The 144,179-nt window shown below is 38.8% G+C and overlaps 3 protein-coding genes across 3 annotated transcripts in view; all 3 read right to left on the bottom strand.

The window, feature by feature from the left end:
• Window positions 1–44,369: 44,369 nt before the first annotated feature.
• Window positions 44,370–78,276, bottom strand: FAM171B (family with sequence similarity 171 member B). The gene is made up of 8 exons (XM_056496804.1): window positions 78,010–78,276; window positions 56,897–57,130; window positions 56,105–56,197; window positions 55,652–55,807; window positions 53,708–53,875; window positions 50,076–50,192; window positions 49,422–49,545; window positions 44,370–49,151 (listed from the first exon to the last, which is right to left on the bottom strand). The coding sequence occupies exons 1-8, from the start codon at window positions 78,158–78,160 to the stop codon at window positions 47,816–47,818; spliced, it is 2,379 nt and encodes a 792-aa protein (XP_056352779.1). The 5' UTR covers window positions 78,161–78,276; the 3' UTR covers window positions 44,370–47,815.
• A 3,569-nt stretch (window positions 78,277–81,845) lies between these two features.
• ITGAV (integrin subunit alpha V) lies at window positions 81,846–126,527 on the bottom strand. Its single transcript, XM_056496299.1, has 30 exons — window positions 126,255–126,527; window positions 122,390–122,517; window positions 110,317–110,408; window positions 109,693–109,807; window positions 108,517–108,578; window positions 106,962–107,007; window positions 105,516–105,641; window positions 104,764–104,808; window positions 104,549–104,592; window positions 104,404–104,460; window positions 103,964–104,016; window positions 103,405–103,607; window positions 101,452–101,643; window positions 101,294–101,339; window positions 100,637–100,738; window positions 99,860–99,918; window positions 98,728–98,882; window positions 97,195–97,332; window positions 96,773–96,840; window positions 95,491–95,638; window positions 95,034–95,126; window positions 93,956–94,035; window positions 92,169–92,249; window positions 91,162–91,267; window positions 90,363–90,521; window positions 89,307–89,420; window positions 88,879–88,992; window positions 88,677–88,784; window positions 87,573–87,695; window positions 81,846–87,224 (listed from the first exon to the last, which is right to left on the bottom strand). Exons 1-30 carry the CDS (start codon window positions 126,413–126,415, stop codon window positions 87,129–87,131), a joined length of 3,114 nt encoding a protein of 1,037 aa, XP_056352274.1. The 5' UTR covers window positions 126,416–126,527; the 3' UTR covers window positions 81,846–87,128.
• An 11,698-nt stretch (window positions 126,528–138,225) lies between these two features.
• The window catches only part of ZC3H15 (zinc finger CCCH-type containing 15), an 11,410-nt gene continuing 5,456 nt past the window's right edge, over window positions 138,226–144,179 (bottom strand). The window contains exons 4-10 of the mRNA XM_056496254.1: window positions 143,166–143,318; window positions 141,993–142,084; window positions 140,770–140,952; window positions 139,908–140,054; window positions 139,593–139,697; window positions 139,244–139,370; window positions 138,226–139,025 (exon numbers count right to left, since the gene is read on the bottom strand). Of these exons, the coding sequence (XP_056352229.1) occupies window positions 138,832–139,025; window positions 139,244–139,370; window positions 139,593–139,697; window positions 139,908–140,054; window positions 140,770–140,952; window positions 141,993–142,084; window positions 143,166–143,318 (1,001 nt within the window). The 3' untranslated portion in view covers window positions 138,226–138,831. The remainder of the gene's footprint in view (window positions 139,026–139,243; window positions 139,371–139,592; window positions 139,698–139,907; window positions 140,055–140,769; window positions 140,953–141,992; window positions 142,085–143,165; window positions 143,319–144,179) is intronic.

Below are 144,179 nucleotides of genomic sequence, written 5' to 3'. Positions count from 1 at the left end.
ACGTGCTAGAGTAGACATTACCTATTGATGCCAAACAGATTAAGACAAACTTCTGATACTAACAAAAAGGCACTTAAGATCTGATTAATTACCTGTATATCATTTTAATGTTTGCATGGACCTTCTTCTATTGCCAACCAGTCTTTTCCTCTGCACGCTGCTGATGTCTTTTCCCCATGGCACTGCATTCCCTTTTTGCATTCAAGAGAAGCTCCCACTGATATTTACAGAGACCAACCCACTGTCAGTTCCTCAGCCATCAGCGCAGTTTCTTAAGATTAATCCAGTTTCCCCTAACTTGTTTGGTACCATTTTCAGAAAAACAATATATGAAAAAATAGTTCTATATTCCTGCCAAATAATAAAAACTTAGTCTTTAGTCACTCATGTTTAGGCATAGAGAGATAAAAAATTTTCAAAGGGAAAGACCTGTGTAAAAGAGCTGAGGTTAAAAATGTAACACTCATTCTATTACCACTTGTCTCTAAGTAGGACTGCAGTTGTTCTAAGAGTACAATGCAATTAGTTTCATGTTTTGCTTGAATTCATGATTGTTACTTCATATACCTTCTGCATAAAAGCACAATTGGGGGAAAAAACAAAACGGAAAAAAAATCACTTTTGACTGAGAAATAGGATTTCTGTCTAGAAGAAAGACACATCAATAACTAAGTTGCAACCTCATATTGGGAAACTTAATATTCTGCTCCAAACTATTAAAAATCTGTGTTTCTTAGAAATTGCTGGCCTAAAAACTCCTGCACATGTCATCCAAGCAAACAAAGCAGACAAGCAGAGTACAAGCAGCAAGGAGCCCCAAACAAATGAAGGATGAGACATGAACCTTTATTAAGAGCAAAAGGCAAAGCTCAGAGCTGGCTCAAATCACTGGACTGTCATAGTTGGCACTGGCAGGAAGGGATTTCACTTTTTTATTGGGCAACAGCTTATATTACAGAGGCTTTACAGACTACTATCTATAGGAAGCTATGGCAGATTCCATCAGCAAAAGTTGACACAGAGCCAGCCTCCAATTTTACACTTTGCCAGAAGTCAAGAGACATCAGACACCTACTGACAAACAGCAACTCTTTGGAAGCTTTAATACACTTGAACTTGCAAATGCTTCTGAGATGGTTTATCTCTTTTGGAAGCATAAGAGACATTTATGGCTCTTCAAGACAGTATTTTACAAATTCTAGCAATGCTACTTGCCCTTTCAGCCAGATTATTGCCTTTGTGCAAAGAATACAAGCTGGTGATGGACAATATTGCCTCTATGTATTTATTTCATTCAAATTCACAGAGATGCCTTGTTTGTTCATGTTTCAGAAAGTAATTAAGTATTGGACCTCATAATAACAGCAGAAAGAATGGGATTCTTTGCTCAAAGAGGACTTCCTGTCACCAGGAAATTAAATGTTTCTTCTGGCAGACAGTAAAGTACACACAGAAATAAAAATTAATCTGTAGGCTTACACTTACATGCTTTCTCAAAGTTAATTAAGAAGGAAGGTTACCCAAGGTTCAATGAATGAGGCAATGCCAACTTAGGAAGTTATCTCAACTTACAAGAGAGCAAAAATAAAAATTTTCAATTGTTGAGCAGATATAATAGATTCTCGTATTATCTGATTTTTGTGACTCTGAATTCCTATATGAATGCAGGTGGGGTTTACACAGAGAAACACACTCCCAAAGATGAATAACAAAGTGAAAAAAGATTGGATAATTAACAACGAACCAGGGCAGGTTCTGTCTGCCAATTACCTTGACTTGCTTAGATATCAAGAACACACAGAGGGAAAACCAGCTCCTAATTCTTGCACAGGCAATTCAAGAACTGAAATTCCACAGGTGCAAAAATTTCCCAAGTTTTCATGTCAGTAAAAATAATAATTAAAAATAGAAGACCAATTGCTTTAACAATATCAGTGCAATAAAAAGAGAAAAAAAATTAATACTGTTTTTTAGGTGACCGTAGTTTCTCAATCATCCTGTAATTAGTGACTTTGTCAAGGATTAACTTGGGGATATGTTTTACCTTTTTACTTTTCATTTTTACCCCAAGATAGAACTTAGGAGTGACAGTACAAAACTAGTAGCAGATATTACAAGATTTAAGGGAAGGGCAGGAGGGTAACAACTTCAAAAACTTTTTTCTGACAGTCATTCTAACTGCCTGCACTAAGCTTTGATCTTCAAATGAAATCTAAGACAACACATTTACCACCTCTCTGCAACCCCATTTTTGCAAAAGGCACACAGATACTTGGAGAAGTGAAGAGCCCACTTCTCAATGATAGCTTGGACTATGTATCATTGAAATTGGTGGTACAAAAACTTGCCTTCTGGGAATAAATCTAATTAGAAAATCAGGGCTAATATAACCCCAGAGACTAAAAAACCTGGGATGTAGGATTTAGCTCTTCTAAGAACAGTGTGACAGGAGGCCATGTGGGGGCATTCTGCTAGATTGGGTCATACAGATGTAGCCAGAATAAAAAAAATCTGCAGTATAATATTTACTGTCCTGTTTCAGTCAAGGTGCTTTCTGAAACACACAATTACTCATTTTCAAATCTGTCTCTGTCACCATCCAAAACACTGGTGTAGGAAGAGTATTTTAATACCTATATTAATTTCACTTAGTTCTAGTAAGCAATTACTAGAAGAGTAGCACACACTCTCTGGAAAAAATCTCATCAGCAAAATTATCCTTCAATGTCATACATTCTTTAAAATCTAGGATAAAACAATCTAATAGATCACCAATGATATTTTATGGCATTTTTTGAAGTTCACATATTTTGGAAATGCTATAATTAAGGTATCACCCATGCAGAGAGACACAGAAACAGTTCATTGCTATCAAATATAGTTAGAGCTTCAACTAGCCAAAGAAACTTTCATATGCCCTTTTCGTGCTCACAGCCCTGGGATCAGGATCCAATTGTTAAGCAAAATTCTTCAAAACTTTACTGGCATCAACTCATGACAGAGCTGCACAACTCATTCCTAGATTCATTTTCTCTAAAGTTCTTGTATAATGCCTAGGCTCTAAAAATACTCCACAAAAGCTGAAAAGTATAAAAAGCTAGCTAATCTTTATGGCAGGACAAATTATTTTTGTCATACACTAGAAAAAAATTTATGCAGGTGGTAGAAGCATGAAATAGATTTGCTTTACTGTAATAACTTTGTTGTTTTATTTTGACCTTTTAAAATGTTTAGATAAGGTCAGAGTAAAATTAACAGGCAGTAATCACCCTCTCCAACAAAGTAAGTCTAAGTAAATCCATACTGCTTCTCCATTAAGAATTCCATAGACCACTGCATACAAATTTAGGAATTCCAGTGGGTCATCAAATGCTTGCTAGCTGCAAAAATCAGTTTGGAGCCACTTTTATCAAATGCCAAGAATAAGGAAAGAAATCCTGCATGTTTACTCCATGCTGTTCTGGCAGGGAGCCAACAATAGCAAAGGAACTTGGAACAGCAGGACTAAATCCCCATTTGTCTCACCCTTGTAGTCATAAAACTTATGCAGATAAAAGGACTGACAATTCTATCAAGTGCTGTGCACTGAATTATTGAAAGCTTCCAAATAGCCTTTTTTAAAGAAACTTATAGCCTTAATAAATCATCTTCTTAACAGACAGCATGAGAATTTATGCCACAACTAAAATATGAGTAAAATGTGGTGAATTTGTTTTTCTGTGGCAGAGTATGATTCTGTCTGTCTTTGCACAAGAAATACCATCTCAGTGAGCTATCAGCCCTGTATTACACAAGGAGAAATATAATCCAGAGGATTTACAGTGTTTGTATCAAGAAAAAAAGAAGTTATGTATCCAATTTGGAAAGAAAAAAGAATGACAGGTGGCAGACTCAAAATTGTTTTAATACAAGTTGTATAGTTACAGCAAATACCAACTGCTGTGGAGAAGGCTAAAACAAGCAGGGAATAGAAATATGTTTTAATTGATACACTATTTATTTTGTAAGCAATGTGACAGTAGTCACATTTAAAACATCAGACTAAAAGCAAAAGGATTTAGAAAGCTAAATTAGAAGAATTTCTGATTGATTTCTTCAAATTTCTCCTAAACAGGTTTTTTTTTACATCAGAAATATTATCAAGAATCTATAACTGGCCTCTGATATGGTCTTTCCATGCAGAGCATACAACAAGTGCTTCCATGGTTAATTCGGTACATTCCAGATACATGGTTTCAAGTAGGGAAATCATCCCAAGGTGCTCCTGCTATCCACACATTCCTTGATCCCCTCAAGCCAGTTGATTTTGACAGAAGTGTTGGCATACCACGTCACAGAGGAAGCAGCAAGGGCAGAATTGGTAGATGGAAAGAGTACTTTCAAATGATACTAGCACTAAATGATTCCAAATTAACAACCCAGGCACCCAGCAGGTGGATAGTTGAAATTCTGGCTTCAGCAGCCTTCCCTGGTGCTCACAGCCTTCCCACATGCACCCCATTTTCCTACTCCCACTTATTTACGCCAGAATAACTAGTATAATTAAAAGGCAAAAAAAAAAACAGGGCTAAAAAATGTTAAGTCTTCATGTGCTGCTTTCACCCTGAATTAACTCAGACATTCAATTTACAAAGTTCTACAAAAGCTCTACTTTCTCTGTCAGACCTGAAGCAAGGAAAACTGTGATCAGAACATTTTAAAGACAGCTTTGCTACAAAAAAAAAAGGCATCTTGTGGAACTAAACAGAACACAAGGGAGAAAACAAGTCTTGCATTACAGCTTTGTTACTCTGCACAGCTGGTGACATTTCCCACAGATGTCCCTACTAAATACCAATAAAATGGAACAGCACAGAATAAACAAAAGATAAATTACATATGTCATTTGGCACGGGTCATACCTCAGGTGACAATGCTTCAAGTATCAGTGCAACAGGAAAATAATAGCAATGAACTTGGAAGAGATAAAACAGAGAAGAAAAGTCCAAGGCCCATGAACACACACAACAATCTACAGGATTTTGTCAGAGATTTTCAACCTCCAGTAGTCTAGAGACAAAAAAAAAAAAAAAAAAAAAAAAAAAATCAAGATTCTGCCTATGGATTTAGAAACCTTACCAGAGAACAGAATAAGCAAATATATCAGTATTCTACAGCGCTTACAAGTTCAAAGACTGCAAAGCGTGTGCAAGGGCCCTAAGAGGGTCTGTCCTGGAGGCTTGTGTGCCTGGGCTGGGGGCCAAGGCAGGGAGTGCAGCTGCAGCCTGTCCAGCCTGTCCCCCTCCCTCCCTCCCTGCACAGCCTGGGCCAAAGCCCCTTCCCGTGGGAGCAGCTTCTCAGCTGAGCCTCCACCATCAGTCCCCGACCTGAGCTGCACCTCCTGCCTCATCCTGGGGCTCTGTTTATCCAGCCCCTTGTGCCCAGCAGCCTAGCTAGCCATCCCAAGGCTGTGCTTGCCCTCTGCTCCCCTCACTTGGGTGCTGCTGTCTGATTCATCACCCCCATCTCCTGGCCCACTCTCTCTGGGGGAGCAGCCAGCCCTCACTGCTCCATGTCTAATGTTCTTTTCCTCTAGAATCCATGAGGGAATATAAATGACAGGACATGATTTATACTGGTCTAATTACAAATGAAATAACTCTTATCCAGCTAGCTTGACAAAATGAAGCTGAGAGGAAAATATGAATAAAAACATTATTCTATATCTGACACTGACATTTGTTGTAGGCAAATATTCCTTATGAAAATTAGACTCTATGGTAACATGATTTCAAAATGAATATGGAAAAGATGGCATCTGTCACCATTGACATGACACTGAACACGACAGGAAAACTTGAGTTTTGACTAGAAATTGAAACACCTGGCTGGCAATGCTTGTATATGGTTAAACTTAGCTGTGATGAAACAAAAGGAATCTTTGTTCTATTATCAGGTTATTTATAACATATAAAATTCCTTAAAAGTTGCAGGTCATCAGGGACATAGTCCATTTCACACAGTTCCCCAAATTACAATATCATCTTTTCCATCAACAGTTACTTGTGCTAGAAAGAATCAACCTCTTTAAGCAAGAGCTACTCAAAGATCAGAGAAAATGCAAAGCGATGTAACAACCTAGTACTTGGCCTGACATAATCCTTCCCAAAACAGCCACTGTTGCTGGAGTCAGGGAGAAGGAAAGAAAGCCATATTTACAATACATGAGGAATTAATTTTCCTATTATTTCATGCATATCCTTAATCTAGGAAAAGTCTGATCTCTCTTCACCACAGAAGGAATTACACATCCTCAAGGCCAGGCTATCTGCTGGATCTAGTAATTACTGGGTAACCAGAGACAAGGGATTAGAACAGAACTGGTCTAAACAACTTTTGTTGTGCCAGTTTTCTGAGAACAGGCATTTTTCTTGTAAAATATACTGGCTACTAATGGTGCTGGATCCATATACCAGCAGAAATCAGGAAAACAATGCCACAGCTCTAACTTGCACTTCCATTAAAACCAACTGGGACTATAGAAAGCTGATCCTGAGTTTTTGCAGTGAGTCAGCACATGTTATCACATTAGCAGGGTTCAGATATACATAAGCATCCACACCAAGTCATAGCAGGAGAAACCAGAGCAGGGGGTAAAAAAAATGGTAAAGAAATGCAACTTTTCTATGGATGCTCAGTTCTACAGTAAGACAGAAAAGAGGATAAGGAACCAAATAGAGATAAAAATAAAGTGAAAAATAGAAGGGTGGGAATATTAAAGCTATTAGGAAACAGGATGCAAAAGAAATAAACTATAAGAGATAAAAAGTTCATGGAGCAAAAAAGTAAGAAATGGAACAAGCTGAGTGTGCATAAACAATTATGGAGAATTCAGATTCCTCTAGCTCCAGATTTTTGTTAGTGATAACATTGACTGATTCAGTTACAGATATTAAAAATTAATTAAGAACTCAAACAAAACTAACAAATTCCTGCCTGTGACTGAACTGGGTTGAGCATATAAAGCTGGTAATCAAGTTGGCCCTGAAAACCTTCATGGCTAAACACTGAGAAAAATGACTAGCTCAATAACTTAGGGGTGATTCATAGCCAGCTTGACTATCATTCCTCATTTAAACTGATTAACACAAGTAGATATGAAAATATCTGCAGCTTGACAAGTGAAACATGCAGTTTTACAGAAAACTTCAAGTGATTCAGAAAACACCTGTGTGTTGGCAATAAAGTAAGTTTTCCATGTAGAACTACTAACTGATGTCCTCTAAACCCACAATAGAAATCATGTCAGGCTGCACACAGAAACATGTAGTTCAGCAGATAATTTCTTAAACATATAAAAAATACAGCAGATCCAACTTCTCCCATAACAAACAGAATTTACCCTTGGTTCTGCTTAGGAAAAATAGAAAATGAAGTCTTTCACTAAAGCTAAACTTGAAAACTGTTACAAAAATGAAAAACAGAATAAATAGTTACCTCTTAAACCAATGGACTCAGCAGCACAAAGGGGAATGATTTGCCGTTAGGGGCCAGGTGCACATGCTCATCTATTTGCCACTCCTGGAGAGAGACTGCTGGCCTGACACAGGAGTTCTTAATATGTCCTTAATGAGTCAGCTTCACTACTACATGCAGAGACCAGAGAAATGAACACTTGCACACTTCTCACAATTACACCCTCATCTTAGCAGCCCAGTCTTAAAAATGAAGAGTAAATAGAACATACAGGAATAGTAGAGGTACTGCAGGGTGTGCTCATATAACCACTTGTTTTATCTTTACTGCTTTCTGGTTTCTTGGTTGGAGAAAAGTCAAGAAGAAAATTAGTCCATGTAGATTATTAGTGTTCCACAAAAAGCTACCAAAAACATACTACACAAATTCCCACACATGCCAACAAACAAAAACCATGAAGACACAGAGGTAACAAGCAAACTTCAAAGGTTCAACACATTTAATTTGGCTAGAAATATAAAGCAATGTGGCAGGCATTCAGTTTCTAGGCACAGTCCCTGTTTTGTTTTCAATTAAAGTGTTTCTTTTCCAGGCAACTCCATCATTCCCATTCTTTTATTTTTGCCACCCTCACCCTGAGTTTATGATATCTGTCACAAGCACCCTCACTGCAACAAGATTCTGATACTCTTTAAAAAATAAAAATAAAAAAGTAAAATGTATGTTTTTAATCACATCTCTCAGGATCAGTGTTCCTTCATGCAAACAGTATGACTTTAATATGTCATTTCAACACTCAGAGGTTCAGCTGCCTAAAACACGAGATCAATTTACTGTTTCTGAGCTCTTCATCTGTTCACCACTGTGCCTCAAGAATTTTAGGACATACTAACCATAATAGCACACTTATGGACACATTTATAGTCATTTAAACAGAAAAGCAAACATAGCTGCTTCTTTATCTAAAATTTTTGGCCTGAGCATTAAGCAAGAATTTACCTTTAGACACTTCATGTTTCCTTCCTAAAAAGGAAGGCTTTCTTCCTAAGGGAAGATGGGCAAAATTACACATCTAAATATTTCCAAGGATTCATCTTAGTCATTTTTGCTTCTGCAAAATTTGAATGGGAAGGGAACATACAGGAAAGAATTTTTCTAGTTTTGATAACATATGGAAAATTCACTAAAATCCTCCAACCTAAATTTTGAAAAATAAGTAAAACAATTACATCAGCTTTTCAAACAATGTTATTTTAGAATAATTTTATTTATACCAGTGCAGACTCAGAAAACAAGGAAATATCTCATTTTGGTGAGACATGAATATTTGAAAAAAATGCTTTAACATCCCATTCCAAGCATTTAGCTCAATTTTTAAATCTCCTTACCAGTAACATCCCTTGAAAAATATGTTCACTGTCTTTTTCTGCCATGCCCAGCCATTCCCCAGCTCCTTCCCCAACTGCAACATCTCCCAGTGTGAGTGGAAAGAACAGTGTGCTCCAGCAGGTAATTAATTGGCTGTGAGGGATCATTCTCTGAGACTGAAAACACCTGAGTAGGAGGAACAGCTGTGGGGCTGATGGCAGAAAAGACACTTGTGCTCTCACCCCACAGTCAGGGTTTAAATGACAAAGTCCTAAGAGCTCTGCCCTACCTTGGAAATTTAAAATTCTTAATTTAGAATTAATGAAGGATGGAGGGAAGAGCAAGAGGGTTTCTGCAGGACATTCCTATGGCAAGCAGAGCCATGTGCCCTCTTCCACTTTTCTTCCCACTTTACTCTTTCCCAGTGTGATTTCTCTCTTGGGTGAAAAAAATGGAATTGAGGGTCTGAGGCAAATGATTTCAATGTGAGAAAATTATTTCAGGAGAAAACAGGAAACTTAAAACCTCAATTATAAGAACCATGTTGGAAAATAAAAAAGAAAAAATTGGTCTCCATTTCAGAAGAATGCAGAGTCAACCCCTCCCAACCTCAGTAGTGTACTATTACAGTCAATACTTTTGTCTCTGCTTTTTCAAATTTATTCAGTTTATCTTGGAAAATTCACAACAAAAATCACATTCAGTTCTCTTGCATGTGACTCAGACAAAATGTGCATTTCTTCAACACAGGGACTACAGGTAACCTGGAAAATTTAAATGATCCCCACGATGAGGAAACTCATACTGGCTCATGATTCTGATTTAAAAATTCTGATAACCTATTTTTGTCCCCTCACAAATTAAAACTAGAAAACAATTTAAAGACAACTAAAAAGGTCTATTAAAATTACTTTTTAAAAGGAATTAATTTAAATTACTTTAAAAAAGCAAAAAGGTCTATTTAAATTACTTTAAAGTGCACAGATGTCTATATTATACTTTAATGTATGAATAAATATCACATTATAGGTATAGCTACTGTCACATCAGTACCATGCTTTGTAAATTTAAATTACCTTCAAAGATGACTATTAAAAAAAAAGTTATAAGATATGACCAGAAACCAAAACTAACTGTCAATCCAATATTAAATATAATCTTAGCATGCCAGAAACAATTTAATTTCTTAATATTGCATTTATTCCACCTGGAGCAGTTAGATTTTCACTTCCTGAAGCTAAATATGAACCTAAGAAACCTGCATAACTTCCCAGATCCAGTAAAAAGAATCAAAGGAATTCCATCATATTTTATATCCATTTTATGTTAAAGTGCCATAAGAACTTTTATCTTCCCTATAAAAGAAAGAGAATCAGACCTTCCAACTGTCTATTTAATTTCTTACTTCTCTTTATGTCTTTTCACTAATGATTTACATATAAAATATTCTTTGATTTCTTTGCTTTTGAACTATACAAGGTAAGGAGACTTGGAGAAACAGATCAGATTTAGCACTTGTAAATGATCAGTCTATACTCTTCCTTCTATAGACCTGCATATGGACAAGAAACAGCTCACTGGCTATTTCAAAGTGAAACTGGTAATATTTAGACTTCCAGGGAAACAGATGGAAAAAAGGTTTAGGGAGGAAATATTTAATCAGAAGAGATTTGGCAAATTAATCTGTAAATGAATCTTTGCATGTGTGCTCTTTTCATTACAGAGAAGCAATATCCCTGCTGCCAATCACTTCCCAGCATTTTCAGTGCCAAAGTGCACCTTACTCCACATTGCCCCACCAGGCTTTACTGTTTTAGCAACAGCCTCCTATACTTACAGGCCAGATAATACAACCTCTCACATTATAACAAAACCAAACCACCAAACTTCCCATTTTCACTCCCCTGAAGATTCCCAGGAAAGATTCTGCTTCTGGAGTTTGTTGATTGGAAAAATCCAGAGGTTACCTAATATGGGAGTTGGATTGTGACCTTGATATTCCAGACATAAATGAATTGGGGTGTGTGCCTAATCTTTTAATTCAGTGAAGTGAGCAAGAAAAAAAAATAAATGTCACCTTTTAACTGGTTGTATTGTTTTCCAAAAAATCCCACCAGACTGTGTTTTTCAAACCAGTTCTATAACAGCCTAAATTCACATTATAGCAATACCTTACAAGCCTCACCATGTTAGCTTTTGAGTATTTATAGCTCCACTCTATATCATAGGAAAAGTATGCAGGGTCTTATACTCTGGTGAGCAGAGATCACAGTGTCAGGAAACTCTATAGTCACTTTGCTATAGTGCAGGAGCTTCATCAAATAATAAAACACAAGCCTTAAAAAGGCAAAGCACCAAGTGTGTAGAACATCTTAATCTGTTTCAGAAGAATTATTTAACCAAGAGGTAATGATTTCACATTGGTGATCATTTTTTCTCATCAGCTTCCAGGCATAGTTGCAATTTATATGTAATTCTGAATAGAAATCTAGGCTGAAATGACTGCTTGAAATTCTAGACAACTTTTTTTTCCAGCCCTTCCTGAGCTTATAAAATGGAACAGGTGTTACAGTAACTGGACTTATTCCTTTTCCCCTGAGGTAACTCTGTGCCACAAAGAAATTGAGAAGCTCTTGCCTGCATTTCTCCAAGCATATTTAAGAAGGCTTTACTGTGAAATATTTGATAGAAATAATAACACTAATTTACTGCCATTTACCACAGCTGCCTTCCATCCACTTCACATTGAAACATAATTAACCTCTTTAGGGAAATCTCCCTAACTCACCCTACCTATAGCATTAAAGTAACAAATAATTTTTGGGGAAGGTACAACATAACTATTCCAAGACAAGCAGGTGGTTCTATGTCTAAATTGCTCCATTGTGACAACTGCATTTCATCATTTGTGTGCACTACTGGAAAAAAAAAAAAAAAAAAAAAAAAAAAAGTTATATTAGAAATCCAGATCAGAGAAATCTCTAAGGGGTTAAGTAAAAAAAAAAATTATATCATTTCTCAGACATCCAAATCTTTAGGAAGGATGCTTTTCTGACTCCAAAGAATGATTAATGTAATTATTTAAAATCCTGCTGGGATTTACTACCATAAAATTTGGTATTTTGTATATTCTAAGCATGGTATGACTTTAAATAAACAGTACAGTTGCTGTGATCCCCACCCAAATATTATACCTTATCTCTGATATAAATGTGAATGCATGTTCATGGTGAAGAAGGACATCTACCATCTATGCATGTTCTTGGCACACAAAGACCACCAGAGATATTGCAATTTTGCTGCTAGTTTATCCTCATGCTCTTCAAAGAAAGTGAGATCCAGATCCTCAGCTGGTATGAATTGAATTTTCAAAGGTGCAGGAATGAGTAATACAATTATTCATATCAGCCCCTATTCCTATCCCTTTAAAATCCTTAATACAGATATTTTATAATAAAAGTTATCACTACTCTTTTAAGTTTAAGTATGTTCAATGAATAGTTATTATTAGCATAAATATATCATACCTTGAACCCCCAGATATAGTCCTTAATAAAAGGAAGCACAGAGCCGAACAGGCATTAAAAGGAACAGTTCTTCAACATCACAGAACAGCTCAAGCTTATTTGCAGCATACACTTTCTGGAATTATATGCTCTTAGGTCTTCTAGAGAATTCTCATTAGATGAAGCTAAGAAACTTTAGAGTATTGGTATTTTACTTTAAAATCCAGGAGCCTGAGCAGCAATGAATAACAATTCTCCATCCTATGGCCAGCAATGGGCTAATCATTCATACATTAACCTCAGTTCGACTTGTTACACTGACAGCAATGTGGAAATATGTGATTTATGAGGTATAGCAAGTTAAATCCATTAGAAAAAAACTAGTAAGTCAAGCACACCACATCGTGGACTAAGAGGTAAAAGGCTCTTTCCCATTAGAGATTCATTCCTTTCTGGATCTAACCCTTCTTTGCCAGGAACTGCCCATCCACATTGATTATAAAGGATTGTGTCAGCCTAAATCTTAATGTAACAATAAGGGAGAAAATTGGATATTTTCTGCTGGCTTCTGCATAAGAGCAAATTTCACCCAGAATGTGATTTTTTTATATTATTTATTTTGTTTCAGGGTATTACCTAATAATTTCTAATGCTGTCAGATTATGGAACAAACAGATTTTGTCAGGGGGATAGCCTAAATGGTTTCTTGAGGCTTCTTCCAACCTATTTTTCTACATTCCTGTAATTTTGGAAAGATGCTAAAATTTTCATACTGTAGCTGGAATCTGAACCAGAGTATTGCTTCACTACCCTGAGTAGCAAATGTGGAGCCTGAACACCAGACTATCAAAGCTGAGCATTAAACTCCATGACATACAACAGAGGAAATGTTCCATCCAGCTCCCCTGTGTCCTAGATGGAATTCTTGAAAATCCTGGCATTGTTTCTCTTTTCAGACAATCCTGTTAACACTGGGAAACCACAAAAGTCCAAAGAACCACACAGCAATATGATTAGCAATGTACCTTGTAGACTACACAGAGAGTAAGGAACACAGAATGCAATAAAAGCAGTGTTCTAGTATGTGTGTGCTTAGGGCTTGGAGAGAGGAGAGGAACTGAACTCCTGAAACTCCTGGAGTAATTTTGGGCAAATTACTCAAGCTGAGTCTAGAATGCTAATGTGTTATTTTGGAGTAGTTCTGTGTTCTTAGTCAATTTGCTTTTCTTCTCCTGTTCCAAACCCATCCCAAAGGAGAGTCTTTCAGGACATTCTTTCAGGACAGCACTGGGCTGAGACATTCAAACTCTAAACCTGAAGCTATAACAGATTTCTTCATTTGAGCAATAGTGCTAATGAGTCCTGCAGTAGGGCTATAACAAGACAACTGTATCATTTCCAAGACTCCAGCTGGTATTTCTAATAGCTTTATACTGGATATTTCCATAAGACAATTTAGTGGAGCTATCTGGGGATCTCAGGACTGTTCTGTACCTTGTAGCATAACCAGACCCTTTATAGTCTAGTTCATCTAACACAGGACTAGTATTCCCTTCGTTATAAAAATGTAACTACAAGAAACATTCACAAAAAATATTGTGACACGCAGGTACTAAATTATTGGGAGTGAAGAGAAATACCCTAGAATGAGATAACTGGGATATAGTCATTAAAAAAATACCATGCTTTTGAGTGGGATAGATTTGTGTCCACAAAACAAAGTAAAACCACAGCAACTCCAAAGCTCTATAAAAGAGAGAGACAGGTTCTCCAAAAAAGTATTAAGAATGTCTTTATCAAAGAAGATTAAATTATCACAAAGGGGAGACTGGTTAGCCAGTTATTGCTGATTTAGTGCACCATAAAGAATGTTCACATGTAAAGCTGCCTTTAGTGTACCTCTGCCTCGGACTGGGAAAAAGAGTGATGTTTTCATTCTAGGCTTATTTTTTACCTCTAGGCAACAAAACAATGCAGAAAAGCTTCTAAATTTGAGCAAATCTAGAAAAAAAAATCTAGAAAATGCAACATTTTGATCAAATTAGACTCCCTCTAACCATAGCTAAAGCCTCATGAATATTAAAATAAAAACTAAGAACAAAAGAGGGATGAAAGAAGAGTATGGGGGTTTATATGAATGCATATACCTCTATGATGAGATAGAACACCCACCTCTGATTTCTGAGACTTCATAATGCAATATTAAAACTGTGGTGTTGTGAACAGATTGATAAAGCTTTGCTGGGATTGCTTACAGAGTGTAAATATGCTGAAATGCATGAAACCTCTTTGCACTTCAAAATATGTTTCTCTGCAGTGTAGACAGCCCTAATAAGTAAAGCAGCCCATCCCTGCTGACATCCTCCAGCAATTCTAAACCACAATTATCCTTTTGTGTTATTGGTATGTGCATAAATACTTCTTTTAAAAAACTTGCAAAACACAAAGTACTCCTTCCCAGAAGGGAAACTGTATAGTCAGAACATCTCACTGCTCTTCGAAAGAAGACAATTATGAATAATATGATGGGAACTTTCAGAACATACTGCATCAATCAAGTTCTGCATGAGTAATTATAATAATGTTTTGTAACATCATTAATTTTGTCGGCAGAACATGGCTTAGATTTCTGAAATACAAGATTTGCTTCCCAAAGGACATTGGCCCTCAGCATAAGGGCCTGGCTAATTTCTGTGATTCTGCTGAGAACATCTGAGTAGCAAAGAAACATTTGTTTTCTGGGCTAGGATTTGGGTGTTGAGGTCACAGAAGGTATTATCTGCAAGCTGGCTTTTTCCTTCTATGGCAATTGTTGCTTTGAAAGATTTCACCAAAGTGTCCAAGCTGTTAGGTGTAAGGAGGATTGGGTCAGTAAGCATTAAAATTTCTTCCCCCTCCAGTGCAAAGCCAGCTCACTTCTTTGTCTTTACTGCTTCTCAAATGAGAATCTATCTGTATCTTATGGCTATATCTTCATTTCAAGTGGTTTTTTGGTTGTTGTTCTTATTTTTTATGTTAGTATCAAAAAGAAAGGAATTAATTTCTCTCCAAAAGTCAACAGGTTGAGAATAGCTTTACTGTTATAAAAAAGAACAAGATTAAGGCTTACCTTGAAAGGGCGGAGGCTGGAAAAATGAGTCAAAGAACTAGTTTGTTACAGATCACATAAACTTACAGGAGATTCAGAAATTATTAAAAGGGTTCATATAAGCAATGATACATGCAGCATTTTATAAAAATAGTGAGAAGAAAAAGATGAACTTTAAAGAAAAGCCAGCAGTTGCCCAGATAAGATATTTGGAGGAAAACAAATGCAGAACCAAAATGGGGAAGAAAGGCTAGAAAGGAGACAAGGAACTAATTATTTGGAGTGACAACATCTCCGTGGGAGATACCAGAAATGTGAGATGGTTGTCAGTAACAGTGTGACCCTAAGATAGGTTTTAAGCAAGACAGACAAAGCCCTCGATTTTTTTTAACAGATCTGCTTCTGTTTACTTATTGCAGGTCTGCCACACCACACAAGATAGGCCTTAAATATTTCCTGTGAGAGACACTCCACCAGTTCTCTGGGTAACCTGTTCCAGTGTCTAATTGTTCTCATGAAGAAGACAAAAGAATCTCCATCATGTCTATAGATACCCTCCAATATTGCAACACTGCCATAAGATTCCCTCCCCTGAGCAGCCTTTCCTCTAGGTTCAACAAACCAATTTCCTTCCATTTTCCTTCATTTTTCAAGTTCTGGAACCCTCTAATCATCCTGGTAATTCCCTGCTGTATTCTTTCCAGCTTTATAATGTCTCCTGAAATGGGGAGACCAAAACTGGACAGTGCTCCATGTGTGGCCTAACAAGTGGTAGAGTAGAGCATAATAATCACATCCCTTAATACCTTCTTACACTTCTGCTGGCACAGCCCAGGCCATAGGTGTGTGGATGTGTACATCAGAGACTCAACTACATGTAACTATGTTTACATATATAAAAATTCCAGAAATGGTATCCTGACGTTCCCGGCCTGGCTTAGTCCTTACTTGGTCTAAGGCAAGCACTTCTATTTTTTCAGTCACCATGGCAATTCAGGTTGTTTTTAATTAGAATGTGGTTACAGTATCTCCAGGCTGCATTGTGCAATAGTAAAGGAAACAAACTTCGAGAACAGAAAAGTCTTGCGCTGAGTAGATTGAACAAATAGTCCTTTTAACAAAAAATAATTTTGTCCCAGTCCTAAATTATATTTACTCTGGGTCTACTGATTATATATGAATTTTAGCTCCTAGTTTTGTAGGAAAACCACAAAAAAAATTACATAAATAAATCTATCCACTGTGTAATGAATATCTTACCCAGGGGTTGGATAAAACATATGCACAAACTAAGAGAAAAATTTTAGACCTACTTAGTTTTGAATCAATTGTCAGCAATGCTAATCTCACAAATTACACTGGTAAGTGAAAGAGTAGGCCACAATGACTTATTTCCAAAGGAGCATTTGTGCCACCATCCTAAGCCATTGTCATTCACAGTGATTAGTTACTGATGCTGAAGAACATGGAACAGCAGCAGCAAAGAAAGTCTAGGAGGCTGAGACCAGAATTCAGTATAGGATATGGTTAGGATATTAAATCAGAAGCTGATCATAAACAGAATTTCCAGTAATCCCTTAGACCATCAGATTTATAGAAATCTACTGTAAACCCTAGTAACACAAAGAAACCCCTTCACACAGCACAGCCAAAAGTATGTAAAGCGTGTCCTTGGCACATGCAGTCCTTTCAATTTCAGTACATCCTGAAGCAGATGGAAGCTCTCCTGATGAGACTTTTCCTTCCTCTGCATTGGAGTCCCCCATATCAAAATAGAGCTGCTTCTTTCCTGTCACTCATTGTTCTGGCCCTGCGGGGTTAGGAGATCATTTTGCAGAGCCAGGCACCTCTTTAATTAAAGATATCCTTTTAGGAGATAGCTCCACAGCATCTTCACAAGGGCTGGACTGGGTGAGGTTTGATCAGATATGGCCAGTTTTAAAGAGCATTTCTCCTTCAGAACAGCACTATGGCATGTAAAAGGAATGTATTTCAAGCTATTGCAGCTTGCGTAAGCATGTGATTACTAAACTACTGAATTGTAAAAGTTTTATTTTGCTGATACTCATATAAACGTCTACTGTAAGTCATAAACTTTGACAGGAGGAACTCATAGCTTACACATAAAAATCTGTATTTCAATAAACATAAAAACTGGAACTGTAAATCTAAGAATTTCCCTAAGATAATAAAGATGTCTTTTCACATGCTTGCTCAATCTTTGCCTTTAATATTTATGCTTAAAACTGCATTCCGCATTTTCATAACTGTCTTTTTCCTATACATAATTAATAGATTTCCTTTTAAATAACCCAGCATTTGTTGGAAGGTAGATTCTATTAATTCACTAGTTTAGACTTTCCTTTATTTAAGAGACTAATTTGAAAGACAGCTATCTCAGCCAGAGAAATGGGTCAACCAGAAATTTAATATGCACTGCAAGATGGATTTTTTGATGACTTTACTAAAGATTCTCTGAATAGCTGGTCAAATTCAAAACACCAATATGTTATCATAATTAAAAGTTTTTTTACTGCTGGAGTTTGATGCAGAATCTTTAATGATTCAAGGATTGCTCAAAGGACTTCTCATATTCCAAGGAATCTGCTTTTGAATTTTGTGCCTTGCTTAAAAAACAAAACAAAACAAAAAAATAGACAAGCCAAACCAAAGCCAGAACTCAGCTGACTTCAGTTGTGGTCACAAGTATTTTGCAAAGCTTCATTATTTAATTAAGAAATTTAATCAGAAAGAGATTGTATGGCTTAATATCTAGTTGACCAACAAAAAGTACAGCCCATTTTTGTGGTATGTTTTAAGATAAAAGAGGCTTGAAAATGCTGAGGCTTTGCTGAGCAATCTAATTGCATGTCTTTAATTAGCATATATGCTAACTTCACAATAGAGGTCCTCAGGACAAAGCCTGTCTTAAAAAACTTGTTAAAAACCTTCTTGTCTTTTATTGAAAATGCTGATCTCCCATGTAAGCAATCTGCACAGGGTTTCACAATTCAAATAATTACATACAATCACATCTAATATTTTACACAATGAAATACACTGACTGCCACATTTGAAAAGCATTATGCTATTAGAGAAATTAAGATAATTGGAAAAAATCGTAAAAAAACCTCTAAAACACTGTTTCTCTTAACTGCTAGGCATTATCTTCAGTGCAATAAGAATGAGAAGGCAGTGGAGAACTTACTGGTGAAAAAGCAAAATATAGATGGCTGTCATTTAAGTCAAAGATAATTCTTCGCTGACTGGCTTCCACAAGCAGTGTAAACCTATACAGGTAAACAACATTAATTGTTCTCTATGAATGACATTTGAAATTGGCTGTTGTGAGATAAATATATAATCCTGATATCCTTGTTGATGGCTTTGCATGTGTATCCTTGATTTTAAAACACAAATGGGCCTCAAAAAAGCTACAGAAGGGTGTGGGGAAGCTACCTGACATTTAGTGCTAACAAAACAAATAATTCCAATGGCCAACAAAAATACATGGAAGTAGTAGTGACCACAGAACAAGCAAAGTGTAGTACCTGAACAAGACTACAATCTTTTCTATATATAATTATTGCACATACAGCTGCAGGTATTTTCTTTGGATCAGCTGTGAGTCAGCTCCCAGTGTACTCCTGTCTCTGCCCCTCAACCATTACAGAAGTGCTCACTCTATTTTTCTGCCTTTCAGGAGAGTGCAGAGACATGCCTGTGTTCTCACATCAGTCACAACATTCTCGTTGGCTCCTGTCAATGCCCTGATGAAAATGGCAGCACAGTGGCAGCCCTGCACATATCCACAAGGTATCCCAGGAATGAGCATCCTGGGTACACAGCCAAAGAGGTGTGTCAGGAGAAGAGACTGACATGGAGCTGCATTCTGATCCATCCAGCCCTGCACACCAAATCCTTGGAGCTATAGAATATGGTACATACTCAGAGGCTGCCAACGGATTTTGAAGCCTCAAACTCTTCAAAGAGTGGCAGTTTCCGTTTGCTGAATCTGCCACTTTGCATTTCTCTGAATGTGCCACACCTCTCAGAATTCTCTGAAGGAAGAGATATGGAAAATTCTTTTATAGTGGTTCTAACCTACTTGGAAAATTTCACTAGTGGTCTTCCATGGTTTAAACCATATGTTCAGAAAAATGCAATTTGCAATCTCTAACTTAGAAAAAAAACTTCAGAGGAAAGAGAACCTAAAGCTGGTGTGATGATCCATAGCAATGATTTTTCATTTGGTACAAACATGATAAGGTTTCTTTACGAACTGCAGGCTAAACACCACTACAAAGACTTCTAGTATTAATGTTAGACATTTGCTTAACTTCAAATCTAATAGATTTTTTCAAATGCTCCAGATGTGCATATGTCTGCAGGGTAGAAAAAAGGGGCAAAAAAATCTATGCCCTTTTTTGATCCTGAAATATTAAAAAAAAATGAACCTTAAGAAAACAGTGCATGTGTCTGGATTATTTCAATATCCAATTAACCGAGCTTCAATCTCCTGAGGGTATATTTTCAGATTCCTTACAAAAATAAGCCAAAGGCTTTAGTGGATACTGTTAAAAACCACCAACAGCTCATGAGAACATCTATATTCCATTCGTAAAGCTTATCAAACTCATAAATTAGAATACAGGAATAAATTATTCCCTATGTATTGGTTCAGAGAAACTATAGTTATTACATAGTGGCCACTCTACATGCTAAGAACTATTTTAACATGAATAGTTAACAGCTTCTCAGAAGCGCCACAAAGTTTATATTTTCTCTTTAGTTTAAGAGAAGGCACTAAGGAGACTGAAGAGAAAGTAGACACCATCTGAAGAGAAGGAATTGTTACAGATACTCTCCTTTAAGGTATTACAGAAATGCATTTCATAGGGCACTTCAGGAAATTAAAAGGACTCTTTTCAGTACCTAGTGATATTAATGTTTGAGCTTTTACATTGGTAGAGAAGCTTATTACACATATAACTATGTGTATGGTTCATTAAGCAAAGAACTTGAAATATTAGCATCTAAATTGTCAAGGAAAACAATCGACCAGAAGTAATGTCTTTGATCTACATCCACCCAACATACATTGCACTGTATGAGCAATGCACAGGAGCAGGTGGACTCTGCTGCTGATAACAAATACAACATTTTAAATACAGGATAAAACTTGCTGCTCCTTTCTAAAGCAAAACAATTCTCAGAAGCCAGCACTTTCTCAGAGCATTACTGGTTCCCGGTGAGCAGTCCAGAGCATTTATATTCTGAGGGACTCCCACAGACCTGCAGAAGACATGAACAGCTGGCTCAAAACTCTGGACAGCCTTCAAAATAAACCCTGAGTACAGTTCTAAGCCAGCAACAGTAAACATGTGTAGGGGGAAGGGGTCAGAGAGGCAGCTTGGCATGTGTACAGGTCACTGCACAAGCCCAGGCACAATAAGCACCATTCATATCAAAACTCACAACGCAACTCAACACAAGTTAATCTTCTGACATTGTTGTTTCCTCTGCCTTACTCATCCTTTTCATGCAAAGCCAGACTTTATTCAGTTATGTGAGGCTTTTTTGGTGGTTTTTGCAATAATTTTGTATCACCAACCAAGATAAACTACTCATTACTTTAAAGAGAGAAACTTGTTTGAGGCTATGGAAGAAAAGCCATCTATTACTTCTTCAGTCATCTGCAACATTTCCAATTCAATATGCTGAAGACCAATAGAGAAAAAGGCACCAGACTGGGGAGAGCACAACAGCAGGCAAGTGTGGTGTCAGCACCTCTGCTCTGTCCAGGACATATGTGCTGACAGGCACAAGTGGCTTTCCAGCAGCACAGATACTAAATTTGCATGTACCCACTGGGGATAACATGATGATTCCAAAACCTAATTGTGAGATCTAATAGCCATTATATACAACAGTCTGAAATTATGGAACTATGCTATTTACACACACACACACACACAAAAATCTGAAATAATTTTCCTTTTAGAATTATCTAGCCTTGAGGAAAATTCATACATGCCAGTGTATACATCACAAATCAATTAGCTGAACCATTGCTTGGCTGACTGTGAGGCTGCTTTTAGGCTGCTGTAGTAGCTCTTGGACAAGAATAGTGAGTGGACTTTTGCTTTTTTTTTTCCTTCCTATGGGATATTGATGCATTCTTTATGCCATTTGTATTCTCTTTGTAGGCTATTATTTCTGGTCTTAGGAAACAAAATATTAAAATGAGCATATTACAGGTTTCTAGATCTAGTACTATAATTGAAATGTGGTATTATGAAGGAAAAGATTAATGAACAAAATCTGTTTAGACCAATGTTTTGCAGTTTTGAATAAAAATTACTTTAAAAAAAAAATGTCCACATAGAACAGATGAAAGAAAAAAGCAGTTTAGAAATTACCTTAGGTGACAACCAATAGCCTGTTCTAAAATCACCTTTAAAGATGCTTGAACCGTCTAGAAAGTATAATGCAATAACTTCACAAGAAAGACACCTAAGTCCATGTGGTCTGACTTCCATCCAGATTTCTGATGGAACATCAGGAACAGCTGTTTGAGCAATGAAAGCTCTTCCAAATTCAAAAGCCTTCAACTGTGTGTGCTGTAGCTTAACACAGTTGCTGCCAGCCATAGCTGCTAGGGCAAGAAAACAACCACTGAAAGAAGCAGGTGCTGGTGCTAGAGGGAAATGTAAAGTCTTCCAGAAAAATGTGTGGAAGGAAGGAAAATGTGTCCCAGAGAGATGGAGAAATGTTTAGATTTGCCTTTCACTCTTGTGAGATTCAAGCACATTCATCTAAATGGCTGCAGAGCTTGGTCATAGACATGTTTAGTCAGAAAAGAACTTCTGAAGCATCTCTCATGAATGTTACCCAGATGTCAGTTTTGTATCATGTATTATGCCAAGCTTTTTTAAAAAAAAATATTATGTAGTACTCTTTATGCCATATTTCAAGGAGAGAGATTAAACTGAATCTAATAATTATTTATTCATATGGCTCTCATCTGTTATACAGTGTAAAAACATTTTATACAAATATGTGATCAATATGTTCACCCAACAGGCAAGGACAGGAGTGTGAGTACATGAAGCAGCCTTTCACATCACCAGAGCTGTCAGACCAGAGAAGCAGAACAATCTCTTTACTACTCATGAAGCAGAGCCAAAAGCAAGATGAGCCCTGTGATACCACTTTGGGAAGGGAGAGGGCATTAGCACAAAAATATTACACAATCATGGAAAATCAGAGAAGGAAGAAATGATGACCTTGGTCTCAGATACTAAGAACCATGAAGGATTTAATCAATAGTCCTACCTACATAGCACCAGCTCTGCAGTACTGTGTGCTCAGGGATAATGTGCTATAAACCAACAGCTTTGTAAAACTAGTAAAGCATAAGGATTAATCATTGCCTAGAAGTGTGTTATTGATTAATTATTTTGGTAAGGTTAATCTTCTAAATACTCATTACAACAACCTGTAATTCTTTTTTCTTTATCCACATATGGTCCCACCATGGACCCACCTTCCCACAGTAAATACAAACTAACTCTGCCCAGTAGAGAAAACAACTACAGGATCTATTAATTTTATTATTCTGGATATCTCAAGTTACCATGATTTGTGAGATTATACTCTGATGTCTCTGAAGTCTCATAACTGTAAAAAATTTATTCAAAAAGACAAGAATTAAAAGTTAGAGTAGCAGCAGAAAGAAAGCCACCAAGCCCTATCCAAACAAGTCTGCACAGGTCCCAGTCCTCCACAGAACTGGGAAGGAACGTAAGGAGACTCCTGGCTGCATATATTTAATTTCTCAGTTTTCAGACCTATTGTCCAGGTGAGCTGAACATAGGCATTCAGTATTAAAGAGCTGGGGACAGGGGCTGATGAGGCAGGAACAGAGAGCATCACTAACTGCAGCCTTAAATATTTTCAGTCTACAGTAGCTGCAAAATATCAAAATCATAACACTGTGATTTTGCCAGAGAGGTGAAACAGTAGTTGTGTTCTAAGATTTTAGGGCATAAAAAATTAAAGACATTATTTTGATTTCTATTTCTTGCTGCTTTGCTTTTTTTGGAAATTCTCCCAGGACATTTCGGGTTGGTCTCTTTACACTTCCTCAATTGGTCTATGGGGATTTCCAAAATCCAAGCTATAAATAAAGATGTGTATTTTATTATCACATCTAACAGGAAAATGTGATGTGTTTCTATTAGTCAGAATAACATAATTTACAGGGGCAGACACAGCAGCTTGGGAGAATGACAAAAACCTGCATTCTCTGTAGACATAACATGATTAAAACATTGAACACTTCTCACATCCTTTCATAGCATTAGGCAGGGGTCTGACTATAATTTTAAGACTAAGCAGCAAACTCAGTAAAAACTCCACTCAGTCTTTCATCTTCCCTAATACTGTGGTTAAGCAGAGAGCCCTAAACCTCTAAGAAATCACACGGAATCATCAAGCTTACTCTTGGCAGGCCATGAGAAACTTCCAAAGATTGGATTCTGAATCACTGATTCAGTGGTTTTAAGTCATTTGTTTTACTGAAATGCTGAAGCTAACCAGTTTTCTGTTTCTGGGAAAATGGGATAAAAGACATTCTAGGATTCAGGGAAAAAAATGTGCTTTTACAGGATATTATTCATCTGTCATCTTGAGCATTTATTTAATTATTAAAATGTCAGTGTCTCTAATTTTTTCCCTTGCCTGTAAATTTACTTTATTAACACAGGACCAATCACTTGGAGTTTATGCTCCCCTGCATGGCACAATGCATGCTGGGCCCAAAAGACAAGTTCCTAAACACTACAATAACACCATGAAATAACACTGGCAGTCATTAGTTGAACTGTAGCTCCCTGATGAACATACTGCATCAATGTAGCTTAGAATGAATGACAGAACAAGGTCAAACTGAATATTACAGTCCACCTTCAATGCAACATATTGTTCCTTGATTTAAAAGCTGTGCTGAGTTCTAGTATTTTTATGATCCACAGCAACTACATACAAGTTTTACTGAGAGCCCATTTACAGTCAGAATAGCCATACTGAAATTGTTCTCCACCAAGAAAAGCATCTAGCCAGAATTACAAACATGCATCAAATATCCTACAGTTGGAGGAGGAGGGAGGAAAAAGAAAGCCCTTTGCTTTCTCTGCCTGGTATATTAAAATGTAAAGCCTTTAGAGCCAGCTCAGTCTGTTCAATATACACTTGGACAGTGCCCAGCACAAAGAGCCCAAGTCTCCAACTAAAGTGTCTGTTCTCCATCACAAGAGGAATGAATATGTATTGAACATATTCAATAGACATTAATTCACCAAATAGCGTGGGGTGATATTTCCGTTTCCTAAAAGAAGAGGAGAGCTCCAAAGGAAGTCACTTGGGCTGTAAACAGAGGTTTATCATATTCCACTTCCTTCTGTGACGATTCTTCTTTTTATGGCTACCTGATTTATAGCTCCATACAAAGCTCAGCTGCCAAGTAAAAGGGAATCTGAGCAGCAGCAGAGGTTCCTCTCACAGATTTTAACTCTCACTATGGCCCACAGTGTCCACTCAGCACATGTTTGCAGCAAGCAAACCAGCCTACAGATGGAACAAAGATAATCACAGCACTCAAATCTGCACTCAGGAGAAAGGCTCTGCTTTCCCACATTCTGAGGGTGTGCCTTCCCAAAGAAACAGGAACAAACCACAGAAGCAGCACCTCGAATCCTTTTCTCACTCAAATTCTATGGTAGGAAGGAAGATACGGCTGATGCCAGTGTATCTAACATCTGAACTTTCAACTCACACCGGCACTAAGGCACCTCTAGCCTGGTCATCTGCTTTTCTGTCAGATAATAAGAACAGATGGTGATATTTGATACAAACTAATCAGCTAACTTAGCAAAGAGCTGGGTATACATTTTCATAACAAGGCATCTGATGAGGCTTGATAAATAAAATTTCCCATGGGAACAAAATACTGGAAATACCACCCTTATAATAGAAAAATATATCTAATTCAATAAAGAGCAAGTGAAGGTAACCTTAATTATAGAAACTTCAGCGCTTCCCATCTTTATGCTACTAGAATTACATTTGCAAAGTATAATTGCCAAAAGGTGACTTTCCCACAGCTAATAAATGTCAGCAGACAAATCAGTCATGAATATCCTGTTCTTTTCCTAGAGAATCTTTTTGCAGTATTACAAGCAATATCAAATAAAATAACTGCAACTAAAGTTGGTCAGGAAATTTTTATTAAGTGCTCTTCTTCAGAAAGCACTAATTTTTATTATCATTAACATGGGGGTTTTGGCAGAAAAGACTTGATTGATTCTCCCTTCTCCCTGCCCCCCCCAAAAAAAATCCCTAAGCCTGAATTGCCCAATTTCTATGATGTTTTTCACAGAGTTGTTGTTTTTTTTTTTTTTTTTTTCATTACTTTTGGCTGTCAGAAGAATAGTGATCTAAAAAGCTTCAGGGCAACAATAGACAGCTTTGCTTGCTGATTTTTTTTTTTCATCTTAGCACTAAAATATATTTCAGAGATTATTTTTGCCCTTCCTTCTGAATGTATTTTTACTTAGGAAAATATTAGAGCTATTATAATGGCATCTCAGCTGTGCTGAGAACGAGCAAAGAAGTTTATTTAGCAGAACAGGATACAATAAAACTAGCTTTGTTTTGTCTGATCTCTTGCATATGAGAGGATATCCATTATTGACCAAAAGCCAACAATGAGTTCAGCTATAAACTGAGTTTGCAGCTAATTGCACAACTCAGAAATCTTTTTCTGTATATTCTTTGAATGGGCTTTCTCAAATACACACTCTGGACTGCACAATTCATATTTTAAGTGTTATTTGTATTATATTCTAGAGCACCTTAGATTGTTTCTCCCACAGGATATTCAAGATCACAGGGTAAAATTGCTTTGGTGTCAATGCAAATTCATGAGATTCTGGTATTCGAGAGCTGAACGCTTAATTGTGCCACTATCACTCTAAGTGGTTCATTGCTCAGACTGTAGATGAATTGTACCTGAGAAAAAGTGTCTGAGACAGTTTTCTTGTCTGCAGACAACAAAAGGGCAACATGAAAACCATAACTCCACAACAGGAGCAACAGCTGATAGGCCCATTTGGTGTTTTATCAGGTTTACCTGTCTAGGATAAATGGATTATTCATACCATGGAATAATTGTCATCAGCATAGAATAATGAAGTCACCAAACTGGATGGAAACCTCCTGCTCAAACCAAGGTCAACAGAAATAACTGTGTCAGCAAATATATATATTTGTCTAAAAGATACACAAACCCGGTAAGTTTCCCTGTTAACTTTTACCCTTTAAGGCTCTTTAAAACTTGATGTATTTAATATTGAAGACAAAAAGTGAACTAACAGCATCAGTAGAAAGATCTCCCAAACAAAAGCAATTCTGTTTGGTAGTGTAGTATAACACCTGTTTCTTTGGGCTCATGTACTAATTTCTCAACAGGAGGGCAAGAAGCAGAGGTATGTTTATTTGAACAGCTGAAGAGCAGTGCAAAGACTATGATGGGAACACCATGACCTACAAGAATATTCTCTATTGCCAGCTGTTTTGAAAACCTTTATCAATTTGAAACTCTATCGCATATAACAAAGAACTAGGAATTTCTTACTTAGTGAAGTGAAAACCACAGTCTCTACCTGATGCTTTGAAGAAAAATTAAAACCAAAAATTAACAAAATATTTTTTTTTTGTCCCCATGGATCTTATTCTTAGCAGTGATAATCCCCACCAAAATAAAAAGGGTTTTTAGCCTTCTTCACACCTTTTAGCTAGGGAACAAAGCACAGACAATAAGCTAGGAGGAGGTAAATGGTGTATACTCTACAATTCATGGTGGACAGCCAGTGCCTACCCTTAGGGGTAGATATTTTGAATTCTTGGTCACAATGAAGTAGTGCTGAAAAAAATCTTCACATCCATGCTCTGTTCTAAAAAGAAAAACACTGTTGGGGGGGGAAAAAAATCTACAGAAGATAATTGATTGCAAATGAAAGAAAAAGTATTTCTGACTTGAAAACAAGAGGAGGAAAGAGTCCTCATTCCACTGACAGAAACATGACAGAATTAATGACAGTATCTCATAAAACTCCAGTTTATTAATATTATGTGTAACATTTCAAACATGAAACAACACCATGGACATAATCGAGCACCAGATAGATTCCTTCAGTTGTGGGAAAAAGAAAAGTGTGGGAAAATACAAATGGGAGGGGCAATGAAACTAGTGATGACCTTTGTTCAAAGTTCCCAAGAGTAAATACACAGCAAATCACAGCTCACACTGTGGCAACCGTTTATGGTGCCCTACATTTGATTTGTGAACTCTGCTGTACTCAATAACAACAGCAGAAAACAGTGAGGATGTAATCCCTCTTCAATTCTTCAATAATTCTAAGACAAAACCCACTTAAGTGTGAGCTATTTTATTTTCCAGTGCAATGCCCAAGAGATTTTTTTGGTTATTCCTTTTTTTTTTCCTCTATTTTTTTTTTCCTTGAATATTTTTCCCTTCCCTCATTTTTCCTTCTTTGGTTGCAATTCTCAACAGAATATCAAAATGGACTAAACAAATTTGAAAAGGAAAAGTTGTGTTCTCTTTCAGGAACAAAAAATGGCCCTCCATTATGTTGATCCTCACAAGAGATATAGTGAGTCTCCTGCCTATAAGCTTTCACATGTTTTAACAGTGTTTAAAAATTATTCTTCATCATTTTGCATTCATTAAAGTAGTGTTTCTCAAACTAAGCATGCTGCTACCTTGAAAACCATTTCTCTCCTAAAAATTCTGTATTTTTTTTTGTATTCTATTATTTTAGTTCTAAGAAAACTCACACAATAAATATTCTCAGGCACTGAAAACATTAAAACATAAAATTAAAAAGCCACTGCCCCTGCCCTGCAAAACCATTCAGCTGTGTACAGAGATCTTCCAGGAGCATTGTTGGTGTTTTAAAACACTTGAATTGCTGCCAGATGTGCAAGATATGAAATCAGTTTATGGCTTCAGGGTGAGATTTTCTAGAGAAAGGTCCAACCCTCATGATGTTTACAGGCATTTAATACAACACAATAGAAACTCAGAATGGGGCTAACATAGATATGAATGAGAAAGGTCTTCTAAGAATTAAGGATATGTAAACCAATATTCCAAAGAGAAATTACTAAGCTCTTCCCAGACTTGGAAAGAACAAGAAGGTTTAGATTTCCTCACAGACAGTAACAGGACTTCTACATTACTTTTCGTGCACCATAATAATTCATTTCTGAGCAAACAAAGACTTTGTAATCATTTACCATTTTAGACAAGTTTTTTTTCTCCTGTAAAGCTGGAGATTAGACCTTTCCAGACCTTTTATTCATTAGATGCAAATGACACCATCGCCTCAGTCACATCACCCTACTCCATTGAGAAAAGTAGGGACTCAGCCATTCTCCTAGCCATTCACACACTGTGAGTTATGAAACACACTCCTCCTTCCAGGTCTGCATGCTAAAATGTGAATGAAGGAGGCAAGGATTTATAGACTCCTCCAAACTTGGAGATCCTTCAGAGATTATTCACCAAATAAAATTGGATCTAGAGCTCTACTATTCCTTTTTCCAAAAATGGCTCACAGTTAGCATTCCAAAATAGAACAATGATATTTGTCACTCCATTATGAAGCAAGGACAGAGCCTTTAAAAAGGATGCTGGAATGCTAAAAATACCAGTAAGAACAGGGATAGTGTCTCAAGTGGACAAAGCATCATTATTTCATTTACTTTAGCTTGGATAGCTCATAGCCTGGGTTTACCTCATGATCGTTCCCTAAAGAAATACAGTTTCTCACAGAGGTTCTTTTCACAGCTCCTATTCTATGAGTTGCACTGCCAGACAATATGATCATGCCCAAGAATCCTTTTAACATCATTATTTTTGCAATTATGTATTTTGCATCAAGGTACAAAATAAAAAGCAGAATAGAACAATTGGTTTCTTAGCAAGTGCCATTTTTATTTCAGCTTTTCAATAATTTTTGAGTCTATTCTTGACAAACAGTACAATGCAACAAAAAAACCCATATGAGGATTTCATCCTCACAAAAAAGAAGATCAACCAACCAACTAGAACACGCTCAGTTAGTTAAAATGGATCAGCTTTTAGACATTGCAAAGACTCTGGCCCCCTCTTGTGACAAACCATCAGAAGACAAGCACAGTTTCATCGTGTACCACTGCACAGTTTGAAGCTGCTTCCATCCCAATACAATTCCTTTCAAAAGATTGTGAGGCTGGAAGGAGATAACTTGGCTTCCTGTAGTCACAATCCTCTCTGTCTTAACTTAGGTAGAAAGGTAGCATTCAGATTAAATTGCACCAAGTAAGAACAAGAAGGCTCTTTTTACTAACCAGCATGAATTTCTTCCACCTCTGTCACTTAAGGGCTGTTAAGCCTACTGGATATGAAAAGCAATTTTGGTATAACATCTTGTTCCAGTGGTGCACAACAAGTACAGCTTTTGGGACCAGAGCATTAGCAAGTTCTCTTTAATCAGAGCACTTTTAGGATAAATTCTTCATGAACATGGTTGGCAAAAGGGCAAAGGACTAAGAAAAGAAGGACACATGGCAAAATGCCCAGTAATTTTTGACCTGTCTGAAGTATCTCTGTATATGCATCTGTCTAGATACATATACATAAAACTACCAGTAGCCTTTGTGTCTCAGAAATTACAGTTCAGCAGTGAAAAGAATACCAGGCTGCTCTACACTGACTGACTGACTCTACAAATGAAGCAATTCAGCACTGGAGTATTGGGAAACCAGCAGCAGCCATTTGCACTGAAGGAAATGTGTCAGAGACCTATTTAGGGTATGAAAAATCTAATAACTTTCAGGACTCAGGCAGGATCCCAAACACAGGGTTAATTATCATGGTTCAAAAGGATTGAATTGAGCCTTCCTGTATAATATCATTTCTAGTGCAGGATTTTACCCACAGGTAGGTAAAATACATTTCTGCAGATGTAGAGAAGGGTTTTGTCTCTTCTGTGCAGGCTTGAAGAAGCATTTGGGGTCCTGAATATGACCAATGTTCAGAACTGTGTTGAGCTGACAACTCTGTACAGACATGCTGGTCCAAGCTAATAAACCTTCTACTGATCATAACTGGGCAAGAGTCCATTGCATCCAAATGCACAGCAACACTTAAAGTGCAAATCACTTTCTAAAAATTTTCCAAATACAAATGCTCTGAGCCACTCCCTCAAACACTGATGGTATTCCAAAGTTATCAATATAACCCTTCTATCAAAGACACATCCATTAAAAGACAGAAAAGCCCTCTTAGTAATTTCCAAAATGTACAGTCAGGAAAGTGCAGTCACCAGATATGTTTGAAAACCCTCTGTAGTTCAGAGCATCTCAGTACTTTCACTGAAGACTACAGAGATCTGTGTTAAGCTGCACAAAGCTTTGAAGAGAATTGCTAAGAATCAGTCTTCCAGAATATCAGAAGTGGAATTGCTTAATGCCATTTCTGTGAACTGCTGATAGACAAAGATCAAAAGCTTCAGATCAATTAAGATGATCAGTTCTAAATACAAACAAGCTCACCAACTCAACTGATACCATACTGAAACTAAAGTACCAGCACTGCAACTGAAATTACTCCACTGACTGCCTTTGCTCAAAGATTAACCACACAAAAAAATTCAAAGATAGCAGAAGAAAAATTATATCAATCATGTTTCTTCTAGAACCACAAACATAGTCCTCCAAGTACCTCCTCCATGGCAGAGTAATCCATCTGCTCTAAATAGGCAGTTTAATGCCAATTCACTAAAAGGCTTCCCTCAGCCTCCTCTCTTGTTTCTCTGGCTTCACCCTCTGTTTTATTCTGGTCATTTCCTCATTGACACCTTTTATCTTTTACTCTATCAGTGAGCACAGGTTTTTCAGCACTTGGATTGTAGCTAACACAAAGGGATGCCAAGCATGACTTACAAATTGCTGTAGTGATGGATAATTCAGTTTGAAGCCATGGAAAATGTATTGCTCTAAGTCAAGTTAAAGCAGATCTATAATGACATGACAATAAGCTTGGCTAAAGCTGCAAGTGCCATTTAATTTTTTATTCAATACCCTATCTTCAGTTCTGTAGCCTGCCCTTGTTCCTACCTCTAGCCATGCTTGTCATTGGTACAGGTGCATATCTAATCATTGTCTACACAGCCTCAAGCTCTGTAATGTCATGTGATCACACATCTCTTTTCCAGCTGGTAGAAAATATTTTATCTATTAATAATCTACTTCCTCTCCTACTTCTTTTCCCCCAGCAAAATCCTGAAAAACCTTTCTGATGAGATATAAACCCAGACATTTATACATACACAAAGTCTGCAGTACTGACACAGACCTTAATATAAAATAATGTGAAATCATTCAAGCACTTTCAAGTACAACAGAAGAGACTGACATAGAAGAATTTGACAATGGCTAGTTTATATTCAGAGCAGTAACTTCATAGTGGAACAGCAAGAGTTGCCATAACAGTCTATTTCAGGATTAAAAGCTCAAGTATTATTGTTACCCCCATTTTCCATCTCAGAGCAGTGACCTAAGTAGTGCTTAATGGCAGTAGTCTTTAGGGACAATCTCTGAGCCCAGCTGCTGCCATCCCTTGAGATGAAGAGCTTTACCATCTCAGATAACCAGAAGTTATCTCAACTTCTGGTGCTGTCAATACACCATTTCTTGCTCTTGGTCCCCCCTGCCAGATATACAGGCAGCTTAGGAATGCAGAAGGTTGTGTTTGAGTCAAAACACAATCCTATTTACTCATCTATCACATCTCTTCACCAGACTTCCATAGCTGATTGCTGTTTCCATCCACACAGCACTCCAAAGTGGCAGGACAAGGACACTGGAAGCGGGATCTATACTTCTGCATGGAAAAAGCTCAAGTGCTGGTTTCTCATTTAAAGTAATCTAATGATCTCAAGAGAGGAAGCAAACTATTTTAATGCCCTTCTGAAAGTATATTAAGCTCTTAGCATAGCCAGAGATGGTGTGAAAACAGAGATATAACAAGTAGAGAGATGGGACAAATTGCAGTAAGGCACTCACTGGCACTGTGAGACCAAAGAACCCATTCCTGGCTCCCCTGAAGGCATGGACAAGAAGTCACCATAACTCTACTTCTGCAGCACTCTATTCCCACAGATATCTCTGTATGTTATTTATGGTGTGGCCCAGAAATTCCAGGTAGAGGCAGGACATCATAGCAGAGCTTGAAGTGGTCCTTAGAGACAGAAGCTGGAACTCAGTGTACTGACCTGATTTGTTCTGTGCTGAGCAAGAGCCAGAGGATAGGAACTAATATAATGTATTGGGAAGACTTTCCTGAAGCAGTAAACAATGTACCGGAAGCACAAGAGAAGCTGCAAACAGACCCAAATTTAGCACTTAATGACTGTGCTTCCAAAATACTGGATATCAGTGCTGAAATATAAGGGTTCTTTTAAGCCACCTTTCACATTCCAGAATACAGAGAGGTGGAAAATGCACTTTTCCCAGAACTGTGCTGTCATGACCCACAGCATTCATTAGATGAGCTTGCTAATATATCATAAGTCATTCTAATCTTGATACACAACACAAAGTATGCTACAATTAGGCAATCCAGAACAAATGGAAGGCACTTTACATCTTGCTTGTTAATTGACAGTGAGATTGTGTCTGATCAGATGAACTTCATGTTCAATTCTTTACCACTCAATCCCACTGCAGCTTTGCTCTTTACTAACTATTCTTCTAATGCATCCCCACCACTGGGGATAATCCCACCTGTAAAAGGTTTTAAATTGACACCTGTAGTTATGTTATAATAATATTAAACCAGTCAGCAATAGCTAACCACCCTCCCTTGAACAGAAACACCCCCAGCATACAGCATGGGACTGCTGGGTTAGGGTACTATTAGCTCTATACTACCTTAGCACAGCTCCCTCAGCTTTTAACCAACCTGACGCTCTTCCTGCATTTGTACTTTGCTGAGCACAAGCAGGCTCACAGCTTCCTCTGTGATGGTGATAACATATGTCTGACTTTGTTGTTGTCAGCTGGAGTGAAGGGGAAGACAATGCCCTTTGAACTGTGAAAAGCAGTATAAAGCTTATCAGATCCTCTCCAGATATCACTGAAGGAAATGGGCTGGAAGAGCTGGCCTCACATAGGAAATATATATAAAAATCCTGTCACTACTAATCTTTCTGAAATGTCATTAAAAACATACTCTTGCAAATCTGAGTCCCTGCTAGAAAATGTCATTTGTACAAAGTGAACTGAAGTAAAAGTAGAGAGGAAGAACTGTACAGCACACATTAAACTTAAGTACATATCACTCAGTAGTCAGTAGTATCAAGACTGCTTCATTTAACAGTGCCAAAATAAACTGCTCTTCGTGATTATTTCTCTGGTTCTTTTCTGAAGGCAAGCTTTAAAGGTCATGTACTGTATAAAACATTATACACAACTTTTCCCACTAAACAGTTCATTCGGGGGTTTTGTTTATCTGCAAAGCCTTCTAGATGAACTGCAGCAAAGTAAGATCATGGAATGACCCCCACAAAATCCTCATACATAATAAGAAATATATTTTAAGGCTAGTGTTAGGGTATATGTTCTTATCTGCCCTGCCAGATATTGTAGGTATCATTAGTATATAAATTTTTTAATATGAATCATGCAGTTTTATAAGGATAAAACACCTATGCAATTTACCTTTTACTATATAGTCACAGAAATAGTTGAACAGCACAAACACAGAAGTTATACAAGAAAAAAAAAACACTTGGAATTTTTATATGATAGTTGAAAAAAAAACAACCAAGCAAAACACTAAAAAAAAAACAAAAGGAAAAGATTATGAGCAGAGATCCAGGAAACTCAATCCTTCCTTTTGATGTGCTCCCTTTGTGGTTATGGCAACACCCATTCAAAAGCAACTCTTCAGTATCTTCACTGACATAACTGGGGAACATCTCTAGTTAATACAACTGGAGATGGTTACAAGGGGGAAAAAAGAGAAAAAAGTATAATCCCTATTGCTCAATGTAGATCACTGAAAGACAAAAAAACCAACCAAATCTCAGATGTCAGGTGAAGCATCAGCAACAGAAGTGCTTCACAATCTTTTCATAGAAAAGATTTTAATTTGCTGTGGGGTTTTTTTGCCCCTTTAGCAGCATTTATACACAGTATATAAGAAAATCTTGTGTTTCACACTCAGGACATTTGTTCTCTTAAATAATGATTGAATCATTTAGGAGTCATGAAATCCCACTGGAGATCATTCTGATGGTGTCTATATAAGAATGTAAGCAAGAATAAATATTATTCTCCATATTATTTAAAAATCTATTTTAAAATAACATCCAGGCAAGTTTATTAGCAGGACCGAACACACAACGTTCCACTGCAAATCTGCCCCAATTTGTCAAAGCTGTGCTCTGTTCCAGGTCTCTGTCACAATGCAAGCTTCATATTTCTGGTAGAGGGGAAAGGGAGAAGTCCGTTTTCCTGATATGGGGTCTTTGTTTGGTTTTTTCCTTATATTTATAGCTTCTGAAATTATGTGGAAAGAATGCAGCTGGCTGATGTCAGCCAGAGACCTGTACCCACGTGGCTTTGCTCAGAAACTACTGCCCAGTTTCAGGAGCTCAGTGTTCTATTGGACAAATCCAAATCCCAAATTTAGGACCATTGCTTAGTGATTGTTAGTAAAGCAGAAAGTAGCTGATCAGAACTCCACTGTGTCACTGCCAATATGTACTGAGAGCCCTGAAAGGGGGGATCAGTCTATCAGACAAGGCAGGGGAGAGGAGAAAGGAAACACTCCTGAGAGAAGAACAGAGGCACTCAACTATTTTGCTCAAAGTCCCTCAGGAAGCCTATAAAAGAGCCAGGAAGAGCTTCTCCTTAGTCCTGGTCTACCACAAGGTCATCTTACTTTTTAAATCTCACAGTACTTATGTTTTATCACCACTAAGTTACGATCTCTGACAGGAGTTGTATCTTCTGTTTTCATTATTGCAGGAGATTTCAGAAATATTAGGATTACATATCTGGTTTTTACTTGCCCGTATTTTGTTTACTATAGAGACTTTCTCAAAAGAAGTCAAAGTATTCACAGACTGATATATAAAGAAGCAAGGTAAAAAAGTCATCTTTCTGCTCCCTGACTCAATAAATCTTGACAAGGTGATAAGAGAGGGCCAAAGTTCCCTTTCCTGTACTATTTCACACAGTTTAGGTTCTGGAAATCAGGGTCTTCCCAAGTATACAGAAAATAAAGATTTGACCTTCCACAGAGGTGGGAACTGATTTTTTTTTCTACTTTCTATTTCAAAATGAAATTCAGAACTGGCATCCCACAGTATTGAAAATCGCATTCCATGAGGACAAAATGATCCACTGTTACCTGAACACTTCATGGTAACAATTAAGAGAGATGAACACAGACAGCTGATGCCACTCAGCTGTACCTTTTACACAGCCAGCAAACCCTAGGTTCAGGAAGGTTTTGTACAGTGCCATTAAAGATGAAGTTTTAAAATGTTATAAAACACATTAAGAAGCACATGCCATCTCAAAAAAAAAATAATATTAGGACAAAACCTACAACAGTTATTACTTTTACACACAGTTATTTCTAAAGATCATTAATGCAAGTGGATCCTGAGACAAAGCATGGGAGTGCCCATACTTGGAATATTCAAGCTCTGCTGGCAAAAATCAATACAGGCTGATCTGTTCTAATAGGGAATAAACCAGACTAATTTCAAATTCTGTAATGTTGCAAGGGACTGAGGGTTAAAAACACTTGTACTCTGAGGCCAGTAAAGCCAGACAGAACAAAAAGTGAATAAATACCAGACCAACTCTGGTACAGGAATAGTTCAAGAGGCAGTTTGTAAGTGCAAATTGATGTATCCTGTGTCACACCATGTAATTTTGTAACTGTTTGTCATGTGTTAAATATAATAAACAAATAGAACAACATTCCCTGGGTTCTCATTAAAAGGGCTCCCTATACAACCACCTGGGAAAAACATGTCCAAAATATGCTCAACACACCTGTTAATCTGTAAAATTTACTGCAACAGCTTCTTTTCTGAAGCTCTTTCTGTGGAGAAGTTTGAAATAATCTGTAACTTAATCCTTTAAAAGTATTTGTAATTCCATGCTTCAAAAGTTTTGCAAGGTACAAGCATTGCTGTGTATTATACTCAAACCTAGGATTAAGAATTGTATAAATCATAAGATCATGGATTGATCTTATCCACTCTTAGGATTCCTCTTCCTGCATAGCAGGTGCAAAACATTTCTGCATGACTGTTAACTCTAACATCTCATACCTAGCAGGGAAATAAAAGTGAAAAATAACTTATTTACTAAGACATGATTCAGGAGAGATGACACTGTGATAAAGACAAGGAAAGGAACATGAACAAGCTGATCCAGGAGATTTAACAAGAAGTCTGTGATACCTAGCTAAAAATGGTATCTTGAGGACTTTGCTTAAATGTTGCGCCTAAAGATTTTGTCTACTGACCCTCTTCCAGCTCCCTTCCCTTTATCCTCATTAGGATTAGTTTAAAGATTATTTAAAATTAGGTGAAAGAATTGACTCTGAGGACTATTCAATATGCAAGTTAGAAGCAGCCACTTCAATGGTTCCAGTTTGATGAGCTGCCTCAAGTCACAGCTGTGACCAGCTCACCTGAGTTGTTCCCTGTTGTGGCTGTATCAAATCCCTGTGCAGTCGGTGCCTTTCACACAACAGCTCTCTCACTCAGGTCGCTGTTTATTTCATGAGTCAAGCATTCAAAAACCACTCTGTCTAAGCTTTGTTCTCACCTCTGTACTGATCTGGATTCTGCAGCTTGATCAGTTTTTCCTCATCACTTTTGGCACAGGGAGGGTTTATCCTCTCAGGTGTGGCACAGTGACAGGTCCCAGGACCTCATCCCACCTCCTCTGGTGTCCCCTGACCCTTCCTGCCTGTCTGGGAGCTCAGCTCCGTCTCTGTCACATTCCAGCTGGACTCAATCCCTCCTGAAACAAAAAGGAACTTCAGAGAAACCAAGCACAGGGCAGAATGAATTTCTTACACTTTAAAAACACACATGGGAGCGAAACCTCCATTACCACATTACCATAGAATGGTTTGGGTTGGTTTGACCTTAAAGGCCATGCAGTTCCAACCCCCTGCCATGGGCAGGGACAATTCTGCTAGACCAGGTTGGACCAAGTCTCATCCAGCCTGGCCTTGGACCATTCCAGGGATGGGGCAGCCACAGCTTCCCTGGGCATCCTATGCCAGGGCCTCACTGCCCTCACAGGGAAGAGCTTTCTCCTGATATTATACATAATATATAATTTCCACAAATATTATAGATATTATATTTTATAATTAATGCTATATATTATATATACTGTTATTTTATATGTATTATGTATGTGTATATATATGTATATGTTATTATAGGTTATATACGTATATATGTATGTGTATATATACAAACAAACACCACATGCAGTAAAAACTACATCAATTACTCTTCTGTTACAAAGACTCGTAATTGCCAAGTGTTCGAAGAATTGTCAGAAATATTCACCACAGAGGGTAAAAAAACCGCATTTTTGCAGGCTGGAGGGAGTGCAACATCTCCCCCTAGCGCCCTGCGCGCAGAGCAGGAACCCCGCTGGCGGCTCTCGGGGCTGCCAGGCTTTACAAAGCACGTGTATTTCGATACACGATTGTACATTTCAGCAGAACGCGTCTATTTCAAGCTCCAGGAGCGGCGGGGCAGAGGGCAGGGCGGTGTGAGGCGGTGTCGCTGCAGGGCCGGCTCGGCTGAGGCCCGGCCCCGCCATGGCGGCCGCGCTGAGGGGCCGGGCCCGGCCCGGGCTCCCGCCTGCTCTCCCCGGCATTCCTCGTGTTCGCCCCGGTGCAATGTCTAATCACCCTTTCTGGAAGAAACTCGGGCGAATATCCAACCTAAACCTTCCCTAGCACAGCTTGAGGCTGTGTCCTTCGTCCCGACTCTTTTACCTGCGAGAAGAGCCCAACTTTCATCCACCCTCCCTCAGGGAGTTGCGGAGAGCGATAAAATCTCCGGCTAATCAAGCCCAGCTCCTCATCACACCTGTGCTCCTGTGCCTGCACCGCCTCTGCTAAAGGAATATCCTCATCACACCTGTGCTCCTGTGCCGGCACCGCCTCTACCAGAGGAATATCCTCATCACACCTGTGCTCCTGTGCCTGCACCGCCTCTGCTAAAGGAATATCCTCATCTCACCTGTGCTCCTGTCCCTGCACCGCCTCTACCAGAGGAATATCCTCATCTCACCTGTGCTCCTGTGCCTGCACCGCCTCTGCCAGAGGAATATCCTCATCTCACCTGTGCTCCTGTGCCTGCACCATCTCTGCCAGAGGAATATCCTCATCACACCTGTGCTCCTGTGCCTGCACCGCCTCTGCTAAAGGAATATCCTCATCACACCTGTGCTCCTGTCCCTGCACCGTCTCTGCCAGAGGAATATCCTCATCTCACCTGTGCTCCTGTTCCTGCACCATCTCTGCCAGAGGAATATCCTCATCTCACCTGTGCTCCTGTCCTGCACCGTCTCTGCTAAAGGAATATCCTCATCACACCTGTGCTCCTGTCCTGCACCGTCTCTGCTAAAGGAATATCCTCATCACACCTGTGCTCCTGTGCCTGCACCGCCTCTGCCAGAGGAATATCCTCATCTCACCTGTGCTCCTCTCCCTGCACCATCTCTGCCAGAGGAATAAGGATGCGTTACTTATCTCGAAATTCTACAGATTGAATTAAAACCCACCACATCAACAGCAAATTAGTGGGTTTGGCTGGGTTAGTTCTTTTGGCAGTCTGGAGAGCAGAGTCAGGTCACTGAAGAAATCTGACAGGGGACTAAGCCCTTGATTTGCATTTATTTTTAAAAACTGATTGAAATTTATTAAACTGAATTTACTGTAGTAAGATTACTCAGCTTCTCTCATATAATCACACAATCAATACTTTCTCAGTTTAAGACTCTTGCAAGGAAGAGAATGACAGATGCATTGATCAGGGAGAAATTGATGAAGAGGATGTTCGTCCCATATGTCAGGAGGTGTTAATTAAGGAAAATGTTTCAGTTCCCTTAGTACATGTTAGGCATAAAATTTTTTCTCTGTCTTGCTGCACTTCAAATAGTAGAATAAATACACAAGGAAAAATACCTGGCAGTTGCTGCAGCCCTTCTGCAATCTGGGAAAAAAGTGGCAATATTAGGAGCTAAAATGTGGGTGGAGAGGAAGGAGGAAAACAAAAGGGAAGACTACTTAGTATTGCTATATGATTTTTCTTATTTTTGGAGAGATAACAGAAATTGGAACTCATTTTCTTTAGATACATCTGTGGTAATGTTCACATTAAATACATAAAACTTTGGGCGGACCACCAAGATGAACTGGAGAATGGCTCTGCAGTGAAGTGTCCACTTTACAGAGAAAAACATGCACTTCTTGTTCTCATTCTAATAGAATTGAGAAACTAAACAACTTGTGAATGCAACAGAGAAAACAAGACTCAACCACCTTGGAAACCTCTGTAATAACTGCAGAGGATTTCCAGCACAGGAAAGCACTACAATAAATATTTTAAACCAATATTTTGACAGTCTTTGAGTCTACTATTACTCTATTATTACTCTATTTGAGTATATCTTATAGCTTGTCACTTACTTCTCTGCCTTATTGTAAGTAACTGACTTTGATGCCTAAAATCACAAGCCAAACAATATTAAATTATAAAATGTGGTTCTCTTCAATGAAAGTCCTTCAGGTGCAAGTGTGTCCAAATACAGACGATACAGGGCTCTGAATATTTAAAGGTTGAACAAATTAGCATACTTAACAGAAATAATCCAATTAGAGGAATAGTAACCCCCACTTGTGGTTCTCCCCCCCTTGCTTTTAGCTCCACAATATCTGGAAAAAAAACCAAAACATCCTTGGTTCACTCTAGAGGAAAGACTAAGTAAGATTCCAAGAAGGTTAGCTTGCTGTTCTAAAATCTAAGAGAAAGGGTAGGAAAAGCACTTGAGTTAGTTAGGGAACTATATAAATATATAATTGTAGTCTACAGAGCTACAAATTTATAAAGAATGCATAAAAAACAAAAATCTTTTTGGCATCAACTTTACCAAGAGTAGACAACATATGCTCTTTAAAGAAACATCCATGGCAAACAAAGCAGATGTTTTAAAACTTGCTTTTAGTGCAGTACATCTCCAAATGATTCTGTAGTATGCATTTGGATTGTCCTTTTCCAAATAAATAATTTAGCTATGATTTTATCATAAAGGGTTAAAAACTTCTTAACCTAGCCACTTATTCTGTTGATCTGCTTTTGTTTGTTTGCAAGGAAATTGTCTCCAAGGTCCAGTTGAACACTACAAGAAATTTTTCTTCACAAGAAACAGAACAGAAAATGTGACTGTATTAGATTTGGTAACCTGAAGGAGGATGACATTCTTTTGTAATGGGAATTATGGTGATGACAGAAATACAGTTAATAATATTTAGAAAGAAAGTGTTAAGAGATGTCCCTAAACAATATATGGCTTCAAAGGTACTCAAATAAAACTTCAGGCATTGATACCTTTTTCAAATTTTTATTATATTGCATAAGCTGTAACATTTTACAAATCTTAGTCCCATTTTCAGCAACAGATACACTGATACTGATTTACTGTAGTAAATACAGAGATTAAAAGACACCTCTGACAAAATATAAAAAGGTAGAAATACTTTAAACCAGGATGCCAAATATCAAGAATGTTTTACATAAACAATATGCATACTAGAGTTTTGGAAAATAATTGCCAAGTGTTTGCTGAGTGTAAGGCTCCAGAATTCAAGGTGGTGAGCACAGTCAGTGCCATGAGTTCACCTGCCTTGCAACATACAGAGCCAGGCTTTGTATGAACAACATGCTCTAATGAGCACTAAAACCTGCCTTTCTACACAGTGACATGGAAATATACTACTGTTCTAACGTGGACTGAAGTGCAAAAAGTACTTCAAAGCAACTAAATCGACTGCCTGGGGAATAAAGTACCAGGATGTTTTGGGGAGGAATGTTCAGTACGTCCTAAAACTGACTGAAAAAATTCATTAGGTAAAAGAGTTTCTAGGCTGAGAGTGCTAGCACAAGAAATGACATTTTGCGTTTTTCAGTCTTAAAAATCCTGAAGCTTTTTTTTTTTTTTTTTTTTTTTTTTTTCAGAACTCAATGAATACTGCTTTTAAAAGAAAATGAAGCTCAGATTCAAGTCATTTAAACCATCTTTCATATAAATTCTTTAAAACAAATGTAGCTGCCTACTATTAGAAGTGTGGCACAAATTAGTACAAATTACTATAAAAGTATGCTCATCTTTAACTCCATAGGTATAGTACTGTGTTTTCATAATACCACTGAATTTAAATAAAAATAAATTTAAAAACAAATTAAAAAGCAATGCAGGTTAGACTCCAAACTGAGATAAAAATCAGTTCTAGAAATAAGAATTATGTTCCCATCTCCATACACGTTCTGCTGCTACTGGCAAGCAAAGTTAGCAGCTGAAAAAAGGACTACTATCATTGTAATAGTGTTGATATAAAACATATATTAATTTTATTTCTGGAGTTAATATCCCAGTCAGTTTCATACCTATAAATCCAGTGACTTCAAGATGCTTGCACTTGATGTACAAAGTTGAATCAGATCCCGATCCCGTATGCCTGTTTTTAAGACGCTACTGTCCAGATAGTTAAAGATATATTTTTAAAATTTCTTTTCAAACATAAAATACCAAAACCAGGTTTTACAACAATTACCATCATCATCAACATGCAGAAGTCAGTATTCCAACATAAAAAACACTAGATCTGCCTTTTAAAATATTATAAAAGCTACATAATTGTATGAATTCAGGGGTTTTTTGGCTAACAGAAAGAAAAAAACCATAATGTGCTTTTCAGATAGTCAGGTGTCCCACTGATAAAATAAGTCTGATGAAAGAGAAAGGCACTTCAGCAGGCTACTTTATCTCCAGGTTTTCCTAGACAATAGATGTAGTGCCTTTTCATTTGCACAGTTTTCATTTGCAGTGTTATGAAACTTAGCCACTTTTTAACTAACAAGAATTTATACTGGTGCCCTTTCATTTCATCCTCTTTGGTACAAATTACTGCATGAAAACAAAGCAGACAACGAAACATTCCTATATCCTGGATTATTTTTGGTGCTACATCTCTAGCTTTGTAGTGGAAAATAATGTCCCTAATTAACACATAATTTTTACTTTCAGGTTTGTAATACCAGAGTTCTGTTTTCTGACCGTACTATAAAGACTTTTTTCCTATTAATCAAATGTGATTTTAAGTGATTCCCCCACTTTTTTTTTCCATCTATAAATATCTAGCATTTGTTAACAATCTAAAATTTACTGGTAATGAGCTTGCATTTAAAACTATATGTACATAAATAAGGGCTTTTCTTGCAAAAGCTGACACAGCTCAAGCAGTGCCTTGTGAAGAACTGAGACATAAGTTTTGCAAACATTTGTGTTCTTCAGAAAGAATTGATTCCACCAAAGCAAACTAGCATCAGGAAGAAGCTGTATCCTTTTCCTACTCATGCCCTCTCCTTAGAAGGGACTCACAGACATGGCCCATTTCTTATTCTCAAGGTAAGCAACCTCCAGATCCAAAGTCAAAATCTCTGAATGTTTCCCCAGCCTTTCCAAGAGCTGTGTGCCACAAATCCATGCTAATTTTTTTATAATCCTAATTCTAGCAACAGCATTTTAACAGTCTGTTAATGCCACAAAGAGCCAACAGAAAAAAATCTTTAAAAATAAATTTAGTGATTCCTACGAATTCATATGTTGAAATCATATAGAGAAATATAGAAAACCATTAGTTTGATTACCAAAACAAACTTTACTGTGACATTCTCTCTTCTCCACGTTACACATCATGTAGAATTTTTTGTGGAATTAAAATTTTTAGCACTCAGCATAGTCAAACTCCTTTTTTAATGATCTAAAACCAAAAAGAATTCTAATCACTAGCAGGCAATACAATTTTTTCCAGTGCATATATTCCAACATACAGCTGGAATGTAAAGACTGAGATAATATATTTTGAAATATTCTGTATGAATATAAATCATAATAATTTTAGAGCTGGATTTCTAATCCTTTTTTTTTTACCTACTCTGTCAGAGAATGAGAACAATGGAGTGCCAAACTTGTTTCCTTTGAACTCAGTAAATAAAGCCATTTACAGTAGTCTGCATTTTTTGATGATAAAAGTTAGTTTGAAAAATTAGGTCTTTTTGGTATATACAATAAAAAAATGCATTCAAAAAGTCTGAAACATTACTGTAGGTGAATGAAATTTCAATAAAGACATATGAACTTAATATGAACTCAAAAGCTTATCAGGGATTTTCTATTATGTTCACCAGAATGTATAATAATCTCCTTTTGAAAAGAGAGCCATCAGAACCAATGTAACTCTGCAAACAGGGCAATATTGAACTTCAAGAGCAGATTTTAGAAGAAATGAACATATATATATATATATATATATATATATATATATAATATGTATACAACAAAGCAAAGGATGACATTATCAATATCTGAGCCTAGAAAAAATCCAGTAGAACTCCACATTTAAAAAAAAAAAGTTTTGTGAAAATGTATTTGGGGTATTGGACAACAAAATACCTAGAAAGAGAACCAAAGGCATGCTAATATGACAAACCATCTTCACATCTGAAATAGATGAATCATAATTAAACCTCTTTTAGGTCCTTTAGGCCAATTTAATTACAGACTTATTTGCACACTAGTGGTTTGGCCCTGGCTAGATGCCAGGCACCCACCAAAGCCACTCTTACCAACCCCTTGCACAAAGTGGACAGAGGAGAGAAAATACGATGGAAAGTTCATGAATTGAGAAAAGGACTGGGAGACATCACTTACTGAATACTGTCACAGGCAAAACAGACTCACTCACTCACCTTGGGGATATACTGAATTTATTACTGACAAAACCAGAGCAGGATAGTAAAATAAATCTTAGAAACCCCTTCCCCCCACCCCTTCCTCTTTCCCAGCTCTACTTCCTCCCAGCAGTGACACAGGGAGACAGGAATGGGTCAGTTCATCTCTCGTGCTTTCTGCCACTGCTCAGGGACAGAAGTCCTTCCCCTGCTCCAGCACAGGGTCCCTCCCACAGGAGGCTGCTCTCCATGAACCTCTCCAGGCAACAGTTCTCCACACACTGCTCCAACGTGGCTCACTCTTCCACAGGGTGCAGTCCTTCAGGCACAGCCTGCCTCCAGCAGCAGTCCCCCAAAATTGCCCCCAGGAAAGCTGCTGCAGCATGGGCTCTTCTCTCCACAGCTCCTGCCAGGAGCTTGCTGCAGCACAGTCTCTCATGGGCTCCCAGCCTCTTTCAGGCATCCTCCACAGGCTGTAGGTGGATCCCTGCACTCCAGGGGTTGCAGGGGGACAGCTCCTTCACTGTGTGTACTGGGTTTGGGAAGACAGGTTTTGATAGTGGGGGGTCTACAGGGGTGGCTTCTGTGAGAAGCTGCCAGAAGCTTCCCCAATGTCCAGCAGAGCCAATGCCAGCAGCTCCAGGACAGAGCTGCTGCTGACCAAGGCTGTGCCAATCAGAAACGATGGTAATGCCTCTGTGATAACAGATTTGAGAAAGAAAAAAAAGATGTGGCCAGAGAAGGGCAGGGTGAGAACATGTGAGATGAACTACTCTGCAGACACCAAGGTCAGTGCTGAAGGAGGAGGAGGAGGTGCTCCAGGCACCAGAGCTGAGATTCCCTCCTGTGATGTGATGCTCGTGGATATTGGGTGTGGCTGAGCTGGAGATCATTTCCCATAGCTGCCTTCCCATCACTGTGCTTTCCATTGGGAGCTGGAAAGGTGTTGGTAACACACCAGTGTTTTGGCTACTGCTCTGCAGGGCTGGCACAGCATCAGTGCTCACTCTCCACATTTCCTGCCAAACAGCAGGCTGGGGGTGGGCAAGATCCTGGCAGGGGACACAACTAAGCCAGCTGACCCAAATTACCCAAAGGTACTATGTGAAGTCAGCTCACATATAAAAGCTAAGGAAAGGAGGAAGAAGTGGGGGCATTTGTTATTTACAAGGTTTGCCTTCTGGAACAACCACTACACGTGTTGAAGCCCTGCTTCCCAGGAAGCAGCATTGCATGCTGACAAGAAGTAGAGAACAAACCTATATTTTTTCCTCTTTGTGCACACACAGGCTTTTGCTTTTGCCTTAGCCAACTCCTTTATCTCAATCTAGGAGTTGTTTTCCATCTTATTTTCTCTCCCCTGTCCAGCTGGGAAAGGGGAGCAATAGAGTAGCTTGATGGGTACCTGGCATCCAGCCAAGGTCAACCCACCACACACACACACACACCTATCTCAAACATAATTTGCACTTTTTACTTGTGAACTCAATAGGAACATTCTGTTCATGAAGCAAACGCTCAGTTTGGACTGATGCATTGCTGGTACATCCTGGTTATCTTCTATATTCTTCTAGAAACAGCACCAGACACTTGACAATCCCAACACAACAGACATTTTTCACAGTAATATTTCCTGAGTAAATATTCCCAGAAGCCCAGTATAGGATATTTCCCAACTCTTGAGTGTACTACAGGGCAGGCAACCAAGCACCACTCACATCACAAATCAAACATAGGCATTGTATGTTTGGATCTTGGTACAGAATCTTAACCAAGCTCTAAGGGAAATATTTATAAAGCCTTTTTAGGATGATTTATAATCAAACTACCAAAGCCAAAATGCTGGAACTTATTTCACCAGGGAAACAGCCTCAAAGCCACAGAAATACATTCTGTTTACTATATGAAGCACATTAAGAGATGCATCCATTTTTCTGTTAGCCAAAGTTGAAATTACCGCTTTGACAAGATGAACATTAAAATTAAAGAATATCCTGATGGCCTTTCCTTCCTCTATACATATCTTAGTTACAATTCATGCATTCATGACTTTTGGTAAATTTAACTCTAAGATGAGTCATAAATAGTATTTATATTGCATTATAGACCAAATTTTGCAATCTGCTGTCTCATGCTCATAACCCTCCCCCCCCCCAACTTTTAAAGCCTGTTTAACTCCTCTGCAAACCTAGACAAAAACAGCTCAGGCTGGCAAAATGTAGGCACATAAACCTCAGATAATCACCCATTGTTTTAAACATAAAATAAAAAGCAACAGTGCCGAGCTTTCCTGTTCAAGAAACTATTTCCAAGGCATAATTTGTCTAATCTTGCACACTTCATCATGGGCCAAACTCTCACTTATAAATATGCAGAGATTCAAGGCTGGCCCAACAGCATGCAGAAGAGAAAGAGCAGCTGCAGCTTCAAATGCTACCAGAACCAGTCCCTTTCTGCTGGATGTGGACCCTTCATAGCTGATGTAAGTCCTCAGCATCCATGGGCAATAACAAAGCAGGTTTAAACAAAGCAGATGGGCAACATCTTAAGATAGCAGAGACCATGAACTGCAGTGGCCACACTTGTACCCTTCCCCTTCCCTCACTGGTGTATGGAATTGCACATGGATGGGCACACAGGGAGGGAAGCAATGCTATAGAGCTCTGCTGACAAATCCAGCAGAGCTCATCTGCTGGTGTCACAGGACCCATGGATGAAACATTTCACATTGTACAAAGAAGTAGTAAGGGATCCCTAGAAAAGTTCACATATAAAATACTGTACAGATGGTCAGGTTGATTAGGAACAAGGCTGAGGAATGGCTTTAACTAGGCTACCATTGCATTAGCTACAAGTACAAAAAAATTAAATCATGTGCCTACATTTCTCACTGTGCATTCCCAAAGGTGTGTCCAAGAATGACAGGCTAAGTAAAATGTGGGCCTTCCCCATACTGCCAGTAAAATTAGGAACTGGAAAAATTGAATAGTAGCATGTCCCTGTTTTCAATTCACATGGAATATCAATTGCCCAGCTGAAGTTTGGTAACTCAATCGGTACATTAAAAAATGAAACTTTTCTTGATACTAGAAAACAACATTTCCCATGTAAACCCAACACTGCATAATTACAGAAGCAGGCAAGAGATCAACAACCAGCAGGGAGAGCAACAGCACAAAGCACATTGTGTTTTAATTTATGGGAATAAGTGGCCTCTCCTCTCTTTTCTTCCAGATGTTGGTTTTGCTATCTCTTTTCATGAGAGGTGGTCTATCCCTTTTTTTAGCAGAAGGGATACCAGATTCATGACTTCCTGGTAGAGATTTTTTCCTTAGACCTTCCTCATCACGCTGTTCTAGGACTCGCCCATTCCCTCCTTCCATAATGTGTCTCACAGCCTGGTCCTCTGGAGTGCAAACAGTGGTCCCACTTTCACTGCTGCTCAGATCCAAATCTTCCAAGTAAAGAATCTTAGAATGTGGCATACTTTTAATGAAAGTTTTCTCTCTCTCCAGTTTCCTGTTAGGATGATGCTCATTCATGTCCACACCAGAGTCCAGACTGGTGTCATTACTCTCAGTTTTTTTGCCCTTTTTCAGATCTATGAAAGAATGCCTCACTTGAGCAATTGGCTTTCCATCCAGGGACACAAACCATGCTCGAGGATGCGGAGATGGTTTTCCTTTAGAGAGTTCCAGCAACGTTTGTTCTGAAATCCCTTGAAGTTCTGATGAAAAGGGAGTCATTACAACTGCTTCATTCAGTGTCCCAGGAACAGAGACAGATTCCAGTAAGCTGTTGGTGTACCTGCCCCAGTTGGATGTTTGGGAAGGTAAGCCCTCTTCACCATCCAGGGCACTGTTCTCATCTCTGCAGGCAGAGGGCTGGGGATGGGAATGCACGGGCATTTTGGGGAGTGTTTGCATGTAACTGTCACGACTCATGGGTTCCATCATGGGGCCATACACCAACTGCCCTTTCCTTGGCAACGTTGCTGATTTAGCAGGATGCAATTGTTCTGGGGAGTGGAAAAGGTCTGAGGTTTGAAGAATAGCAATAGGCTGATTGTAAATATGCATTAGATGTTCTGGGATATGGGTGAGCCCATACATCTCCTCTTTCAGTGAAAGGTATCTGTTCTGGTCTGGAATATCCCTAGGAGCCTGGGGAATAGTACTGTTACTGTGCTTGGGCTGCTGTAAAAGCCTCACTCCTGCACTAGGTTCCACTAAATGGGCCGAATTTCCTGCCTGACCAGTCTGACAAGATGACTGATAAGAAGCATCCTCTGAGTAGATTTTAAAATTGTCTTGTGATTTTCCATCTTCTGTGTCTATGGACAGCCTCCTTTGAGGGCTGTATGAAGAACTCTTCCCTGTATATAACTGAGACTTGTCCTCCAGCTTTAAAGACCCTTTGACAGCATTGATGTGATTTATGTGAGTTGTTGATGTTGTCTGGTCTTTTTTTATGACCTCCAGCTTGGTTGTGTTTTTGTCCTTCTTCTGTGTCCGATGACATTTATCCCTATGCAAAAGAGAAACAAGGTGACTGCAGAGCATATTAGGAAATACTGGACTGTTGACTACCAAAGCTGAAGGTTAGACTTTGGTTAAAATGTTGCAGTGTAATTTGACATGACAACTTAAGTTCTGTAACAATTCTAATTAAAATTAAAAAAAAATATTAGGCTGCAGATTACAGTTTAGCTAAGAAAACAAGTCTTTACCTCAAAAGACTATTTTATCAACCTCAAATTCCATTCATAATGAGGTCACTGGAACTTATTTTGCTTACCTGCAGTAACAAAGAAGAACAGCAAAAAATCCAATGATGATGACAACAGTTCCTCCCAATATGGCCGTAAGGAACATGGTGTGATAGGCTGTTATGTCCTTGGAAACAGCACTAATAATGGATTCTAGGTTATTAAACAAAACCAGACAAGCATTAGTTCTTAAAACCAAATGATTCCACTTGATGTGCAGAGCTAATAAACTGAATGGTATTTTTTCCAGTGATTTTATATTCCAATGGCATTATGTTCATCCTTCCCTTTTCACCTTGCTATTCTAGCAAACTAGAAAATATACAAACAGGTTACAATATAATGACAGGTTGAGCTCAAGTACTAAAGCCTTACCAAGACATCTGCTTAGTTCCAGACAAATTCTATTTGCATTAATTGTCCAAACTAACTTAGAAATGTGGTCTACATTTTCTACTTAGCACTGTCAGAGAGTGCTGCCTGTTTTTGGAATTAGCTACACTTTTTCTGATAGATTCCTTCATACAAATTTACAAAACATGCAAGAAAAATCACTGCAAGGACTCAAACAAAAGTTATCCAGGTGGTGAAGTCACTTCTCTTTTCCTGCAGTTCAATGGAGCAATCAAACTGACAGCTCTATGCGGGGCACTCAGCAATTGCTTGGCCAGTTGTTGCCATACCTCTGGTTCCAGGCAGTGGAGCTGCTATCCAGTAGCCCAAGTGCTGAGCAGTGTATGTCCACACTAACTGACCATCCACTTCCTTCACCATTCCTAGCCCACGGTTTACCCAAGCACCTGGGGGAAAACAAGGACAAAACATTCCATGTGCCATGCAGCATTCTTCTATACCTCAAACCATCAGTAAGTAGGCCATTACCAAAAATACACAAGGCCATGGGAAAAACTGAAACTTGTGAACTAGCCACTGTTTATTACAGAGCTTTAGCTGAACAGGCAAACTTCCTCTCCTCACAATTTCATTGCAAATATCCCTCTGTGGCTGTTTACTTTGAAACAAAGCATCAACATTACTTACCAGAAGTAAACTTAATATGATTCATTTTCTATTAATAACTGTCTTTCACAAAAAAGCACATAAATAATTTGAAAAAGCCTATCATATAACCTTCAGCAAGCAAGAAGGCCAAGACTAAAAAGTGAGGGAGCAGGTAACTTGTATATGAACACAAGTTTAACATCAGCTAGCAGAAATTAGTGGGGAAACATTTTAATCTTATTAACAATATTTGTCTTGAATGTCTCTCTCCTTTCTCCTCCTCCCTGCCCAACAGTTCAGTTAGCCCAAGGAAGTGCTATAGTTAGGACACAGATTCCACACCATCTGTTTGGCAATGCAAAGGAAAGGTATTACGGCATGCCAGCTTCTACAATTAATAAAGCATCCATTAGAAGAGAGAGAATTATACTTAACTCACTTAAACACATTTTCTAAACACATTGTGGGCCATTTGTGAAATTCTAAGGACAGAAAACAGCCTTACATAACCAACCTTACATATTTGACCTGCAAATACTGAGAGGTAGAGGGAACCACCAGCTTTTTTAAAACATCAATAATCAAAGTATGAAAACAGTATAACTCATGTAAGCTGAAGCTTATATGAACTTCAATTTGATTTTCTTCCAGGACTCTTCTTTCAGCAAAGGAAAAGGAAGTATCTCCCAACCAGGAGGTGAAGATGAGGATGGACACCTACTGCAGATGCTTACATGCACACATACAAAGAAAATATAATTTAGCAGTAAAACATGCAGCCTCTTCTGGTGCTTGTGATGGCTGGCAGAGGGGAAAGACAGCAGCAATCACCTAGAGCTCTGAAAGTGCTTTCTCAGCCACATGAGAAACCTTGTCCAGAGTCAGGAGTGATACCAGCAAACATTGTATAAAAATAATTTCTGGGTATCCAGAAGTTCTATCTTGACTGAACAAATCTATAAGAAGCTACACAATGCCTTGCTGTCCTTTTCAGCAAATTACATCTTCCTCCAATATATTCCACAGAAAATATTTGGTATTAAGAAAAAATATTAAAATGTGATTAATGAGTAAGTCTTTCTGTCTGGCTTACCGACATTCAAACAGAAGGATAAAATTCTCATTTTAATGTCAAATGCAAGCTTTCTGTTTTTTGTAATTCTATTAAAATCCACAAAGTACTTTTAGCACTAATGCAGCAAAATAATTCATAAGAAGGAAGCCACACTCAATGTAGATGAGCAAATTCTGCATTTACAGCAGCTGGAGTACAATTACCAAAGCTCATTTTCCAGGAACAGTCTCAGTACTACATTTGGAGTAAGCCCTGGGAACACTGCACAGGCAGACCTGTGAAAGCAGTTTCTCTCTTTTCCCTGCTGCATGTGGGTCAGTCCACACCACATCACACAGAGACCTGTTCCCTTGCCACTATCAATGCTGACATGGGAGCTCTGATTACCATCATAACACATTACCCAAGGACTTCAGAGTTTAAAATTGTGTCGGTGTCTTGCTGGGGACATCCTGCATGTGACATCTGGGAGGCCAGAGCCTCATTACTGAGTGCAGCAGGAGCTCTGCATTCAGCTCAGATGGGGTCCTGCTGCTCCTTATGGATGCTCTGGAATGCCTGCTGCAGAGCTGAGGTGTTCAGCTGCCCTCAGTCACCAGAACCTTAACTAAAACGTGCATTGCAATGACTCAGTTACCTTGGGAAAAAGTCATGTTGTGTGTGTCAGATCAAATGTAAAAAAATAAAAGGAACATACTTAGGAATAAACATCCAGAAGGTGAACACAGTTGCAAATTTTTACTGTTAGAGAGGAAGAAATGGGAGAAAAAGTACAAGTTAAGTTTTGCCCCAAAAGTTGCTGTCCTTTTTTGCCATCCCCCTTTCCCTCTCCTCAGCAAGCAACAGTGAAGGCTCCATGTGAACAGTACACTTCAGAGAGCATGCATTACAAACAACTTGCCTTTAAGTACATCCCATTGGAGAGGAAAAAAACAACTGGTTTGATTGGGGTTTGGATCAGCATGCCATGCTCCTTGCTCCTGTTTTACTCCCAAGGCCAACATGCCTATGTAGGGATGCTGAGCAAAACCCTCAATATCCACATAAACACTGGTTTGTATTCTAACCCGATCCTGTGCTGCTCCAGTTCTGTCAGCTCCTTGTTTTAACAACAGTGTTGATTTGGCTTTGTTTAGGGAGGCAAATAAGCTCAGCACAGCATGAGCACAGGAGCTGGCAAAAGTGGCTGTGGCAGTCAGAAATTTAAACTCTGGGTAATGTTTTACCATCTCAGACTAAAAACCTTTCTTTGAAGAAAAGTGCCATCTCTTTCTACCAATTGCCCCTCTAAAGTCTTCTAGGTGTATAGACAGACTTAATCTTCTATGCCAAAACTTATCCTATTTTCTTTTTCCCCACAAGACAGCCTAGCCAAATTTTATTAGCATGTCCTTAATTCAAATCCATTCTCTTCAGTTTTTTTTCATTAAGTGTAATCAGTTTCGTTCTTGAACATGTAAACAACACTTTGTTATAGCTGGTGTCCCTCTCCTGTACTTCCAACTACTGAACAAAAAGCTTTTAGCCTTGATAAGGAGCAAGATGTGACCTCTTCACTCACTTGCATGTTTCAAGCTAAAGTGTGATGGTGACCTAAGGTACAATTAGCACAATCAGGACACTAATGCACCCACACCTAATACAGGTCATCTAAATGGGTTACGTGGCTCATTACTCACTCTTGACTAAAATTAGATGTGAAGGGATGACAAAAGGTTTAGAATGACTAATCCCCAGCCTCCTCTTTGCATACTGGAAGAACTATGTCATTCCCTTGGATAACTCTTATTTCCCCTTCATTTCACTTTCTGAATTGTTTTTGTTAACTGAAGCAATATCTATTCCAGTTCTAGCTCAGAGGATCTTTAGAGCTCCACTCTAGGGAACAAAGCATCAAATCTTCAGTCCTGGTTTGACTTCTTTTAAGAAAGAATTCACAAAATTACTAGGCTTGAAATTTAACATCACCTAAAATATATGTTCTGTGAACACTCAGCCTCCCATGAAAATAAAGATCCAGTACACTAAATGCAGGCAAGAGGAATGCTAATGAATTTTACCAAAACTTTTTGAACTAATGAAAGCAGGGAGCTACCTTTGAACAATTCAAGCTAGCCCATTAAAAAAATTGACCATCACTTCATAGATTAGTGCCATCAATGTTCCATGGCACACAGTGCCATGTGCCCAAACCTACAGGCACATGCTAGAAAGCAAAATAATAAATAACCCACTTACCAATTTTCATATCAAATGTCCAGGCAGGTACAGCATCTCCTGATTTTACAGCAGTTGTGGGAAGAGGAAGTATAATCTGAATGGGACCATTTATGTTCAGTTCTTTCCCAGCCAAAAGAACATTTGCACATATGGCAGCAAGAGGAGTTAATTCCATGCTTTTGAAACCTGAGGGCAAGAAATATCTTTTAATTATCTATTCACAGTTTATTTAGAAAGAAATAAATTAAGAATTAAGCTACTAAAGGCAAGCCCTCATCCACATTCAGCTACACAGTAAGCTGTTACCAACTTGGCCAAATAAAAGCAACATTACTTTTCTTCTGAACTTTTAACAACTTATGACTAAAACAAAACACAGCCGTTTCTATATCAATGCTATAAGAGAAACAGATTTGCAGCATCCAGGTTCTATGCTGGCCATAGAAATAACAATGAGGCAAAACTTTTTTTGAGGTAGAGGAGGGAGGGTATTTCCCCTCAGATAATCAGATAACAAAACACCTAAGTGATGTGAAATACAGATCATACAAGCATTTTGGTGTTACCACAATGTACATAACATTGAATGAAACTGAAACATATGGAACCTCTCCTGTAAGGATTAATTTCCTAATTTGGCAGACAGAATTAACTGAATAGTTAATCATGAGGCTTGCCAAAGCTCTCAGAGGAAATGTTGCATTTACAAAGCAGACTGAAATGTCCTTTCCTTTGTTTTCCTTTCACCAGTTTGCAAATGCTCCAGAATGCCCAGTATGACAGGATGGTGAGAGAAGCTGAAACAGAATTGCTAAGTAGCAGAAGAATGTTAAATCTATGCAGGCTTTTAGAAACTGGTTGTGAGAGAACTCCTGGCACATCAGATATCAATTAGCTTCCACCTGCCCTAAAAGGAAGCCTATTCCTTTAGGGGTATATGAATAATTTAAAACACATGCCAGACAGATTGAAGGGAAAACTCAAAGAGGATAAACACTGCTTATTCTCTGATGCTGCTTTCCTTCTGTCTTCCATTTAAAGAGGTGAAATACAGACAAGAAAGATTTTAAAATATCTATGTCAAAATATCAGTATATATACTGCCTTTAATGGAATGAAAATTAAAGAACAGAGTATGATGAGTTTAAATAAGCCATGTAGTGTGCTCTTCCTGCACCATGATGAATTTAAGAGCCTCACGGCTTCAGATCCCCTGGGAATAGAAAGAAAAGAACAAAAGAAAGATGGAACTGCACACAGTACAACTACCAGATGCAAATTAAGACTTACTTATGCAAATTAAAAAACTATCTGATAGAATGACAAATACTAAAAATCTAATGTTATAAGAGCAGAGTTACAACCCAGGAAGCCACTTAGTGCTTCTCCAGTGAAACACATGCACAGAAAACATTGTTACAACCGTGCTCTGTACTCACAGGGACCACTTGGTCCCAAATTTACCCAGATGACTGTGAGCCAAGCAAAGGTTCCATGCAATCTTTGTGCTGGTTGTAAGGCCCTAGAACCAGTGAAAATGCACAAACTCCACAGCTGAAGTTAATTGCTCATGGTTCACTGATTGCTTTCACGTACTTTACAGTCTGGCTCTAACTGCATTTTTAAGGTTTTTTTACTAAACCAATTCCACAATCTCATGAAATCCTGAACATACATACATATACGTATATAAAAATGTAAAAAGCAGACTCTGAAGTTGTAATTCAGTGCAGCAAGATATGTTCTCATAGTGCATGGACCAAAATAGAGTAACACTGATTACTCACCTAATGTGTTTATAGCTTACTCCTGTGGAACAAAACTTTCTGATCTAATACAATGGAAGCAGGTTTCAGGCCCTCTTAAATGAAGCATATGTTTTTCTGAAACACTGTGCACTCATATGCATTATAATATTATAATCTTCCTTGGTAAGAATTCCTAACCATCATATTCACATACCTGATTTATTTAGAATAATTCCTGTTATTTGGAGAAAGCTGTCCACTTTCAAAAGTTGCTCTGGCACTGTCAGATAGGCTGTAACATTTGCAATATGATTTGTTGGAAGCTTTAGTAAAGATTTTGGAAACTGAACACTCGGCTGAGATTTGGCATCTGTAAAAGAGTAGTATTTTGTCTTAGCCACAATAAAACAGACAAACAGTGGTTTTATTGCCCTTCAGAAATCCACTTAGCATAACAACTTGTTTTCACCCATTTATCATCCATGATTTGTGTATTTTCAGTCTAGCACTTGTCACAGCCCCTCGTACAGCTACATAATTAACAGAAAATCTGGTTTTAAGTAGACAGGTATTATATGAGAATAAGATGATGCTTAATTTTCTTTCCATGTAGATACAGATGGCTATCACCAAGTGTTTAGTTACAGTCTGCATACACAGAACTTACCAGACAGTTTTCCAGTAATTAAGACAGTATCTTCAAACAGCCATATATTAGCTTGACTTTGTGGGAATAATGAGAGCGTCACCAACGAGTATACTGTGGAAAATGACAATATCTGTTACACTGTGCAACCAAAAACAAATCCTCTAAGGTCTCCAAATCTAAAGAACTATTGAACAGAGCAGTTAATAAATGAGAGAGCATATAAAGACTAAATAAACCTGTTATCCAGAGCAGCAATTTTAGTGTTTAGGCAGAAAGACCTCTGTTGAATGTTTGCTACTGTTTTATACCTTCTATAGATAAAAAAGTGACTAAAATTCTTAAAAGTCTCTTTTTTAAAAAAAAAATCACGTGCCTTTTTAAGAGCATGCAGTAGTTAAACAAGAAAACCTGTGAGGAAACACTGCTGAAGTGGAGCTGCAACAAGTTATACCCTGTCTTACAGGACAAAAAGCATTGGCACTCCAAGAATCACTCAGGTCAACAGGATTTTTGTGAGAACACATTAACAGCTCTTTGCTAACTCTAGGCAAAAATTTCTTAGAAATTCACTGCATGTCACAACATAACCCACTTAGATTTTAAAAGGTATATTTTCTGGTTTAGTGTAATCAGAATTTTGACAAGTTTAACAGACCATTCACCCTTAGATCTGCACTGACAGACACCACCTCCCTTGACTGACTTCACCGAGTTGTGTTCAGCTGACAGCAGCTACCCAGACAGCTTAGGAGAGAAATTTAATTACTGCTAGATACAGTTTAATAATAGGACTGTAAGACGCTTACGTACTTGGCATTCTCGCAGTCTTCCAAGGCAAAGGTGTCAGCAGGTAGCCATCCTTGTATGAGACAATAGTTAAGCTTAATCCTAATTTGTAGGGGATTTTTATTAACACTGCCCCATTGTTTCCAGTAAGAGTAGAATTTGTCAGGGTGTAGTTAACAAACACCTCTACCACCGCTTGTGGCAGGTACTGGTGACTGATGATGTCATTTACTTGAACTTTTAATGTAAAAACAGAACCTATGGACAAAAAGAAAAGCAGGAAGTCATGATAATGCATCACAACTAAGGAGCATAATTTTGTAAAGAAGTCCTGGAGTTGAGATCTTTGCTATTCATCCACTGCACTGTGGATTTCTATCCCTGGCCAAAGCCAGGGGTAACCAAGCAATTATATACACCAGAGAAGGGGGAAACAAAAACCTTAAGATGGGGCACAAAGATGTCAAAAAATATCTAACTCAGCAAATGTAATTACTAACCAGTTAAAGAAAAAACAAAATAAAAATAAAAAACAACAACCAAAAAAAACCATTCAAAACCAAATTACAAAGAATCTTTCCCTTTTTGTTTAAGCTTGGAGAATGCATTTGTGACAACATGAGGTTTACTGTGCTCTGCAATATCACACTGATAATACAGATGGTCTTGTTATCCAGCCCTTGGCTTGGCACACACATTTCACGATGCACCTTGAGTTTGTAAGGGCAGAGAACCTGATGTCTACAGACAGTGGGACAAGGCATTTACATTTACATGTGTAACATTATTATAAAACAACCAAATGCATCCAGACACTATTTTAAGCTACCATCTCTCACCAGACTTGCACTGGGCTACTTTTCACCTTCCTACATTGTGACTTCTAAACAGTATTTCTCTAATTAGAGGATCTGATCCTTCGTACCATACCCAGTGTCTTGCAGAAATCATAATTACAGTGACTAATAAGTATGTTGAAAAGGATAAATCCACTTGAACAACAGTCTCAAGGTGCTTTGAATTACATTCAGTTTCTCTCCACCCTGATGGCAAATAAACTTAGTCTTTCCACTGTATGTGAAAAGGAACAGAATTCCACATTTTTTCCAGAAAAAAGTTAATTTGTTGTTAGAAATTAACATATCTATAGATCACTTTTAAAAATATTTTAAATAACAAACTTTCCAGTATTTTGGTAACAAATATACTACTATTCAATATCACTGCACTGCTTTGGATCCTAATACTTTCAAATACATTCATCATGAATATGCATTTCTATTTAGGTCAAATGTCAAGTTAAGTTATTTGAAATGTATCTACCCAAAATCATACTCCAATTTCATTATGTTATCCCCACTATAACTGAGATTGACATTGCACCAAGAGATTACTGCCACTGACCTTGATTTAAATGAACAGGTCTTGAGGAGCTCAGTGCAATCCATCAAAAAACCCCAGTATGTAGTGGAGATGCCCTCCAAGTTGGGCCTCTCTGAAATAAGTATTTATTTAGATCTATAGTATGCATGGAGCATATTGTGCATTCCTGCAAAAAATGACCTGCACACAACAAAAGCTACACTGCCCTCATTTATTACTGTGTACCATATACACAGTCAAAACTTAGCAGCTGTGCCAGATTGATTCTGTGTAATGTTATACAAAAATCTACATCCCCTTGAGCAAATTGATACATATTTTCAGAAAAATTAAAAAAAAAGAAAAAAAAAAAAGAAAAAGAGAAAAAAACAATGGCACTCAAATGTATTTGACAGAATTAAATAGAAAATGCACAATAATCTTGAAACAATGTAACCTGGGGCTCTTTTTCCTTATGTAAGATATTTCAAGAATAAAATTACTTTAAATTACTGTGCTAGAGGGGTTTTAAATCATGTAATAATGGAGGGAAAAAATTATGTCATGTCAGCAAATTACAGACTCCAAACAGCTCCTCCAGGCATTGATCCAGTTACACAGATACTAGCATCATTCCAGGGGCTGCCAAAACTTGAAAAACAGGTCATTTGCCCCTAGCCAATGACTACAGAGGAGAGAAAACAGGCTGTGTACAATATTATTTATCCAGAAATCATTTGGAAGTCAGGAGTCTATAATGAAATTGTATTTAAAATTAAGAAATAAAGTGGTACAGAATTCAAGGACAGTAAGAAGGAATACCAGAAATGCCTGTTATAAACTGGTATTTTAACAGCTGGAATCGAGCTAGGAGAAAAAGAGCCTAATTTTAACAGCTGAAATAAGTAATAAAAAATTAAAACCTAAAATGTACTCAACAAGACACATTCTTTCAATCATCTCCTACTTTTAATGAGTATTTTCCGTTTCCTCCTGACAAAAAGCCTAACAAGAAAACACAGGAGTGAGGGAAAATGCCACAGCCCTCCTCCAGCTGTTGGTAAATTCAAAGGTTGTTCTCTGAAAAACTATTTATTCCTCTCATCTCCTTCAGTTGCAGCCATACTAATCCCAACTTTCTTAGAACCTTTGGGTCCAAAAAAAAATTTTTAAGAAGACTGTAATGCTGTAGAAAGCTGTGCTATTTTCACTCTCTCACAGTGAACTGAAGAATGTTATTGGCTGTTTTTAATCATGCTGAACTTTGATTACTTCCTCCTCTTACAGGTAGAGAAATTGCCACAGCACTTCCCAAAAGTGATATTCTGCCTGAAATGTGGACTGAAATCCTGGGGGGCTGCTGAGACAAAGCTCTCCAGTGGCAGCTCTGGAAGAGAGTCCCCACCTATTGCATTTATCCTCACACGCAGCACCACTTCATATTGCATTTTATTTTTTATTTTCTTTTCTGCTACAGTTGGGATTAAAAGCTCAAGAGATGGAGTTTCATGTTTGGACTTAGATGTTTATTAATTTTTATTTATGTGACAGTAAGTGCTACAACACTTCTAGTTAATAAGCTAAAAATAGTGAAAGGGTGATATATTTTTTTCTTTACAAGGCTTTTTTAAACCTAAGCTGTTTAATTAAGAATTAACACCTAAATTATTTTTACTTTTGACCCAATGACTAAACACCCGTGACCTGTAATGCAGAATTTTCTATCCAATTAAACAAGATCCTGTCTAGACTCATGAAGAAGAAGGTGAAGAAGAAAGAAACCTCTGCCCCAAAACTTCTATTTTTCTCTCTATATATTGTTATATTTTAAAACCTTAAATTCTAAATTTTCCACCATGTGATATTACACACTTCTATTCAAACTACACTGATCTTAGTTCTACTATTCAATTTTGGAAGCATTCTCCAAGGCTTCAGGTCAAAAGCAGTGCTTTCCTGAGGGTCAGTGCTTGTCAGCACAGAAAGTTTGACATTCTCAGCATCCAGGGTTCCAACACCCACCTGTGTGACTGCCACACACAGGCAGCAGCCACTGCAGTGAGGAGTGTTCACTTCATGGCCCTCAATACCCAGACACAGATTAAAGGAGACTCAAGCCCTGCTCTCAGTGCCTTTGGCCTTATCTTTTGTGCTAACAAAGAGTCCTCCTGACAAGAGGGAGTTGTGTCCCGCCTACACTTGGATTCGCTAATATCAGCTAGAACATACTCTGCCAACAAGTCACTTTAATGCAATGGTTTTGGAGAGACTTTTAAAATAAATTATTCTTTGCACTCCTTAACAGTAATGGCACAGGAGTCATGAGGACACATCATTCTGCCTCTATCCAAATGCTTGTGAAATTATAACATGTTAAAAATCCAGGTGAAAAAAAGCCAGAATCCAACAGTAACAATTTTCCACTCACACAGCCATGTTCACCACAGTTTTGCAGACCAGTTGCTGCAGCCTAGTTAAAAGCAGGATATTCCCAGGGCCCCAGAGCTCAGACTTTGTATGCAGTTCTGGTCCTACAGCACCGATCATTTCTTTCCAACCTTGACATCCCCTGACCAGCTCCCTCCTCAAACCAATCCCCTCACAAGCCTCACATCCATTTAATGTGCAAATTTATCACAAATTTAACAGCATTCAGTTATTAACAATGTCACACTAACATCCAAGACACCTAATTTGCAAAGAAAATATTGCCTTTCTTTTTCTTTCTATAAATATCTTAATTTACAAGCCTTTAAGGACAACTTTAAGTCTCAACTATGATGAAAACTGCAGCAGGATATTTAAATCACAATAAAATATGCTGAAAAAACCCAATTCAGATAAAAATAATGAACGGTTGGTTCGCTTTTTAACAAAAAGCTGAAAACTTAAACAATGGATGAACCTTGTGTTTTTTTCTGACATGTGCCAAACACAAGTGGGTCAGCTGTATCTCTGTATTAAACAGATTTGACAGAACTCCTACAATTAGAAGGAAGAACTCAGTCCTTGCTAATTTGATTTGTGCTGCCTCAGAGGAAGGGATTCCTCTCTTGGCAGATCCACTGGAAATGCCAGCTCCTACAGCATTAAAATGTTTCTGATAAATGTTCATACAAATGCAGCAGTAATTCAGCCAAAGGGAAACAAGGCCTTCTACCACATTTAGCTAATTCAGAAGTGTCCTGGTCAGTAAAATTGATGACAACTCATTTCTTTGAGAAAAAACTATCTAATGCCTGGAATATGGCTTCACGTCACTGTCCTAACTCAGAAATCATATCATAGAATTAAGACAAAGAGCTGCTCGGAATTGCAAGCTGGGTTCAAATGTAATGGTGCAAAAAAAATCTCAATTACGGTCCATGAAATTTGTTCTTAATTCTGCAGACAAGCATGTCATCTGGTTACCATTTATGTGGGATTTAATTACCATGGTCAAGGCCAGAGCCCTCACAGGCACCAATATGTTCCAAACTCCACACAGCATTAACTGAGACACAGTGGTGAAAACACACCAGGAAGAATTCCTACACATTCTGTAACCCAACCCTTAGTCCCTTTCCCTATTTATCACCAAGTTCCTATAGCCAGAGGTTCTGCCCCTGGAAGGAGGCAGTTACTCTTCTCAAACCCAGATAACTACCCAGTTAAGCAATTATCTTATGGGATGAACAGTAACTACAATCAAATTATTCATTAGTTCCTTCCTTCAGAGACTCCTCTCACCCTTGCCCAGAGATGTTCAAACCCATGCCAGAAAAGGCACACACTGATATGAGTTCTATGGCAAGTGACTGCACCAGGCAGAGAAAACCAGGGCTGTGCCATTTCCTTGGTCTTAGCTGACTGAACAACCCTTTTCCCATCTTTTACATTCATAGAACACCATATTTTTTGGCTTAACACAATTAGTGATATGAAAGGTGCACTGATGTGTAAAGAAAAAATGTGTAATAAGAATAAGGGGTTTTACTATCCATCCAATATTGCAATGGGTATTGCCATGTGGGTGGAAATCAATGAAACACATATTCTAGACAGCCAAAACACATCTGGCTTCAGTACAAAAAGGTCATACAAAAGCCAACCTCCTGCCCACAAAAACCAATCATTACTTCTTAAAATTTCCCTAAACCTACAGTAATAGCAGTGACAAACTGCAAAAGCATAGACTGAAAAAGTAAGAGCCCCCTTCAGTTCATTGAAATTCCACGTACATGTGGGGGTGATTTAGTGCAGGGCCAAGCCCCCCTCCCCACAGGGCACCATCCATCTGTGGGTACCTTTGTTCTGGAGTGAGGTACAAAGCACTGACACAGGACTGAGCTTTCTGCCTTGCACAGTGCATTAAAATGACATAATAGGTGACCCCTAAACTCCCATAACTATTTTATGGGTGTATTGTGGGAGTTATTGTCAGGCACTGGGGTGAGCTCTCTGGCTGGTTTTCAATTATGCTTCTCGTAGCTATCAAATAGCCTGCAAATCTAATTAATAACCTCTATAGACAAATGTAGGCTTCATTTGTTAGCTATCAGGGTTCTTTATCCTGTCATACTCCATGCAGTAATTTATAGACCCTAGTACAAATGGGCATATACATGTATAAAGATCTTTCTAACTCTACACAAATCATTCTATCTATTCCAAATTGGTATCAGAATTTCTCATTTAGAAACTAATTATGCGGTTCTTTATAAGGATGTTTTATATTCTGCTCGTCTGATTTAAAACAGTAGCAGAAAATAAATAGCAGAACATTATTTTTCCTCTCTAAAATGGAACAGGAACACTGCTAAAATCAAAAAATACACTGCAAGTGTTTTGGTCTGTGCAATTTTAACTTTGTCTTTATTAATTAGTTGTAATTACAATCTGCATATTTCATTTTTAACAACTTATGACTGAACTGAGAAGCAAAGGAGCTCACATTGTTCACAGAAGGTCTGAGAAAATTCAGCAAATACCTAACCAGCTGTAAAAATCAATTCTTCAGGAAAAGAGAACCTTAGATTTAGATAAAAACAACACATGCTTAGGACAATAAATGCAGTCATTCCACCTGGCTGCAAAGGGAAAATACTTGAAAGTTGACAACTGCTGACAGTCTCCCTCTTGCACTTAGCAGGAGGCTAAGTTTGGACCACCCCTCTCCAGAATCACTCTGGGAGTTAAAACTTTCCAGCCAGGGACTCAACACTAACCCCAAAGTGATGAGTAAAGAACAAGGGTACATAAGGACAGACACAGACAGCAGCAATTGCTAAAAATTGCCTTATTTAGGATGATCTTTAGGCAAGTGGCAGCATCATAGCTCTAATTTTAAAGCAAGTACAGGCTGCTCCTTGAAATGCCCTTTGGAGAAAAGATATTGATGTTTTACTGCTCTGTGTCAGGGGTGCTGGTCACTACTGTTCAACTACAGATACTTAACAGAAAACTGCTTTTAGACAATACAGGTACCATAAAAGATACTGTAAAATCTATTTTTTTTAAAACAAACTGAAGCACAGAGCTGATCAGCATTTGCTGCATTTGTATACAGCCAATGCACATAATCCATACTGTATAGTTCTGTAGCTCTGCACTCCCTGAAAATATTTTAATGCAAAATCAAACATTAGGATGGATATTTAAGAGAAGAGCTTTGGCAAACCCCTTTGCAGTGACACAGAACACATTACCAATTTCCAAGGACAAAGCAGCAAAACAGGGAAAGTAGGACACCACAGTATTCCCATATTTCTGGCCAACCAATTTCCACAGAAGGAATCTACAAAATTTCAATTATGAGGGAGCTAAAGGTAGGTCCTGGGGGGAACAGGCAGTCCCTCTTACACAGAGAAAGGCTGTTACAGTCATTTTTACTGTAGGAGGCAATTTAACCCAATCTAGTCAGATCTAGGAGCTTCCACCAAGCTCATGTCTCACAGTCAAGAAAAAGTGTAAAAGATCAGAAATAAAAAAATAATTAGCACACTGTTGCCTAAGCTTTGTCACACATCAGGCTACTCAAGTGAGCTTTGCTAGAAAAAAATCCAATTATATTCTAACTCTGAGAGTATTTCAAAGAAATTATTTTATATTTGCTTCAAATAATGCTTTATTTCAGATACAGAGAACCACTTCCTTATTTTACCAGCACAGCTGTGATAGGCACATGCAGACTACAAAGCCAGAATTGTCAGGCAGCTGTACATGGGTTAAGAGGAAATTATTTACATACATGCATCATTTCAGCACACACTACAGTATTCAGGTGACCCTCCCACCTTATTGGGAAAATTAGAAACAGAGCACAAGAACACCCTTTATACACTCTTCTGACTCCTCAGTGCCACTTCAAGGAGGGGCTGAATCTCTTGATATTTTTGCTCTTAAGAGCTGAACAAAACAATGCAGGAAGAGATGTAAACTCAACAGTTTGCTGTCATCTCAAACAAAAATAAATCTGCTTTCTGCTCATTCACTGTGCTCTGAAAACTCCCCTTCCCACTTCCCATTTCCCCTTGCCTTTCATAGTGTCCTATCTCTGGCAGAGCTCTGCTCAGTCTCCTTCCTCCCATAATTCTATCCAGCCTGGAGTAATCTCTGTGATGAGGTGTCCCTGTAATATTAGCCAGTGAGATCACTGATTATGAAAAAAGACTAGTACTTTTCTAAAGATGAGGTTTTCTGCAAGCCTCACACTAAAAGAGAGAGGTGAATTTATTACATGAAATTAAATGCATTGAATCAAACTCATCAGGATGAGCACTTTAAAGGGACACTTCTAATCTAGCAGAATGAAAAACTGCCAGGGATTTGCCTCTGGGAAATTAGCATGATCCAGAGAAAACTTCAAGGTTCTAAGTAAATTACTAGGTCAAAGACTAATTATTCATTTCGTTCCAAACAGACCTCAAATGCAGTTTCATATTATAATGAAACTGGATCAGACAGTATGAAGAAGCTGACTGCCTACTGACATACTGGAGCAAGTATTATATATTTTACAGACAAGAACAAAGTCTTTTTCTCTTCTTAAAGGGATTTGATGGGAAACAAAGTAAATAAAGAAAGAAAAAAACCTAACACACCAATAGAATGTTTATCTCAGTCATACCTTGTCCATTTTTTCCCAGCAAAAGTATTTATAGATTTGACACCATTTTTTACATAGAATTAACACTGCATTTTACTGATGCTTTCACAAAAAAAAAGTTGTTAGTTACTTACTGACAACAATTTTGTTTCACTTCAGCAGAATAATTATTTTCTTTCACTTTAACAGAATAATTATTTTCCTTTTATACCAAAATATTTCAGAGGTTTATATTTTGTATGGAGTTGTGTGCATACATAAATACAAATCTTAAGCAAACAACCAGAGGAAAAGGAGATTTGCTTTTTTTGAAGAGGTAAAGAAAACAGCAAAACATTCTTAATAGAAATCTTGTTCTCAAGTATTTGTTGAAAATTATCAATTTATTCCTGATTAGCACTTAGGCACTGAAAGAATTTCCAAAGTAGTCAATAGGCATTAGGTCAGTGTAAACCAATAAACTGTTCTCTTCACAACTTTTGCTGTCAGTTCTTCCAAATTCAGAAGCAACTTAAAGGAAAGATGAAATTTAAACAGGCCCATATCCAACTCTGACAAACTTGAGCTGCCATATTTTGATGTGATATTTGCCCAGCATAAGGTAATTTTTCACACATGACAAAAACTTTAGACACTCCTAGTATTTCCCAACAGATATTAAATTCCTGCCATCTCATTCCATGACACACTTGTACAGGTACTGATTGCAGCACTACCTTGAGTTCACATTAAAAATAAAATAAAATTTTAAAAAAGACAAAACCCCCAGCACAAAACACAGACTTTTAATGCTTGAAGTTTTTTTATGGATTTGGTTTACTTTATAATCTGGATAGCCTCAGTATTCAAAATCTGTATGATTACATAGGCAAGTTATAGTTTTTTCAATTTGAAGATCTGCTGTACATATGAGAGGACAGATCTGGTGACTTAAAAAATATCTGATGGCTTAAAAATAGCCATTTTCTACAACCAGATGTGTTCTGCCATTAGAAGGGGTTCCATCCAAGGTCCCAAACTAGATGCATAAACAAACTGCATAAACATGATAATCAGCCCACAAATGTTGACAGCAACCAAATATTGACAAAATTAAGGTCCTGCAAAATCAATAAAATTAACCAGATGATCATAGGCTGTATCCCCAATGATTGCTGCTGCATAATCAATGAACACCTTCCTGGAATGATCCTGCTTGTAAGAAGTGCAGCAGAATGCCATCAGGCTAATCCATAAAGCTGCTAACCACTCACTCTCCTCTCCAGTGGGAACACACCCCCAAGCCCTTTGAAGTGTTCCTAGTAAGATATAAAAAATAGAAGAAAGATTCCCCTTTATATATTTTTATGGTCTACCTAAGCAAGAGCCATGAAATTCAGACAGGAAAGCAGCCATGAAGGTTAGATGGGATTTTTCCCCCTGTATTCCTTTAGCACTGCTTGGCATATATATGTCAGTTTGAAAATTCACTGGAATAATTTTAAGTGCATAGCATGTACTGCTGCAAGGTACTCATTTGCTAAGGAGCTGAAAGATGTTTTTTCACCATTAGATGCCTTCTTCACAAATTAAAATCAGACTGTGTCATCACCTGAGACAGAACATGAGAATTCACAGGACACAATAAACCTATGAGAATAAAAATTACCATAGCAACTTTGCATTTTGATTTGCTGCTATTTTGTTGAATCAGCCAGCCTGATTCTCAGAGCTGTGGTTACCATGGAAGACTGAAGCAGAAATTCACCTTCCTGGGGCAAGGCAGGCAGACAGACAGCAGACAAGATGAAATGCTGCAGTCTGCAGGGCTTCACTTATTTAGGAGTCATTTATTTTAAATATCATCTTCTGTAATTTGAGATAAGTGAGATAAATTATTAATACAGCAAGAATAAAATCTTAAATAAAACTTACCTTTCAAATTAAGATAAATTCACAAGTGAAAGAGATTAAAATGAGCAAGTAAATACTAGAAAGAGCTCCTGAAACCTAAAAAAATAAAACAGCTTTGCTCAGGCATTTCAGAGGCCATTATAAGGTTGTTTTTTTTTTTTTAATTTCAGTTTACTCACTGACTTAACCTGTAATGCTGCTCTTTTTTTTTTTTTTTTTTTTTTTTTTCTCTTTCAAATCACTGCCAGTATCATTTTACCTTGCATCAGAGTTGAGGGAATGAAAATATTAGAAATTCACACTTTGTTACAGAATATTGGGGGGGAAAGTACAAAGGAAAATATTATAAAATCTTCATAATACTTTATTTTAAATATAGGGTTTTTATATAAACCTCACAATATATTATACACCTTCAAGAAAAATGGGCAAGTGCCTATTAGAGGACAAGCCAACAACATGGATTTCCATCTCATGAACTTAACAATTAAACCTTCAGCATTTAAACAGCAAAAATAAATCAGTGAGCAGCAGCATCTTGACAAAATGTGACCATTTCTCATAAAGAATTTCTAATGATTTGTCAAACCTACCCTCCAACAGTCAATATACTTGGACAGAAAGAATATTCCAGTATTCTTGCAAAATGAATCATCTTTTTATTTTTATCCTAATGGGTCAGGCACAGAATTTGTCTTGTGGAACTCTTGGTGGTGACTTGTGAGTGAAATTAGCTGAAAAAAAAACCTGTGCTTTTTTAAATATACCCTTCATTTGACAGAAGAAGGGAAAGAAAAAAACACAGGAAAACAAAGTAGCACCTGTTCAAACATGACATTTAAAGCTGAGAAACCCTAAGACAGATAAGCATCCCCAGACTCTGTGGCACAATACACCCCACAAACCAGAAATTCAAACATCAGTGCACCTTACTCACTAACTGCAAAGGACAGCTACTGTTGCATTCAGAGATATTTTTCAATAACAACCTGTCACTACTCTTGTCTGAAAATACTTTGCTTCCCCTAAAGCTGTAAAATCTCATACCATTCCTTCAAAAAAGATATTTGCAATGCTACAGCAATGTCTGTCTCTCACCTGCAGGAAAAGATCCTCTAATCCCTTGGAAAAACACCAATGTATAAAGACATATATGGAGAAAATAAAATCTAAAGTTTGCAGGACAACATTTCCTAAGGGTAGCTCTGTACATGTGGAATAGGAATTTTTTATTGCAAGGGTTAGGAAATCCATATTGCAGCAATAAAGCAAGAGCATCCAACAAGTGACAGTCTCTTCCATACAGAAATTTTCATTAAAGTTGAGTTTAACAAAGTGAATGATTAAAAAAAAAAAAATAAATCACAAAACAACAAAGAATAAAACACCAGGTATTAGAAAAATGGTTGCAGATTCCTACTCATTTTAAGTAAGTCTTATTCCTCAGAGTTTCAAAAGGTTTAAAAGAACAGAAAGTCCTGTCAAGGCAGATCACAGGCTAAAGCAAAGCAATGGAGCCAGGACTGCAGCACAATAACCTCACTGCTCTGCATCCGTGGATGCCATCCAGGTCAGTGTCAGTGCTGGATGTGTTAATGACTCAGCCACTGCTGCTCAGTCATTACTGCCTGCCTACAGCTCATCACTAGAGGAAGGAAGGGCTCCAGGAGCCAGCTGAAGCCCCCAGCTGTGCTGTCTGCAGCACAAACACAACTTCTCCCTTCCCAGCAGGCAGCCCAAGTCCTGCAGGGAGTAATGGGAAAACAACTTAGCACCATGGAAACCTTTCTAGGATGAGGGAAATGGTTTTATTGACACCGAGGCTAAGAATGGGGCAGCAAACACTTCCTTCTTCCCCTCTAAAGACTCAAGATTCATTCTGCACCTCTGGGATTGTGGCAGCTGGACTGGGGGGGAAACAAATCCACTCAAATATTTCTGGGACAATCTGTTCCATGGAACACTGAAGAATCCAGCAGCCAGACTTGTTGAGGGACAGGTTTGCTCCACTGTGCTTAAGAAAAGATACCCAACAAAAACACAAGAGGGGGAGAAGGAACCTGACAACTAATTAAGAGGCAAACAGCCATGACAGATTATTTTGCCCAATGCTGCACCCAAGCTATGCAGGATCTCACAAATGTTTTGCTGGGTCTTGCTTCCACTGAATTTAATTAGAGGATTTTCTCAACATCAGTGGTCTGTAATCGAAAGAAACTCTCTACTGCAGCCCAGTGAGAGGGAGTTTTCTCCTTTGCTCCCAGAAACAATGGAATAAACTCCTGTGATATTTATCACGAGGCATAATTCATGTTATTAACAGTTTTTATTGTTCCAAACACAAGATCTATCAAAATCCTGCATTTACCCAGCATAAAACTACTAATTTCTCCTGTTCAGTCACTTAATGAAATGCTTCAAAACAGAGGAAAAATATTTTCCACAATTACATGAAAAGACTTTTTTAAAATTCCATTAGAGTCTGTAATAGGTTGAGAGGGCAAGCACATTTGCTTCATCCCAGCAAAATGGCCAATATTTTCAAATATCTTGACATCACTGACCTTCTCTCCAGTATAGCTCAGATTAGCAGGTAGAAATTATCAACCAGATTTTCTACCTCACAAAAAATAACTTCCATGAGAATGTTCCAATCAGTTTCATTTGGGAGTCTTGCTCATGGAGAGTCATTAATAATAAATAGATTTGGTGTTTTGCCAAGTTTCATAACCATGCTACACACTAGTATCTATTTCAGCAGACTGAGCCAACTGTGTGCATCATATTTATGAAACAGCCCAAATCTGCAGCAGAGGATGTAACTCCACTTTGTCCCGGCTTGCATGCATTAGGGGGAGGAACATAAAAGACATGAGCCTTGTTTAAGCTTGCAAAGGAAAGGCTTTGGGGGTCCAAAACAACAGCCTTCCCTCACCCAAACCTCCACCAAAAATAAAGAGCCAAGAGCTCTGTCGAGATGTGTGGCAGGGCAATGAAGGGCAACAGTCGCCAACTGGAGGGAAGGATCTGACTGGACTTGAGGGATTTGCTTTTCTCTCTAAGGATAAACAAACATGGGAATAGGGAGGTTCCCCAATCCTGAAGTCTTTCATGGCCTGACAGGAAAGAGCTCCCAGGTGAGTTCAGTGCCAGCCCTGCTTTAAGAATGCTCTTGATGGCCCCTCCAGCTTAAACACCCACCCAGTTCTAGATCCTCACTTACTCTCAAATCACAGGAAATAAAACCAACAAGCATCATCTTCCTTGGTTTATTTCAGCTGCTAATTTTAATACATTCAGCAAATCTGTCTGGAAGTTTTACCTGAAGTACACCATCCTATGATAATTTGGGGCTCACAGTCTGATGCAAATTCCATGCTTCATTATGGAAATAGTGTGAAAATATATACTTTATCTTGCATGGCCTTACACGATAGTTCTTGCAGTAAATGAAAACCACAATACCAATGAATCTGAAAGTAAAATCAATTTGAGTAATGAAAGGGCTGCTCAGACCTGAAACTAAAATAACGTACAACAAGAACCCTGAAAGCTACATGTACAGTCCAGTGGGAAAGTTCAAGTATTAACAACAGGTAAAAGATCACTGAGAAATAAAAAAAACAAAAGTATGTGAAATACAAAGAAAAAAAAACATTTCAGAAGAGGCAGATGAACTATTAAGGATCACACTGAAATAAACAAAAACACCTAAACAAACAATTCAACCACAGTCTGCTGGGGACAGTTGAAGTGGCTCTGAGATCCTCTCTATTCTTCTGTTTCATGACCTTCCAATGCACATGGCTCAATACATGCCTCTCTCAGAGATATAAGCATTGCATTGTGTTCAACACACCCAAAAGCCCCCAACATTCCCCTCCATAGCTGTCATGCAGCTTAACTTGCATAGCTGCCAGTGGTTCAGGTAAGACCCACACCAAAACCACCAGATTTTTCAAAATGGGACAAGGAAAAAATCACAAGTTAGAAGGACAAAATTGTTTTCTGCTTTCTTATCCATCACAAGATACAATTTATTTCATGTAATCTCAATGAGAGGCCACCTCTTGCCCCTTCCCTTGGTAGAACTGCAGTTTGTTAGGTATCTGGCACTATCAACAGTAAATGCAGAATGCTGGAGAAAGGGTCATGTGGAAGTCCAGCAGGAGGAACTGACCCTGCAACCCATCTCCTGCCTCATTTCCACATTGTGACAATTGTGCCCTGACTTCTTCCAGACAGCAGAGACTCTCTTTGAGTATGCATGATGAAGCCTAGTCAGGGAAGAGAAGGACAAGAAATTGAGGGGAAAGAATCAGGGCTGATGCCTGCCCTTGGTGAGACTCAGGGCCTTATGCACACACAGACAGGCAAGAACATCACTGCCAGGCCTATCCACCCCACAGATCCACAGATGGCTTCCAGCAGCTACATCAGACAAGGCCACACATCATCAGGGTGATGCAGTGCAAGTGCCATGAGCTGCAGACCTGTCACTGTGGTGTTTACAAGAATGCACAATGTGCTTACAGCCAGAGGGTCATTTGGAAAGTTTGGGCAGCTGGTCCAACTGAGATGACAGGAGACTTTCTTCACATCCTCTACAAACAACTGGCAGCTGCTTGTGAAGTTCACAGCACAAAGATTTTTTACTGGGCTGGTGCCACACTTTTGCCCTGCACTCTGGCTGAGAAGCTGTGTAAAAGTAAGTGGTGCTTTGGAGGGTCCTCCACACCCTTGTCCTTGTTGATGCTGATCTGGAGCAAGAACCTGTTCACACTAGAGTCCATGGGTTACACGCTGTACTGACAGGTGCAGATGTGAAAGGGAGATGTGGGGGGCTGTACCAGCACATGCTCTGTGCTGCAGGCTCAGAGTTTGGAAGGACTCCCTTTCCCAGGAACCCAGCTCTGCTGAATGGATCTGGAATGCCTATTCCAACTGGGTCCATGATGAGTGAAGTCTGCCCTACTAAACATCCTCCCCTCAAACATATGCAAGCAGGAAAAGTGTTCTCAAACCCCATGTTTTCTGCTACAACTGCTGCCAGAGAAGCAAGGCAAGAAATGTGACAGCTGCTTTGCAGCCTGCTGAATACAACTTCTTGCAGCCATGTGTGGAAGGTGACATTTCGGGAACATGCAGGAGCTGTGCTGAAACACTCCTGGCTAGCCAGGATAAGGCAGGAAGGACTGGACCTGGTGGTTTCAACCTACTGAACACAGAAGAGTGTTTGAAAGTAAACTGTAACTCTGATGTAACTCCGTTGGTTCAAGGAAAATGGTTGATCACAGAACCTGGGCGCTCCTACAGCACCCTAGATGCAAAACCTATGAATTAGGAATGAAACAGTATCAGGAGTAATAATGAGCACACATTTGCTCTGTCACATTGTGCCTCAAGTCCCCATTCATTACAGGATACAGGGATGTAAAAATATGCAACTTTCAAGACAACAAAGTAACCAGTGCTGTTTTGCAAAGTTTGACACACTAAGAATTAAGTTTGTTTTGAATAAACTTTCCTCTCAGATCTTTGCCTGTGTCTTCAAAGACTTAATCTACTGAGCTAGTTCACAGAGAAAGCATGCTACAGATCCCCAGTGACCCAGATAGCAGCTGCATTCCAAATTCTCAACCTGCCTTTTTCTCAGCCTGACAGTAATTCAGTGAATGTTTTTACATAGCAATTGGCCTTTGATGGTGTACCTTCTGCCACTAGACTGACAAGAGGCAAACTTTAGTAAAACAAATAAGGACTGCAAAAACTACCACCTTGCAATAGGTAACTTCCTGCCATCATTAATCCCTTGTTTCCTGCCACTCCTGACCATGTAACCATGAGTCCTGGTGCCAGGAATGCTAAAGCACATTGTCTCTCTCAGTTCTTTACAATGAAAGCTATGATCAATGCAAGTTTCATGAAATCAAGCTTTCTGAAGCATAGAGCATGAGGCTGTATAATGTATAACAGGCTTCAATGAAAGCAAGCTTTCAGCTCAGGAGAGGTGTTTTACTCTTTAGAACTCCTCAGCACCCGTGTGTTTATGCAAATTCTCTTCTTCAGGAAAAAAAAAGAAAAGAAAAAAAGTAGTATATATTTTTTTCATGTGTGCTTTATCATGAAAAACCCCAAACTCCTCTTTTTTTTTTTTTTTGTATTAGCAGCTAAGTGACCTATATCCCGGAACATGTGCATCTATGAACAAACCAGGACATGTCTAAGTATTTCATTTTTCTCACCTAGCTGAGGAGCCATTGTTGTAAATACCAGAGGCTGGGAATCCTGAGAAAAATGAACAGCAAATCAAAGGCCATTTTCTGAGCTTATTTCTATAGGTGGAGTTAGCTTTTGGCTGGGGTGTGCATGTAGCACTTCTAACTTGAAAATAAACCTTTTACCCTGACACCAGTTTTATTCCAGTATCTACAGGATAAGAGTGTTGTGTTGCTGCTCATATAAAACAAATAATGCCAGTTCTGATCAGAAGTCTCTACTCAGACAGCCCTGGCTTCTTGAGCAGGAACTGTATCCTACATAATCACTAAGCCATGAAAATTACTGCATTTCATTCCTTACTGGAATGCTAAAGAATCTCCCACACAGCTTTTAATTCCTCACTCATTTTCTTGTGGTATCTGACTGCAACAAAAGCTCTAAAACAAAACTGGATTTATTGCTGCCCTACTAATCCCCAATCCAGTGACTTTGGAGACAGTAAACAATAAAGATTGTTCCCTCAAGTGACAAAGAAGCCAGTCACACTACACCATGGGGTTTTAAAAGTGCATTATTATGTATTATTGCTCAAATTCAAACCCAGACAAATGTTACAAGGTATCAGAACCAAATGCTCATCTAAATACCTAAGTATCAACTACACATTAATATATAAGTCTTTAGAAAAAATATTCTACAGCAAGAAACATGGAACACCACGATTAAATAAGCAGTAAGTCACACATGTTGTTGTTTTGGATAAGTATTTCCCTTTTGGTATCTCAAATAAAAAGGAAACATGAGAAAGTTTTCTCCTTCTCGAATGATTCAGGAAGAAGCAGACAACATACAAAAGAGTTTAGAAAACTCTGAACCTGAAATTACTTGTCTACAACACAGCTTCACATTAGGCAGCCACTCAGCATCACATGCAGGCAGACATTGCTGAGAAATGGGCTCAGAACCAAATTCCACAGGCAGCATCCAGGCAGGGAATTTGTCTCCAGCAGGTAAAAACATAACCTCTAATTTTCTTTTGGGTTTGTCAATAATCACATATTTATTTCATCTGTCTCAACAAACAGGAGTTTGTGTATTAACAATTAAATACACATAGCAGCTCCAAATCCCTCCTCTCCTTTGTTCAGCACCACTGATAGCTGCTACAGCTTTTGAATTTCACCCTACAGAACCAAGCTAATCTCCCCATCACATGCAAAGCCATCTGCCTTAAAAAAAAAAAAATACACCAAACCATAATAAACTCCTTTTCCCCTGAATTTTGAAACAAGAGGCAGATTGGGCATGGTCTCTTAACAAATAACACGGCAAGGGTTTTGGGGGTTTTTTTTCATGCTGGGATTAGAAAAGGTACAGGGACTACCCACACTTGAAAAAACCACCTATTTTAAAACATTGTTCAAGTCTAATTTAATGTCTCAACATGGTAAAAAAACACCAACATGAAGATGCTGTATGTCACCCTGTGTAAAGTGACAGTTCCCACTGACACAGCTGCTTTTTCTGCAGGAGCATGTTGTTCATTCAGTACATGTCAGACCTGCCACAGAGCTGATACAGATAACTATCACTTATTCAATTAGTGGTGTCTGCTCTATTTATAGCACAATATCTGCATTATAAAGAGAATAATAATGTGGATGAAGATATCAGGACATCCCAAGTTCCATGAGCATTAACGAACATAACTCTCAGCTCCTAGAAAGAACGCGCCTCAATAAAGAGAAGGGAACATAGAAAACAAAACCAGATTTGCCTGGATCAGAGCCAGGACTATAATTCACTGAATTCTGTACTCAAGCCTGCTGACCTCAATGATGAATATCTCAAGCACCCAGCAGCTTCTCTTCAATTGCTCCTGCACACCAGAGCCCAGATTTCCAAACTGCCACATGGAAAATGCAAAAAACCCACTATGAATAAGGAAGAACCCAGACAGGTTCTCCCCTGCAGCAATTATCAACCTAACCAGAGAGGCCTGTCTCTCTTGCTCTCCAATTTTTTTTTATTTTCATCTTTAATTTGGAAGAATGCCTGTATCTGTGAGATGAGTCAGAATAACTCCATGAACTGGGTTCCTCTTGTACGTGTTCTCTGCCTTGGTATGGAATTTACTTATTCCTCTTGGCAGCGGTAAGTTTGTTGCTGTTTTTAAGGGAAGAGAAAGAGATGAACAAAAACCCCTTCTCAGTCATGATGTGCCACTACCATGTCAGCACAAAGTGTGCACCCCAGACACAGCACACAGCTGTGCTGACTTCAGCATCCCTCCTCAGACAAACACAACAATGACACTGGCAGGAGTCAGTTAATCCAGCAGGGAATTGATCTGTGGCACGGTGTAACAAGCTTGGACAGAACAGGGCCATCCACACAGGAACAAACATCAGTGGCAGCAGGCTGGGAACTCCAGCCCCAGCTTGGTGCCCTCCTGAGCCAGGGAGCATAAATCTCCTTGCTGCAGCAGCTCTGGGTCACAAACACACTGCACAAATCCAAATTCAGCCAGAAGGCAGTGCCTGCCTGGCAGTCCTCAGCGCTGGATCTGCAGCTGCCTCTTCAGAGCCTTGCCCTGAGGGACTGCCCTGCTGGAAAGGCAGCAGCCATTTATCCTGCCTACCTCTGTCAGCTGTAAACCATCAGATGATAATTTAACATAGAAAGACATTAGGATCCATTATATTTACATCTGGAGTCACGTTCTCCTTCTAAAAAATGTCAAAAATGTCAATAAAGTGAAAATTACTTGCATGCTTTACTGAAATACCACACAAAAAACCCCAAAGGTGCTTAAGTAGCTTCTTCAGAATAATAAGTTTCAGAGTAATTAATTAATAAGTAATTGGCTTATCTTTTTCAAAGTCTACCATTGGCTTTTTTTTCAGTTTTTCTCAAAGAAAAAATTAATCAAGATCTTTTAGAAATCCAGCCAACAAGTGAAATAAATCTTTAACTACATTTAAGCCTAACATAAACAAACGCTGACAGCTGACTCAAATGATAATTTTTAACATTCATAAACGGAGAGGGATCATGAAAGCTGTGGACTAGAAGACACTTTCTGGACTCTCATACCTCAGAACTTATGATGCCAAATGAGCAAATAAAAGAAAGCAGCAAGAGCTGGGCATGTGGGTCTGGAACAAGAACAGCAAGGCAACAGAACAGGCATCAAAATGTTAGATACCAACAAAGACCTTGGCCAGGACTGAAGGAGATAAGGTAACAGAGCTTCTTGAAAAGAAATCAATACCTGAAACCAAAGAGGATCATTGAATTAGAAAAACTGCCTTTTTTTTTTTTTTTTGCCACTCAATTTTTAATGAGCAAAATGTTCACTGCTCGAGTCAGAAATGCTGCAAATGCCTTTTAAGTGGTGTTTGCTGGGGATTTATGGTATATGCTAGAAAAAGTATGATAAGAAGCAAACTAATGAAAAATCATCAGTGAAAATGAAAAAAAAACAAGGATCAAGATGTTCATCAAATGCCCTTCTTCAAAATGCTACAGTTTTAATGATTGAAAAATAGTAAAAAAACCCAAATCCAAACCCCCACAAAAAAGACCTGAAGAGCAAATCAAGGCATTTGAAGAGTATATAAGGAAAAATTTAAGGCTCTGTTCATTTTCTATCAAATCTAGTTACTAGTCCTACATCTTGAAGAAGCTGCGAGCAAATACTGCAATTTAATATCTTTGATTATATTTCCTAATTAACAAATATACTATGGCAGCTTTGCAAATTGGCTTCAATTCAGGAAAATATTAACCATCTGCCTAAAACTAAGCACATTTATACCTTCCTGAAGTCAACTGGAAACAGAAGCATGCCTAGATGCTAAAAATGAAACATATGCTCCAGTGATACGCTGACACGGAGCCTGGATGTTAAAAGGTCTTAATTCATGCCTGAAACCATCTTGAAATTCTTTGGTGGAAGGCAGTATGTCAAGAAAAACACCAGGTTTATCCCCATTTGAGCCACTAAACTTCAGGCTATACATTTTTTTATTTTTTTTTAACCAGATGACAGAACAGACACCTCATCATTCGCTCTGGCTCTGCAAAGGGGCACCCTCAAACATTTGACTGCAAAACGAAGGCCTGAAGCTGAAACAAGCACATTATTTTCGTGGTCTTGGATAAGCATCTGCAGAGGGGATGCAAAAACTAACGAGCTCAGCAGCCCCATCACTCGTTTGACAGGCTCAAGATGCTCGCACACGTTATCAGCTGGTTTATTTTTAAAGTGATACAGATACACACAGAAATAAGCACGTAAATCATATGTCTATGATACACACTTATCTATATATTTATGTATCTCCGTGTGGCGATCCCTGCCAGCCAGCTGGAATCCCTGGAGCCCCGCTAGGTAAGGCCAGGCTCCGCTCGCCCGTGCGGGTCAGTGCGCGCTCCCCGGGGCGCTCCCGGCCGTGCAGGGAGGGAAGGTGGGATGCAGGGAGGGAAAGTGGGGTGCAGGGAGGGAAGGTGGGTGCAGGGAGGGAAGGTGAGTGAAGGAGGGAAGGTGGGCGCAGGGAGCGGTCCGTACCTGATGCCGCGGCGGGGGCGGCCCCGGGCAGCGCCGCTCGCTGCTGCTGCGGGCGGGCGGCGGCGGCCAAGGCGGGAGGAGGCGGCCGCTCCATGGTCAGCATTAGCAGCAGCGGCAGCAGCGCGGAGAGGCGGCCGCAGGTGCCCGGCATGGCGAGCAGCCCGAGGGCAGCGGAGGCATATTGCGGGAGGCCGGCACCGCGCTCCGCACCGGGGCCCTGCCGGCGGCTCGGCGGAGGCAGCGCCCGCCCACAGACGCGCCGGGCGGGGCTGCAGCGGGGCCGGGCCTGGGCCGGGGCCGGGGCCGGGCCGCCTCCCCCGGGCGCCGGGCCCCCCGTCCCTCTGAGGGGGCCGCCCTCACATCGCCCCCCCGGAGCGCCTCACGGGGCCGCGCTGTCCGGGCAGCCCCGGAATCAACGAGCCACACATCCACAGAACCGCGGAATCGACCGCGCTGGGGGAGACCGCCGAGGTCTTTCGTTCCAATGTCTAATCAATCCCCCTTTCTGTGGAGAAACTCTGCCTCATGTCAAACCTAAACCTCTCGTCCTGTCGCTGATCGCAGAGCCCGACCCCCAGCTGGCTGCTCCTTCATTTTCAGGGAGTTGTGGAGAGCCATAAGGTCTCCCCTGGGCCGCCTTTCTCCAGAACAAACACCCTCAGCTGCTCCCCGCCACACTTGCGCTCCAGGCCCTTCCCAACAGAAGCTCTGTTGTCCTTCTCTGCCCTCACGAACACAAGTACACGCATTCCAATTTTACCCATGTGCATCCTTAACTCTGAAAAAATATGTTCAGGAGAGCTAAAAATTTTTATTCCCTAAATTGTTGATCAGTGTAATGTAGGATATCGGGAACTGCTGATAGGAGTAACCATGTACATAAGGCAGAGAGATGCCCATGTGTAGGATCAAGGATTTAGGGGACACTGGTGTGATTTTAGGGCCTGTCACAGTGACGGGAGCACACGGCTGAGGAGGGGCTGAGGGAGCTGGGGCCAGGCTCAAGTAATGGAAAAAACACGGCAGCTGCTCCCAGAAGGTGAGGCTGGAAAAAAACCCCAAAATTTCTGAGCTGGGCACACACTGGGATCACCCCACAAGGATCCCACACTGGTGTGGATGAACATGCCCCTGCCATGATTGCAGTGAGGCCAACATCCCATTCACTGTGAGCACTTTCAGAAAGGGCTAATACCAAATTTTCAGTGTATGTTGAAATAGTGAATTGAAACTTGTTTGGAAAGTACAAAATTACTTGAATTGCCTTTTAACAAAACATGGATCAGTCAAACAAAAGGTTTATTGTTTATTTTAGACACTATACCATACTAGGCCAAATCCTGTAGTTTAGATCACAGAAAATTTCTTCATTGAAAGAGAAACAGAGGAATAGTCACAAACTATAGTGGGGTATAAATTTGCCCTCACTGAAAAGAAGAACTGTGCACAGGTTACTGTGCATGTTTTCAACATATCTCTTATAAAGTCTGAAGAAAATTTAACATATTTTTCCTTATGCCTCCATGTCATACAATACAATGTAATTAATTCACTGCCATTACTGACTTGAAATAGATTTGGAATTGACAGAGAAAATACAATTTGCTTTTATTGCTGTTGCTGATAGTTCATTGGCAACATTTTGGAACAGTTACTGCTCGCAGGGTAATGCTGCAGTGGGAAATGCACATCCTCCTCAGCAGGTACTTCTCAATACTATTCTTTATTGCCAATCTCTTTTTTCTTCATCAGCACCAAAAAAAACCCTTTGTCATGAAAACCTGATTTCATTTGACAGGACCTTTCTTGAAAGAAAGCAAAGGACCACAAAAAACATACAAATAAAACAATCATTTATTTGATGTGAAACTCCTCCAGGAGCTCATAAAGAAAAAAAAAAAAATCTCTTTTTAGTTTAGCAGACATGCTCAGTGCCTATTTGCTTAATTAACATCCCCTCACCCAGCTTCCTATTTCAACCTTTTACGTGGGCACTGTGAAGTAAAAGTGGCTGTTCCTGCACAGCCACTGTTAGAACTGAATTAATTTTGGATTCCCTGCAACTGTGTGAGTTCCCAGGTGGAAGAAAGGGGCCTACAGAAAACTTGCTGCTGCTGTGAGCTTCCTTTGTTCAGGAATTTGTCTGGAGACTGAGGGGTGTGGCATTGAGAAATGGTGGATCACAAATTCATTTCCAAATGTTTGCAGACATGAGCTTTTAACAGGATATAAATTATTTGGAGAGGAATAGTTGAACCAACTTGGCAGCTGGAACATATTAAATTAATGTTGATGATATGAATATGCACAATTATTAATTTATAAAGTTCTGGGGGAAAACAATCTGTTAAATGGCTCCAAAAGAGGAATAATACGTGGAAATTAATTGTCTGTATTACATTTAGAAAAACTACTAAGAAAAATTAGGGTACACCATAACATTCATTTCAGAAAAAATATAATCACAATCAGGAATGTCTTATTAAATAAGTTTTGTTTGAAGAAATGAAGGTTTGCAGTAATTTATTTCTAGTACTTGAGTATTTTCTTGAGGAACTGTGTCCAGCAGTAATTCCTGCAGTCTTTAAAGGTTGCTACACACTTGTCAAACTCTAAACAAATTACAGCCATTGTCATCAACCACTGAACATGGCATCTGCTGTTCTGCCAGGGCTGAAAACGTGTGCACAAATGACACAGAAATGTCAATCTATATGGACTCTGCAAAACTCTCAAAAGCATATGACACAGGCCTGGCCTGCATGTGAAATTACAAACACCAGTAATGGGGTATTTTACTCTCAATATTCTTGTTTCTTACATTTGCAAGCCCTATGTTGTACTTTTGTGTCCTGTAACCTTAGTCTTAGCATGTCCTGTATGTTTGTCAAGAGAGGGTAATAATTTAGCACCAAACTTTCAAAAGGTTTATCAGGAAGATGCAGTAGAACAGATTGATTGTGAAATACCTCGTGAGAAGATGGGCAGCTGACAGCACTAACCCAAATTATTTATGTATATCAGAAAATATATTGATGAGAAGTTCCTATAAAGATTTTTTTCAAAGTATTTCCAATTGTTCACCATGTTTTTGAGAATGCCTGAACTGGTGATTTCAAAATATTCATTTTCTAATATGTAATAAAGTAGTAATGTATTAACAACTCATTTACAATCTAACTAATGATCAAAGCACACAATAAAGTATCATTCAGGTGTGCAAAGAGTCAAAAAGTCCAGCAGCATAGCTCCAGTATTGTCTTTATGTTAACAAATTCTGTACTAGCAAGCCAGGGAACTCACTAGTTTGGAGTTTTTCTAAAGTGTTCACAAGCACTAGCATTTACTTCTCACTGTTTGTTTTATCAATAAAACACTCTCATGTCTGCCTTTATTGTGAAACAATATATTACTGCCACCCCACTCACACAGGTGTGTGTGTGACTTGTAATCAGAAAAAATGCAACACTGAGATAAAATTAGACTAATTATACAACAAGAAAAGAAACTCCAGCTCTCTGAGAACTTTCCTAACCTGAGGACAAGATGTCACCATTTTCTACAGCAATATGACACCTATAAAGTCTAAAATATTTATTTCTAGTATGTAGAAATTTCTGTTGGAAATCAGTTTTCTAGTGATAGAATATAGTCTATGACTAGATTATTTTTCTTGCTTTTTATTACAAAATTTTTTGACTCAAGGTGCCACTTAAGGTGTGAACGTAAATGTTATTGTGTAAATGTAATATTTTCTGGTGAACTAAATGCATTTTTAAAAATACACCTAAGGAAAAGAAAAAACAAAAATAAACTAAAAACCACACCTACAGCAATTTCTATTGATTAAGAGGTATTTTATTCCAAAATTCTAAATATCAGAATCAAATCAATACTTACATTTTTCAGTTTACCCAATCATAGTATTCTGAAATTGTATATATACATAGAAAAATACAACCTAATAAAAACACTCAAATTTGCATTAGGATGAAAAGAATGAGTTAAAAAGCAAATCATAGCTTTAATAGCTATATATTTCATATCAGTACAAAATTACTGTGCCACAATACCCACTTCTTGGCACAATTTATAATTTAATACAAAATAAGGTGACTTCAAATGTATATTGCTCTCCTTAAATGTACCGAAGACCTTTGAAACAAGTTCATAGCAATTGAAAATATTCCCATTTATGCTGCAAGTATTTACTGCATGATAAAGAAACATAAAATGCAACACTCTTGTTACTAAGTTAATTTTCTGCTTGTGCAAATAATGCTCTACTGATTTAATGCACGAGCAAACACAAAAAAGGCAAAAAAAAATCCATTATGAAGAAATAAAATGTTACATTTTCAGCGTATTTGTATCATAGTAAATACAGGTTTCCTTCATGGATTAGAAAAGCAAAACCTGTAAAAGTTTTTTGAAGATGTAAATGCTACATGAAATATTCCATTACTTTGCAAAAGCCAAGGGTCAAGTTATTCACCTTTAATGCAGCATATCTGGAGAAAGTCATTGCATGAAAGGTTAGATTTCCTGTGTTACGTTAAAATTCTACACATTGGGAAAAAATAGACCTAAATACCACAATCACATGAAACAGCAGTAGTACTACAGACTCAACCCCGTTATTGAATACTTTAGTCAAATTTTCCACAATGGACTTAAAGAAGGTGGTACCAGTCCCTAAGAACTCAGGAGTTAGTACTGGATTAGTTAGTACTACACTTTAGAATATACATCAAGCTTCACCCAATGTGGGTGATCAAAGACTTGCATTAATTCACCACCTCCAGAGAGCATGCTGGCTCTGTCATGTCCTCACAAAGACTGTCCTCACAAATAATGTCTGCACAAAAAAGGAAACACCATGGCCCTTCTTGGGCCAACAAAGCTTGGACTTGGCAGTGAACCAGGTCAGACCATGTCATATTGCACGTGGAGGTTGGAGACTAAAGATTCAGTACCAAAGAGTTCAGATCCCACTCACACCCACAGGAGTTACCAGAGCTCAGCAATAACCATGATCCCAGCTGTGGCATCTGGCTCACCTGGGCCCTGCCATTACCTTCTTTATTTTTGGATTACTGTTTTTCTTGAATAAAATACTTTTTTTCCCAACTCATTAATGCCAGCAGCATTGAACACAAAGGATCACATTCAAAGGGTCACGTTAGTCTGGACCAAAGAGAAAAACTACCTTGATTTTCACCTGTACAATGCTGCTCTGCAACTGCTTGGGAGGGTGCAGGAAAAAATACTGCAGGGCTTTGTCAGGGTAACCAACAACCAACCCAAATGCTGCAAAAATCTAAGTGATTCCTTCAAATCACCAAGATTATGCTGATTACAGCCAAAGTATTTCCAAAATATCCTTTAAGACTATTTAAGTGTGGACACAAGTTTAGAAACAACTAAATATTTAATATCTTTTCTTGGAATAAATGTTTTATAAAGAAAGAACACATGTAGTAAACTTTAGAAAGTTTCCACAAGCATTATGTGAATTAGAGATCAATGTGTAAATCAAGATTCAAACCAGAAAAAGCCCTGATAACTTGGCAAAGAATACTGGCAAACTTACTCAAAGATTTCAAATTACATTGATAAATATAGCCCATATTTGACTTTACAGTCATGTTTAAACAAAAAGTATTTCCACAATTTCATAGTTTCTTGAAAGATATGTAAACCTATAAATTAGGCTCCTTGCTTTACATTTTCTAAATATTGTCAAATATAGTAATAGATAATATGCATTCTGTAATATAAATCACTTTTCAATATTGATCATGAGATGCTGTATTAATTGCAAACTGGAGTACTTATATAAGTTCATATTTCATTATAAAAGATACAGCACTTTTAAAATGTTTTATTGTCTAAATAATTACATAGCTGTTGATTTTATATTCATTAAAAATCTGCTCCTGAAACATAGCTCTCAAAAGAAGACTAAATCTCTGTTACTGTACTTGTATTTTTAAATGCTTCCAGTATGCATCTTATGCATACAATTTTGACTCAAAGACATTAATTTCATTCTAAAATATCTTTTCTAAAGTTTCTTTAAAAGCTTTAACATCATTATACAGCACTTGCTGTAAGAATACATCAAGTGTAAGTCAGTGTGAAATTTATATTGACACAAGTACATACATTATCTTGAATCTTATTGCTGAATCTAGAACACACTATCAAAAGTTTCCCCCATTCAGGAAAATTTCCAGCTTGGAATCTCTGTGAAACATAAATGCTACTTGAAATTGGATTTGAGGTGTTACATCTGTGCTCACTAAATAACCTGTATACTCCATTGGTCTTTTTAACCAAACTGGAAATCAATTGACATGGAAGAAGCAACTATTTGCTTTCATTCTCTAGTAGAAGGCAAGAAATAAAAATCACTTAAATAGTCTTACTTTATGTAACTTCAAAAATGGAAGACACTTTCCATAGCTACAGTAGTTGTACCAATACAATGTACCTTCTTATCCTGAAAATCAGTAAGATGAGAGTTTCCAGTTGCCACAGCAAAATTAGGGTACAGTTAGCACTGACATGAGCAATGCTATGGGATCCCATCCATGTGAGCAGGAGAGATCTTGACCATGCTTTTTTAAAATACTCTTTTTCATCTCCTAATAATGCCTACACATGCAAGTAGTCTAAGAAATTTCAAGTCACCATGGAGTGTACATATAATGAAAGCACACATGTAGGAATTAGAGCTATAAGCTGTCTGGCAGTCTCTTAAACCTCTTACCCTACTAAGATTAAGACTGGGTAAAACCAGTCTCCATGCACATAAATAATCAGCTGATAAAGTGTGAGAACCACAAGCCCATGTAAGTAACTGAAAATGCTGTTCTATCAAAGTCACATTTTGAGGCCAGGATCAAAGCCTTACTCCTGATTCTCTACTACATTTCTAGTAACATACTAAAAATTAAGACAAAAATAAAACATTGGCCACACTGAAGACCTTGAAAGTTTAGTGAAAACAGAATTATGCCCCATACTCTTTCATGTAAACTAATTTTAACTAAACAAACTGCCTAAAACCCACTCATGTAAATGGATAAATATGCAAGCCTATATCTGGTGAACATACTGGCCTCCCAGACTCTGCTGTCTCCCTTAAGGACTCAGATGCCATCATGGATTAGCAAGTAAGAATGGACTTAAATACAAAAGCCATTGGTTGATTTAAATCTCTGAAGGATGAAGAAATAAGAGTTGAAACATACTGCTCATTTCAGAAAATTCTGGGTTTAGTAGGCACTGCTGTATTTATGGGGAGGATGCAGCTGTGAAGAAAAACCTCAAGGTAAAAAACCAAACCAGAGTTTTTGCCCTTTTAAGAGCTTGTCTACATAGAAATCTCACTGGTCTAAGTACAGTAGACATCTTCCTTTGTGCACCTGGTTGCATACAGGGAGTTCATGCTGCAATTTATTCCCTTTTTGGAAAAGAGAATAAGCACATCTCATAGAAGGCACCTTAGTAATGGTTTAAATAGGTCCACTTTAAGTTCCCTGCAATCTGTGGCTGCAAGCTGAAGAACCTCCTGCTCTGCAGGTACTTGTCTCCTGAAATGCATAGACAATGCTCTTGTGTCAATCAGTGTAAGAAGTTTCCTTTTACTACACCAGTGGTGAGGGAAATAAGATGAGAGGGATGTAAACCCATGGCTTTAAACCACTGACCTTTTGGTATGTTCAAAAAACAACAATGAATCAAAATACTTAGTGTCTTTTCTGGTAATGAAATGCATTGAACATAATGAAATGTCTTGTGCAATGAAATGCCTTGTGCAATGAAACATGCAGTGACTGTAACAATGAATGAATCAAATGAAACAAGCCAATGAAGCAATGAATGAGTGAAGTGAAACAAGCCAAATCAATCTTTACTTTTCAAACCCTTGTGCACTGCCAGCTCTTCCCTGTTTCATTTGACTCACTGGAGGTGAGGGAGGTGTGAGTGTGGCTAAAGCACAGGTGTAATCCAGATCCATGGATGTGGCTGGCAGAAAGGCTAGTCTACACAGGCCCTGTGTCACTCCATCCTGCACCTGGGCATGGTCAAGCAGGGAAAGTGAGGATTGACAGCTCCCTGCAGTGCACCAGGTAACCTGTCACACAGTGTCCCTCCAGTGTTCTGCTAGAAACTAAAATACAATCCAAGTAATGCACAGCCTTCACTTCACACCCTGCAGAAGTTTGACCTGTGGACATCAAGAGTTTTGTCAGACGTGTCTATTGGCCTCAGTCCACCACCTTGTCCCTGGTAGTGCAAGAGCTCTGCGGAACACCTGGATCCTGTGGTGTGGAAATACACAGCAAAGTCTCAGGGTCTTGCCCTGAATCTTTCCCCCAAGTCCCACAGAAAGTACATCAGCCCCACATTTCTATCAGTCACTTGGTGTTTGCAGGCTCGATCCCTACAGTAAGAGACCCGGGACCTGGAGAACAGTATTTGTAAGGTCTAGAGGGAAACCACAAGATAGGTGAGAGTAGGCAGACAGGTGTGCAGAACAGGTATCAGATGTGAATGATTCCACTGAATATTTCCTATTTCTTGAGCAGGAGAAAAAAAGCATCATCAGAGCTAATGGGTAAAGAACATTCTGCAGTACTGTAAAACAAGCTACATTCTTTTTTTTTTGTGCAACTGACTTTCAAGAGCTAGGCAATGAAATGTAGTGTACTCCAGCAAAAACCAACCAGAACTAAACATGTAATGCAGCAAGCACCTCTGGAGGCTGTTGGCTCCAAGAGCAAATGCAGAATCTGTCTAGCAATTCATGGAGAGTCAGTACATGAACCAGAAAAGATGATGTTTCCTGTATGCCAGTAAGCAAAATCCCAGCTCTACTCTTGAGTTTGTCACACAGGGTCAGTGCAGATGCATTAGTGCCAGGTAGGAACAGGATTAATACAGGAGAGAGGATTTAAGTGTATTGCTCTTGTTTTGCACGTGCTGATGCCTTCTGAGACCAGCAGCTCTGCAATGGTGAGTGCTTGTTTATGAAAGGGGAAGCCAATATTTGTAACCAAGATGTAGGCAAGTGTACATTTCAGAATGTCTTACAGATAAAACTCTGCTTAAGCTTCTGAAGTTCCTTCCCCATTCTCATGTGGTTGCAGTTGTTCTCTTTCTTGTTCTTCCTGAGGTGGCCTCACACGTTTGAAAAAGCCCATCTGTGATTCAGAGAACAGTTAAGAAATTGTATTGTGATTTGCCAAACATACACACATCCTTTCTCTTCCCTTAACTGATTAAGTGGTCTTCTCACTCCTACTCTCTTCCCTCATTTTTGACCCCCAAAGACAGAAAAATTAAACTGAGTTCAGCACTATCACAGACATCTCTTTTATCCAGCTTCTTCCTGACAAAGCTGAAAAGCTTTTACAGTTATTCCAAAAACTTAACTGATTCAGATGATTAGGTGACCAAGGCATTTCTGCAAAGTGCTGGTACTATATGAAATAATTCATCACTAGTAGGGAAAAGCAAATGATACAAAATCCCCCAGACACAGTACTTACCCTGTACATGACAAAAACTAGAACAGCCAGGAGCAGTAACCCTGCTAGGACAGCCAAAATTATAACCCACACTGGCACAGGCATGGGCTGTGGTTGAATGCCCCATGTAATATTTGTAGCAACCTGATAGAAAAACACAATAAATCACACTTTGCACCACACTGACATGCTGAGTTAATCCATGAAGTTTAAATCTTGCATACCTTTATCCTATCATGATTATAATCTTAATCCAGTATAAAATATTTTTTCTCTCCAGAATTAATCAAAAGCCATAGATTCTTGGTGACATAAAGACTTCACTGACCCACATTTAACATGATTTTAAAATTAAATTATAAGGGGGGATTGGGGATTGTTTTGCCTGGGTTTGCTTTTTTGCAATCATGGCAACATGTCTTCTGTAATTCTTGATGATTTTCAGTAAAACTGTAGGTATCTGGAAATAGCTTGGAATTAGAGAAAAATAATTAAAGGCTTTTTTTTTTTTTTTTTTTTTTTAAAGACAGTACTCTTTGAAACAAAAAATCAATCCACAAGGCTTGAGAGAGAAAAAACCCAGTTAATAACAGGCATTAGAAACCATATTCAAAAATAAGTCAGTCATAATCCTTTTCTACCTTTTCCTTAAGATCTCTTAATCTTATAATGCTTACCAAAAACTTTTCAATTTGCCAGCCCAAACAAGTGGCCTACATCTTCTTTTCTGTTTGCACCCTGTCTCCTTTCCCTTTGAAACCCCCTGAGACACAGGTCTTTTTGTTCCACCCTCACATAGTGCCTCATATAATATAATGAAAGTTCATTATTGAAGCTCTAATTGCTACTACAGTTGAAAACAAATTTCAAGTAAAATATTTCTCTAACAATAGCATTCACAAGAACATGAGGACTGTTAACCATCATTCTTTTCACTTTCAGTTAAGTCTTTCAAGCCACAAATACTGTCACCTCCAATCTCCAACTGAAATAAATGCATTAAACAAATAGCTGATAAAATTAAAATTATGCCAAGCCATAAAAATGTTACTCAACAATAACTATCTTTGCACTAATTTTGATGTGATTATAAATAGTAACTCAAGCTGGATACAAAATACTTACTACTGTAGAATTGTGAATATCTTCAAAGGAAAGGTTCTTATAAGGGAACTCTATGACACTGAAAGAAGCAGATGATTTGAGAGAGTAGGAATGATTCTGATTTTCTTTCTGTGTAAGAAAAAACAAAATTAGCATTCCATTTGAGTACAGAAGTCACTTTTAATGTTTCAGAAACAGTGACAGAATATTCACAGTCACTCACATTCATGAAAGTTTGGGTCCAAAGGCGTGATTTTAAATACAATATTGCACTCTTCCCCCTTTCCAGGTGGCCAACTTGACAGACAATCTTTAAACAGTCAGCATTTCCACAGCCCTGTGTATAAAAATAGGAAGGGTATTCCAAGTATGAAAATATTTGAAAAGTCCTTAATGGCATTACTTCAACCACATACCTACACTGGCAAAGCACCATAAACTATTAAAATACATTAAGTAACCTCCAGCATTGGATAATTACTTATAGTTTGCAGTTACAAAGACAGTGATATGGTAACATGTTTATTTCCTATTACAGATTATTTCCAATCACATTTGAAAAGGAAAAATCTTCCTTCCATTTGTTTTTAAGGACTTGTAAGAGCACAGGAACATAGGTGTGTTGCCAACACCTCAGTGCTGAGAGCTCACCAGAGTGTGCACGTCCTCCTCTGTGGCAGCCAGATCCCTTCTGCTGATGTGGTGGTCACGATGGTCCTCCCTGCCAAGTGTTTCATTCCTCTCATCATCCTTGGGAGCAGAAATCTAGGACACACCAAGGCAACCCAAACAATGATTTAGTTAACTGCAGGCTTCAAGCTGAAGGTCAAAAAAACAGCTAACTGCAAGTTCTCTCTTTCTATTCTAGCTATTCTTCAGACCCTGGCAGAAAATAAATCACTGCAAATTGTAGAGCAGAAGTACAGGAACTTTATATTTATATATTCACTGAAGTTGCTTTTTGGTTATCAGAGATGTACAAGTATTCTTCATTGTTCTATATATTGACTATCTTCCCTCAATCCTTTTTTTGCTCAAATTCTTCTTGAACTAACATACTGACTTTTATTGCTTGTTCTAAACTATCCTAGAAATCAACTCTACACTCAATTAAACTTGCTGGGTTTTATCTGGCGTTTCTTTCCTGGTCCAGCCCAGGAAAAATGAGTTTCTTCTGCTCTGTAAATCCCATGTTTTGCTGGCAGTGATAGCTAACCCCTATTGTAATTTCTGACCTTTGGATGAAGAGATACATTCATCCAATTTGGATGAATGCATCCAATTAGATAAACAGATAAATATAATATAAAAAATAATACCATTTGCTTCCAAGAAACAAAACCCAGAAAATTTAGATAAACAGTCCAGAAGCATCTGGTATGTTTTAGGTTTTAGTTCATGACCACATTCATTATAATTCTATTGCTTTGGACTTAGAACTCATATAGAACAGCCTTGATATTAAAAAAAAAAGAAGGAAACCCCACAATAAAAAGAAACAAGACAAATTGATCTCTGAGCTGACAGTTTTGAGCTGCTGTTTACCTTTTATTTCACATACATTGACATGTACTGTGGAATAGTGTAGACTTAGTTTTTCATCCATGGCTGATGAACAACTGTCCGAGTTTGTAATATTCTCAGGGATTTGGCTATTTTGAGTATTTACAAAACATTGATTCCACTCAAAGGGAAAGTCCTGCTTACCTTAATTTTCAGGGGGTTGATTTCCATGTCAGAAGTGCAGTTCATAGGACCATCAATTTCATACTGCATGATATACAACAGTGTGTTGTTTTTATATTTGTAGGGCCACTGCAGAGTCATCATCACCTTGCTGAATGCACTTGGACCATTGTTTCTCAGCTGATTATGAAAATAAAATTTACAGATATTAACAAATAATGCTACTATGCTACGTTCTCTGTTAATGTGCATATAGTTGTTACTTTATATTTAAGCCATGAATGTGATACTGCCACTACCCCCACCCCCAACTACTTATGGCAACAGCATCAAAACTTTCCTAAAAGTGGTAAAACTTTTAACTATTATTATTCACACAGGTCTCCTGGTAAGTTTTGCTTAATTAAACAATGTAGATTAAATCTCTGATAATTATTTTAAGGAAATTTTAAATACTTAATTTTTTTCACAGCAAAAGGCTTCAGAGTAGTGATTCAGAACAGATAGAGTACAATAATTTACAGCCATGAGCCATTTACTGAGCTCACATTGCTTCAAATGTTTGATCTAGATTTCAAAAGGCAATAAAATATAATACATGTAGTTATGTGGGTAATCAACCCCTGTTACACTAATTGCAGGCATTCCAACCCTTCTTGGATATACCAATCATTGGCCCAGCATTAAAAAAATAAAATCTCTCCTTACATGCAAGACAAAATTTAAAAAAATCATAATTATTCCAGAGAAAAGCTACAACAAAAGCTTTATTTTCATTTATCACAGAACCATGGCACTGAAATCAGTAGTAATTCCACACCTCATAGATATGCTGAACTAGAGGCCCAATATCATCTTCTGTTTGGGGATTCTCCTTTGGCTGCCAGTTTGCAATAGGGAGGAATATGTGATCAGGGGATGACACACTAAAGAGCAGAGCAAAGGAGTTGTTATTAGCAAGTATGAAACAATAACTGTCATTCTCTAGAACATCTGAAGATAAAAGTCAACATGCTTTAAATACAATCTCCACTTCTTCATCCTCTATATAACCCCTGAAAGAACAGAAGTGGTTTCAATATTAAATGTTCAGTTCTGTTCTCTAGGTTAAAACTTGATTAAAGACACAAATGTCATCCAAAAAAAACCAGTGTGAAATACTGTGATAATGAGAAATATTGGTGATGTAGAGCCTTAGCAGTACAGTCCTAAGACTAACTCAGCCCTGAAACAGTGAAGATACCAATTATGCTTTTCCAGTGTACCATACCCCACCTCTCAGACACTGAACAAATTTGTCACAATAATGAATATAGTGGAAAATTAAAAAATATATGACTCAGGAAACCAAGTTAACTGGTTAAGCAAGAGGACTTTTAGGTGGGAAGTAGAAGTGATGGAGTAACCAAGTCATTACAATATTAATACTAAGCTTAAGACTGAAGAAGGTGAGGATATTACAAACTCCATGGAATCTTCAACTTTGGTTTCAGGGGTTTTCAGATGAAACCCCAGTCAGTTTGTGAAAGAGAAAAGTGACTGTAGAAATGTAAAACTGCAAACAAGACAGGTGATTTTTTCTTCTTCTAAAAATATCTCTAGTAATGGAGGCACAATGCTCCTTTTTGGAATTAATTTTGTAATTATTTACAATTATTTAAGATCCAAAAGTTCCAAAGGCTGGCTAGGAAGAACCATATTGTCTTTATGACTAAAAATTCCCCAAAACTTCCTAAAAACTTTTGCAGACCTGAAAGGAAGTTCTGTTAATATAAAGAAGCAAATGGAAAGCTCCTTAAAAGTGTTTATTAAAATGGTATTTCTTACCCTCTAATTTCAACAGCTGCTAAAATAGCAAGGTCAGCCTGATAATATGCTACTGGGCTCAGGTTGTCATACAGGTTGGAACTGCAGGGAAAATAAAAGGTAAATTCTTAAATTAAATAAGCAAAGTATTTAATAAAAAAAACCCCTCCACACCTCAAAGTAATTGTATGTAACATCCCAGCATGACTCCTGAAGCACTGTAGGAAAGCACAGTTGCTAAAAATTAAGGACCAGACTGCAGCAAGTTCTCACCTGAATGCATGGAAGCCCCACCCTCTGCAGTTTGGGGGATCCTCAGCAGGCAGAGGTTGATGAAGGACACAGAGTTGATGCTGACTCTGTTATACAGCTGTCATGTAAGAAAATACAGGGGATGCTCCCCCTCAAAGTGGTGCTGGGAGCAGAGTCTTGATCTCCTTTGACACATCTGATTATTCTGTCTCCCTAACCAAACACTTTCCTTTACAAAGACCTTCTTGAATCTTCTAATTATTCTTCACTGCTGCTGTAATCAACAAACACATGCAACAGTGCTTTCCTCCTGAGCTGTAAATACCTCACTCTTTTAGAGACTAGACCTGCTCTGCTAGGAACTGAGCCAGCATTGGAAATCTAGCTTTGGGAGTGTAAGACAAGCAGTGTGATCCTTAAAACCTCTCCCAGATAATTCCCTGGTAATGCCTGTCACTGTAAACTGTGATTACTGTGTTCCATTGCACCACACTTCATCCTTCTTGCATCCACAAGTCACTGAAGGAATTTTCTTCCTTGAAAGGCCTAAAACACTTCAAGAACTTCCCTTCTCTTTCACCAGGAGACAAGCATGACTTGAGCAACCTCACTGACTGCTTCTGCCCCAGTGACAGTAGCAGGTGGCTGCTGTTAGCCTAAGAGACAGATACTCCAGAGCAGATCACTTCCTGCAAAGAACATTCACATGCCACTGGCACACCTTACCAGTTAGAGAAGGGAAAAAACTGAACAGAGTGCAGCAGGAAATCAAAGAGATATTTCATGTGCCACGGCCTGTGATGGGTATGGCAAACCACTCTATCATTAAAATAGAATGGCAGCTTTAGTCTTTCCCAGCTCCCAGAGATGGCAAATGCATATATGGATGAGAATAATTTATTCACTACATTAAAAAAAAATGAAGCCCTTAAATGGAAAAAGAAAAAATGTGCTTTTGGTCCATCCCAGGGAAAAAAAAAAAACAGCTGTATTCCTACTGTCCATTAAAAGCAAAATAAAACTGCATTGGGTAAAGATACTCATAGTAACCACATCTCTGATCTTAAATATCATCTTCAAAATTCCAAATTCAGATTTATATATCAGATTTATATGACAGTGCTGTGTGTGTAACAGGAACACTACTGTTTTGTTCCATTTAATTTTCAGGCTTTTTTAGGCTGGCTGCTGTGATGGTTCACTGCATGTTGCTTCTGCTCAGACTACACCATTGCCTGCCCTGAAAGACTCTCCTCCTCTAAATACATAAAATTCTAGCTTTATATCAGAAGGAATTCAGAGTTCACACATCAGTTTTAAAAGAGGGTTATAAACCCAAAGTCATTCTGTGGCACCACAAATGCCAGCAGAGCACAATGATATGCACGTACAAATATCCTTATGTTTTTTCCTCTTTTTTAGGAATCCTAATTCAGTGTGTTTATTTTTCAAGCCATTATGAGGCAAAGACAAGATAATTAGGCCAGGGTGATACTGTGTAGTCTATTTACTGTGTTTCTTCTCCAGGTGAGGTGCATACTCAGATATCTCCATACCTCCGGATTTGCAAGTCAAACTTGACAGAGGTGTCCATCTCAGACTGCTGGTGCACGCTGAAACGCAGGCCAGCTAAGAGCTGGGGGAAAAGATCACTGTAGTTCAATTGGAAGCACAATAAAACACACAATAAAAACTTCTCAATGCTATTAGAATACAATGAAATTGCTTGAGACTCTGGTGATGAGAGAACACACACAGAGAACTGGCAAATTAAATTGTCCAGTTGATCCAGGCTGGAAATAAACTGCCCTCTCTTAGATTACAGCCAAGGCATCACTGTCATAAAATACAAAATAAGGATTGCATCATGCTCCCCACCCTTACTTCAGCTATTTCAACACATAATTGAGCCTCCTCAGGTGTTGCAAAAACTATTGTAATCTAAAGAGCAGGGAATGCATTAAAGATTAAATTTTTTTTCCCAAGGTTTGGTTAAAGACAATTCATATTTGCTTTAAGATCTGGGCAGTTCAGTTTGATACACTTCAACAGACTTTGGAAATAGCATCTATTAGTCTGTACAAGATGGCTCTTGGAAGAAAAGCATCATGAAATTGTTATAATTGTGACTGGTTTTCCCTTCATTTCCTCATATCACTTTAAAATCTGCCAGTTCTCACTAATAATTTTTTAATTCTTCCAATTTCAACTACATTTGGTGGAATTGTGGAGGTTTCAGCTACACAAAACTCTCTCTTTCCTCATGAAAGTAGATGGAAAAGAGATTAATTAAGAGAAAGAAGTGTTGTGGGCTAGCTCTTGGTTATATCCTAAAAATACATATCAGATAAATACAAAAAATTCATGAGGGACCAAAGTCCATTAATTCCACTGTTTAATGAACAACCCATTTTGAGTTGCATCATAAAACTCATGAACGCTCCTTTCAGCCTTTAATTTAGCTGAAAAGTTGAAACCAGCTACTACTGTACTAACCAAGCGTGGGCAGCTAAATGTCAGATCTAATCTTAAATTCCTGTGAGAAAACTTCCTGCCCAAACACTACTGTGATTAAAGAAAATGCCACCTGCCCTCCTGGCTGAGCTAGCAGGCACCTGCTGCATCAAACCTTACCTTAGTTCCTGCTTTCATGGGGTTGCCCAGGTCACAAACTACCATGCGAGTCTGATTCTCTGTTTTAAAAGCACATGATAGTCTGGCTAAAGCCTGCAATAAACCAGAAAGACAGACTAAGGGATGTCATTCTTTACATCTGAACACCTGGATGAAAGTCTGGAGAGAAGAACTAGATATGCTGTATTAATTTTAATATAATTTCTCAGCCATAACACAGCCAAGTACAAAAATGAAATAAAATCTGAGTACAGAAGTCTCCAAGGATACAAATGTTTTTGATATAAGACAGACCCATTTTCAAGGTTATAAAAGAGAGGGGCTTTGAAAATACTGATCACTTTTTCAATGCTTTCTTTGCTCTAAGACTGAAATAATAGCAACCACTACAGATTTCCACTCCCCAAAAAAGCAGGTTTTTTTTTTTTTGACTCCCCAAAAGCAGTTGGAATTTTACCTCATTGTTACGAACGACACCGATGAAATCTGCTTGGGGTGGAACAACAACGAAGAGTTCTGCTTCATAGGCTCCCTCCCCCTGGTTCTGAGCACTGACAATGAGGGTCAAGGGATTGTCATCACCAATGTAGATCTGCTTCTGATCACTGCAAGAAAACAGAGTAAAAATGAGATCTGCATTTGGATTTCAAATTGCATTGAAGTGGCTGAACTTAGAGAAACAAGAGACATTCTGAAATTTCACAAAGACACTGGAGAAATCTGGAGGCAGTACCTTTCCTTCAGGAGTGTCAGGAGAGCTCTAAGGTACTTTTAAAAAACTCTACTTCTACAATCACACATGGAGCAAGTATTAGGTTCTTTTGTAAGAACCTTTCCTGCAAAATGTATCACAAAACAAAAAAAACACAGACACCCTTTTCTCACAAGGAACAAACAATTATAAGCAGTTAAATCCCTGTGTACATTTTGAATTACAGGCCCACTTTGCAGAGGTACAAGCACATATTTATAAAAAAACTCAAGGGAAGGCTCAACTACACAGAATAGAGCCAAGACCTCTGCAATACCTTTGGTTCCAGATACAAAGAGACAATCTTGGCAATGTATTTTCATTTCACCAACTAGGAACAAAAACATCAAGGTATCTGCACTGATGTAAAAAGTTACTGAAGTGTTTGTATGAATTAGTGCTTGTGAAGTGTCCCATCTACATACAATGTGCATATGCCATAATGCATTAAAAAACAGATTATGAGATAATACAGTAAGAGAGGTTTTAGGCCACACAAAGTACAAAAGGCTCAGACTCATGAATGAATTACCACTGAAAACTTGTTTCTTTTTTTCAGGTTTGATAATGGACACTAACAATACCAGCAATATTTTTTCATACACGTGATGAGGGAGACCTACTTCTCCCCCTGGATAAAAATCACATTTTCGTATGTCTATATGGTATTAAACAACAGAACAATGGCAGCTAGCAGTGGTTTATTCTCACTGTACATGTCCAGCTTAGCAAAGAAAGAAATAAATAAATATGGTCTACTTAGATTGGAGGCTGGGGTGGGAGTGGTGCATTACACGATAAAGACATTAGGTTACAAAGCAGAAAACAGGGTTTTTTTAAAGCATTTAAGCCTGAGTTTAGATCATATACAATGAGGAGTCCTACTTATTCCAACACATCCCTTAAACAAAAGTATTACCAGCTACTGAATTGTAGATTTCAAGTAGGAAAATTGTTTTTCCTTGTTGTAGTTTTGTCATGTATTTACCTTTCTACTGACACCTCCAGCTTTGGTTTGCAGATATTATCATCCCCACAATCCAGCAGAATATGGGCCTATGCAAAAATCAAACACATACTGTTGTAAAAATTCCTTCATCTGTTCTAACATACATTTGCAGTAATACTGTTTCACTACCACATTAAAAAAAAATCTACATAGCTGGTTATGAAATGTTTTCATGTAATTAGTCTTAGAAGTAAACAAATGAGTTTTGATATAGAAAAACAATGTCTATTACCTTGAGAAAACTATAGGGGAAAACATAATGTACATGGAGCAGCATAGTATGAGAATGGATGAAACACTCCAAGCCTTCAGTGTTAACACTACTGTACTACTCTAACTGATTTTCTCCCTAAGATGAACCAAAGTATGTCCTGAGTTCTCTATCACTCTAAGCACTGTACCTGTCTGCTCATATTAGCAGGAGTGAACTGGTTGAGGATAGGGGCCAATCCTGTGGCATCTGCAGCTGTTCTGTAATCCAGACGATATTCCATAAAAATAGTGATGGGAGTGAGCTTGTCTCTGAACTCAGATTCATCCTGAGGAAAACAAAGATTTGAATCACAATTAAAATGTAGTAGGGATGGAGAGGCCAAAACAACATTAAAACTTCTGAGCTGTTTTCAAAGCAGAAAATCTCTTGTCAGAAAATCTGCACAATTTTAGTAGCAACATGCCTGTTTAACAAATGGAAAACTGGAGCATACAGAAATATTAAGTCATGGAAATCTAGTAACAAGGAGCCTGAGGGCTACACAACTCTGCTCTTTCCTGTCAGACCAACCTCAGTCTGCTTCTAAGATCCCTCATCTTTGTACTTAGAATTTTTCCTTCCTGAAATTATTACTTGGCACTAGGAAGTGCTGACTTTCATATTGTTAATTTGAAATCATTCTGTTTATCAAATGTTGATCCTGCCTTTCAGAGAACTTACAAAGCATCTCTTAGCCTTACACCAGCCACAGATTTGCTCAGTGCAAACTCTGCTTCATTTCCAAGACTAATGAAAACTACTGACTCTGGCACAGCTCACTGCAGGATCTTATTTCAGAACATGTCTTCTGTGTCTTTCTAAGAAAAAACTTATTGATTATCCAGTTTTAAACTGGCTTTGCACCCCATTTATGATCATTTAATATAGGTCATGTGCCATTTCTTTCTTTATGACAATGCCAGGTGGAAATGTGCTAAATCTTTATTAATCCTGAGATCTGAGATGTCTAATGCCATACATAACCCACTCACAAAAGTCAGGTCAAAGAAAGTATTACCTACTCTTTGTGAATCCTTTATAATTGCTAGCACTTTTATTTGGGTTTTTTTTAGTGGTAAGCAAGTATTGTTTATGTTTGATTTATAAGTACTCAGAGATAAATCTGACCTGCATAAAACTTCCAGTTACACACAATGTTTCTTCTACTGATTTAAACTTTTTAATTGTGTTAGCATCTGTTCATATTCATGGGGATGAAAACAGAAAGACTGAGAAAAAGCAAACTCAGTATTTCAATTCTCTCTATATCCTCTGCTATTTGCTTATTTTGGTTTGTCAGTTATTTTTCTTCAAATTTTAACCTCCAAAGTAGAGGGGACAACCTCTGCTTATTGACTTTCATGTTCCTTGGAAATTGTAACTAATTTGGTGCCTGGATGACTTATCCAAGGAGTCCAGAGCAAAGTTCTGTATTGAATTCCCAATGCATTTAGGGACCAGGACCTTAGCCACAATAAGATTCATTGCTCATCCTGTGACAGCAGCAGTAATTTGGGACAGACTATGGTTTTAGTAATTTCAGGTCTAGCCACTGAAAAATGAAGTTTCTCTAGCATTTTTTTCCTTTTTGTTGTTGTTGTTGACTTTTTTTAACATCTAACATAATGAACTTAGACAACACACCAAAAATTATTTGCCTAAAACATTAATGGCTACTTACCCTCAAGAAGGCATCAAGCTCCTCACAGTTCATTTTGCCCCCCTTTGTAATTGTCATGTTCTTAGAGTGGCTGGGCTGTTTGCTGTGGAGAAAGAGAGCTCTCCTTATAGCCCCTTTCTGCTTCAGTTTATCCAACAGCAGCTCCACCTGGAAATCTGGCCAAGCCAAAGGGTTTGGGTTAGGGATATGTCATTCCATTAAACTCAGTGCAGATTGCCCTCAGAAATGGAGCTGAACACTGATTTCAACAACAATGAAAACCTAGTGCTTGCCCCTCTTAAAACTTCCAGTTCTTTCCATGTGCAATCTGTCACTACATTAATTCTCAAGCACTGCTGCTATCCTAAATTGGATTCTGCTTTTTCCTTAATATGGAAATATATAAGAACACAGATACATTTATAATTTGTAATTGCTATAGAACTGCAAGAAATAAAGTTAGAATTTTTTCCCCTAGAAAATTTCAAGCAATCTTGCATATAACACTTGTATTTTTAAATACTACTACTAATCTAAATACTTGAAATATTTGATATAGATAACAAAACTTAAAATACATAAAAGATACTTATATGAACCTTCCCATTATGTGCCACAGAAAATAAGGAAAGGATTTTGCAATAGGTAGACAACGCCTGATTGCAGCAGGTTGCTTGCCACACTACAAAATCTCTTGGAGACAACTTAAAAACTTGTTTGAAACAATATTTTCCTGATTCGGATCCCAGAAGCTGATGAAAAAAGTCAATTATATCAATCAGAAAGTCATTATCTCAACCAGATGTGACAATTCCCTGTGGCTTGTCTGTATCTCTCAGGCCTAACAATGCACGTACTTGAATATTCTTGTCTAAAACTCCCCTCAATGAGAGTTACTGTAAATTCTGTCAAGTACAAAGGGCTTCCCAAGACTAGTTAACCACATAGCTGAACATATGTTTAAAGTCCCTGGTATGGTCAAATGACTTCTACACTACCACAACCAAAAAAACCACAGATGTACATGCCACCCAAGTGGCAGCAGTGTGCTGCAAAGGGCATCCAGCTGTTTGTCATGAAAATAACAATGACCAATGCTCATGTCTGCAAACAATACAACAAGACTTCCAATTTTTCAATGAGCAGAACTTACTGAGTGTGTTCGGGAGCTTTCCTTTGCCATCCGCTTTTAAGCAGAACTTTACTTTGAAGCTGTTTGAGAGGAAAAAGGAATTAATTTCACACAGTTTTTCTCTCATTTTCTTCTGAACTTCTTCACTGTTTATTTCTGTTCAGATGCATCCTCTCTTTGAGACTCTAGCTTATTTCCAAAAGCTGTTTTCTACTGATGGAAGAGAAACTATAATCTATTAATAAGGAGACAAAATTGCAGGCAATGCAAAGCCTTGGAGTCTTGATTTGTCTAGGGACAATCACCTGTGGACTGGAATGTTTACTTCTCTAATCAAATGGGTCTTATTTTTAAAGCTATCATACTGACCCTGAAAAGCAAGTTAGCAGTAGGAAGGGAAAGTGGGTTTGGATAACAGCCTGGGAACTAAAAGCAAAATCAGTTTACAGAACAGATCATTGCCCAAGTGTGTACATTAGTGGGCAAAACCACTGCAAATACCCTGTGAGGTGCTGGCATCTTGGGAAGACCTTACTCTGCTCAACAGGGACAACTGGCAGTCTCTGCAGGTTTTGGGAGTCAGTCTGGCATCTACTAAAGACAGTACTGGCCCTCCATCTGCTGTCAGAGAGTTCTTATTTTGTATTGTATTGTCTGCTCTTTCAGAAAAATCTGTGTTTGTCTTTTTCTTTTTAATAAGATGACTAGACTTTCTGAGACCTTTCAAAATTGGAAGTTTACAAAATCAAAACCCAAGAAATCCCTCCCCTCAAAGGAAAACATAGATGCTCTGCTTACCAAGAAACTTTTAGATCTCCCAGTGAACAGGCTTTGTTTTCTGGGTTTAGGATGGTTGGATTAACTTCCAGGGCAGCATTTACTCTAATAACTGGTCTAGCCCTGCAAAGAAAACATCCTCTTGAAGAGCACTCAACACCACTTTTGACAATGTTCCCCCCCATCAAATTGTGCAATATACACAGACACACAATATTTAGTGAAACCACAGGAAAAACAAATAACCATTGACTAGATGAAGCTTTTCTGTGCCCTGTCATTTCCATCAGCCACAACATGGACAACTGTGTAAAGAGGAAGTGCTATCTACTTATAGCACAAACCAACATATTCTCCCAAAATGAGCAAGCTGGGATGAGAATATTGGGATTGCAGTGTAATAGCTTGCAGCTGTTGTGTCAGAATCTAGAAAACTGTCACTCAGAAAGCCTTGAAGAAAGCTTCTTTATGTTTTCTCCTGACTACATATTATTGAGAAAGATGAATTTTGGACAGCAGATAGGTTTACTCAGTAAAAGAAGCAGTATAGTGTTTTTCACCTCCAGAGGTCTGGACAGTGGAGTGGCAGATTTTCAGACTTCCCTGATCCTGCCCTCTTTTGTAGCTCCAGAATTCCACTGAGCTTTCACTCAGGTCCAAGCACAGAGGGACCCTTACCTGTACAGAACAGCTGTGTCCACACCAAAGGCTCCAACAATCAAGTCTAGAAAGAGAGGAGACATATTACACATCACAACTTGCTTTTTGAAATGTGCTGTTTCTCAGAGGTGAGACTGCTATTGAGTTATTGTAAAGTGCCATTTGGAGCAGAGGACCTGGATATCCATTTTTGTCCACATCTGTGGCTCCTTTCAGCGAGTACCCAAAGCTGGGGGGCATAGTGCGAGCAGCCCACTGTCCTTCCAGGATCTGGGATGGGATGGCATTCAAACCACTTGCTCCTCCATTGTAGATATACACAAGTCCTCTCTTGTCCTCTCCACCATAAGGTGCAGCAACTGCAATATCTGAAAATCAAAAGAAGGATCATCAACATCATCATCAACAGACACAAACTAGAACATATTTATGCTTACATCAATCAATAATTTCTGATATATTCCCATAGGGAAGAAATGCAACCAGCCTTTAAAATGCTCATCAACATTTATTTGTTTATTGCTCCTTTTATTTGTTCTTTTTTATTATTGGATGCTATTTTCTCTAGAAAGTACAAATGTTTAATAAGAACATGTCACAGCCTTTTATGGGGAGAGGAAGGAGAGTAATAGTTCTACAAACAATTCTGCACTTTAGTGACTGACTTGCAGTAAAATCATATGGATTTGGGATGCTTTTGAGATTATTAAAACAAGCAGAGTTAGTCACTGTGGGTGCCAAACCACAAAACTAGGTGTGACTCTCTTCTCATTTCATTTAAACGTTCATGTTTTCCAAAGGAAAATTTAAATCATCCTAAACCAAATAATGGTAAATAGTAAAATCCAGTCTATCCCAGTCATGACTTGGCAGCATGCTTTATGGAGAACTTCCAGTTAGTGCAGTTATTCTATCTCTTAAATTTAAAAGCAGTCACTGCTAATGATTAATAAATGGTAAGAAACAAAATGCTAATTAGACCATCTGTATGGACAGATTTAGAAGTGTACATATAATCTAATTTCAGCATTTCCACAGACAGTTAATTGACCACTATTTGGAATAATTACATTTCCCCTTCCTCTTTTCTGAAATTTGGGAAAGTTTGATGAAAAGAATAAGTTTACAGTCTTGTGGTTTTGACTCCTATTTACAAACTTAATGAAGACAGTAAAAATTCCTATCCTGCACCATACTATGGTGGAAGATATTTTAATTAACACTCCCAAAATAAGGCAGAGCAATAAAACCCAAAAAAAAAAAGACTAAATAACAGTAAAGAGGCAGCTTTTGTTATGATTCACTTTTCTACAGTGCATTTCAAATGCAAGTATGGTGGAATCACAAAATGTTTGGGATAATCTCATCAAGTGACTGGAATTTTGGCTATCAGCTGTCCAGTGTCTTCTGTAAATAGTTGCAATGATATTGCATCTTCATACTGATTCTGTACCCAGCTAGCAACTGAAAAGGTCTACACTATGAATTTATGACTTCATCAAAAATAAATTAGAGCTACCCAGGAATTTGAAGCAACCATCTATTGTAATTTGTGGTCTTACAGAAAATCCTTTGCTTGCAAGCAGTTTGAAAAAAAAAAAGAAGATTTCTGGTGGAACTCAAATTCCCACTACTCTTTAGGCAACACTGGAGTATAACGGGCATTAAGAAGTTCCTGGAAATCTCCATCTCAACACTACATTATTCTTATCTGCTTCATTGCTCTTCATTCCCATCAGAAAGTAACAAGAAGCTTGTGCAAGGGGTTTGAGAGTCCTCAGCTCCAGTTGTGTCAGACTCAAACTTCTCCATTTACTCACTCAAGACACTCAGCTCCTGGTACATCTGGCTGTAGCTGCTACTGAGTATTTCCACCAAAGCAGTGAGGTGGTCAGTGTAAGAGCTAGAGCAGTCCATGGGGTTGTTCCAGTGGCATAGTCTCTGCTCGATGCATCCATGGAACTCCCGTTAGCACTCCTGGGAGTAGCATACAAGCATCGAAAGGAGTCTAGACCTGTGTCCCACACTTGGCACAGCTACAGTACCCAGTGCTTGTGTCCACACCCACACTCCCAGTGCTGGCTGCTCCCTCCACACCAGGAGGTGCTGCCCAAGGGCCCATATCCTACCGTTGAAGCCGTCCTGGTCCAGGTCCCCCAGGGGAGCGATGGAGCTGCCGAACCTGGCGAAGATCTCGAAGCCGTTCAGCTTGGCTGTCTGAAACCCTCCTGAGGCTTGCTGGAGGCAGATGGTCACCTGGCCAACCTCCTGCAGCTTCCCATCCGAACTTCGGTCCATAAAAAGAGGGGCTCCAATAAACAGATCTGTGTAACTGCACCAGAAAACAACAGAGCTCTTCAGTAGCAGCATGGGAATTCATTCTCTTCAGCACCCGTTAACTCAGCACTCAGATGAAAGTTAACTATCTTTAAATGCAACTGAAGGCAAGTATTTATTGACAAAGTAAGCACAAATATATGGAAATTTAATGGACCTTAAATGTGTGAATATATACATGTATTTATGTAGATAAATACAAAAACAAACCAGAAGAGTTAGAAAAAGTCATGCAGATATATTAAACCAGCAATGAAGACAGAAATCTAGATTGTGGCAAAGACCTTTTAATAAAAGCTATTTTTTTTTCTTTCCAGAAAGAAGTTGGGTGGCATTGGTGAGGACACTTACTCGTCTCCATTGATATCTGTGGCAGCCACTGAATACCCAAAATAGGCAGCCATCTGGAAAACAAAATCCAGACCAAACCTGTGAGTTGTAGTGATAAGCAAGTTTACACAAATCTGTACACAAAATGCATCAGGGAGATAATAATGTATGGGACAATTTTTTTTGTTCCTTTCTTTTCTGTTTCTCTTCCATACTCTGTTAGAAGGTAAACTTTTCAGTTACTTTTCCCATTTCCCCTTTCATGACCCAGTCTCTTCCTTAGCTCTCAAAACAGGCAACACTTCCTTTATTTAAATAAGATTAGAATTCCCTCAGTCTTCATAAAATTTTGCTTTGGCATTCAAACCAGTAATATACAGACTATTATCTAGTACCCTAAATACTGTTGCAACATATGAAAGGCTTCCTGGTCACCCACCACACTCAGCAAAGCCACACACCTGCTCTCCAGTGAAGTTGTACATGGAAGACATGTTTTTCCCATTGTAAATGGACACCTGCATGTAAAGAAATACACATTAGAGCATACCAGCAATTATCACCTTTTCTTATTTATTATAAATTTTATTGTTTCAAATTTTTTACCATGCCCAGAGTTCTTGCTGCTCGTGGGACTCCTGATACAAAGTCTGAAACATAAAACAAGACATAGATAAAGTCAGGTTCCAAAGCAGAGTGACTTTGCTGAACATTGCAGCTCATTCCTAGCCCTTGGTGCATTTCCCTGTGCACTGTACCATTCATTTGAAAGATCTGCCCAGCCTATTAATGTGATGTTCTTACTGAAGCAAGGGGCTTACCTTCAATGCCATCACCATTGAAGTCTCCAACAGCCACTGAATAACCTGCAGAGACAAGATGAAAACCTTTAAAAATCTTATTAAACCTTTCATTTCTCTTTACACTTCTTACAGCTGTCTCTGTGCACAGTCCTCCTCTCCTCATCTTAAAATGCACTGGTATAAAAATTGCCTTGAAGCACCTTAGACTATGAAGAGCTCCATGAGTGGCTGTAATTCATCAGTATCCAGGAATCTGAGATCAGAAGATGAAAATTTTAAAATTATCCTCCTGGGAATAGTCCTGGTATAGTCTTGTGTTTTTCCTGAGCCTGGTTAGACATACATGAGGCAAAATGATGATTTCCCACTCTTCATTGTTTTTCTTCCAAAATGTAATTCTTTAACATTTTGACTTTGTTTTGGTGGGTTATTTAGAAACAGCTGCTTTTAAATAACAAACAACCAACCACCTATGTGAGTAACCTCTCATTTAAAAATCATGCCTTTAGCATTCCCATACTCAGCCTGAATCACAGAGCACAGGAAATCATGAAAACATTTCCATTTATTTTGCCATCAGGTGCCTTTTGAGTCAAGCCCACTGCAAAATAACTACAATAAATAACTACAATTCCACCATATGTAAACAACTGCATTTTCAGGAATGTCACTGTTGTTATCTGTTGAATTCTTAGCTGTGTGATTTAGATGTAAGCCTCAATAGTGCAGGGAGTGTTCCAGGTGGAGGTTTCTCATTTCCCACCACGTACCCAAGTAGCTGTCATCAAAAGCAGCACTGGCAGGTCTGGTTGCTAACTGCTCATCATACTTTGTACTGTAGACTTTGGAGTCGTACTTTGCCACAATCTCTGTCACTCGGTCAGAAATAAGCTGGCCTAAAGAGAGAGAAAACAGCTTAAAACCACAGCCAGGATTTGTGAACTCATTCACTGAAGTGACTCATTTGCAGAATGCTGCCCTTGAAAGCATTGGGTGCTCCTTGCTCAAATACCACAACAGAAGAACCTGTTTTGGTAGACAAGAAGCCAATAAAATGAACAAAAATTAGATGAGCACAGTGTAAAGCCATGTTCTCCATTTTCACTTCATCATCCACTAGGTGGTGACTCCATTACATTCTTTTCTTCGAGTTTAAATGAAAACTTGAATCACCAAAAAACCCCATTCAAAATGGCACTGACTTCATATACATATTAATACATGTATGAAGTAAAGAGAAGACTCCTTCTCCAGCATCTCATGATGTGGAATGAAAGTTTAGGATGAAAAATTTCCTTCTCAGAAGTATTCTGTTGTCTTCTATGCAGAACAAAGTGGGCTTTTTTTTGGTAGTAGAAGAGGATAACACTGTTTTGGCAGATGATGTGCTACTTTTGCCAAAAAGCAATAAAATGAATACAGGAACCGAATTCATATGATATTGTATCTGCAGTTTTGCTTTAGTCATTCAATTTTGTTTGCAATTTAAAACTCAGGACTGGAACAAGCCTCCTGTGCTGCTGCACCTACATGTAGGCTGGCATGATACAGAAATCCATTAATAAAGTTAGAAGTTACATTAGAAAGCAGGCAGCAGAATTTGGCAGCTGTGTCCTGATTACAGCAGCACCCTCCTTTGAACAGAGAGCTGCAGTTAAAGGCTGAATAATCCTGCAAACACCAGCTGAATCCCATATGAGCAAAGTGTACAGGTAATGCCAGGTACAGGTAAAATGTGCCCCACAGCACAAAACAGTTGATACAAATGAAAGATATCTTTGTCATCAGAGAAAAACAATGAAATTCTCTTTAGAGGGGATATTTCTCACTGAAAATGCACACTTTGTATGTGGGCAGATGTGTATGTATGTATGTGTGCCAGATTATCAAAGATGTAGATAGTGAAACAAAATATGGTAAAGGAAAGTTATCCTGTTGATGAAAACAAATCTCAAGTTCCAGGGAAAATGCCTGCATAATGGCCATGGAATTATTTAAAACACAATGGACATCTATACTATTATTACTACAATCTTTATCTGTGCTTGTCTTGATTAGTCAGGAGATATTCTTAAGAACAAAGGAACTTTTCTGTCAATTTTCTTACTGACAAAGACTCTGACAGTAGCTGGAGGAGTGTGGATCAAAATGCCCAAGAGGATAAAGAGAAAAATCATAAAGGTCAACTTCTCTGTGACTTAAATGATATATCTCACCTTGCCAGTAAAAACTTCCAGGTCCTCCAAGCAGCACCCTGTCTCCCTTGGAAGGGAATAAAACAAGGAAGACAGAAAAAAAATTAAAAACTCATGAAGCACATCTAAAGCCAGACAACATGTCCTATGTTTGTGGGAAGAAATTCCATGGATATACATCACTAGCTCTGCTGACCATCACACATTTTCCTTTCTGAAGGAGTGATTAATTGGAAATGCATCTTGTAAAATGCTAACCTATTTCACCCCTTTAGAATGCTAGGCAGAATTCTGTTTTTACTGTAATAGAGCCTTCCTCCCCCATAAATGTACTGCAACAGGAATACAATTAGGAGAAAACTCAGAGAGTGTTAGGTCATAATTTTAGGTCAGCACACAAAATAGTGTCATCTTCTGCCTCTGCCACTTTCTGTAACTTATCATTAGAAAAGCTTAATTCAGAATAACTGTAAGGTAATTCCCCCACTCCATATTTCTTGGCACAACTGGAATTCACAAACCATTTTATGGAACTTTAACCACATTAGCTATCCCAGGGTTGGGAATTTGCTTTGTAAGTATTGAATTAGGCCATAGGCTTTGTGCATAATTAAGTCACTTATTCCGGTTTTAATCCGAAAAAATCCTATACTCACCACTCAGAAAAATCTAGGTCAAACATTTGGAGATACACCCTGGCTTGCCCACTCTAAGGTTTTGGATTAGAGCCCAAAGCTGGATTTAACTGGGCCTGGAATCTGCACAGTGAATCTGAGGGTGTGTGCAAAATAACCCAAAAATTCACAGTGCTATCCTGCACTTGGCAGTTTCCTCTGGAGGAAAACCAAGAGCAGCCTTGGGCACAGAGTGACAGGATATGACCTCATCCTGAGATGTGAGAACCCAAAAAAAGAGCCACATCACAAATAGGGATTGCATGGTCTTAACGTGTCCTTTGCTCAGCAATTTCAGTGTACAATATAAAGCACTACAGTATGTTCTCAGACCTGTGCACAGTTTTACTGGGCTTGCATTTCAAAAGTAATTGTGAATTTGAAGCAAATAAAGAACTAGAGCAGGCAGGGAGAATACAAAAGTAGAAGAAAGACAAGTCAGTAAAAAAACCCCTGTACTTCTGCTAGCTGATGAGAAAATCAAACATGATTCACCAGCACATTGTTTACCAGTTCCCTGAGTTGTTATTCCTCAAGAAGTAACACTAGCTGTGCACCAATGCCACGTCTCAAAAATCCTGACTATTAACAGCTGAATCCACTTGAGGACCAGCAGCAGCAGAGGGGTATGGCAGGAAGCTGGGAAAGCAGATTATTTGTTGAGGACATGGTTCCTACAAGAGGTGAAAGTGTGCTGATGTGAAGATGTAGGGAGAAACAGGTTTATAAAAGCTCTGTGAGTGGTTTATTTATAAATTTTGCTTGGTTGTGGGTTCACTCCCTGCCAGGAGCAGTAACATTTGGTTTCATAATAGCTGTGCTTCTAAGTGCTCTGTATCAGGAGTGTTTGTAAACTTGCAGCTGTCTGCTGACCCACAGAAATGACAAAAAAAATCACATACCTTTGTAAAGTCAATGCTAAATCCACCTTGACAAAATCCCTGTCCATCTGCATCGATAGTTGCTACCAAAGAAAAAAAGGATAGGAAAAAAAAAGAAAAACAAATACATAAAGCATTATCAGTACTCAATCAGTTGATTCTGCAGTTATTTTTCAATGCATGTTCCTATGTAAACTTGCAATTCTAAACTTGAACCTTGGAATACTTTTCTCCCTAATCGGTATTTTCTCTTTATTAACAACTCCCAACCAAATGCTGTAACAACTTTAGGGCTGGCCTAAGAGACATGTAACACTAGCACATGTTCTAGGCTAGCACAGTCAAAGCAAAAAGCAACCCCATATTCCTTTGTATTTAATCTTCAAAAGTCTTGGAGAAAATATATTTGCAATTTTTATTCATGAAATAAGATATGTGGAAAAGAGGTGATAAGTTTTTCTTTTGCTGTGGAAAAGAAAGGTGAACTGGCTTAAAACAAAAAGAGCACACCTGGCTGAAAAAAATACCTCCATACTGACTCATCCCAGAAAGAATTGTTATGGCTGAATTAATTTTAGGATTATACAGTTTCAGAGTAGAAATGCCGGAAGCTTCTTATCTGAAAGAGTGACTGCTTAACTAGCATGATTTAGTTTAATATTTACTTATTTAAATTCTTGTTATGCTGGACCAGGTTGGATTTTATTCCTGCTGCTCACAAATGATTTTCAGCAAATAAAAAGTCAATCCTAACTTCAACATTCAAGTTTTAGGTTAAAAAACTTCTGAATAATCTATCAGCCCAACTAGAGGAAATAAATGCAAAGCATTTGGAAGATAAGACTCCAAATGTTCAACAGTCAATATAATTGAAACAATGCATCTCTACATGTGCATGCACACAGGGACATCAGAACCTATTTCTGCAAAACCTTGTCTTCTAAAATGAGCTTGCACCTTAATGTACTTGAATAATGATAAAATACTTGAGATTCATAAAAATTCTAGATGTAGTCTTTGAAAAAGCACTTCCTACATAATTTTGCAGATGTCTGAATCTAGTTTTTAAGTTTTGTTCTAATTGCTATACATGGAAGGGAGAAATAGCTGTAAAACACCCTGCTCCAAAATGTACACAAAATGTGACACACAAGAGGAATTCCAAAGAGAAAAGCAACATAAGAGCCCTATACTTACTTGACCTGCAGGGAGCATATTCCACAAATTTTGATCCAGCAAGCAGGTAACAAGTTCCTACAGGTTCTCTCTCTTGTTTTGTTTCAGTTCTCCAGTGGTACAGTGGGGCACAGGCCTAGGGAAGAATACACAGCAGTGAGGAAACAAACTCCCCTTCAAAATGCTGGTGGGTATCAAATAATACAATGAAATTCCAATTTTCTACAGAAAAGCAACAAAAAAACCTGGCAGATGCATCCTGTCTTATTAGAGGAGATATATACTACCAGCAGTGGGGCAGAATTATGGTCAGTTTGTATGTTATAAAAAATAGCTAATTTATAGCAAGAATTTTAGAAATATATATTCTTAAAGCAACAGCTGTGAAGTGTTTATCAAGAATTTGTAACACATTTCTAACTCCACTGAACTAATTTTACTACTTTCCTTAAGACTACAAAAAAAAATGCTCCAACCTTTGTTTATAAAGACTTAAGCAAAGCCTAGCCAAGAAATTCTGAAGAAAAGACAATTCATACTGATTAGTGGGATTTTGTTTAAATTCCAAGTTATCTGGATCTCTTTGCATTTTCTTCCATAGCAATATCTCAGTACTGATGCATCTGAAGGACATCAAAGACCTACCAGAATTTTATCATTTTGGGATCTCACAGAAGCTCCAAACCACTGATGAGACTTAAATTCCAGCGGATCACCAGGAGCAAAGTCTCTGTTACCTACAAAGAGAAAAAAGAAGCCTAATTTCACAGGAACCTGTACAGTAAAAATGAAAAAAAAAACACTAAGCCATTGGGTTTATGCATACAGAGAAAATCAGAAACAGTAACATGGGAGAATATCACCCTTTGATGGAAACAGGCTTTTAAAAGGATTTATTAGTATTATTTTTTTTTATATCAAGGGCCCACAGCAGCTATTCTTGCTCACAGAACATTGGTACAAAGCTGATTAGTTGTAAGAGCTCAAAGTTTATAGCATGTTTGACAGCCACACAGTAAATACCTCATAGTTGAGATATTTGACTTCCAAGCAGATTACAGCACTGCTCAAGAACTAGAGCCAAAGCCCTGCTAGGACTAATGCTTCTAAAAGAAATATTGGCTTGATTAAATCATGTGAGCTTTGGCTAGAATCAGGAATGAGATCCTTTTCCTAATTCTACAAGTGGTAACATCTCTATTCTGAGTGTCACTGCAATGCACAAAGCAGGCAATTTGAAAGCTTACAAGATATGGGGAAAGAGAGCAAGTTAAAGACAGAGTAATTTGAACTGGTGTCTGTTCTGTGATGCTGGCTTACAGAAACAAGTAGTATTTCTGCAGGTGTGAATGCTGAAAGTCAGAATTATTTGTTGTTTTCTGTGTACTTTCATTGGCAAAATGAGGAAAACATTGCCAGCATGATGAGAAAATCAATATAACACTTGGAAAAACATACCTGTTCTAAAAGTTCCCTAAATGGCTGGTTTATAGAGCCTGAAACTACAGGAATGATGAGACAAAAGCCACATTTCACTTCCAGAGTGCAAGGGGGGATCCCCAAACCCAACCCTGCTATGAATCAGAGACTCTGGCCACTTGAAACAAAATTTCCTTGCTTGTTCCACACCTTGTAAAGAATGTTTTGTCTGCAGAGATTGTGTTACTTCCTTTAGGAAAGTCCCATGAAAAAGACAGAAGAGATTTTAATCTGCCTAGTCAGCCAAAACAAGCAAGTATCTGAACTATTTTTGCTCTCAGATTAGAACTGCACAGAAACCAATGCCAAGCACATTGCAACACAGAGAACTATTGTGGTTTTTTCTAATGTCATCAAAGGCTTTGACTTTGACTAAAAGCCCCACCTCTCTCTGTTATCTCTCCTCCATCTCTTACTTGGCTTGGAGGGCCTGATGATCAGCACATCTGCACAGATCCATGTACATTGAACCTTAACACCCCCCGCCTTGCACAGGCTAAAATTTAGCTTGGAGACCTGCATGTCATCTTTTAATGGTACAGAAAAACAAAACCAGATCAAGAAGTTTTCGAACTATCTTTGGCAATCACAAAAAATTCCTGTTTTATCACCATTTTTTCTGTTCCTTGCCTTAACTATGAAAATGCACCCACAGATAGTTTTGCTCAAAGGCATGACTGGATTAGTTTCAGATGAAGCTGCAGAAGTTCCCTCCTGTCCATGTGTTCATTCCTGCTGCCTGTGTCTCTCTTGGCACTACTCCCCTGGTGACACGGCCACAATATGAACCACCTAAGAATGAACCCTTCTAAAAAAGTATTCAGTAGGATGGGGTTCCAACCCAGCTGGCTGCAAGGGGAGGGGAGCAGTGCTTACCTGCTGGGGAGAAGACAGCAACACAAGGCTGAGGATCATATCCTTTTTGGCACCAAAAGGGATTTAAAAGTGGTTAATTCATCTTTTAACCACACCCAGGGTTACGTAGACTGGAAAGACAGATTTGGCTTCTGCCCTCTACTCCTCCAGCTACTCCTGAATACAAAGAAATGTCTCAGTTCTACTTGCCAAACACAGCTTTAAACAATGTAAAACTTGGGAATGGCTGTAGAGTGGCATTTTATACTTTCCTGTTGGATACTTATATAACTATGTATGTATGGCAAAAATGAAAGCTGCTATAGCAGTTCCATAGTGTAAAGCAGAATCCTATTGTTCTAGGTACTATAAAGGTGTCTAGGATGCAAACCTCCCTCTTAAGTTTAAAACAACAGGCAGGAAGTAGAAGGAAAGGTTGTGTTGCAATAGCAAGTAAGAAGCAATTCAGCATTATCAACAACCTGATTTTATCTCAGCTGTTAAGGAAATTAGCTCCTCCAAGTCTGGGCTGAATTATGAGAGTAAAAAACACAATAAAAAAAAGACAAACACTGGTTAGTGGTGCCACCTGCCCATGGTCTGTGCTGACACACCTGGAGGAAAGGGAGCCAGCAGAAGAACCAGCACAGGCTGCCCAAAAATCTCCTCTCTGCCTTTTCCCTGCGCACTCTCCAGCTGCCAAGAGGAGCCAGTGTCCAGGACAGCACCTCCTTTAGTGTTTAGGGGACAAAAATACTTTGCTACAGCATTAAAAAGCCCTGATTCAGCTCTAAATTGAGGATAATATTAGAAATCTCCATGCTTTCAGATACAACCAGAAGTTGGCACACAAAAGCCCCAAATCTCCAAACCGGAAAGCAAACGAACATGACCACAAAGATAATGAAGTGCCAAATGTAGTTTATGTGCCAGATGTCATGACTTCAGAAGCCAGAATCGTAATTTCTGAAGGCCTGAACAACAAATGAAGAATTCTTACAAAACCCCACCACCCCACAGAAAAATGTGTTCCATTAGGCAATTTGGCAAAGCGGATTTTATTTATTTATAGCACACTGCTGTTGTAGAAACATACTGCAAACATCTCAGTCAGGCTGCCCTGTGTCAGTGCAGACACACAAAACCAAGATGTGCTGCAAGGCTAAGATGCCTTAGACTGAGTTACTCTTTTATCCAAAGCTTATTTAGGTTCTGCAAAGCTAAGTGAGGGGTCTTAAGAACCCTCTCAGTGTGAAAATGGCTGCAACACTGGAAAGTGCATGAGGACAGAAGATCTAGATCAAGTAGAAAGTATGTACATTGGAAACACTGACGGATGTCTCAGGTTAAAAATTGACACAGGCCAAATCCAACATTAATTCTCCATTACAGAAGAAAATAACATTTTTTTACCTATTTTTTACCTATTAGCTTACCTCACTCAAAATTCCTCCCAGGAAAAACTGTGCAAACAGATTATAAGCCTTTCTCTCAGATCCAAAGAGAAACTAATTTTATGAGGAAATCTGGAAAACACCCATTCAACAAAAATCCCCTCACTTTAAACAAGAAGCCATTTGAATTTTTCTTCATGACTGGGAAAAACAAACATTAAAACACTTAAATATGAGCCCTCACTGAAGCAGTTTTAACCACAGTCCAATGTTGACCTATACCATAAAGTAGATGTGTCTGGGAAGGTACAGGACTGACTTCAGCTTTTCTGTGTTTTGTTACAAAGAGCCTGACCTGATTATTTTACCTTCATATCATTTTTGGTGGTAGTTATATAATTTTTAAAAAACAAAAATAACAAGCCTTCTACCATACCCATTAAAAAACAGTACTTTAAATGAACCAAACTGTATTACAGGTAAGATTTAAACATCCAGCAATTTATAAATCCAGACCAATGCTTTGATGTATTATAATCAGCCTTAGGTTCTTCCTTATTATATTTCTTATAGTCTTTTCTTGTATTTCTAAAATTTCAGAGGATCCCAAAAATACCTTACACATGCCTTGAAGCCAATGACATACATTTTAATCATAGAATCACATAGAATCAAGAATGGTTTGGGTTTGAAGGGACCTTAAAGTTTCCAACCTCTCTACCATGGGCAGGGACACCTTCTACTAGACCAGGTTGTTCAGAGCTCCATCCAACCTTGCCTTGAAAAAGCCTTTAAAAAGGTTGGTTTGGTTTTGGTTTTTTTTTTTTTTTTCAAACAAACTATATTCTGACTAGATTTATTCAAGAAAACATTCATAGTTTTTATACAGTGCTACTTGTCAGTGCTACAAGGACTTGTACTTGATGCATCATTAATTCCAGGATTATGTCATATGACCATGGGGTATTATTTCCATCTGCAAAGGCAGCTTATGCCCTGCTCTTTCCTTTGCTCCTTCTGACTGTAGCAGGCATCACAAGATGATTTTACATGACTCTTTGAATAGGGAAAAAGGGCTGACATGTCAAGTCAACAGTGCTATGTCTCACAAGGTACTTTCCTTGTGGAGGTGGAGGGGTGGGGTAGTCAGGGAAAGAACAGAATTAAAATTTAAAAAACAAAAAAATTGGTCCATTGCTGATGGACCAATGGAACACTGTGTCTTTATTACATCCCATAGGATATGAATTTATAAATGAAAATTAATGTGGAGAGATGCTGGGTAGAAATTGCAGAAAAAGAAAATAAATCCATCTTCCAAACATAATAAAAAGACCCAAAGTTTTTTCAGCAATGGATTTCTTTTAACTATCACTTTTGGATAGCTGGCACCTTCTTTTCCCAAGGTAAATGTTATCAGTTACAGGAACAAAGGAGTTACTAGGAAAGTCCTGCTGTTGAGTAAGTGGAACCAGTTGTAACTTGCAGCCTGCCTGTTTTTATGGTGATGAGCAAACTGAACTAAAGCATTTACCCCATCTTCAGCCAGACTTAACAGAGATGATCCTGAGTCAAGAGGCACTGAACTGATGAAACCTGGTTCAGTGTCACCATACTAATATCACTTCAGAAGTTGTAAAATGTAATTACCCAATTCACAGACCTGTCATTAAAATAAACCTCTTTGTAACTATGCTGATTCAATGTAAATGAAGTTGGATAGGTAAAAGGTAACCATAGTTCCGAGGTAAAAGGAAATTATGCAGCTAGCCAAAAGAAAGACAAAGCTATAAAATATGCAAGAGTCCTGTTTTCATAATAGCAGAACTCTATGCAGTGTAGAGTATCTTTCATCTATCACCACATCCAAAATCTGAATGATTTAAAGCTCAGTTGATGCAGCAGGAGCATGTGAACACAAGCTTATCTTCATCTGAAGCACCCCATGCTGGGAGGCAGCTGATGCTTTAGCAACCTTGGTTTAGCCCCAGTGTTTTGCAATGACTCAGGGAGATGGGAATACAGACCTTCCCACTTCTCCCTTCCCTCTTCTGAGGTATGAATCCTGTGTTTTTCCCCGGTCAGTGCTGGAACAAAAACATCTTTTCCCTTGCCTAATATAAGTAAGCTGACTTTTTTTTTTTTTTTTTTCCAGCTCGTCATAGCCCTGGGATCCAGCCACACGCACACACAGAGCCAGCAGTGTTCATGCAGGACTCTGCCTAATCACAAAAGCACGAGCAGCTCTCTGCTGTCAGCTCCAGCAAGCAGAGAAGGTTCAATCCATTCTGCTGCTCTCTTCTGCATTCACATCCCAGGGCACGCCTCACTTATCCAGCAGAAGGGTAAGGACAACAACCAAATTCAGGGGCACTGAGCTAATGGGAGGTTTAGCCAGATAAAAATCAATCCTTTTCACTCCCAATCAACGAATGGTCTTCACAAGATTTATTGTTTTAGTGTCGACTAAATCAATGGCCTTTGAGATTGAAATTCCCCTGTGGATTCCATGGTGATACCAATAAAGCAATCAGCCAAAAATAAAGCAGTACTTTGTTAAAGCAAGCTATTTTCAAAGAATACCGACCTATCTCACACTTCCTTATTTTGTAAGTGGAAATGATGGAGTTTTGAACAATTGACTGTTTTGTACAAATGATCAAAATCTTCAGAAGGGAAATGTAAGCTCATGGCACCCACTCCAACCATCACTTCAGCATCAGCAGATCTTCAAGGTCTGCTTCAAGATCAGCAGATCTAGCTCAAAGCTGCCCCAGGCAGTTAAAATACCCACTTCAAGTGAAATAGGTCACAGATAGATCCAGCCATGCCAAACTGGTGGTTTAGGCTTCCAAACAAAGCCCCCTATTGTCTAAAATCACCCACTTGGGGGACAGAAAAAAAAAACAAATCGGCAAACATAAGGAATAATCAGGAGAGTTCTTTACAAGGGTATTTCCTCTGCAAAAGTTTCCTTCTCCTCTTTTAGCACAAAACAAAATATCCAGTCTCCAAAGAATTGTATCCAAAAGCATTGAAGCACAAATAGTTTCTCTAAAATTACTTTGATGCATCAAATCATAGGAGGAGGGAAGAGGAGGGACAGTACAACTATCCTTGGTAAAACTTTCTCCAGGCAGAGGCCACACTGAATTCTTTTCCCAAAGCACTAAAAACACACCACACTGAGCTGAAAACATTTGAGATGCTCCCTGTTTCTAGTATTGAACAGCTTCTGTAAGTCTCCCCAGTCTTGAATTTTGAGATCTGCTGCAGGGAATGAAAGCCGTAGGGAAAGCTTTCCCCAAGAGAAGGAATGACCACTCAGCCATGCATCCCTGGTTTACCACAGGTCTCAGAAAAGCAAAACAATCCATTGTCTGAGCAAGCAAATCTTCCTGGCCTTAACACGAATTCTGCTCAAGAAATCTGCTATTCATTAGCATAGAAGTTCAAATCGGTTTTGTGAGCATATTTTCCTTTGTAACAGTTCATAGAGCTGTCTGCATTTCATCAGATGATTCTAAATGCAGCAGCTCTTGAGGCAGTCTCAGGACTGCACTTTCTGATGCTGATATAAAGAGCTACAGTTTCAAGCATCTTGTAGTGCAGCAGACACGTTTCTCAATTAAAGTTTTCCTTTTAAAAAGCAGCAGGTAACAAAAAAATTTGGTTAAACTTTTATAAAAAGCCACAGACACATGAAGAAATGCTATTTCTACCAACCCATTTTCCACTATTCTTGACTGATGATGAGATAGGACCCCAATAAGAAAAATGAAATAATATAAATAATTATGAAGATATTTTCTCTTTTTTAAACAAGCACATAGGAAACTTTTTATTTATATTAATTTGCCATGTGTATAGCCTGACTAACTCCAGCTGGTTACATGGGTCTATGAAAAATTTTTTGTTTGTTGAAATGAAAACTCAGAATGATCCTCTAAAATTCCAGGGGCAAATAATGGAGTTACTTATCTAGATGTCAGACAATTAGCAAGTGTATCAACCCTGCCATTCCATGCATACCTAACTGTAAAATACATAAGTAAAAACATAAAGATGATGTGTAGATTTTCCTAAAAAGCACATTTGGCCACCCCTCTGCTCACTGGTTTTGCTGTCTGGCTCAGTGAACTTTTGATCTTCCTGTTGCATAGAAAACATATATTTAATTTTAGACACAGAAAAAGGCAACTGCACAAAAATAAATTTTTAACTCGTGGATTACCCTTTAACTTTTCAAGAATCTTTTTCCTGAGGAAGCTTATGGAAACACTGTTGGCAATATCTGGTACTATCTATAAAAAATTTGCTGTGCCAGTCCACAAAGGCTGTGGAGATGAAAAAAGGAGAGGGAGACTGATACACCTTAAAAACAAATAGGTTTGGACCTTGGCCTCGGAACTGATCAGAAACAGAAAATGGGCTGCTGTGTTAACTGCATTCCCTTCACAGTTTACCCACAGGAAATATGTTATTCCTGGAAAATGCTGCTGAGCAGCTGGCAGAAAAAGCCAAGTGTTAAGCTTTGTGAGAGAGGAACCACATCTCTGGTCAGTCTGGTAGAAAGGGCTCAGCCAGGTGTAAAAACAGTTTTTCCATGACTCGCTTTCCTGGATACTTTCTTCTTCACAAAATTCAGTGCATCCCCCTATTTCTATGGATTTAAACAAAAAATAAACTAGATTTTCAGTCACAAAATTATCCAATGTGGAGAAGAGATAAGAATGAATGAAGATAAATATTTACCTCGAGCTACAACCTGTGATTTTTGTTAATCTGAATGTGCAATGTAAAACATTTTGCAGAGGAAAGGATTTATCACCATTCCTTGTGCTTATGATATTTTTTAAGAATATACTGTCTTCAGAATATGAATTTCCCTTTAGTGCTTGTCCTAAAAAAAAGGGCCTCCTACACATTCTGAAAGTCAACTGGGACAGAAGGGAAAAATTCCAAGTATTTTGCATAATAATTGAATTGAAATTGTGATAGTGCTTTGTAACTTGTAGAAAAAAGACAAGATATAGAAGAAAACCAATACCAGAAGTTTTAGTTTTGTGACAGAGGTATGTTCACTGCTGAATTAACAAGGTAAACAGGAACAGGGCTAAAAAAGTGTTTAAATCAGCCCTGTTTCTACCTAGACTTGCAGGATAACCTGTTAAAGTAAGAGCAGCACTGCTTAATATTTCAGTTTAGCAATAGGACCAAAACAGAGGTGTGCAGATGAGGAAGCTTGCTCTGGTGCTTGGGTCCTTCTTAACCTACTACCTTTGTGTGCTCCTAAGAGCAGAAACCAGCCTGAAAGACTTGCCTGATGACATCAGAAAGCCTATTTTAAAAAAAGTATTCAATTTCCAGCCCCATGACACAAGCAGATGCAGCACAGCCATGTGCACCCCTGAACTTCAGGGCAGACTCTACCACACATGTCTGTTATGCCACTGTCACACAGTCAGAACTGTGTTAAATCAAAGCCAACTGATGTCACTGCCAAAAGGCTGAGAAGCCCCACAGCAAAGCATCTTCACATTTGGGAAGTGTTAATGTGCCATATACACACTTTGCCTTCCAAAGCCACCATGTATACCAGAATGTCAAAAGCAATTAGTGTAATGTGCACAGAAACACAGGGACTGAATATTCTCCAGTGTGTTTTCAGTGAGTAGAACTACTGTGCTGAGAGATCCAGGACAAAGGGATGTTCCCTCTCACAAATTCTCCCTGCCCATGGCAGGAGGTGGAAACTAGATCATCTTTAAGGTCCCTTTCAACCCAAACCATTCTGTGATTCCATGAAATAGATTCCTGTTTTAAATGAGAAAATATGCTGTGCAAGTACACTGCTTTTTAGCCAGAGGTTTAAAAATTATCATGACTGCTTTTGTTTGATTTTGGTTTTTATGTTACAGGCTGATGGGAAGGGCATGACAAAGACGAAAATACATATAATTTCAGCATAAGAGCTACATAAATGACATTGCACCCCACTGCAATGGGCTCTTACTGCCCAACTCCCTTCCTGACAGAGCTGAGTGGTCACCCACAGGAAGGAATAAACAAAGTAGTAAATTCTGTAGTACAGGAACTATCAGCTTAACAACTTATCACTTTCCTCCAGGGCAGCTGGGGTAAGTGCAAGTAAGCAAGCAATGCTGATGCTGCAGGGCTGGAACAACTCTTCCAAAGATTATCCTCCAGCAGCTGGTACCTTCCCTCCTGGGCTATGGAAGAGTCCTGGCATTTGATCACATAAATGACCATGCTGCTGTGCAAATATGATGTTAAAGCCAAAAGCAAGAGCTAGAAAATAAAACCTAGCCCTGTACAGCCAATGAGCTCAGCATGGCCTTTGTACAGATAGGGAAGAGGAATGGACCCATAAAGCTGTAGAAAAACTTAAATATAAAATGAGGACTTTTTAAGAAGAAATAGTTCTAATTAATAATAATAGAGCAACATATAGAGGAAAAAAACCTCTGTAAAACCCTAGTCTCATATTTATTTGTGATACAAAACAAAGGGACAAACACAACCCCACACAGTCAGAACAAGGCTTGCTCTTTCCTCCATTCCCTTGCCACGTTCCCAGCACAGGAACACAGCCTCTGCCCTGCTCTCACTCACTGCTTGGCCTGCCCTGGCATTTCCAGCTGTGCTACCTGGCAGAAGGGAGCAGGAGCAGGGATGGGGTCATGACTCCTGTTAATTATGGGAGTTTGGTGTCGACAGGCAAACAGAGGAAATCCACAAGTACAGGCTTCTCATTATTTCCACAGGTCAGACTTCCCAATGGCTGTAAGCAATTAGAAAACAACTTTGAAGAAACACATCTAAGTAATGATGCAGAACCTGCTTTTTCCAGCAAATCTGAGGGGGAATAAAAAATCTGCTTTGTGTCACAGGGCTAAGCAGCACCTCTGGAGTTACAAATGGTAGTGCACAAATGAGAAGCAGTGGTGGATGAGCCTGGATTCCTGCAGAGGCTGCATTTAGTTGTCTGCAAAAAGCCCCTTTGCATCAGCACCACAAGTTAGTGGTCAGATCTTCCTCTTCCTGTTTCCCCAAAGTGGGTCACAAGCCCTCCCTAAGCCCTGTTCCCAAACAGGGCAGGGACAGGCAGGGGCTTACAGTGCTGGCAGAGACTTTGTCACCAGAACACAGGGAATCGAGCATTGTGTTGTGCACAGAGAAAAAGACATTTTCTTTTTTGTCTCAGGGCATTTATTATTTTATCTGAAATACAATGCCCCTTTTCACCAGGAGAATAATTGACAAATGTATTATTCCCCCATTCATTGCCTCAAAGCTGGAGTGAGTTAAAGCATGCTTGTAAGAAATCCTCTTAAGCTGTTATGACCTGCTATTTTTACTGTTAAATTTCTAGAGATTAACATGCCTGTTCTTTAAAGGCAAATGATGAGCAAAACACTGTTTGCCCAGGAGCATGTACCTTAAACACAGACACACAGCAAAGCAGTGTGGTCTCTATCAACTCTACTTGGCACATGGAAAAGCCTTCTGCAAATGTTCACAGCATAAACTTATAAATCCACTGTAATTCCCATGAAATGTGTCTAGAACCTATATGTGTGGCTTATCTTTCCCCAAGATAGCCCCAAGTTTTTGGGCTATGATGTTAATGATGGTTATTAACTAGGGACATCGAGATTCTTCCTTGAAAGTACCCAAACTAACAAAAAGTACACTTGTATTCTAGCAAACAATTAGCTCAGGGAACAACAACAAAAAGAAGATAGTTATAATCTGTTTTTGCTGTCTTGACACTGATGCAGACAAAAATATCAGGTTTTGCAGCTTATTAGAGATTTTTACCAGTCTGGCAGATATGCTCCTATGGAATGATATCAGAGAATGATAAATGAGCAAAGGAGTGATAATGACTTGGAGTTTGTGGGTGCCATTACATACTACTTTCTTTTTTGGCAATGGAACAGATGACATAGTGATTTTCACAAAAAGATATGAAGATTTCAGAAATCTGAACACCAACAATGTTTTGTGGCATACCTCAACAATGGAATTAGAAGAAGGGCTTCTCCACTCTACTGCACACAATTTAAAAAGGCTGCATGCATCTAGCAACTGTTAGGCTGCCAAGTCAAAATGCTGGCAGAGGCAAGAATGAATTACAACCAATCAGACCTTCAAGGCACAGGTGTTTCCTCTGCCCTGCCACATGGGTCTTGCTAATCCCCTCCCATGACATGGGGAGGTTTTTCTGCTGCCCTGAAACATGCTGTGGAAAACAAGATTCAGCACTGAGTGGCTGGAGCAGAAAAGCACATGCAGTGCATTCCCATGACCTGCCACAGCCTGTGGAAATCACTGTGTGCACCAGAGCATGAAGAATGACTGAAATATTTCATGTCCATTCTGCTGCTGCTGGGCTCTTCTGTGCTCCAGAAAAGGGTAAGGAATACCTATGACCTGAGGAAGCTGAGTGCTGCTTCATAAAAGGCACAAACACTGTGGAGTTATATCTGAGGGGAAAAATTTTAAAAAGATGTTTCTCCACAGTTTTTGGTTCAGATTCCTGATTTCAGATCAAACTCCTGGGTATTTCTGCCTATACCACCTCTGGTGATATTGAAAAGTATCTTTTCTCATATAACACATTGTTGATAGGAAGAAAACCCCTCAGGGTTCATTTAGAATTAGGTTGCCAAATGTTTTAGGCTTGCTGGAAAGTGCAGAGGAGAAATATAAATAGGTTAAAACACAAGAAGGACAATGTCTGCTCACTCAAGCTTTCAGCACATACCAGGGACAACAGAATTCTAAAAGAGAGGAGAGGAAAAGGAAAGCACAAGCAAGCCTTGATTAGTTGCCAGTCAAAAAACAGCCACATTCACCCTGACCATGAAAAAATCTCACAGGGACCTGAATCCTTTCTGCTTCTCCACAGCAGCATTAGAGCAGAGACATTCCCATCTTCCTCACAGTGACCCACACTTTACCTGTGGAGTCAAATATTATGGGCTGGCAGTTCCTGTTTGAGTTCCAGTTACATTTGAGCACCTGCCCTCCTTCTACGATGTTGCGCTGGGTAGTGTTTGCTTTAGGAGCTCCCACCAGAAGAAATGTCCTGCAGGAAAAAGAAAAAGCAAAACAAAGTTTTCAACACCTAAGGCACAGTTGTTATAACTTTATGACAGTTGAAGAGTTAATAAAGCAAAAGTCTTGCCTACTCTAATCCAAATCCAACTTCAACTACTCTCAGTTACAGAGATATTCATATGAGGTTCTCTTTTCTGCATAGAAAAGCATGCAAAAAAAAAAAAATACTAAAAGCAGAGAAAAAAAAAGATATGGTAAATTTAAAGTATCCAGGCCTGCTTAGGATTACATTTTAAATGAGAGAAACACATTTTATATTCTTTTTGCCTTTCAAAAAGATGTACGTGTACGGCAGAACAGGAAATTGTGTACTTCTGTACCTTACGAAAGCCATCAGCTGGCATAATTTCTGGTTAATTTTGTGAGTAAGGGTAATTCAAGGAAGCCAGTCAAAAATGGAAACAATGCATAAACAAAGCAGTAGTGCACAGGGAGCTCAGCATGTACTGAGCGTGATGAGTCAGCCCTGCCCGAGCAAGTGCTCTTGTAAAAACAGTCTCGGAGTGCCAGCCAGCTCAGCCACAGACCTGCATGCTAATGACTCCTCACCCACCTTCACTGCACAGTCATCATTTTCTTATTAGGACCTGCTGTGCTTTCCTGCATCTCTGCTTCTACAGACACTTGTTCAGAGCACTCCAAGCAGGAACTGCCCCGAGACTGTGCCTGCACAGGTGGCAAAATTCAGAAGTGGCAAAACTCAGAAGTGTCAAAGTAAGGAACACACTGAACAAGGCTCTTGGCATCTTCCAGCACCTTCCAGGAGCCCCAGCACCCCTGAGACCCACTTGACTCATCAGCACTTGACTGAGAAAGGCATGAAGTCATGCTTAGAAGACAAAATCAAGTGCTTCCTTTCATCAGAATCAGTCTGCTCCTTTGCTTGCCTTTTGACTGCTTAGGAGGGAATGCAAGAGCAAGTCTTGTCAGGCATCAGTTCTCTGGTTTGGAAACTGGGTTTGCTGAACAAGCTGCAGGACTGGTTGGAGAGAATGTCTACAGGCAGGCAAATCCAGGCTTATCAAACTCGCTCAGGTTTACAGAGCCATCTCCAGACTCCTTTCTAGTAAAGAGGTAAGTGTAGGTATAAACATGTAGCACCTCATCAAAGCTCAGTTTGCATGAAAACCTACCAGTATTCAACCTGTGTTAATTTTCAGAACTTTAAAAATGTCCAGGCATGGACCCTGATAGAAAATCCAGGCTAGCTTGCAATCCATTTGTTTTGCTTAGCTGCCATTCATAGACTGTCTAGATTTCTAGAGCAGGAATTTGAAACACTTTAATCAACTTAAAATCAACTCTCTGAGCAGAACAGAAATGCTTAAAAATAAGCATTATAATGCCAAGTAAAGAAACATATCACTTATTATAATTACAATCTATTAAACAAGTGGTAGCTTACCTCCCATTTTATTCTTGTACCACTGACTTTTGAGAAGCCCCCCAAATGAAATGCTGGTTAAAAAGATTTAATCTTTCCCATTCTAACTGTATGTTTTAAATTTTTCTTAAGCTAATATTTGTGATGAAGTTCATTAAAAAGATTACAAATAAAGGAATCATTTTGTGGCTCCACAAAGGTCTTTTCCCCAAATAAAAAAAAAATGCATTTTTATCATCAGAGACTAAGGAAGCAGATTTTGCCACAGCTCATATAGTAATATGCAAATTACCCAAATACTAAGAAGTCTCCAATCCACATACTTTGGGAAAGAGGGAATAGAGGGACAATTGTATTTCCATGGGAATGCACCAGCTATGCTTTGATACTGCCAATTTCCTGAATGATGCTCCTGAACCATCCACCCCATCCCAACGCTGGGACAAGACTGGGAGTATTCTGGCACCTCTGGTATGCTTTCAGGAACAGCCTCTTTCCAGGGCTTTCCATGCCCAGCAAAGAAACTGGGATTTCCATGGAGGTGAATGCTGGACTGTCAAGTGCAACTCCTCTGAAACAGAGGGTGCATGAGAAACCTGTTCCAGTTGTTCTGGAGCTGTGTTCCTGTGAGAGCTGTGCCCACTGCCAGGCACCACACAGCCCCCTGCCACACCACCACCATTTCCACTCCTGGAATAGGACTTCCACACTGGACTTCTACATAGCTTTAACTTGGCATCCAGCAGGTCAAAATAGACTGTGGAACAGCAGCTTGAGCATTCAGGAACTAATACCATGTCTTTGTTTCAGGCCAGAACAATCCAAATAGCTTTAGCCCAACTAAACTGACTAACCTCTGGTGCTCACATATAAAATAGGTGATAAATAAAAGCTCACCAAAGCAAAAAGAAAGGTGTAGAAACCACCTGATATCCCATATGCCTGGACACTGCATACAAGTATTTCTGGCTATTTCAGGAAGCAAAATATCAGTGTCCATTGGCATAAATTTAACACCACTAGAGCCCGTTCCTGTAAAAGTAGCATAGCTACTTGGTTCAATTAAGAACTTTAATATAAAGTGTTTAGATTAGCAGGTACAAACAAACTTTTAGTAATAACAAAAACCAAGGAGAGAATTCCCTTAGAAATATACAAAAGTTTTTCATACTGCCTGCAACCACACTGTTTTCTTTTACAGCAGTACACTTTGAGGTCAATAGTTCTTATAAAAATAATGGAAAGGTTCCAAATAATGATTTAATGGAGAGCTGGGTCATATAATTCCTTATCAGAAAGCAAGGAAGAAAGTTTATTACATGCATTTACCAGTCTCTTGATAACTCTGCAGACACACATGCTGACTTAAAAATAAAGGGCGGGACAAAAATAGAAGCTTTTTTCTTTTAGTACCAAGACTTACAGGATTAAGATAGCAGAGAAAGATGGTGCAACATGTGCAAGTTAAGACAGGATGGCTTCTAATATATGTAGGCAATAAAAAAATGCAAACAAGGCTAGATGATGTACTGCAGAAAGGCTTGGTCAATAGCTGTACAATTTGCTTATAAAGTTTTACAAGTTAAAGATTAAGGGAGGAGAGAGAATATCCCCTCAGCAGAATGAAAGCCAGCAGCTTTTCCAGTCTTACAGCCCTTACTAAAGACGGGAGAGGAGTGGGGGAAAGTGACAAAAGCTGGATGTTGCTGTAGCCCACATTTCAGAACTAGAGCCTGATTCATTCTGGGAACACCGAGGCTGTGCTGTTAGCGACACGAGGATTCAAAGGTCTGAAACACAACAGCGACTACACACTGCCTAATCTTTAACATGAAACGGGAACACATTCAGGAAGCAGACGTGGAGGGTGCTTACACGGAACTTTTCCTTCTCTAGACTCCTCAGCAGCTTGGCGACTCGCACAGACTCGCCACAATTCAAACACAGCACTCCCGCAAAGCGCACTCACAGAGAGAACAGCAGATCTTCTGAAATGCCGCGGGACACAGCTCCAGGAACCAAAATACCATAACTACATCTTTCTACACGGTATTTATCACCACCATTATTCGCCTGAGAGCAGGCTGTGCAGAGAGTCCCCATGCCCCCCCGGCCGCTCGGGATCGGGTCTGGCTGCCCGGCCGCCAGAGCCGCGCCAGCGGGGCAGGGATGCGGAGCGGTCCCTGCTGGGCTCCGGCACCGGCTCCATCCCCGCCCGGGGCCTGGGCAAGGAGAGCCCCTCCGAGAGCCGCCCCGGCCGGGCTGCTCCGCATCTCCGCGCCGGACAGCGCAGCGCAGCGCCGGGAGGAACGCGCACTTACGAGAAGGGGTCGGGGGCGAAGAAGTCCACGGCGAAGCCGAAGTAGCTGCCCGCCGGGCCCGAGTAGACGGCCGGGCGCTCCACGTCCAGGTTGAAGGCGCTGCCCGGGGCCGGCGCGGCCGCCAGCAGGAGCAGGACGAGCAGCAGCGGCAGGCGCGCCATGGCCCGGCCCCGCTGCTCCGGGCGCGGCTCTGCCGGGACCGCGGCCCCGCGCGTTTCCCGCGGCGGGGCGGGGAGCACGGCGCGGCCACTTCCCCTTTCTGCCTGGGACGGGGGCGGCAGGAAGGAGAGGCGGCATCATGTGGTGCCGGGGGCGGGCCCTGGCCGCTCCGAGCCCGGGCCGCCGCTCTCTTCCGCCGGGAGCGGGCGGGAGCGCCCGGCACCGCCCGGCACCGCCCGGGCTGCGCAGCTCCGGCATCCCGCCCGTATCTCTGCCCGAGCCCGAGCCCGGAGAAAGGTCAAGGAAACTCTTCCTTGTGATCGTGGTGAAGCCCTGGCACAGGGTGCCCCATCCCTGGAAGTGTTCAGGGGCAGGTTGGACAGGGCTTGGAGCAACCTGGGATAGTGGAAGGCGTCCCTGCCCATGGCAGGGGGTGGGATGTGACCGTCTTTAAGGTCCTTTCCAACCCAAACCAGTGTACCATCCTGTGAAGGAGTGCTTGAAGAGGGGGACACGTCCGTGCCAGGCCTTACCAATTCTGTTCGGTGAAGCCTTGGTGAACAAATCTTTCAGGAAAGCTGCTAAACAAAGAGTGAAGGGAGTGCCAGTGTGGACCCAGCCATGGAGCGAAAACCCCCCTGATTTTCAAACACACAGACTATTAAATGAAGTAATTTTAAATCTCAGCCACAGGAATGTCCAGCAGTAGGTGCAAGGCTGGAAGATCGGATCTGCAAACCCTCCCTGGTGGAGCGCTCTGTTACTGTTGCACCCCTGCACCACCCACCTGGGGAAGAGGCATCCGGCTCCAATCCCTTCAGTTGCAGTTTGTAGCTCTTGTATCATCTCTCACTGATAACATTTTAGCACTATCATCCTGGCTCAGGCAGCTGCAGGCTGCTGCCAAACCCTTCCTAGCCTTGCCATCCTCAGCCGACATGAGAGTACACGATCTGCTGAGTATCTCAGGTAAAAGAAAACACATTGAACACCTACAAAGAGCAAATAATTCATATTAATTCAGAATATTAATTTGTCCAACATAACAGGACTGGAGTTTATTGCCACCAAAAGTCTAAACTTTTTGCTTTCCTCATGTGAGCATGACAACAAGCAACAGAACAAATAATGCTGTTTCAGGCCCTTAATACAAGTTAAAAATACCCCATAGATATTTACCAGGGGACCGATTGAGACTAATGGGAATCCCAAAAGAAAGACGTTTCTACAACAAACAGAGGAAAGCCCAAAGAACCACCAGCCACTCCTGTATTCAATTCACTTTTCTTGCTATTAATTAATTATCATTTCTTCAGGAAGCCACCTCAAAAGTTCTATCAAGAAGGGGAGTTCCTACACAAGACTTGATACTTGTTGCTAATTTTTCTAACTTTGCTGCCTCAACAGGTTAAAAAAAAAGGAAAACACCCAACAAAACAAACGCCATATTACTTTTATTGTTATTTACTGACTTATCTCAAAGCTTTGGTAGATCAGATCAAAGCAAAACTGCAGATGAGTTAATAAGTTCCCAAACTCTAGTAAATAGGGCAATAAACTAAAAGAGTGCTTTTTTATGAATACTTTGATCAGTAAGTCAGTAACTCAGGCAAAAGGAGGATTTATTTTCTCTACTCAATTGTATAACCTCACAACGTCACACAAGTGAAGGATAAGTTATCTTTAAGATCCTAGATTGTTTTTAAATGATCAGTTTTGGCTTTCTGGGGACTGACTGGCTGTGCAGCAGCACTTCTGCTTATGCTGCCAGGCCATAGGAGTAAGTCAGCCGGTTCACACAGAGTCAGGGGTCGCTCAGCCTCGGGAAATCTTTTCTCAGCCCTCCAGGACGATTGCTGTGCGGCAGCTGCTCCCCGCCCTCGCTCCCCGCCCTGACTCAGCGGCTGCGGGAGCGGCGGCGCTGCTGGCTGGCCCCAATTCCAGACACGATCCCGGGGAGCCCGGCCACACAGCCCCACAGCCGAGCCTGGGAAAAGAAAATGAGCTGTACAGGCTGGGGGTGCACTCTAATCAAAGCCAAGCTTACTGTAAATGAGGGAAAGTGCCTTCTGTCGTGGAGAGGCAGAGAATCCTGGACAGACAAGTGAAAGTCAAAACCAGACTTTGCTCTTTGTGTAGAGCAGCAAACATCTTCCAGTGAGGATGTGATTTTTCTTGCCCTGTTGGTTTAGTTCTCAGCATGACTAACAAATAGATAAGGAACAGCCAATGAGATCATCCTACAGAATGTAAACAAGTTAATTACGTGTTTCTATGTTTACTTGTTACCTGTAGCTTTCAGTTCTCAAGCTAAGATACCCAGTGGTGAAAATCAATAGCTAAGACATGGGCAGGACTCTGATTCCTTCCAAGACACCAAACTTTTTGCCTGTATTCAAAACACAAAGCAATTATTTTGGAATTGACTGGAATCTAAAGACTCCGACTCTATCCAACAGATCAAACTCTTATTTCTGTTACAACTTACTGGTCTTGTTATTGTTTAGCTATTAACACAGCTGAATAAAACTTTGCAAGATGCAAAGCACTTTTGGTAGGCAGGTATTATTTTTCTGCTATTCCTGAGCATCCAGCCTGTAACACAGAGTATTTCAGAATGTTTTTTACTTTGAGTCTCCACCTCATGACATGAAAGGCAAGAAATGGACAAAGTGCCACAATTGGGCAGAAACTGCAAATGTCCAAACCACTGTGGTCCTGCTTCAAAGGGTCAGCAAGGGGTCCTGTATGTAAGCAATAAACTTCAGCCTCTAAAACAGTGCTTTACAGTACCAGCAGAATGAATATCTGAAGATCACCACTCATTTGTTCATCGAGACTACTGTGAGTCTCCCGGAAAAGCCTTAATCAATGTGAACATTAGTAAATATTTTGCTCTTGCTCCAGACACTTGGACTTCTCAAGAGGTTTAGCTGCTCTGAACAGACCTTTTCAGAAGTAACTCAGTTTCTAACAAGGCAGTAGAAAATGAAGTAAAATATGGACTTCACAGATTAGTTTGCTTTAGTCAGTTAGTGCCTTTTAATTTCTATTTTGTTTAGCATTATTTTTGATATCCATTGGGAAAAATAAAACATTACATCTGAAAACTGTGGAAGCATTAAGTGGTAAAACAGAAGGAAACCACTAGAGATGTTTAGGCTTGATTTGCTTTATTGCCCCTATGAGCAAATAACATCAGCCAAACCTCATCTGGTTGTCAGCAAAAGCTGTCCTTAGCCCGGGGTTATGGGGCAGGGTTTTCACTAGGACAACAAGGGTATGGCTACATTTGTTACAACAGCTCCTACCATGGAGTCTGTCTGAATATCCCAGTTCAAAAGGAAGTGAGCTGTACTAGGTTTTTTCCTGATTTGTTCAATACTGATAGCTGTACTACTCCAGTGTTAGTCAGAGTCTTTCTGCAATACCCTTTTTGTGTTTTATAGAGTTCATTACTCACCAAGCCCTTTTTTAACATTAGGATTTCAGAGCATCAAATTCAGGGACAGCATTGCTTGATTTACCCAAGGATACGTTTCTTCAGTCTGGTCATTATAAATCACATGTGACTCAGTTTTTGCTTCACAAAGCACTCAGCAGATTACCAAACAAATATATCCAGATGCTGCCCAGTAACACCCCCAAAGACTTAGATATTTTTAAAGAGTACTTCCCCCTAGAGAAAAGCTTTGACAGGAAATAATGTAATAAAGGAGAAATAGATCAGGGAAAAAAACCAAAAAACCAATAATATTCTCTGCACCGTCTCTCTGAAAATGTTTTCATAATATCCATGCATGTAGAAGATGTAACAGACAAAAAGCTAAATACCACCCTGCTCTGTTAAGGAAGAGGGTGTGAGAACACACCAGCCCCGAAGGAAAAGCCTGGGAAGTCACCACACCTATCCCAGAAGGAGAGATGGAGCTCCCAGGAGAGAGCCATGGAGATATGGGGCTCTTGGATCTTCTGGTGGGAAAGATCTCAGGAAAGCTTTTTAGAAGGGGATGGGGAGAATTTGCTAATTTAGAGAGTGTGATGGAACTGGCTTTCTGCTCCTAGAGTGGGAAAAGAGATGAAACATTGAAATCAACAGGCTGTACACTTGTCTCACATGGAATATGTATATTGTGTATGAAAGTTCTGTACTTCTGCTTCTGCTGTCCCACTGAAACATCTGACCTGTCACAGCAGCTGTGCAGCCCATGAGAAGGAAAGCTCCAGCTCCCACCTGAGTTACTCCTGCAGTGATTGTTCCTTTACAGGACAATTCCATCAGACAGAACTGCACCTGGCCCTAATCTTCTTCCTAATCCACCGTCCTGCCTGTGTCCAGCAAAGCTTGTAAATACACAACAGTCACAATTAATACTGGAGTGCTAATGTGATTAAACAAAGAATCATCCCTCCCATCTCTTCATCACTCTCTCCTCCACTTAATTCTTCCTTTCCTGGAAGGAAGGTACATTGCTTGCTGGATGCCATGAATTTTAACTCTACCTTTTTACATTAAAAAAAGACACTCTAGAACATGATGCTTTTATGCAGTTCCCTGAAGGTGAGGAAGAGATTTTTGTATTCTGCCATCATCTTATTCTTAATTATGTCTTATTCTCCTTCCTAAGAGCTTTTTTCTTCTTTTGCCTGCCACTGTTTTCACACTATTTTAAGTACTGTCCATTCTGCTGAGACCATCATCCATGGCAAGTGTGCACACAGATTTTATTTAGAAAGTGGAAGTGCCTATGTCTGGCAGAAATCTTGTGGAACAGTATTCTACTGGGACGAAGAGGAACAGAGCACTTCCCCACACACAGGCTCTATAGGCACAGAAGATGGGTCACTTTCTAGTTTATTTCCATTTATGGAAAACTTCCAGATGACAAGAGGCATTTCCTAGGTTTCTTACATTCTTGACTGCTTCTGGTTATACAGAAATACCAGAGACCACTGCTTCCTGTTGTATCCCAGAGATATTGTTATCTCTGACTTCAGTGCAAATTATCTCCTATTTACTACAAATTACAGCTTCTTATGTACAACTTTTGAATCTTTCCCCCAAACTTTCTATTTTTCCCTACTAACTTTCTGATTTTTTCTATGATGTTTCTCATAATGCATTTTCAAAGGAATATAACAAGGCTCATACTCACAGAGCACTTGTTGGCTTTTTTAATTGATCATTCCAGGCACATAATGCCACATCTGCCTTGAAGCATCTGTCCTCTAGTGCTCCTGTATTACAGTAATGCTTCCACATTCCTGCTGAGGGATTAAGAATAAAAACAAGTTTAAAACTTCCAAATTCTCTGGGAAAGGAATGATTCTTCAGGCTGCTCTGTGCTTAGTAATAAGCTCAGACTTTAAACTTGATAAAGACTTAGATAACAAAACAACAGGATGCAGAGTAAGTAGGATTGAAAGGAAGTGGAGAAATAAAGACAAATTCCTTTCTATCCAATACTCTGAATGTTCTTCTACTCAAAGAGATGGTAATACCAAGAACTGACACTAAAAGATATATTTCCTTCCCCTTGTCTCTCAAGAAGCATTTCAAGTGTTTGAGCCCAGGCATTCTCCACATTGATATGCCAGCTCAGCCATCAGCTCCAGCCTCTTGCCTTCAGAAGACACCTTACCATCTTACAGAATGCCCCAGAGTTCAAACTTCCTCCCTCTTCCCTAAGCAGAAATGCCCCTTTCTCCCCAAAGAACCCAACCCCACCCTTTCCACTTTAATCCTCTGTGTCCAAGGAATACTGTCCTGTCTGGCATTAATATTAAACCAAAGCATGTCCTTATCTATAAAACATTGTACTGGTGACTTATGCCATTGGTGAGTAAAGTAACAGGTATTTCCCTCAAGGAATAAAACTAAACATAGATCAACACAGACCTTTATCCATTCTAACAGAGGATTTGGCTAGGATAGTGAGGGGTGGAGGTGATTGGTGTGGATCTGGTTTGTTTTTAAATTTGTACTGTTTGTTTCTAAGCCATCAGCCTGCCCTTGCCAGGCATCACTCCAATGGAGTCCCAGCTGAGTGCTGCTGGTGAAAGAACTATTTTTGCATCTATCAAACAGAAGTTAATGCTGACAACAGTTAACAGTGGTGGAAACTACAGACACTTCCATGCCCTGAATAAAGAGCACATTTAAGCTTTTCCCTTTCTGCCCTCTTAGGGGAAGATTCCTCATTCCACTTCTCCTGCTGCCCTTACATACAAAGAATGGGCAATTATTCATGTATAGCAACTGCTGTGCAGGACTGTAACTTGGTATTTCTGTGTGGAAGGCACTGTGTGGGAACTGCCACGTACAGAATACAGACTTCTATTGACAAGAAGATGACTGAAGAGCTCCTGGTGTAGGGCTGATAGTACTGCCAAAGTGCAGCTCTGACACCTCCCAGGTGCTTATTCAAGGAAATAGTTCACAACAGTGAGACCCTTACAGTTTATAGTTCCCTCTAATTTTGACTTTAGTCTGTCAGACATCTGAAGAAATAATTTTTGCTGCATTCCTTCTGACCAGCTTTCCTAATCCTCCTTGTCTCCATTTGATAAACAAACCCCTGAAGTGTTTGGAGTCATGCTAGGGAACCAAGGATACTGTGCCTTGCTCCAGGCCTGTGCAGGGAGCCCACAGCAGCTGCCTTCACAAGGACTGCTGGGCTAGTTGATAGGGATTAGAGAGGTCAGTCAGACTGGGGAGTCCCTTCCCCACTGTTTATACTCAGCAGAGGGAGAAGACAGCAAAAGAAAGAGATGAAAAAATGCAGATTAAAGGTTTCTTACTTAGAGACTTGGCTGTTCTCTGATTTTAAGTTGCAACTATGGAAAGTGGAAGTCAATCTGTTTCTGAAGCAGTCTACTGCTCCCAAATCAAAGAACTAAACTACCTGTCATGTCAGAGGTCACTAAGATTGATAGAAAATAGTGATTGAGAGCTTGCAAAGGATTTGTATTACTGTGCAGAGATCAAACTACCACATCCTCTTCAATCCCATCTCTGCCTGCCTTGTGCTGAGAGCACAAGAAGGGAAACCAAGGAATGAAACAGAAGTGGAGGTGGAACATGAAGAGGCCAAAAATTCTCCTAGAAGAGCAATCCTGCCAAAATGTATTGTAGAGGCTTGAGAAATTCTAGTTATAAGCTGACTTCCTGCAAGAGATGTGCTACACCCATATAATGTGCCTATACACAGTTTAATTCAAGCACAGGTCCAAGGATGCAGCCTCCACAGAATACATTTCCCTAATTGCTGATGGTACAAAGAACATTGTTTTGCTTTGGGAACCTTCTATAATAATTTGCTCATCTATTTCCTTCAGGATTGCTTCTGCATTTTACCTTTTTTAAAGGAAAGCTGGGATGCTTTCTTTTCCATGGTTTCTGTCTTTAATTTAGGAGTTTGCCTCATTGTTGAAGTCTGATTGGATAACTTGAGGAATGCCTCTAAGTTCTAAGCCAGACTTGCTCAAATTTAGGTTCAAATGTATTACAACACTACATTTTCAACCAGAAATGTAATATAAAGAGAATACCTCCAAGGCCTCTTTCCCTAAACACAGATGAGATGCTGCTGCTGCTATTTTGATTGAAAGAACTGATTATTTTTGGCATTCATCTCAATAATGTGCTATGAAGGAGCCTATTGTGGGCACATATTAGGGCTGTAACATCATAAATGAATAAAACATCTTGGCCTTATTGCTAACACCAGCAACAGCTGCTCTCTGTAAAAAGACAGAGCATCCATTGAAAGGAAGAAGTATGTGAGACAGGCAAAGCCAAGGTCACTTCTAAACCTGCAATAGCAGTGTGGGGGGAAAAAGAGAAGGGTCATGTGCAGATAACACAGTAAAAGCACTTAAGGTGATCACAGCTCTGTAAAACACACCTGGTACCTAACCAGAAGAAAAGACTTCATTCAATGCTTCACAAAAGATTCTGCATATTAGAAATCCATTCAAAGCAAAAAAAAAAAAAAAAAAAACCAAAACCAAGTATGTCAAGAGAAAGCTTTTAATTTTGAAAAAAAACTCTTCTAGAACTGAAGTACATCAAGATACTGAGTTCTCCAAAACTGAAAGACATCAGCTTCTCTTTCTACATCCCCTTTCTCTGACACTAAGTCAAAGCACAGCCCAGGATATGACTTCCTGGAATAATTCAAGAACTAGTAGGAGCCATGTTCCAAACAAGATGTAGCAGAGGTGTAGAACTCTGAGTTTCCCAAAGTTGGTTAGAAAGTTGAGGGATTCAAGGGAGAAAGAGGGAATGTATTCTGAAGAGAAAGGTGCCACAGGCTAAATCTAGTAGAGGAAATGTTCTAGATTAAGAATTGTTGGAAGTCTGTAAAAGAAGCACTCCTGAGCAGTGCACTCCTACCTCTTTGCTCCTCAGGTGTCTGATTTTGGGAGTGTCATAAATGGTCTCTTGGTCTGATGCAGTGCAGCTGCTGTTCCATGTGTTTTTGCAGCTCCTATGGCCTTCCCACATCTCATTTTCCAATTCTGTTCCAATTCTTATTCATATTATTCAAGGGATAATTCCTCCTGAGACACTTTAGGTGAATATGTATGTGATATTTGCATATGAGAACAATCCCTTCCTCTCAGCTTAGGGCTGTAATTATTTAACTGTGAGGAAAACAAAGACCCAGCCTTGTAAGATTTTTAGTTTAGTTGCTTGATGACTGCAATTTAAGTAAGTTATTACAAAGCAGCACGTGGAACAGGAATAACAAATGATGTTTATGAAACCTCCAAGTAAGTTATTTACAATATATATAAGCTTACCAAAATTAAGTCTGCATTACTTACTATATTCAGGTAATTTTTAAAAGGGGCATTAGCATTGCAAAAGAATTAGAATTCAGCATTCACAATGTCTTGAATTGAGCATTCAGAACATAGTTTTTGACAGCTGTTATTCCACATCCAACTAAACTGTGAAAGAAAACATGAATAAAAACATAGTGATTTGTATGTGTACATTCTTTCTGTAACCAACACACTAAACAAACACAATCTATTATAAGAATACTGAATTGCCAAGTAAGTACCACTGCTTGGTTCAAAGTTTTATCAGTAACAAAACATCCTCTTGATAAAAACAATTGGGGAGCACTTTCCATTAAGAAATAGCAACACTTCTATTACAAACAACTCATAGATAATGTAATATTTAAGGTCAGTCTTGATAGTTAATTTAAATTTTTTTCCAGGCCTTTGTGAACAGTGTTTATTACAAAAAAAAAAAAGTAAGGAGCTGCGAGTAACAAAGCAGTGGCAAGCATAAAATTCACACAGGCTTTAAAAAACCCCCAGAACTGCAAAGAATTTAAAGCTAGCCAGTTTCAGTAGTTCAAGCAGTTTGTGTGTGTGGGATTTTAATATACATCAAGATTTAAAAACAACCAATACTCTGCTCCCACAAGAACAAATACCAGGAAGCAAAGGCATGGGTTCACTGCAGCATCTTCAACTGGTTTTGTCCACACACTTGTCCAGTACCAAAGGTACTTTCAAGGCAGTGCTACAAGAGTGTGTTCCCTCAAGCTTTGCTCAGGCACAGCTGCATTTCTCACAGTGCTCATGTAGGGTAGGAAGGAAACAGGGTGATACCAACACTGGCCCAGGCTGCAAGGGCTAGAAACCAAGTTTATTGCAAAGATGTTTCTCACCTGGCTCATGATGCTTTACAGCCTGACACCAACCCAGTAAATCTCCTGAACTAAGACTGCCTGCTCTTTTAACAGTGAAATACTGTATTTTTGACCCATACAGACTGGGTAGTCACTGAAATGAAGATATTATTTTTGGATTGAGATTATATCTCATTCTTCCAGAAGTGACTCATTGACTTTCTATCAGAGTAATTTCAGGAAATGTGCATCCGTAAGAACAACTTAGTAATGTCACATCCAAGTGAACTCCCTTCTATCACACTGCTCATTTCCTGAATATTAATAATTCATCTACCCCAAGCAATGCCTTGGCCTTCATTTTCCATTGAACATTTATTGACTGAAATCCCATTAGGTACAAATCCAAGGTTCTTTAAAGGAGAAGATGAGGAACTTTTAGCAGCCCATATGACAGCAGAAAGAATATGTAGCAGCATTCCCCACCCTCAAAGTCTGAATGCTCCCCTGATAAAGGGCTCCTGAAGAGCAGTCAGCCTGCTTTCATGGTTGGAAATCAGAGCAAGCCCAGCCAGGAGCTGTGCCAGAGTAAGTGGAGAGCAAAAAGAGTGAAAACCAAACAGGGACAGCCAGCTATTGTTTCTGCCCACGTGAAATCATCTGTCAACAGCTACTGCCTAGGAAAATCAGGTTTTCTTCAGCTAACTTACAGATGTTCAATGGATTTCACTGCTATGCAAGGTGACTGTCCAAGTGTTTAAATGCCACCTGTACAAAGGAGTTGTGCATCACAACTATCCTTTCAGACCCAAAAGGGCACACAGCACTCTCTGCCTATCCATCAGTGTTTTATTAACTGAAATTAATGAGTCACCCTGACATTCCTCCACTGCAAAATTCAAGTAACATGAACAAAATGTTGGCAAAGATTTAAGCTATTTACATCAGTGAAACAGGTAAGCATTATCAAAATGAGTATTATATACAATAAACCAACCCCTAAGACACAAAACATAGATAGTCATTTTCATACATGATAATGATTAAATTATTTTTATTCCCATTTAAAATATACAACTTTGAAAAATTATGCAACATACATTCAAATGAATTGCATTCTTAAATGTCCTGATAGCCAGGTATCCTATTGCTGGCCAGTATAATACAATAATCCATCAACTCTGTTTATTTATGGCCACAGGAGATAAATCTGCATATAAATAAATATTTATATCTGATAGTGCAGCTTTTCCTTAAACACTTACATTTAGAAGTCAATTTCAGTAGGCCTCTTTCTCCCAAGCACTGCTTCCCGTTCCTACAGGAAAAAACTAATTCCACAAAGATCCCAAAAAAGGCCAAAAATTCTTAGCCTGCTATTTTAGAAATGGCATTCAAGATACAAGAGTCAATTCAGCAGTGCCAGAAATAACTAGTAAAGCTAACATTACCACCCAAAAGCAGTTTGGGAAAGATCACTAACAATGCCACAACTCTTACTGATCTGGAAGAAGTGATTTAAGAGGTTTAGAAAAATGAATTGTACTAATGATACAAAGGGTGTATCATTAGTACATTAGTACAGCAGTACTGTGGCAGACACCACAGGTAGTTTGGCAAGGAGGCACAGTCTACAGCCCCCTGGAAAAGCACCACTGCTGAGAAATCTTTATGGCAGACACCCAATCCATTGGAAAAGGACACACTGACTTAAGTGCAGTCTGCAGGGTACAGCACCTGAGGCAACTTACCCCTGTACAACTTCCTGTTATTTAGAGGACACCAAAGGGATGACAGGCATGTTTTGGACTGTAACATCCCTGCTCTGCAGAGCCTGAAGTCTTCACTAATCTACAAAAGACAGTGGGGAGAGAATGAGGCTGGAATAGCAGTCAGTGATGTATAGCAGGTATTATGTCAGTTAATGGGTGGGTAGGGAATAACAACAGCAAGGGAGAAAAGCTGGCTGCTGAATTTTACACTGCATCAAGAGCAGACAAAAAATTGTAATTGCAGGTAGCCCAAATTTAACTGAAGCCAACATTATCACTTCTGTATCAAGACTGCAGAGAAAAACATCTACCACTCTACCAGAAAACCCAGTTCTTAACAGTTTGGTATGATATCCTAACTTAGCAGAGAAAAATCAACACGGATATTTTAAAAGTTGATAATTTTTATTTACACATTTATTGGCAAAAGGTGGTGGGAAAATTCAAAACATTTTAAACAGAGGGCACTGTACTGTATTGTATGAAGTATCAGTTCACAATCTTCAGTATCCAGCTGATCAAATAAAGCTAATCACCACTTAAAGAAGCATAATCTGCATCAGCTCCATTAGAGTATCCTGCCTAAAAACCACCTCAAGGCAGTTTCTAAATCAACACAATCACTAATAAAAATGCAGGTTTTGTGAAGAACGTATACTTAGATTTTTGTACTGTACCTGATGTCAAATTGCCCACTTGCATACTGGCAAAGCAGTTACACTTCCTACTCTTAGCTGAAAGTTGTAATCTCACTGTCTGCAAATTCAGCTGTTGGGTAATTCTGAACTACTCTGAACATTTTACTGTGAGCATAGCCAAGACTGGAGTAGATGAGATTGAAGGAAAACATTCCTGGTATATCACGTGCCCATCATATTCAGCTGCATAACCATAAACATCTTGTTTAAGAATTCTATTCAAAAAGGAGAAAAAATGTAGTCAGTTTTCTCTTTGTCACATAGGTTTAATTCCTCACTGGAGCTTTTTAGTTCATTCTTCTAAATCAAGAGTGTTTAGTTCTTCTTCTAGTTCATCCAAGTCCTCTCCAGTAAAGAGATTTTCATCAACTGGAACTGCATCAATTACTCCGTTTTCCAATTCCCCATCTCCATCATTATCTTCATCTAAATCATTTTGCTCGCTGTTGTTTATATCACCACCAGAAGCTTCACTTAATTTATTATCTGAAAATAAACATAATTCTTAGGCATTTCAATGACACAAGTTTCTTAATCACCAACTGTATTCACAATCCTACTAAACATGCTTTCAAATTTTGAAACTATGAAGAAGCTACTTTATTTGAAATTCAAGCAGACTTATATTGGCCAAATTGCATGTACCCAGTTAATATGTAAGTCTGGACAATCAACTATGATAACAAGAAAAAAGAATAACTCACCATCTTTTTCTGCTGAAGTGTATGTGCTGAACCTCTCTGGACTAGCTACTGTAATACCAGTCTCCTCTACTGCCTTGGGAACATACAGGTTCAAATCTACATCATTTATACATACAGGGTCTTCAGTCTGGAAAATAAACCAAGATGCTCTGCATGAAATACTTTTCCACAAAAACCCTCACTTCTGCAAGATTTCTACAACATTTGTGACCTTCAACAGGAACCTTCTGATAATCTGTGGTGGTATTAAGAACTAAGCTTATTAATTTCATTTTAAGGACTTTCAAACTGTCATTTTCAAACTTGAATGCAATTAAAATATTCCTTGATTTAATCCTGTTTCCTTTACCTCATCATCATCTCCTGCTCCTTGAACATAATGGGTGTCATCTGCTTCTTCATCATCTGCATCAACCAACTCTGGCCGGAACTCAAACACTTCACGTCCACTAATCTAGTCACAGTAAAAGAAACTTTCAGTTATCACTTCATGGAATTTATAGTGCTTTACAAAAAAATCACAAACAAACAAACAAACCAACCATAGGAAAAAAGGAAAATATAATGACACAATAATAAGCAAAACAATCTCAGGCCAGCTACCTCTTCACAAAACTCTATGTACCTGCTCTTCTTACATTAGGAATTGGACTATAAAACTTACCACCAATGCTTTGCCAGCTTTAAAATCTGCTTTTCTCCTCTCCATATCTTGTTCAGCCTTATCAATTTTTTCTTGTCTTTTTCTTCTCTTCCATGCAATAAAACACTCTAGAGTAATTTTGGTAACATTTGGTCCTAAGGCAGCACGCTGTCAAGGAAAGAGACTGATTAACACTAGAAACTCTTTCCAAAGGCTGTAAAAAATGGGATATTTAATTACTTTATTTACTTTAATTACTATTATTTAATTCTCCAGAAACTAATTGAAAACATCTCTTTTTCCAACTCCCTCTTGACTCTTACACTGTTAAACATGCACCATCCTCTTTGCATTTTACTCAACGTGCGATTTTCCAGTTAGTGAAATGAGCTGGCATGAAAATTAACAGGAAAAATGGAGGAGGAAATAAATGAAAGACAAGAACTCAGCTCTGCTCAAAGTGACACTGCCAAGCAATGGTGACAGAAAGAAGCAGGGCAGCAACACCTTCAGAAGGTCTTGTGCTCTTGGTGTTGCTGCTTCAATAGAGAGTTAAGGGAGAGTTAAGAAGACAGTGAGCTGGGGATGAGAAAAACCACAGAAGCAGTTGTGGAGAAATGAGAAACAGCAGTTAAGAAACAGAAGCCTCCTAAAAAAGGGTAAGCAACAGCTGCACTAAATATGCAGCTATAGTTAATTCTATTCACTAGGTAACAGCTTCTAAACAAAAACATGAATCAATGCTATGCATCCTTTGCCCTAGCTCATACAGCTCTAAAAACATCTAACAGCTTTTTAATATAAATTTGCAAATTTTTTACATGTCTCTCTTCAGAGTAATGAAAACAACTACCACCAAAAGCTACCTGTCTGACAATTTTACCTCTTTTTCTATTAGATCTTCTAACGAAATTTCATCTTGTTTTTCTTCCTTCTTCTTGTCTTTTTTTAACACAAAGCCTGGAGGGAGGGCATGGCGATACATACAGTTGTCTCCTCCACCCGGACAGACCCAAAACCATCCATATTTGTTGTTTTCAATAGCATCCAGGAAGTATTTGCAGACCTGTATAAAAACAATGGTTGTTAACACTGTGTCCTCTTTCCATCCCCAGCATTTGTCCATGTCAGAAGTTCAGTAAGTCCAAGTCAGCTGTGTACACAACAAAAGGAACATGTGAATTGCATTGCAAATAAAAACAGTAGATAAAGCAGTGCAACTGAGTATCTAAAAGTAATGTAGTCAACAGCATTTTTTTCCCTCAATATAATCCCAATTAAAAAAGACAAGATGAAAGAAGACTCCTGTAAAACCAGCAGCACATCTCTTTCTGCTCACCAACATCAGTGAAGTTTTAAACAACATAAATTGCATCTGCCTCAGATGTTATTAAACCTTTCAGTTCTGGATCCTGAGGTAAAGATGCCATTCTAGGACTTCTAACAAGCAATTCATAGTTTATATTTAGCCACAGCAATGCTTAACTTTTGCAATTTTAGGCAGTATCAATAGACTATTTAATCACTTGATATTGAAAATGAGGTGAAATAGTCCCAAAGAATGAAAAAGGAATTAACCCATTATGCTGTTTAGTGCAGAGCTAAAAAATATTGTTGAATTAGAGCTCAGGAATTACAAATTACTCTCAATTCATAAATTAGGAGAAAATTTAAAAGCTTACAATGCTTGTATGTCATGCAGTACATAGATAAGTCAATATATATATCACAGCCACTGCAATAACAGACTTCATTAATCACAATACTTGGATTTTCTAAGCAATTGGAATGCATTAGATACACTGCTGGAACCTTGAGCATTTCTATAAAGCACTTCACCTACTATCCATTTGTAATGTACATGAGAAAACGTTTTATGGACTGAAAAGAACTGTCGGGTTGTGGTTTTAGTTTTTTAATTTTTAAAGATATTACTAGAAATACTAATCAGTCCAGCCATCTACTCAAAACATTATAATATTCCATTCTAAATTTTTACATCATGATAAACACATCTAATGCCAGACTGCACTGCACTTAATTCCTTCTAGTACAGCTCAATTTAAAAAAAAAAAAAAAAAAAAAAAAAAAGAAAGGAAGACATACTATTTGGGTTTTGGGTTTTTTCTTTTCCGCCTCACCATGCTTCTTGTTCACCACTTCTTCCAGCTTCTTCTCATCCCAGTTGTCCATTGTATCTAGAAAAAGATAACAGATGGTTTCACAAAAAATTCCAAATACTGAACATTGCCAGCAAGCTGCTTTTCTGCCCAGTAACAGTTTTAATATGCAATTCTTAACATTTTAAGTAGCTTATACAAGAGAAAATAAATTCAGGTTCTTAAAATACTGTTTTCAAACTCTCCTATGCCACTCAAAAGACAATTACCTCAAAAGCCCTAGAAATTTTAATTTTTAAATGCATAAAGTGTGCTTCAGATAAACACTCAATTTGTCATTCCATCTGTACAGTACTGAGTGTGAACAAGAGAAAATAAGAAAAACAAGAGAACTGAATAAAAGAGAAGGTTGGAGGATAACATCCAGAAATATAGCTTATTTAAATTGAGGCTTGAAAGAGATAATACCAAATTATCTGTGTTAAAGTTAAAAGAAGGTTCCACCAAAAGAAGCAAATCACCAATGACAATATTAGCAGTGAATCTGTGGGATCCTATCAGATACATTTAGGATGACAGAGGCTAAAATTCAAATAAACACTGAGACATGAGGAAATGTGAAAAAATCAAGTTCTATAAAATCTCTAACCCCTGCTAAAAAAAGTAAAATCCAGAGTACTTAGCCAACAAATAATCTGGGGAGAGAAAGTCACAGAAAAAAATCCCAAGTATCCCTAAAGGTAGAACTGTGCATGTCTGGCCAAACACTAGTAGCAGCTCTGGAAAGCAACTCTGGCTGCTCACTGCACTTCCTCCTTCTGCACTTCCTTTCTACAGAGCTTAAGATGGAAACAGCAACTGCAAGAAAGGTCAAATACTGTTCAACTTCTGACTTGTATGATAGAATACATGACTCTGCACAACTGAAAAACCACCATTATCAGTAGGTCATACTTCTTTTTCTATGTGAGGTGTAAAGAACACTTGAGAGCACACTTGGAGGAAGTTTCAGTGCTGTTCAGAACTTTGAGCATAGTGTGATGGGTTGCCTTAGGCACTGTTCTTCAGGATCACAGCCACAATACAGAAGACTCTTAATCTTAAAATTCCAGTTTCAGCATCAGAATAGCTTAGCAGTAACCTTCTACCATTATTATACCTTTTTCAAGGTCCTCATCTCTTGCATCGATGTAGACACTTCGCTTTTCGCACTTCCTTTCCAATGACAAATCATGGGAGAACTTGCATTTGTCTCCTTTAGTGCACTGTCCTTGCTTGAAGAAAGCACAAACTACAGATTTCGGGTCAGCACCTGAGTAAAGACAGTTTTTATATTTTAATACTATTTTTAAGCAAAGGTTATATGTTAGAAATTCTGAGAATATCGAGGATATGTAGAGAATGAAAGTATGTTTTAAAATTGGAAATTATTTAAAGTGCTCATGGTAAGTACATAATTCATGTCCTGAACATGCCAAATTTGCTCTAATTGTATGATGTTTACATTAATAATCAGAACTGCCACCAAACTATTTAAAGAAATATGGTGTGCCTGAGCAATTATTCATTTGTGTATTACAATACATCACAGAGATCATTCTGTGCAATTTCTTCCCTATACATGAAGCTATTCTTGCCTCTAATAATAGTAAAGCATCTTCTGAATGTCAGCCTTTCCCCAACAACACACTACAATAAGTTACAACAATTTAATCCTCACTCAAACTACTTTCCTCCTTTAATAATAGAAAGAAAATGGCTGATCAGAGACCCCAAGATAAGAAACTGTTGTTCTAGTATGAACTATCCAATCACCCTAACTACAATTTAAGCAAAAATCATCCCACTAAAGAATCTTTGACCATTAAATGTCATTAGGAAAAGCAATGAAAGAAGCAGGCCTAAGAGCATTTATGAGACATGAGACTAAATCAGAAATACTTTACTTGTAGTATTAAATTAAGTTCTCATGGGAGATTTTAGGCTTGAGTTTTTCACATGTTGCTTCACTTCTGGTTTGACTGAAAGTGATTTAATTATGTACAACAATGTCTTTTTAAAGTGCAATCTAAAATCTGGGTAATATTAGTTTCCTGAAATAACTCAAAGTCAAAAACTGCTTGATTTAGAGAAAACTGATGGAGAAAGCTGCAGGTCACAAACAGAAAAGTGG

This window comes from Oenanthe melanoleuca, chromosome 7, assembly GCF_029582105.1.
Source record: "Oenanthe melanoleuca isolate GR-GAL-2019-014 chromosome 7, OMel1.0, whole genome shotgun sequence".
In the NCBI taxonomy this organism is placed as follows: domain Eukaryota; kingdom Metazoa; phylum Chordata; class Aves; order Passeriformes; family Muscicapidae; genus Oenanthe; species Oenanthe melanoleuca.
This window is presented reverse-complemented; position numbering and strand designations above follow the sequence as displayed.

Coding starts and splice junctions, on each gene's coding strand:
- FAM171B (XM_056496804.1), bottom strand. CDS start 78,160: ATGCCGGGCACCTGCGGCCGCCTCTCCGCGCTGCTGCCGCTGCTGCTA. Junction 53,876..55,651: donor AATTATTCTAAATAAATCAG/GTATGTGAATAT, acceptor TCTTGCCCTCAG/GTTTCAAAAGCATGGAATTA. Junction 49,152..49,421: donor GTTCTTCTTTGTTACTGCAG/GTAAGCAAAATA, acceptor TCTTTTGCATAG/GGATAAATGTCATCGGACAC.
- ITGAV (XM_056496299.1), bottom strand. CDS start 126,415: ATGGCGCGCCTGCCGCTGCTGCTCGTCCTGCTCCTGCTGGCGGCCGCG. Junction 122,518..126,254: donor TTCGCCCCCGACCCCTTCTC/GTAAGTGCGCGT, acceptor TTTTTCCTGCAG/GACATTTCTTCTGGTGGGAG. Junction 94,036..95,033: donor CCATGAAAGCAGGAACTAAG/GTAAGGTTTGAT, acceptor CTTTTCCCCCAG/CTCTTAGCTGGCCTGCGTTT.